The 144,179-nt window shown below is 40.3% G+C and overlaps 1 protein-coding gene across 1 annotated transcript; it reads right to left on the bottom strand.

Annotated features, from left to right (window-relative positions):
- Positions 1-55,585: 55,585 nt before the first annotated feature.
- On the bottom strand, positions 55,586-141,847 carry tusc3 (tumor suppressor candidate 3). The gene is made up of 10 exons (XM_061732324.1): positions 141,726-141,847; positions 105,613-105,782; positions 97,682-97,799; positions 92,870-93,010; positions 89,442-89,582; positions 87,647-87,736; positions 71,903-71,966; positions 69,898-69,972; positions 60,020-60,110; positions 55,586-55,809 (listed from the first exon to the last, which is right to left on the bottom strand). Exons 1-10 carry the CDS (start codon positions 141,828-141,830, stop codon positions 55,794-55,796), a joined length of 1,011 nt encoding a protein of 336 aa, XP_061588308.1. The 5' UTR covers positions 141,831-141,847; the 3' UTR covers positions 55,586-55,793.
- Positions 141,848-144,179: the final 2,332 nt, after the last annotated feature.

The raw sequence follows: 144,179 nt of genomic DNA, 5'->3' as shown, positions 1-144,179 counted from the left end.
GCTGGTGTAGGTGGGTGAGGATGGTGTAGGTGGGTGAGGATGGTGTAGGTGAGGATGGTGTAGGTGGGTGAGGCTGGTGCAGGTGGGTGAGGCTGGTGCAGGTGAGGCTGGTGCAGGTGAGGATGGTGTAGGTGGGTGAGGCTGGTGTAGGTGAGGATGGTGTAGGTGAGGATGGTGTAGGTGAGGATGGTGTAGGTGGGTGAGGCTGGTGCAGGTGGGTGAGGATGGTGTAGGTGAGGATGGTGTAGGTGGGTGAGGATGGTGTAGGTGAGGATGGTGCAGGTGGGTGAGGCTGGTGCAGGTGAGGATGGTGTAGGTGGGTGAGGATGGTGTAGGTGAGGATGGTGCAGGTGGGTGAGGCTGGTGCAGGTGAGGATGGTGTAGGTGGGTGAGGATGGTGTAGGTGGGTGAGGATGGTGTGGGTGGGTGAGGATGGTGTAGGTGAGGATGGTGCAGGTGGGTGAGGATGGTGTAGGTGGGTGAGGCTGGTGCAGGTGAGGATGGTGTAGGTGGGTGAGGATGGTGTAGGTGGGTGAGGATGGTGTAGGTGGGTGAGGATGGTGTAGGTGGGTGAGGATGGTGTGGGTGGGTGAGGCTGGTGTGGGTGGGTGAGGATGGTCTAGGTGGGTGAGGATGGTGTAGGTGAGGATGGTGTAGGTGAGGATGGTGTAGGTGAGGATGGTGTAGGTGAGGATGGTGTAGGTGAGGATGGTGTAGGTGAGGATGGTGTAGGTGGGTGAGGATGGTGTGGGTGGGTGAGGCTGGTGTGGGTGGGTGAGGATGGTCTAGGTGGGTGAGGATGGTGTAGGTCAGTCATTAATTTTGAATGAATCAGCGTTTGATAGGCGAAGGTAATTTTCTCCCCACAACCGGTCATAACTACAGACAGCGGCCGGTGATATCCATGACAACATGGGGTCCTTTCACCTGTTGGTTTGGTTTGGTGTTGTGCCATAACGTGCTGTGAAGTGTCACAATGTGTGTGCAGGGCGCATAGGTCAGCGGCATTGTGGTATATCCCCTTTGATTTAAAAAAATAATCCCACTCAGTAATCTTATCAGTAGTTTTTCCAAATATACCAGTAACAAGACTAAATATTTTTTCCTTTTTTTCCTCCTTTTTTTTATCCTTTTTTCCCCTAAATTTTTTTCCTAATTTTACCCTTTTTTGGTATCCTGATTACATAATGCCATTACATGATGACGGTGATGCCAAAGCAGCAAATTTGTTCCAAAAAGTTGGTGATTTCAGCAAATATGACATAAATAAACTTACGAACTTAAACTTTAAAGAATGCTTAGTCTGGAACAAAGTGTTTCAACTTGTATTCAAGTTTCAAAGTTTATTGTCATATGCATGGTACGAGACGTGCTTCCCTGTACAGTGAAATAATTTCTTTGAAGTTCACAATGAAAGCCAGTCTTTTATAACAATTTAAAAAGGTAACGTGAAAAATACAAGAGAAATATAAACTAAGCAGAATTTTACATATCCAGATAAAGATAATGGAGCTAACTACTAAACTAAGTATATTCATATTAGAGTGCAACATCTGCTGTGCTGTGACTTGATGTCAATATAAATAAAAACATATTTACTGTGCGACATATCACTGGCACAAAAAAGCCGAACAGTTCATCAGAGCACTCATTTAGGAACATAGAACATTTGGAAAAAGAGATGGAAGGACATTGGAATGACAGCAAAAGAAGGAATGAAGGAACTTCTTACAACTTGAAGAAGAAATTTATCTGAGGATTAGTAAAACTACTGCAGCTTGTCCATGACAAAATTGTTGAAATGCTCCACAAATGGTGCAGCCCCATGCTAATCATAATCGCTTCATTAATTGAGATTACTTTGAAAACTATTTGTTATATTAGTGATCATCGTTTCTAAAGCAGCAGGGGGCAAAACAGTGTCTTATGAGACAACAGCAGTTGACGAATCCCACAGCTCCTGTGGGAAGCTTAAACCTCATCAAGGGAAAGAAAATCAACACCTGATGTCTCATACAGATCCATGAACAGACTGTTAAATTAAATCAGTCACTCAAACATCAGGCAAGCTCCCATCTGGTAAAGCTACAAGTGACAGGTGCATGTGTAAAACAAGCTTGGAAAGAGACTATCAAATAAATTGCTGAAGACGGCTAGAGCTGCAAATTACAGCAAAGTCCACAAGCAATTTTGGTGATGGATACCGGTGTCCTTCAGAGTACGGAGGTTAGATGAAAAGACACCGTGACCACACTTAAGTGCTGTATGCTGCATCCCGATGGCTCAGTTTAACAGCAGGTTCCTTGCAGTACTGAGGACATAAAGGCCTCACGAAAGTGCATAAAAATTGATCTATGAAAAGCACCAAATGACCAAATGAGCACAGTGCAGAAGTTGGACCTGGTTACCCATGAGATGCAACTGCTCCAGCTGAATCTTTAAGCAACAATAAAAGACTCAGAACAGTGACAATCTTCCCTCAGCAGAAAAAATGCAGGTATAATTCTTGACATTCCCGTTTTCTTGTGTGTATGTTTTTGCACTATGTAATGATTGTGTTGAATTTTTCTGTTGGTCTTTAATTTAGAGGCAGCACCCTAAACAGGCCGTGATGAGGGTAAATATGACACATTTAGTACTTCTAATCCTTTATGAGCCTCGAGCAAAAACACAGGAAAAGAGACATCTAGAGGGTGTTGTGACATCTTTTTGATGATCCATCTATTCAGATCAAGTTTCTAGTTTCAGCTGCAGGTTCAATCACTGTGCGATTCAACTGTGCAAAGGAGTTTAAGAGATTTAGTGACTTTCTTACATTTTATTTAGTGTTATAATTCCTATTTTTAATGGTATACCTTCACTGTATATAATCATATAAACAAATAAGAGATGAAAAAAAACAAATCTAAATATCGGCTAAGGAGCTATTGGTCCATGAGCTTTATTGCTGTATAAAACTGTTATTTATATTTCTGTAGGCCGCTGGCTTGCACAAACCTCCCCAATCTTCTCTGACATAGATATTGATATGGCAGCTGGTCGGGAGAGGCAGGCAGGTGGGGAGTCTGCAGTCTCTCTGGTGAGACAAAAGCCTGAGATTTACACCGCTTCTGATGGTAAAATCATTGTGGAGGAGGAATTTCTAAACTTTTTGGTGGTGAAAATGAAAACAATGTGCCCACAATGAACTAGTGCTGTTGGCCATGAGCCACTTTTCCTCAGAGTGGGTTGTGAGCTCAAGGAAACTGTTTGAACTCTGTCCCAGCCAATCCTTGCACTCTATTCAGCACCGCGGGGAGGAAAAGGACATGAATAATGTCAAAAGTTGCATTTCGTTACTAAATGAGATTGGAGACAAAATCTTTCGCTTTGTCCTTTAATAGCATTGATGTATCGTGCCTGCTCGCTAAAATTGAGCGAGTAAGCATGGACATATCGGTTATGAAGGAAGGAATGGGTGCGCAAGTGAATGTTTCTATGGATCTTTACGCTAAGTCACAGGAACAACACCGGCAGCTGTGCGCGGTGGAGCAACGTGGACCTGGCAGCACGCGTTTATTGCAAACCCCAAATGCTATCGAGAAGGTGGATGATGCAGACTGGGCACACACTCTACTACCTCAAGCTGGTGGAGCCGGGCTGGAAAGTCGCCAGCCCCCGGTGGACAGCGTGGCTGAGGAGGGGAGCGCTAACACTGTGCCGCCCATGACAACATCAACGACTTGGAGCACCGTGGTTAAACGTGGATGACCCCGGCTACTGGCTGCTACAGCGACTGAGAGACCCAAGCACCGGGTAAATCAACCTATTCAGCAGGATAATAGAAGCGTTGTTGTTGCAACATGCTTTTGGAAAATCATTCAAATAGTGAGGACTAGTGAGGGGGGGGGCAGACCACATACCCATCTCCTTCACATTGAATGTAGAGTCTGCATGAGCGCACTATTACAGAGGACTGTACTTTCAGTGGGAGAAATGAGTGGGCAAAACTCGGAGTACAATCTGCAGAACTATTATAATTTTACAGAGAATAATCTTAGAAAAGTAAAAATCCTACATGATGCTTTAAATGGTGGTTTAATCAATTGTGCTGAACTGAACCATAGAGAAGCCCTGCACTGCATATATGATGAAATAGTAAGGGTTCAGTTATCAGTTTGGGTCTAAAAGTAAACATGGGACTGATATGTGTATCTATTCATTAAAGGAGGCTGTAAGAAAGTACAGAAAGCAGAACTCCACTCAGTTTTTGTGCTTTTTAGATACCTCTAGCTTTGGATCGTACTAACCATGGCAGGCTGTTCGAAAAATGGCAACAAAGAGCGGTTCCTCCCTACTTAATCAGGGCTCTGCATTTTTGGTATATTCTATGAAAGTCAGATGAGGAACTGTGAGTTCAGAACCATTTCCTGTGACTAACAGAGTGAGACAAGGTGGGATTCTGTGCCCAATACTCTTCAATTTGTATAAGGACAATCTATCTGAGAGACTAAGTAAATGTAATACAAGCTGCATGGTGGGAGAAAGCCTCCAGAACCACCTACTTGATGCAAAGGACCTGGTCATTATGTCACCTTACTCTGCAGGTTTGCAGCAGTTACTGAGAGTCTGCTCTGTCTATGGAAAAGAATATTGCATCAAGTGTTACTCTAAAAGTGTTGAGTGCTGTGATGGTGGTGAGAAACAGAGAGCACCTGAAGACTCTCTTCCCTGCTTTTTATCTGACTGGAGTGGAGCTAGAGTTTTTTGAGCGGGTCAAATATCTTGGTCACATCATCAGAAGTGACCTCAGAGATGATGATGACATCCAGAGGCAGTACTGCAAACTGTATGCGCAAGCCAATATCAGAGCATGTGAGCAGAGTGGAGCGGCGAGAATTTCCGCTGCCAGTCACGGAGCCGAGAGGAACAATTAAGCAGAGCCGACATACGTTTTAAAGTCCAAAAAATAGATATTTACTGACAAGAAAATATAAGAAAGTAATTTCACCTAACGGAATTAGCTGGTTTAATACACTTTTGTTTATTAACCTTTCCCGAAACAATTTTTCATTCACTGTTCTCCTCCTATTTTTATACTTTCAATGTCTAAAAGAACTAAAGAAGAACAACAATATTTTCAGAATATAAAATATTTATTTTAAACAACACTTTGATAAAAGATCTTAAGGTGCAAAACACTCAAATTAAACGAATATGGCATAAATGAACGTTGTGTTTGCCGGCTTAGTTAACAATAAGGCTAAAAACCGAACAAAACGTGCCTTTTAAAGTGCCTAAATCAAAGCCTGTATTAACTGAGCTGGATCGGGACATTTTTCTTAAAGTTCTTCTGAGTTCACTTTCAAAATGCTTCAGACTCATGCGGTGTGTTACCGGCCAGCCCGGTCCCCTTTAAGGCGGTGTCTGTGTTCGGGTGTGTGTGTGTGAGACGTGTGGGTGCAGCGGGGGAGAGGGAGGGAGATGCAGGTGTGCGCGTGTGGAAAACCGGTACACGTGTTCAGTTACTTCAGTGTGTCCTCCGTTAGTTTCAGTCGTCGGCCCTCACGCGTTTTGTTTGCTCTTATTACATGTTTGTAATAAATGTGCATTTTTCCTCCGTCCTTTTTTCCCTTCACTTTCCCCGGACTCCTAACGCCGGTTACCAGCAACGAGCCAGCCATGGTAAGAGTAAAATTAAGAAGTTGCAGGTTGCCTATAATGATGCATTTTGTATTTTACTAGAAGAGCCTCGATTGACAAGTGGCAGTTTGCTGTTCGTGCCAAATAATGCTCCTACATTGAATGCTGTATCAGAAACTTTGTGTTTGCATTCATGAAGCGTCTTGAGGACTCATAAAAATGAAATTATAAATGTTTTAACAATGCCTGAGCAGAGCAGTGTTTGGTTCACCTCTGAGCTCTGGGGGCACTGGAGGAACTGTTTATATGGACTATAGTATACTATTATTATTATTGTATTGTCTGTCTATTGTCTGTTTTGGTGTTCTCTTTTTAATATGGACCCCCCCCTTTACTGCCTATGCCTTTTAGTCATTAGGATTTCCTCTGTTAATAAATGTTATGGGCTCTTTACATCCATCCATCTATTTTCTGTACATGATTCTTCCTATATTCTCCTATTCTTCCTATATAAGTTCACTGACGATACAGTGCTAATCAGTCTTCTCCAGGATGGTGAGCTCAGCCATGGACCGGCTCTAACGGACTTTGTAAAGTGGTGTGATAACCACTTTCTTAAGTTAAATGTCCTGAAAACTAAAGAGATGCAAATTGACTTAAAGAGGAGATGTACTTCTCTCCCAAATCCTCCCATTACCATCAAGGGCTCACAGGTGGAAACAGTGGAGAGTTATAAATATCTGGGCACCATCATCGATATGGACCTGAAGTATGACCCCAATACATCTGCCATTTGCAAAAAGGGCCTGCAAAGACTTTATTTTCTGCGCAGATTGAACACCTTTAATGTGGAGAAAACACTAATGGTGTTATTTTATAAGTCTTTTATTGAATCAATTTTAACTTTCTGTATTGTATTGTGGTATGGCAACCTGACAGTGCAGAACAAAAAGAGGATGCAGGACATTGTCAGAGCAGCCAGTAAAATCATTGGCACTCAGCAGCTCTCTCTGACTGACATCTACGAAGGTCGAGTCCTGAATAAGGCACAAGACATCTTGGCCAGTCCTGATCACCCTCTGTCAGAAGAGTTTGTCCCTCTCCCTTCTGGGCGGCGCTATAGGCTTCCCAAGGCCAATAGCAATAGGTATAAATTCTCTTTTATACCAACCGCTGTTAAAATGATCAACTCGCATAAATTTTAATATTTTTAATATATTTTTAGCTTTCTGCCTGCACTGATGAAAGCACTTTTGCTTTTACTCATTTATTATGGTTACTATGTCACGTTTTAATGTTTTAATTGTTCTTTTGGTATGTCTGTGTTTGTATGATGATTGTTTTCCCAGACTGCTAAAAGAATTTCCCCTAGAGGGACAATAAAAATGACTGACTCTGACTCTATATAGAGTCACAGGAATCTGTTGAACTCACCTTTGAATTCTTTTTGGATTCTTAGAAAAAAAACCCATCAAGCTATAGTGGGTTCAGTCATTACAAACCCACAGAGACTGACAGATTCAGTAGGCCTCAGTAAAGGAGCTCTCCATCACCATTAGCAGCCCAAAAAGTCAGTTCATCAGTGAAAATCTGACAATTTCAACATAAATGAATAATCAACTGTACCACGATTTATGTGTGAGCAAACACAAAGCAAGCGCTAACACGGTGGTGATATAGCTGGCCATGATACTCTTGTAATACCACTGATGCTGCTGCAGGTCTCATGAACGAACAAACACGCACACACACACACACACACCAGAGAAGACATTAAAATCCTTTTTAAAGGGGCTGGCAACAATGACTGTAGTTAAGTTGCCATAGAGGTTATTGGATAATATAGGTCATATATCTCTGAATGTGACTGGGTGCACGTCGGAGTGTGTGGGAGGCCGTGTGTGCACCTACATTTGAACAGCGGATGCTTCAGAAACCGAGAACTGAAAAGTTGCAGACAGAAAGAAAACAAGATGTATAAAAGTTATCATGCTTCATTGAGCCATCCCCTCCTCCTTCATTCCCCATCTATTCCCTCATTTTATCTTTTGTGTTTGGCTGTTAGATTGCTCTTTCAATCTCCTCCCCCTCCATCTTCCACTTCAGAAAATAAATGAGACAAAACAAGCACATTTAGTGGTTATTGTCTTTCTCACACCCTAGGTCTAGCATTTCAGAGGTCTGGTGGCAAGAGTCGCACACATACAGGCTGAGATACTCTGTCACACTTCAGCACATACAGTCCCACTTATACGCATCCCTTCATGCACATTTACAGGCTCACACACGATCTGCAACTTGCATGTTGCAATAAACACATTGATAAAACCATTTCTGTAATAAGTAGCGTTCGTCAAAATGGCAGCCCTCAGCCCCACAGTCATTATCATGGCTTCAGCATTTATAGTGGCTCTTTAAATAAACGGTGCAGGCCCTCATGGCAGTGATAGCCATCAACCCCCCCTCCACACACACACACACACACACACACACACACACACACACACACACACACACACACACACACACACACACACACACACACACACACACACACACACACACACACACACACACACACACACACACACACGGAGGTGTAAATACTCATGTTGTGTCTTTCCACTACAGGTCCAACCATTAAACTGGAGACTTAATGGAATATCTGATGCTTTAACTGAGACTTTGTTTTTTTTGACTTTTCTCTCTCTTTTCATCTTAGACTCTCAAATATTTTTTTCTTTAAAATACCATGTAAAGGCAAAGCTAAGACCTGATATAAAGTGTGATTCCATTTTCTTTTCTTTTTATTCAAGTGAATCATTTTATGTAGGCATGACAGGTGGCAGACCCTTTTAGCTGCTAAATGGTATGAATATCTGTCTACTTAGGCACTGGACTGTCTTCATAATAACAATGGAAAAGAAATTGTGCTCATGTTATGTACATTTTTCCGCCTCCTTTACTTGCACTGAGATCCCCTTGGACCTCATATTTGTAGCTCCTGTCAAAAAGCTGCCAAATGCCAACTCAGAACCCGATACCAACTCCAGACCTCTTATCTGCTTCATTTATCTTGAATTACAGTAACATGAAAATGGACAACACCTGGTTATGTGACTGTTTTTCACACAACTGTCCAAATACTTATGACTATCTGAAAATGGACATACTTTGCTTAAAATGCCCATATTTCTTAAATTGTAAATGCCTTCTTTTTATGAAACCTCTTAAATTAAATTATTGTCTGCTCATTTCCTTCTTCATTACAGGGTCAACGCTTCTTCTGCTAGCGCTCTGCTCTGTTTCCTTCTTTTATTCATATCTACTTAGTTCTCAGCCAAAATCTACAGAAATGTTGGACTGAAATGATTGGTACTTAAGGATTTTTCAGAAGTGTTTTTCTTTTTCTTCAATCAATTCTAGAGGAGGACCAGACAACGTCGGGCGCAGCTGCATCTGTTTCTGGGAACACAAGATTCAAGATTCTTTATTGTCATACCAGCACACATTTACATATGCGAGGGCACGAAATGTAGTATTCAAAGTCCTTAGGTTTGGCCCAATATGGGAGAAAAATTATATTAAATAACTTTTAAAAAATTTAAACAAAAAACAAAAAACAAATCTATAAATATGAACTATAAAGACAACAACAAAGCGATCAACAAAGGGCCCAGTTTAGTACACTAAGAAACCATGTCTGCAAAAATACAATTTAAGTGAAAGAGCTTGTCCACTGGCCTATATTGTGCGATCTTGGTATTGTACCTGAGGTGGGGTGGGGTGAGGCGGTAAGAGGATATGGGGCGAGCGAGTACCATAGGAGATAACCAGTCTAACAACTAATGGAAAGAAGCTGTTTCCCAGCCTGGTTGTCCTACTCTGGATGCTCCTCAGCCGTCTGCCTGAGGGGAAGGGTTAACCCTAACCCTTGATGATGCAGGGAGCCGTCTTTCTGCAGCCGAGCAGCGGCTGTGCCACACCGTGATGCTGATACTGACGACCCTTTCCATCGGTAGAAGCTCCTCAGTAAAGAGCTCTCCCCACAGCTTCTTCAGGAAGTAATGTCGCTGATGTGAATTTTTTAGCAAGCAAGAAGTGTTGCTACCTGAAACTGGAGACAACTTCCACAGCTTCTCCTCCGATCTGCAGGAAGGTGGTGGCATCTGTTCTTCCTGAAGTCCACCACCATTTCCTTGGCCTTCTTCACATTGATGAAGAGGTTATCGTCTCTGCACCAAGCCACCAGATGTTCCACTTCATCTCTGTACTCTACCCTCTCGTTTAGCTGCATCTTTGAACATCTGACAGTTTGCGCATTGAAAGCAGTCTTGAAGCACGGAGGATGCATAATTGGGTCGCAGAATGATCGTCCTGATTGTGGGCCTGGACTGTTTCACCAGAGGGTGATAGGTTGGTGACAATAAAATGGAGATCTGGTCGGAGAAGCCAAGGTGGGGGTGAGGGAGGGCTCTGTATGCACCGCGTACGTTTGTGTACACACAGTCCAGCCGGTTGTTCCCCCCTGTCGGTCCGGTGACATGCTGGTGGAATCTAGAAACTGTGTCCATCAGTTTCACGTGGTTAAAGTCCCCAGCAACCATGTAAAATGCCTCCGGCTATTTGGTTTGCAGAGAGCTGATGGTGTTGTAAAGCTCCAGTAGCGCCTCGCTAGCATTTTTACGTTAGCATTAGCACGAACACAGCTGTAAACTCATGAGGCAGGTAGTGCGGCCGGCATTTAACGGTCAGATGTTCTATTTATTATGAATAGCTTTCTATAAGCCCACTGTTTACAAAATAATCAGCGTAAGATGTCTCCCTTTTCCACAGATAACTGCAACAAACAAAATAGCAGAAATGGAAATAAAAAGGAATCTGGCTTGAAGTAAATGCTGAGGTAAATGTTCTATTTGAAAATGAAATGACGATCACCCACAAAGATGAGTAGGCTGACTGTAGCCCTACCTAGAACTTTCTTGGTGCAAAGCCTGAGGATAAATTGCTTCCTTCAGATCTGGTTGGACGGCTGATAGCACCAAACCCACCAACCCCAGCACCAAAGATGAAACAGCAGCAGACTGTTGCTGCAGTAAATGATAGGAGCAAACCGATAAAGAAAACAGGTTGGCTCTACTTCTACAAGACCTTGACTCCCTGAAGGAAAAATCCATTTAAAAAAGCAAGGTATGAGACCAGATCATACTCTGAACTTCTTCAGAAAGAGCCGGTCACTGGGCCTCAAACCTTGATAGTGGGTTTTACCAACGACATGGTGTCTGATATTTCAGAGTAAATATTGATGATCGCTGATGAGCATCCAACAGTGAAAAACGTCAGTGCACACAAGGAGCCTTTGATGTTGTGAAGCAACAACTGAAAAAGAGGAACTATTTATCTGCTGAACAAGGTTCAGGGCCTCAATGCTGAGGTGTCTTTCAGGGGACCTGTATCGACAGTCCGGCGTGGAGATGAGAGATTAAGCAGACTGCTGATGATCAACAAATGGCTTAAAAATACTGTGCTGTGGGCCGCTAGGTGGCACAGTGGGTTAAGCAGCGGCTCATATACTGAGGCTACAGTCCTCCTGCAGCGGTTGCAGGTTCGAATCCCAGCCTGCGCACATTTGCTGCATGTCATCCCCAATCTCTCTCTCTCTACCCCCTTCATATCTGCAACTTGAATAAAGGGCCACTAGAGCCCAAAAAAATCTCTAAAAAAAAATACATGTGCTGCAGAATCAGTGAATCCCAACTCCTCCACAAACTGTTTTTCAAGGTGGCATCATGGTCTCCTCAGCATATCAGGGATGACGAGCCTGTTTGGCTGTTTAACAAACTACTATTGAATGAATTGAGTTGAATTGAATGGACCCAAGCTTACTTTGCTGTTAAAAAGAGAAACCCATCAAGATGATATGCAGCAAAGTGTCAATTTGCTTTTGCAATCTGATGCAACATAGCCAAGCCGCTTGTCATGTTTTTCATTCACCAGGTTGTGATTTTCTGTTATTAAGCACAGATTTGTCTATTTAAATCGACCTGTTGCCGTTTGTGTGTACTGTTACCCATTTTAACAGAAACAAACAAATAAGTACACAAATCATAACTGTTTGTATCTGACCCTGCTGTAACTTTGATATTAACAACGGCATGTGAAAATCTTTTGAGTCTATGAGAATTATTGTCAAGTTGCAGAAAGTGCTTAAAAAAGGTTAAATCCAGTGTGTTTATAGAACATATAGAAAAAAATAGATGCCCTGTTTTTACTATCTGCATGCAGGCTGCGGGCCATTTAAGAGAACAATACGAGCAGAAAACTAGGAATGAAACGTTCATTTGTTTGAAGTCATTGTTTCTTCTCTCCAAATGCAGGCCAAAGCTTGGCAGCAGTGAGCAGTTACAGATAGTGGTCCAGCTTCCTTAAAAATATATTGCTATGTTACTTGTACGTTTGGTGCATTTTAACAACTACCACACAGTACATTCATGTAAAGAGTGTAGTTTACAGTCTTTCATGTTGCAGAGATGTATTTCTTTCTCTGGCTTAAGTGCTTGAACATGTGAAAATATGCATGTAAGTGTAATATTTTCTATGTATTTTCATATAGAGTATAACTCAGCAATAGTTTTTTTGTTTTGTTTTTGCCACTGGTGCAACTCTGCAACTTTATGAAGGCATTATTGGTAGCTTCCAGTCAAAATGAGAACTTTGCAGAGGCTTGCCCTGGGGTCAAACCTGACGGATTCTTGAAATATTAACAAAGAAAGCCTGAGACAAGAGGCCATAGGCTGGGACAAGAGGTGAGGAAGACTAAATGACAGAGGAAAAAAAGGACAATAGATAGAAAAACAGAAGTGGATAGAGTGAAAAAATAAAAAACACTTAAAAAGGAGCAACTCCAGCCCATTATTACCATACGCCAGAGACGACCGAGGGAAGAGCTGAAGAAAGTTCGTAAAAGAAAAAATAAAATCTTGAAATTAAAAATGATTAAATATACCATTGTGGTGGATATACACACACAGGACAATTGTTAATTGGCAGATTTATAATTCACGGCGACCTCGCCCAGGTTACATGCCTTGTTGTTCCTTTTACAAGGGATATTTATTTCCTTTAATTATACGTGCTACTTTAAGAGTAGAGACACACCTCAGAGGTGGTGACGTTGGTTCCTGCGCGACAGTCTGGTGCTGTGGTTTTTGTTTTCTTACTTGGTGAATTGTATTAAATGGAGTGCTCTCCAAAGAGGAATTAATCTCCGTCGTTTCTCTGGCTACATCCACCGCACTCCTACATTGGTGACCCCGTTTTTCTCTCGGACGTTTCCAGGGATTACTACTGAACATGTCTGCTTCACTGAAGTTGCCCGACTTTTGGGAACAAAACGCGAGCGCATGGTTCGCACAGGCTGAGGCTCAATTCGCCATTAAGGAAATTACAGCGGATGACATAAAGTTTTATCATGTCGTGGCATCACTCACCAGCGCGACTGCAGGGAGAGTGGTGAGTCTGCTAGAACGTCCTCCGACGCGGCACAAATACACCACTCTGAAGGCACATTTACTGGACACTTTTGGAATCTCCGAATCCGAGCGTGCGCGCCAGCTCCTCTCTCTCCCCGCTCTCGGCGACAGCAAGCCTTCTGAGCGGATGGATCACATGCTGGCTCTGCTGGGAGACCACCAGCCCTGTTTCATTTTCCAGGAGATATTCCTGCAGCAGCTGCCTGACCAGGTTCGTTTGGCTCTGGCTAACTCTTCTATTACTGATTTTCGCCAGTTGGCCAGGGAGGCTGATAAGTTTTTCTCCGCTGGGAAAAAATGTTTTGCGGCCACGCCCCCTTCTACCTCGGGTGCCGCCAGTGATGCCAATATGCAGCAGCCTTTCTCCATCTCTGCAACTACAGCTGTGCCCCGACGTGCAAAGCAGTCAGGGGGATTATGTTTTTACCATGCCAAGTTTGGCAACAAAGCCAGAAAGTGCATAGCCCCCTGTGCTTTCACTGCATCGGGAAACGCCCCGGCCGCCACCTGTTTCTCTGTGACACGGGCGCCCACATTAGTGCACTGCCAGCATCTGCCACGGACATCAGCACAGGGCCACACGGTACCCCCCTGGTGGCCGCCAACGGCAGCACGATTCATACCTTTGGCACACGCACTGTGACGGTGTGTTTGGCAGGTCAGCGTTTCACCTGGGATTTTGTGTCAGCAAAGGTGTCCACCCCCCTCTTGGGTGCTGATTTCTTTTTGGCCAATAAACTTTTGGTAGATGTGAGCAACCGCCGCCTCGTCCACGCTGAGACTTTCAGCTCCCTGCCCTGCGAACACAGTGACGCCGCCCCTACAAGGCTGTCTAGTGCCCTCTCAACGGCTGATGTCTTCTCGCACCTCCTCGAGGAGTTCCCGGAGATCACCGCACCTACTTTCTCGTCCGCCTCCACGAAACACGGCGTGCTGCATTACATCTCCACTGATGGCCCGCCTGTGCACGCCAAGTCCCGCCGTCTGGATGCACACAAGCTCGCTATAGCTAAGGCGGAGTTTGACTCCATGGAGCAGCTTGGCATCATCCGCCGGTCCGACAGCCCCTGGGCCTCTCCTCTGCACTTGGTGGCTAAGTCCAATGGTGGTTGGCGCCCGTGTGGCGACTACCGGCGCCTTAACGCAGTCACCACGCCGGACCGCTACCCTATTCCTCACATCCACGACTTCTCAGCCCACCTGGCAGGTGCGTCCATTTTTTCCAAGGTGGACCTTGTCCGAGGTTATCACCAGGTCCCCGTCCAGCCTCAGGACATTCCTAAGACGGCCGTGATCACCCCATTCGGGCTTTTTGAGTTTCTGAGGATGCCGTTTGGCCTGAAAAATGCTGCTCAGACCTTTCAGCGTTTGATGGACACTGTGTTGCGTGACTTGTCGTTCGTTTTTGTCTACCTGGACGACATCCTCGTAGCCAGCAGGTCTAAGGCCGAACATTTGTCACACCTGCGTCTGCTCTTCAATCGCCTTCAGCAGCACGGCTTGATCATCAACCCAGCGAAATGCCAGTTTGGACTGCCATCACTGGATTTCCTGGGCCACCACATCACCGTCGCTGGGGCGATTCCGCTGCCGTCGAAGGTAGAAGCAGTCCTGAAGCTTCCGCGGCCTCCCACTGTCCAGGCTCTGCAAGAGTTCTGTGGCATGGTCAATTTTTACCACCGTTTCGTGCCTCGGGCTGCCAACCTCATGCGCCCCCTGTACAGCGCTCTCAAAGGGAAAAAATCGCCAAAACATGACATTTCTTGATCGACGGAAATGTTGGAGGCTTTCTCTGCCACAAAGGATGCCCTCGCTGGTGCAACCATGCTAGCTCACCCCGTGCCTGGCGCTCCCGTTTCCCTGACCACGGACGCCTCGGATTATGCTGTCGGTGCGGTTCTCCAGCAGTTTGTTCATGGTGTTTGGCAATCACTTGCTTTTTTCAGCCGCCAACTGCGTTCCAGCGAGCAGAATTACAGTACTTTTGATAGAGAGCTCCTCGCGCTTTATCTGGCCATCAGGCATTTCCGTTTCCTGCTAGAGGCTCGCCCGTTCACTGCCTTTGTGGACCACAAGCCTTTGATTTTTGCCATGGCCAAGGTGTCGGAACCATGGTCTGCCAGGCAGCAGCGCCACCTGGCTTTCATCTCTGAATTCACCACGGACATCCGACACGTGTCAGGCAAGGACAATGTTGTGGCCGACTGCCTCTCCCGGGTGCTCATTGGCGCTGTCCACCTGGGAATAGACTATACCCGCATGGCTGTGGACCAGGCTTCCGACCCCGACGTTCAGTCGTATAGGACAGCAGTCACTGGCCTCCGGCTGGCGGACGTCCCGTTCGGTGAGGATGCAACGCTGCTCTGTGACATCTCTCTGGCCCTCCCTCGTCCTGTGGTGCCGCATATTTGGAGACGGCGAGTTTTCGACGCCATACATGGCCTCTCGCACCCAGGCAGTAAGCCGTCTCAACGTCTTGTAGCTGCGAAGTTTGTCTGGCACGGCCTGAAAAAGGACATTCGTGACTGGGTCAGGACCTGTGTGGCATGCCAGCGCGCTAAGGTCCATCGCCATGTTAAGGCCCCAGTGGAGCATTTTGCGGTTCCTGAAAGACGGTTTGATCATGTCAATGTTGACTTGGTGGGACCCCTTCCACCCTCCAGGGGATTTACTCACCTGCTGACTATGGTGGACAGGACCACCCGTTGGCCTGAAGTTGTCCCGCTGTCTGCGACGACTTCAGCTGATGTGGCCAGGGCCTTTATTGGTTCCTGGGTCGCCCGGTTCGGGGTCCCCTCTGACCTCTCTTCAGATCGTGGCCCTCAGTTCACCTCCGACCTCTGGACTTCTGTTGCTCGTCAGTTGGGTGTCGCTCTCCACCGCACTACGGCATACCACCCGCAGGCCAACGGCATGTGTGAACGCTTTCACAGGGACATGAAGGCCGCCCTCAAGGCTTCTCTCACGGACGACGGCTGGGTGGATAGACTGCCATGGGTGATGCTGGGGATTAGAACTGCGCCTAAAGAGGACCTCCTCTCTTCCTCGGCGGAGTTGGTTTATGGCCAAACCCTCAGGGTCCCAGGTGATTTTGTTCCCCACACCACGGTCCCCTGGTCTGCATCTGACCAACGCCGTACCTTGCTGGACTCTGCTCAGGTGTTCCGGCCCGTTCCGACCTCACACCACTGCCTGCCTCGGGTGCACATTCCCCCCGACCTGCGTGCTGCTGAGTATGTTTTCGTCCGCCACGATGCCCATCGGGGGCCCCTGCAACTGCCTTACGATGGACCTTATCGGGTTGTGGAGACTGGTGATAAGACTTTTGTCATCGACGTCGGGGGCAGAATGGATCGCGTCTCAGTGGACCGTCTGAAACCGGCCCACCTGGATTTGGGCCGCCCAGTGGAAGTGGCTCAGGCACCACGGCGCGGCCGCCCCCCGGGTAGGCCTCCCATGGAGCTGGTCCCGCCCCCTTTGGCCTCCCCACACTGCCAACCGGCACCTGCTCGCCGTCAGCAGCCTGCTGCCACCCCCCCGCCTCGACCCCCTCCGCCTGCTCAGGAGCTTCGGAATAGTTTTGGGAGGGTCATACGGGTCCCTGGTCGTTTCACGGGGCCTGTTCTTGTGAATTCTGGGGGGACGTGTGTGGTGGATATACACACACAGGACAATTGTTAATTGGCAGATTTATAATTCACGGCGACCTCGCCCAGGTTACATGCCTTGTTGTTCCTTTTACAAGGGATATTTATTTCCTTTAATTATACGTGCTACTTTAAGAGTAGAGACACACCTCAGAGGTGCTGACGTTGGTTCCTGCGCGACAGTCTGGTGGTGTGGTTTTTGTTTTCTTACTTGGTGAATTGTATTAAATGGAGTGCTCTCCAAAGAGGAATTAATCTCCGTCGTTTCTCTGGCTACATCCACCGCACTCCTACACCATCATAAAAAAGGCAAGGCAATATATATATTAGTGTAAATTATTTATTTAGAAAAAAACTAAACCAAGATGGAAGAATACAGCATGAAAAAACAAACAGTGGCTGAGTGGGTCAAGTTGGTTGTCCACCAGCCTGTTTGGTCTGCAGAGCGGTCCTCAGCCCCGTCACGTGTCAACATCTGCTTGGGCTGAACCTCACACAGTCTCTTGATGTGCTCATCCAGGTATGTTTGTAAAAATCAAAGCACTGTTGAAAATAGAGTGAATACATACAAGTAGTGCTGCAGTGTGCGAGTGTGTTTCTATGAATGAGTGACACAATGTCAAAACCATGTGGAACGTGGATGAGCTTAAAAACGTGCTTTATTGAGTGCAGAAAATAAATATATACTCCCTTACTGCTTCCACAGGCATTAAAGGGCTCAATAACAGCCAGCCATTGCTAATCACTTGCAGGCTTCATATTTTATTTGATTTGATTTTATTGTTTGTCTTATTTTCTTATTACTTTCCCCTCGATATGGACAGCTTAAAATTAACAGAGGGTATACTTTTTTGTTCACACCTTCAGTATGTGTCACTGAAGCAAAAACTGGAAACTTTATGGTGTTATGAACAATTATTTAATAAAACATATTTTACTTTCATTTTGGTAAAAAGTGAAGAGAGTTAAATGGAGTCCCAAACTCGAAAGGTGGCAATTAAGAATGCATGTAGTTGTATGTTAAATACATATTATTGTAACTCAGTTCCTGTCATTTCAATTCCTTTAGATGTGAGGTGGTCTATCGTGAGGTACAATGTGACAGCAAAGGTATCCAGGATAGTGTACATTACCACCTAAAGATATTACAAATACCTTCCACTGTCACATCCACTCCAGCTCCATACCTGCCTCACTCACCTGCCAGCTCCGCCTCCTCATGTCACTATGGTTTCTCCGGCCTTCCACACCTGCTCCGCATCTGCAATCAGCCCTGGGCTTCTACTTAAAGGGGACCTATTAAGAAAAACATGTTTGTTCTTGCTTCAACATATATAAAGTGGTCTCCCCTCAGCCTGCCAACTCAGAGGAGGAAAGCAACCAAATTCTGCAGTGTCTGTACGGCCGCCCGGATGAGCCGTCCAGTGTGATGTGGCTTCTACGAGCCGTTCAGATTCTGCTCCCTTTCGTTACGTAAGGAAAATGCGATTTACACAGGTTGGCCTCAGATGCGTGAAACCACGGCCACAACTAATTGCGCTGGCCGGAGCTTCCGCCATTTTTTCGTAGCGGTGTATCGCGTCATTCAGGCAGCCAATCAGCACAGTGCCTCATTATCATAGCCTTCTGTCCCCAACCACGAGTTCTGCCTGAGCGTCTCTGGTTTCTGTTTGCCTGCTCCCATGGCTGCCTGGTGATTCCTCTGACTGACCTAGGGTGACCAGATGTCCCGCTTTGTGCGGGACTGCACCGCATTTTCATCACTTTTTCCGGGTCCCGCATATTGAGATGATGTCCCGCAACTTGATTGACATCTGTATTTTTTTATTTTTTTATTTTTTTTTACCTCTGTCTTTTGTCCAATGGATGCGAATAAAACAGAGAAGGCTGTCATTACGGGGCTGTTTATTTGATGATGATGCTGTCAATAAAACTGCGCACACGTGTGGTCAAGTGTGGTCAAGTGTGTACGTGACGTGTGTTGCTGCTGCAGCTGCGCGCCGCGTACACGCGCACACGCGCAACGGTGGCGGTGCTGAAAACAGTCTCGACTCGACTGGAGGAGAAACAGGCTAAAAATGATGGAAACGACAACAAAAAAGAGGAGATGCAGCTATAACAAAGACTGGGAAATGAAATATGACTGGGTGAAACAGGTGAAAGGCGATTCACAGCGGGTTTTCTGCGAACTCTGCCAGAGTTATTTTTCAGTTTCAACGGCGGGGAATATGATGTGAAGCGACACAGTGTATGTGAGACTCACAAAAAACATGTGACTCAGAAAGAGACAACCCGGTCTATGGATTTATTCCTGTTGTTGCTGTGATGGACATAAAATATTTACTTGAATTTTATTTGTTGTTCCCTCCTGGCTGATTTTGATTTATTAATACAATTTGATTTTATCAGATATGTTTCATTGTGCCTAATTTCAAGTGAAATGCAATTGGCTTAGGAGGATGGTTTTAAAGACCTGAAATGAAATTTATTTTGTTCCCTCCTGGTTGGTTTTGATTTCTATTAATCTGGTTTTACTTAATTTTTTATTTTATTTTGTGTTAATGGAATGCAGTAGTTGGGTTATAGCCACTACTGAGTGAAAAGTGTTTATGGATGGTTTATGAAGTGATCCATTAAAGTTCCTTAAACTAAATACTGTACCTGTCTTTTTTTTTGGCTGTATAAGCTAAGGGACGTAATAGAAATGTTCATTTTTTAAGTTACATCATGTCAAAATTTTAGACTACCTCTCAGTATTGGTAATGTGTCCGGGTGTCCCACATTGTCCCACACAAACATGCTCTTTGTCCCACATTTGGTTTGTTGAGATCTGGTCACCCTAGACTGACCTGTGTTCCGGCTTCCGGATCTACTCAGCGCTCACACCAGCTGTTTTTTTCGCTCTCCTGCGACTCTGGCCGTGCATTCCCACCAAAAGTGTCACGCGTCATAGGCGTCCGGCTGCCATTCATTTTCTATGAAAGCACGCTGCAAGAGGTGTCGGGAGCATCAATTTGAAGTTGAGAGAATCTCAACTTTATGCAAATAAGCAGCGGTGATGCCGAGGCAGCTTCCAATCACAGACCGGGATTCTCAAAGCAAGAAGCCTCAGTCAGTGCACATTGTACTTTCATGTACACATAAACTTACACTCATTCACATGCATACATGAGCATAGCTGTGCACACACAAACTTATTTTTATCAGAAATTAATATATCTTATCTAGAAAACTGACATTTTTGCTGATTTTACTGCTGTTTTTACCTCAACTGCTCATGTGAAACATGTAACTGATGGTTGAGGAGCTGAATGGTCTGAACAATTTTATTTGCTACATCGATCCAACACAAAATAATAAAAAAAAAAGTTGTTATTAATCACAGAACACAATTTCAACCTTATGACCAAATCCGCTACTACCCAGTGTGTCAGTGGTATTCACCGGGAGCAACGGCTCGCCGATAGTTGATTCACGGACCAACTTTGTTAAGCAGAGCAACAAACTCCCTATTGTCTTATTGAGGAAATAACGCAAAAATATAAAGGCTTCCCAAAGTGCAATCCATGGTGAAAGAGGAAACCGAAGATGTGCTTCTATATATGTAGGTAGGCTATATACAGGGGTGCACACAAGCCGGGACTCGAGGGCTAGTCTACTGCATGTTTTAGATGTTTCCCTGTCTTCAACACACCTGATTCTAATCACCCGTCGTCATCAACATGTCATCAAGCTTTACACAACTCTGTTGGTGACACAGACTTGTCTATCAGGGTTGTGTTGAGGCAGGGAAACATCTAAAACGTGCAGTAGACTGGCCCTCGAGTACCGGCTTGTGTGCACCCATGGCTATATACACTTTTTTCCCTCTAGTTCTGCAGCACAGCTTGAAAGCCCCTCCTACTGCAGGCATCCTGAGCGACCACAGGCAATCTTTGACGCTTTCCGTGTGAATCCACAGTGTGGAAAACACCCTGCATGTGATGCTGCATGTGAGTCTGCCACATTCTCTTGTCATCCACAATTACAGTTTTACATAAAAACGGGGTGTGCAGTAGAAAATTAACGTATTCATTTTTCAAGAACAGTAAGGTGTGTAAAATGAAATGAGACTTTCACAGCGTTTTCCTCATCTCTTAGCAGAGCCTGGAGCTCTTGGAAAAATTAGTCGGATACCAAAAATGTATGCAATCAGGCCAGTTTATCCTGACGCAGGCCTCGTCTCAATCTCAGACAGACACCTTAATCCTCCAATGGCAAAAACAGTTAAATCTGACTGGCAGGTGTAACATCCAATCTGCTTTTTAATGCTGATTAACTAAAGGTGTCATGACGACAGATTTGGAGAAAACTTTTAATCTCACTTCCAAATGAACAGAGTTACCCGGAGCACGCCAGAGAGAAGAGAATATACCGAACCTGATAACAGAAAATCCTATTCTGCATTCTGCACACGAGGCAGACCGCATGCATTAGTTTGAAAAAAACATTTTCAAATATATTCACTGCTGATGAGATTCCTTTTGAAGTGAATATTTAAAGAAAATGAAATATGCTCACAGTAAGCATATGCTGTGTTGTGATTGGACAGTTTTTGTCAAATAAATATAAAAAAAATAACAAAAATGTCTTTACCAGATTAGTAGTGCTGAAAAGGTATTTGTGCGCTGGCTTTACAGTTGGATATTAAACATTTTTTATAAGAGCGTATTGATTCAATATGTTCAGGTTAAAACTTTATGTGGGCAAGATCTGAGACGGATTGAGGACAGGGGGCAAAGAGGATAAATGCTTTTATTTACAAATGGATGGTTTGAGTAACGCAGAGATGAAAAACCAAACACAAAGCCAAAGAAGGTGATTATTTCCAGATGTTGGTCAGTCTCTGAGAGGAAGAGCGTGTTCGTAGCAGTTTTTTCAAGTAAGACTAGTTTTGCCTTAATGAAGATCCCTAAATGCTGGGAGGGAGTCGGCGGCAGACGGTGCAGAGTAGTCTTTCTTCTGAATGGAGTTTTCACTTAAGCACAAATCTTTCCGGTCCAGGTTTCTCTTGAAGGGGAAAAAACACAAACGTGAAACTGGAATTGACTTGATGGCCAAAGTTTACCACAGAGGTGAACAAACAAAATTGTGATGAGGGAAAAAACTGGAGTGTAACTACATGAAACCCCAGTTCAACAACAGGTGAAAGTGACGTGTAATGAGGTCACAACCAACCACTATACCTAGAGATATATTTTTGCAATAGTTGTTGACGAGATTGAATGATAAAGTACATAGATGATTGTATTCATCAGTTACAGCAGTAAAATTAAGATTTTACTTCAATTAACTCTGTGATGCCAAACGTATCACATTTGATACATCTGCTCCTCCCACACAATCAAAACTTTCCTTAAAAACGTCTTGTATGAAACTAAAGAAAATAAGCTATAAGCTAAACACATCAGTACTAACGAGCATTCTCTCTTCTCATATGTTTATGTTTTATGTTTATGTTTTTATTTAGGATCCCCATTAGCATTAGCCACAGCATTAGCTATTCTTCCTGGGGTCCGACATACACACAACACACAAATTAACACTTAATACATACAGACATACATTCTACATGACAAAACAAAACAATAATAGACACAACTCCCTTAATCACAATCTATACAGAGGATAACCACATCACCTTCATTCTCAGACATACATACATACATAGAAATGAAATCAAATAAAACACCTTTACAACCAATACCTGCCTGGAATGACCTTATCTAGAATTATTTGACCACTTTTCACCTTATTACGATAGGGTTTACACTACCTATAATTATATTTCAACCTTCACTTTGTTCCCTCTAAATGACAAATCATCATTCATAAAATTTTAAAAGATATTGTTTTAAAGGAGCTTGAGGCTCCTTTTAAGAAATGAGACTCTCTAGCGCCACCCTTCACCACGACGGCCGTTGGGGGTACTGCAGCCAACAGTGAAGCCGGCACGGGAGAACGGGGAGAACGCACATGCAGCGTCATGTGACGTCACATCCGCAGGACAGCGCGGGAAATTCGGGACCGAATTGCAGCACATTTTGCAGCACACAGCCTGTTCAAGGCAAAGGAGAGATACACTAGAGGGCTCATTCTTTTGGGTTTGGAACGCTTCATCTGACATTATTACTAGAAAACTTAAAATGTATACGGATTTTTTTCATAAATCCTGCCACAATCCGGCCTCAAGCTCCTTTAACTGAAACTTAAACCAATCTTTGCTACCTGCATGTGAAATATAAACTGGTATAGAGTTCCACCCAACCATGGCTCTGTAAAAAAAAGTTCTCTGAATCATACCTGTTCTCACCCTTGGCAGTATGAACCTGCTTTCTGATGTCATTCTAGTATTGTACCCATGGTGAGCAAAATGATAATGGAATCTGTCATACAGCTGTTTCGGAGAGCGTGTCACCAGTATCTTTCTCAGAAAACTTAACATAACATACGTAGACCTTTGTCTTACAGATAACCAGCCTAGTTTTTTGTGCATGCTGGACACATTAGATCTATACGGACATGATAAAGCACAACGTGCAGCTTTATTTTGTGCCACTTGTAATTTCTTTAAATTTTTAACTAAGGTATTAGACCAAACTACAAAACAATAATCTAGTTGCGACAAAACCAAAGCATTCAAAACCTGTCTCCTAACATCTAGAGATAAAAAATGTTGAGATTCTTCTCACTAGTGACACGCCTCTTCCCATTTTGCAAACTACAGAATCAATTTGTTTAGACCATAACAAATTATGATCTAAAATTACACCCAAAACCTTTGTCTCATTAACCTGTTCAACAGAAATATTATTTACATTCAATTTCAATATTAGTTCAGGTTTAAATTGATATTTAGAACAAAGCAATATTGCTTTTGTTTTGCCAACATTAAGAATTAATTTATTGTAACCTATCCATTCAGCTACTACCTTTAATTCCTCCTGCAATATGTCATTCAATTCACCTATTAAAGGAGCAGTAGCATAAATTGTAGAATCATTGGCATATGTAACAATATTAGATTTCTTCAAAACAAAGGGCAATTCGTTAATAAATATAGAAAATAATAATGGTCCTAAACAGCTCCCCTGTGGAACTCCACATGTAACATCTTTAATTTTAGATTCACTGCCATTAAAGTAAACTATTTGTTTCCTATTTAGTAGGTAACTTTCCATCCAATTCAGTGCAGTAACCGTAAAACCATAATGTTTCAACTTGTCTAATAACAAAGAATGATCAATTACATCAAAAGCTGAACTCAAATCAAGTAAAACTGCACCAATAAAATTTCTATTATCTAATTCACTCTGCCAATTATCAACCAACTGTGTCAGAGCAGTACAGGTAGAATGACCAGATTTATATGCATGCTGATTGCATGTATTTAAATTATTAGTTTCAAAATAGGTTTGAATTTGATTAAAAATAATTCTCTCCATAATCTTTGCCAACGTAGGTAACAAACTTATAGGACGACTATTAGATCCACAAAAAGGTCCTGCTGAATTCTTAGGCAAAGGAATAACTTTTGCAATTTTCCATGCCTGTGGACAGACCCCTTTACTGATGCTTAAATTAATAATATGGCATACAGGGACTGCAATTATATTGGATACCAGTTTTAGGAATTTAACATCCAAATAATCTATACCCGAAGGTCTTTCCTTACATTTATTAATTAGATATTCCACCTCTGATGCAGTTACGCTCTCAATATTAAATTGACACATTTTATTCTTTACAATTGATTCCCCTTATTATTTCTGTAAAGTATAATTATTCATAGATTTCATATCTCAACTTATTTACTTTATCATAAAAATATTGACTGAAGTAATTTGCAATACATTCTGATTTAGTTACAAATTTTCCTTCCACTTGTAGGAATGAAGGGTTAGATTTTACTGTCCTTCCCGAAAGATTATTTACAAGTCCCCATAACTTTTTCTTATCATGCTTTAGCTCAATAATTCTGTTTTCATAAAACTGATGTTTCTTCTTCCTGTTTACTATAGTCACATAATTTCTTATTTCTTATAAACTTGCCAGTCAGACTCATAAGATGACGATACTGCCACCTTTTTTGCTTCTTCCCTTTGTTCTTCATCTACCCAGGGTGATTTGCAATTCCTGACAGTAAATTTCTTTAATGGGGCATGTCTCTCAATCACCTGCAAAAATAATTTCATAAAAAATATTAAGTGCCGCATCAGGATTATCCTCAACGATATCAAATCATTTTTGTTCTTAATTCTAAACACTTTGGCCATTCACTTATCTTTGGACACATTTAGAAAAGTGCAGCACCAACAGTAAGATATTACCAAAAGACAGCTTTAACTAAAAGTGGACTATGGTGATTTCAGTCTTTTTGGGAAACATTAAAACTTATTTTGACCGTGTTTTGTTCCCAATTATTTTTGAAAACTCACACCTTTAGTTTGAAGGCACTTCAGCTCATTTGACAGAAACAATGTGTCACTTTTGGACTGCAGAAGCACAAAGGCTAATTAACCGAATTATGAAAGCGAGTGAGACAAACAAAGGCAAACTGTCAGGCAGCATGACTGAAATCTAAAAATACTCACTAATCTGCTTGCTTCCTCATTCTTCCTTATTAGTGATGGATGATTTAGGAGGCATGCTGAACAGTTTTATTGTACTTTCAAAAGCAATAGTACTGGCAATCCAATCCTTACCCTTTTTCTCTGAATAAAACCTCCTGAATATCTCTGAGATCACGTCTTTGTGGCTGAAACGCTTGGGGGCTCCTCATTGTCACTTTTCTGTTCTGATGTGCTGATCATTATGGCTGTGTTACAGCTCAAAGCATGAATTTCAGGAAGAACGTTTCTGTTTTGGCAATTTCTTTTTGATCCAATGTCAGTTACTTTCACAGGTCTATTATACAATACTGACACCCTCTAGGAACCCTCGAGCCAGAAATGCATCCATTAGTATTTTTCATGTGGTGTCAGACTTAACGTTTTGCACCCTCTTTTGACCCTCAGTTTAAAAACTTTTTCCAAAACCACAGCACAAAAGCTACTAATGCAATAAAATCAGTGGCATTGGTAATCTATGACATGTCCAATATCTGTATATATATACACACACACATCTATATATATATATATATATATATATATATATATATATATATATATATATACACACATACCTTTAACCTTTAGATTTCCTTCAACAGAAAACATTGGGGTCTTGCGTATCATTTTTCTACCCTTCAGTCCATTTCTCTGTTAGCTTATCAACTCTCCAGTCTTGGGAAAAAAACACCTCTCTCTGTGGTGACAGACGAAGCAGCGTTGCTAAAGTACTTCTGCTTAAGGAAGGAAAAGTTTATTCATGCTCTCTCCACCAGTCTAACGGATCTTGGTCCCAGAGAATTACCTCGTCCTCTCTGTAATAAGCACATCAGTGCCTGCTGAGCAGTGCTGTTGGGCTAACAGAGCTTGAGTGTCAGAATGTGACTGTAACCCTCTTTTTTTCTGTGGATGTGTGAGAGCTTGATATGAGTGCAGAAGACAGTCGGGAGGCAGAACTTGGCACAGACATGGAGGTAATGCATGATGCCTGTGAAACAGGCTCATCAACTTCTCGTATTACTGTCATAATTTGTCTGTTTACATTTTCCAGTTTGTGTTGACTGTGAAACAAGGTTTTTAAAGTGCATCTCGGAACTTAAGTAAGCAGCAAGTCTGTAAAACGTCTCAATGCCGTGGAATGGCTGCTTGCACCACCATAACATTTCTCTGGAAAGCATGTTGTCTGCACACTCCGTGGCTGCAGCTGCCTTCAAAAGTAGAGGGATCACCGTTGACATGGCATACATTTTGCTGACATTGTTTGTCCTGTTGCTTCTTCAAACAGTCAGCTTTTCAGTGATTAAGCAGGAGGCATTCTTTCCAAGTACAAGTGGCGGTGACTGCTCCCCCTTGTCCCTGAAGTCTGTCCAACCCATGTATGCTCTGCTGCATTCAGCTGCTTCTGTATGTTTCTGGGTGGCTTTTGTGCTGTAGTGGACAAAAAAAATTGTAAAATGCATCTGCATTCTTCTCCAGAAACTTAACAATTAAAGGGATGGCTTTAATGGTATCTTTGACAACAAAGTTGAAGTTCTGGATTAGATGGGGTAGAGAGACATCACTGGGACCAGTGTCAGTGACAAATGCTAGCCCCTTTTGATTAAGGACCCATCCATCCTGAACCAGTTTTGACAGCTGTGTGCTGGGAACAACGGGGTCCTTAAAGAAATTCTTCCATCTGGCAGATGAAAAGGAAACAATGAAATGTTATGTCCAAAAATAGCTCAACTTCCACCTTTGTGGTCTTAACCACAGTTTGCACACATTTATGTACAATTTGCACTAATGCCTGAGAACCCTTCCATTACATGTTTGTGGCATAAGATTTTATAACATGGGTCAAGTCTTCACAAATGCAATGAAATCTCTGTCCTCTTACAGTAAATAGGCTGGAGGTCCTTAAAATGTGAAATTTGTAGTAATATTCCTCTCCAATGCTAGAGCCAGTTCCAAACAGGTTCCTCAAAGAACTGGTTTGGTTCTCCACTAGCCGCAGAGCACCGGAGAGCCAGGACCCTCTGTCATTTGTTATTGTACCGATGAGCAAGCAGGAACACCGTAAAAGTAACCTGAAATCTAAATGACTTAAAGAAAAACCTGTAATAGAAACATCTTTAAATTGGAAAAACTGCCAAATTTCACAAAAAAAAAAAAAAAACGTTTTATTTTATCATGAAGTAGTTTTACAGACATGTTGCAGGCAGTCAAAAAGCAAAGAACTGGTGCTAGGTCTGGCATTAGCACCGAATGAGCACTGGAACCGCATCGGTGGAAAAGCTACTACAAGAAAGAAAGCAAAGAAAAAGTCTTTATCTTCACTACATGTAGTTGAATCTTCATGTGCCTCCTCAACCTTTCACTAAGCTGTTAACGCTCTAGGCCGAGTCTCACCAAGTAACCACACAGTCAGAAAAAGGTCAATTTAACGAAACTACAGCCCTTCCAATAATCTATTAATGTCCACCATGAGATGAAATTGATACATGCACAGTTAAGTGCTGATAAATGTTAAAGGGATTGTGACATGAAAAACACATTTTTCTTGATTTTTTGTGTTTTGTTGGGTGTCTTGACATCAATTACACCCAAAAAACAACGAACTTTTAACATTCAGTGTATTGTGTGCTTTCCGGGATTTTCCGCATAACTGTGCAAAAACGGCTCATCTGGTTTGCTGGCGGATCGTTACGTATAGATCCGCTAAATCACCGCCCCCTCCACCCAGCTCCCTGCCTCCTCTCCTCTCCAGCGCACCATAAAGGCTGATTTATGGTTCCGCGTTACACCGACGCAGAGCCTACGGCGTAGGGTTACGCGGCGACGCGCACAGTACGCTGAACCCTACGGCGTAGGCTCTGCGTCGATTTAACGCGGAACCATAAATCAGGGTTAACACGGAGCTGTTTAGAGCCTCTTCTGTTGTCATCACCGGAGGACAACTGCTAAAAAGACCCGCGGCCACTGACTGGACTTAAGATAAGGGGAGTAGGGGACACTGCTGCTTGCATGCCTTTATTTTTATGATTGTTTGCGGTGGACTGCTCGCCGTGCTGCTTTTCCGTGCATGCTTCGCCTGTCGCTCCCGGCTTAACTCTCCGACGCCGCTGTTAGAAGTCCGGTTCGGTCTGCGCACGGACTTCATCCCCGGGCTGTAGTCGCCCTGTCTGGGCTGTGTGTGTGGGTGTTTGTGGTGTGCGCGCGTGTGTGTGGAGCCCATGGTGTGGAGATGCCGGCAGAAGTGTGTAGCAGTTGGTTGGAGGAGGAGGTTTGGAGGAGGAGCGGGGCAATGATTGACAGGAAAGGGGCAAAAGGAAGCATTTTTCACGGCGCAAAAAACCACTGTAATAAAAAGCCAGGAATGGAGTACTAGAGTGAAGTTTTTCTTGTTAAAACCTTTTAGACACATTTGAGGGATGTTGGCCAAGACTTTTAATAGTGTTAAAAGCATGTTAAAAATGATGTCACAATACCTTTAATGGTGACTTTTAAAATAAGTAATATTTACTTATCCTTTTATATTTAGATATCACAAAAGATATGATATGATATCATTCATTTTGAAAATATGTCTTTAAAAGATCTAGAACTTGAAATAGCCTTCATCTGCTAACCAGTGTTTGTTTAAAGGAGCTGTATGTAAGAGCAATAATAAAACGAATCATAAAATGACCCCGATATGTCAACAGACATTTAAAAATCATGTTCATTTCAAATACTTATGTCACTGACAACAGCACTCAAGCCAGGATATTCCAGTTTAAAAAGAGGAGTTGCAGCCCTCAACTGATGTTTATGTTGTCATTTTTTGTTTTGGCCTGAAGCTCCACCCTCCACCTATCTCCCAATCACCAAGTCAGTATTGTTTCTGAAGCTCCACCCTCCACCTATCTCCCAATCACCAAGTCAGTATTGTTTCTGAAGCTCCACCCTCCACCTATCTCCCAATCACCAAGTCAGTATTGTTTCAGCATCCGGGTTGCCAGATCGGCTCTAATTATCGCAGCCATGGCAGCCTACGTTCCTGCTGCATTCTGCAGCCTACCTGGCAACCTCTGGTCGGGGGGAGGAGGGGGAGGGTACACGCCGCTCAACAATATTTTGAAAGTGATTGCAGTACCAGTTTTGGCCATTTCTTACAGACGGCTCCTTTAAATATAGAATATGCAATGAGAACGTACTCGGGACTTTTTATTCCTCTTTCATCGAGTCTTCTCACCTTCTCAGTCATCTGCAGGCATCTCTCCATCAGTCTGCAGCATAGAACCCATCTTCAATACTGAATGAAAGTGTGCTCTAAAAATCATTGTGTTAGCAGCCTCGGGACATCGTGTAGGATTCTCCAGGACACCTTCCATGTGCTGGTCCCAGAGTTCATGTGGCCCCCCTCAGGATGCCAGCTCTGCTGTCCTGGATGCAGGACACAGAGGAGGAAAGTGGCCTTCATACTCAGAGCCATTTATTTACTTCTTGTATATACTGTTCATATTGCAACTATACTTACTTTCAACTCTTTATCTTGTGCGGGTTATTATGTTTTACTGCCATGTGTGCTCTTCATTGCCTCCCAAGGACCAATAACGTTTTTTGAATTGAAGTAATGCCAGCCTACAACCTCCTGCCTGCAGAGCTTAGGTTTATACGTAAGCCTAAACTAATCTACACCAATATCATGACAAGGATTCATGCATTTATCTCCTACACCTGTGTCATCTTATATTAGGTCACAAGGGTCTGAGAGCCTCAGAGCCAATCCCAGCTAACTAGTGAAAGAAAGAACAGAAACAGTCTTGCTGGGCCCAGGAGTAAATCCAGGAGCCTTCTTGCTGGCAGGCAACAGTACTTATCACTTAGCTAACTAAGCACTAGCGTTTCATTCAATAAATATCCCGCACACCAATATCATGCCTACATTTTACACAGCTAACAATTCTATTGACAGCAGTTACCTGAATAATTACCTGCCTACAGCTCCACTTGTAATTCACCAAGCTTTTTTGGTGGCAGTTGTTTTTTTTTTAATGTCTCATGAGATTTGTGGTATTGACAGAATGTGACTATTTTTACAAATATGCCACATGTTCAATCACTACCATTTTCCAAATCTAAATAACTCCACGTGAAGTTTTGTTTAGGCTCTGCCACTCTCAACTGGCAAATTTGTAATTGCTTTGTGTTCCATACCGCAGCCTGGGAGCTGAGAAAAAAACAAGAAGAAATAGCACCTTCTGTCCAGTTCAGCGATGAACGGGCCGTCGCACTCATGGCTCTCACTCTACAGATACAATAGGGCCTTCGCACTGTAAGTGCTCGGGACCTAATAAAAAGTTATGAAATTAAGGCATTATCCATTACTATTTTTTCCCAACACAAGGGTCAACCCTTAAAACTAAACCATCTGGATTGAAATATCATATATTTGGTATTGATCCGCCCATCTCTAGTTTCTTCACCCTTTACTTTTCCTCACTTTCATCCCATCTAACATTCACCTCCACGCCCAATCCTCTATTACCATTCTGGTCACTGAGCTGATATTTGAACTAATGAGGACAGTATAAAGTCAGATGATGAGGCAGCATCCACCCTGTAATGAGTCTTCACGTATATTTACCCATGCAAGGAGGTGTGTGAAGAATCTGAGCGTAGCACATGTCCACACATGTGCTACGCACATATCTCTGTGGTCTAATGTTAGTATTATCATATAAATGTATTTTCAATATGATTTAAATTCCCTCTTTAGTTCTGGATGTCCTTTGCCTTTCCAACTAATACATGTGTGCGTGTGGATGGATAAACAGAGAGGAGTTACTGTAAGGTTGGACAGTTCCAAAACAGCATTGCTTTTCTGTCTTTGTTTTGTGTTCATGTTTCATTTTCATTTGGCTGTTTCTGATAAACTAGCTTTATTCCTTTTTTTCTCAGAATAACATTATACCAGTTCTTTTTTGACTCTGGGAATGTTTTGTAATCTTTTCTCCAAATGTTCACATTGTGTGCAATCATCTTTAACTTGGCTAAAGGTTAGCGAGTATAACGCATACTAATTCCCCAACACTTGACAGGAAATATGAGTTTTCTCGACTGCATATTGTTTTCTTCTAAAGTGATGGTAATTTATTTTGAGAGCAATACCATGAAGAGATTGTTTGTTAACAGTGAGAGTATAAAACAGAATACGCAAACAACTTTAAATTAGAAGAATGGTTGAATCCCGGCACGACAATTCTACTGCATGTTGATTACATTGCTAGTGAACTGTTGAGTTTTAGTTAAGACTTGTTTCTGACAATAGGGTCAACTTAAAGTTAAGACAATAAAGAGACCATGTATTATACACTTCTTTGATGTTTTAAACAGCTTTCTGTGTGCAGTTTTAAGAACAGGTTTTCTCTGGGTGCTCCAGCATCCCGGTGACTTACCCGGTGACTGTGTAACAATAACACACCCCTTTAGACATGGGGTCATTTTCTTTACTCTGACAGCAATAAAACATGTCAGCTTTATGTTTTCCCTTAAAGGGTAATTTTACTAGGTCAGACATTTCAATCCAACTTTCAGTGTGTTTCAGTGGGAACTGGATAGGAATCCATACTGTGGTAGCAACAATAGTTACACGGGTTGAAATGTGATCTTTTTTCAGAGCAATGCCTTCAGTCCCATTAATAAGTCATAAATACACTAAATATGCAGTCCAAATTTCCTACACCATGTTTTTTCCACCACCGTTACATCCAGCTCCCGTGTATGGATGCTTTTTTTTTTTATTAGTGTCTGAGCCAGATTGAGTGGTAACATTCATGCTGAATATTTGTAGTTTCTTCTCACAAAAACTAAAAGCAGACCCTAATGTTGAACAGACGCCCTCAAAAAGGTTTAGCACATACTGTACGTTTTCCAAGAGCTTCATTCCATCACTAGCCGCTTGACACAGTCAGTGGATGACTCCTGGCCTCTTTGCCTCCTGTCAATTTAATGGTAATGCTCCTTTCTCTTTAAGAGGTCCTTTCAAAAGGTCCGGTTCACTCCGGTCAAAATTGCTTCATTTGAGGCAGGTGATGTCGCTTTACTGAAGTAGTTCCGAACACCGAATAACCGGATTTGACTAGAATGTTTTAAAGAAGTGAAGAAAGAAAAAGAAAAATGGGACAGTTGGTACTTCAGACAGTTTTGAAGTGGTATCCTTTTTTGAAATAAAAGCTGCATATTTTTAAGACTGTCATGCCACACGCTGAAGGAAAGAGGGGAAATGTTTCAATTGCTATTGTACCCCTACATAAAGGAACATTGCAATTAAACAGAAAGTGATGAACACCCAAATTCTTCATGAACACATTTTTTTCTTTGTATTCTGCTCCAGGCTTGGTTGCTTTTTTTGGTGTTTCTCTACATGTGTTTCACTACGTCTTTGGCAAAGACCCTTTGCTTCAGTTTGTTAATGTGATTGCCAAGCAGCAGGGATATCATGCAGACACTTTCCGCCTCAGAAGCCGAAAGGCAGAAAAACAACGAATAATTTTAGTTGAAAATGAAGCCTGCCACCTTACCATGAATTATTGAACTATAATGCAACTCTGGACTAAGTTTTTATTTGAGGTCCTTGACTTAATACGGTAGCTGTTTTCTCTTAGCCTCTGTAGTATATTCTGTTGATGTACAACTGCTTCCGTGACTGAACCAGTCTGGTATAGACGAATCCGGCGAAACCCGGAAGTCGAGCGGCCGCCATTACTGCGGTGGCGGCTCCGCTCCTCCGCTCCAGCCCATAGACATATATACGTATGGATCTATTACTCCGCTCCCTGCCAGGCTCTCTTAATGTATTTGTATCATCGGAAAACTCCTGTCCCGTCACGTGCATTTGTTTTGATAGTGAATGAAGAAGGGAGGGACTTTAAAAACTACTTTTCTGTTTCACCAAGTGAACAGACGGAACGCAAAAAAAGATGTTAAACTGCTGGAAAGGAACTGGAATTTACCTGGATACCTTAAAAAAGGAAGCCAGGGAGCGGTATATGGAGAAAATAATGATTATTAATGGTTTGGGTTCATATGAAATCACTACTAAAGAGTGAAGCTCCGATGAGGATTTACTGCCGCAGTTCTGCAACACCCACGTCTTACTACCTTAGTGTTTGGCAGCTGCTTTGGTAAATGTTTGACTCGCCATGTGTTTCAATAAATTAGTATAATAGTACAACATACAGTACATCTTTTTTATTACTCTTACTTCTCTTTTCTTTTTTTTTTATGCTGAAGAGGCGTGAGCAATATTTTTCTTTTCCTCGTGAGATTATTTTTTTCTTCTGCAGCTACAAATAGAGTTAATATTTTTTCCTCAACAAACTAGTTTTATCTGAAGATTGGGGTTATGTATGTATTCTGTATCATCCGGAGCTGAGATAGTTCTGCCCTTCAATTAGAGACCTGTAATTGCGTTTTTTTTCGTCATTGGACGCCAGGCGATCAATAAAATATTCTTGGATACCTAAAATTAAACAAAACATAAACAGGTAATATTTAATTGTGCAGACATGCCTCCTAAGGAGAGGAGGTGGAGAGAGCTATATTACAGTGTTTAATCATACACTTCCTTATCTCCCTATTCCTCTATTCTTTCCTGCTTATCGCTCAAACAAATCATTATTTATAAATTAACATCAGCATTAATTTAAGATACCTTCATTATTTATGGAAGGCCACTGTCTAACATCATCAATCCAGCTATAATGATGCTGTAGCGTCAGGTTACAATAACAGCGCTGCGGTGGCAGATTGACACCTGCCACCGCAGCGATGGCGCCGCCGCAAGATGGCGGCGCACACAAACCGGTCGCCGGATTCGTCTATATCAGCATGTCTGCTGATTGTATGGGAGGTTTATAAAGAGTTTTATAAAGACTGAGAGGACTTTTTTCTAGAGTGAACAAGTACAAAGGCAGGTGCAACTTTAATTTTGCCCAGAAGCAACTCAAGCACAACATATCAATACTTGTTAAAGAAAAATCTCGGTATGATTTCAGATGGTTATTTTGGGTGTAATTAGTGCATTTGAGATTCTGTTTATATGTCTTTAATGCAAAATTCAGTTTTCCTCTAATCTATTCTTAACTTATTTCAAATTTTGATTTAATTCGACTGGTTTACACGTACACCAATGGCTTACTTTTTCTCAGAGACAAATAAGATGTATCTAATGAAATATTCATTGGAATAAAACCTGTGAAGGCATACATGTTGGTATGCAAGTTGTCTAATAAGTTCATGCTGTTGGGCCATCGTCCTGTGATTATGAACTTGTGTGATTATGATTGTATATGAAATGTGTGATGGGGAACAGTCAGGCTCTGACCAGTTGAAGGCCCGTTTGGGCCTCCGACTGAGACCAGACCTGGGACTATTATGACCTGAAGCACATGGCTTGAAGAACAAAGGAACTGGAAAACTTCAAAGCCCAATGGGGGTCTTTAGTCCTCTGAGGGGGCGGAGTCAGGAAAAGATGCGCCGGAGAGGAATGCGCGTACAGTATTTTACAGTAGAGCAGCCTGCAGGGGCTGTTTGACGTCAGGAAGCAGATAAATAGAGGCAGCTCCCCAAAGTCCAGGCTTCCCGTTCAATGACTCCGCCTTGAGTGGTCCTTCGTCCCGACTCTGGTCCGTTCCGATCCCGTCCCCGCGCGGGGGACGGCTGCCACCCTTTTCCCTTCAATCAGCGCAGCCGTGCATCAGCCCCGGAGCGCCCGCCAGCTGGCTCGTACCCGCGCCCTCATCAGCGGTAAACGGATTCCCCGCAGCATTCTGACTCAGGGACCGGGCCCCGTGAGAGTTCGCCAGCGCTGGTTAACGGGAGATCGCCCCAGTCCTGCAAACGCCGCCTGTGTTCTTTTTTTCCTCAGAGTCGGGCGAGCGAGACGGGAGCCGCCTCGATCAGCCTAAGACTACGTTTACACTGCAGTTCCCAAGTGACCCCAATCCGATTTTTTGCTCATATGTGACTCAGATCTGATTTGTTTATGACAGTGTGAACAGCACAAGTTACATGGAATCTGATCTTTTCAAATCAGATTCAGGTCGCTTCCATATGTGGTTCTCAATCGGATACAGGTCTGATGTTTTGCAATGCGACCTCAGTGTGAACAGCCAGTTCGGAATTAATGCGACTTTGACGTCACTTGAGAGCGACCGTTGTCATAATACTGCGCTGGCGGGGGCGGGAGTCACTCCGAAACGATCGGAAAAGGTCAAGACAAACATGGAGGATAGCGGCGACGGAGCTAATCAGTGAAGGGACGCCCGGTCGCGACGTGCGGGACTCGCCCGGGGACCTCCGCACCCATGCAGAAACCGCCACCCCCAACCGGCAGCTCTCACCCGCGGGGATGAGAGGCCGAACGGAAAGGGAGTGCCGTCTCCGTCGAGCCCCCCGCTTGCGCGGTGGGCGCGGCTGCCGGTGGACTCAGGTCTCCGCGCTGGCCGCGTACCACTCGCGCCTGCGAGGCCGGCGGAGGCGGACGCACGCTCCCACAGTGGCTTGGCGGCGGACGTTTGGCGGCGGACGCGTGGGGGGACGGAGCTCTGGCTCGTCCCCTCGCCTCGCCACGCCGGCGCGCCCGGCAATCACACACACGCAGAGCCCCGAGCCGCGGGAGAGAGACACGAGAGTCTTGTGGAGAGGCGCTGACAGATGTATTGGAAGGTAGCCCTCGACATCCTGAAATTCTGGATGAAATCTGTCTCTGTAAAGATTTTCATCACATCATGACCACTCCTGACTCCGAGTCCGCATCCACACACACCTCTCTACAGACGAGGCAGCCATCGCTCCACAAAAAGCCATTATTAAAAATGCGGCTTTCTTTCTCCTCTTTCTCCTCTTCATTAACACTTGCTCACAGTTTCGTCGGCTTTCACAACACAACAACTTCAAAATATACCCATGTACGCTCACTTCTGTTGCCTCCATGTTTACCGCCGTATGACGGCGTGCTGCGTGTGACGTCTTTGTTATTGTTCCTCTGCGCATGCGGGTCAGTTCAGGACTGCAATGCGTTCACACTCGAGTCTGATATAGAACACATTTTAAAAGATAACGTGAACAGCCACACAAAAAAATCGGATATGGGAAAAAATCGGAATTGAGCATTAAGGCCTGCAGTGTGAACGTAGTCTAAGAGTGTTAATCAACGCCCCTCGGAACCGAGACTTGCCTGAGAGCTTTAATGCCCCCCAGGACGCTGCCGACCCCCAAAAGTCCATCTAAAGTAAGAGGTGTTAGTGTCTGGGCAGAGTTAGGTTAAACATTAATTTACTGTCATAGTGTTACTTACATAGTGTTTTACTGCGTCGACTGTCTGCGCTGTTGCGTGTGTCACGTGATTCCTCACTGCCTAAGCGGCTCGGGACACGGTTTCCCTGTTAAAGCTCAGAGCAGGGCGGGTGAGTTCAGCCCCGACCCGACTCCTGAGTGGAAAACCGTAGAACGATAAAGGGACCGGCAGTAAGCAGTCACACCTGTTTTATTTCTACAGCCACTGGCGTGATCATCTGCAGCTGTGCATTTTATGTGACAAACCGGCGGTCGTCAGAGTGTAATTTTACTGTGATCCACTCCTTACCTTTCCTCCTCTCTAACCCACACGGGGGGTGGAGGTGGGGGAAGACACACAACGCGTTAGACTCACGTGGCGAGTTCGCCATTTTTACTCGTGGTCTAAGTAACGTTGTCCGCCACCTTCCATTCGGGCACATAACGTGACGTGGTCCGCCCTCTTGGCTGAGTGCCCACGTGACGTGACGTGGCTCTGACACACACACACACGCCCACATATACTGACACATACACACACACACACACATGCGGATGATCGGAAGATTTGCATTATATGATTTATTGTCCCTGTTTATGTAGTTGAGCCATCAGAATTTAGAGTGTTGCCATACCATCCTCTTGACACATAATTCTGATTGAAAGAAGTCGTCCTTGTTTATTTTACACGTTTGCCGCTAATGTTGGTTGTTGGTTGCCGGGGCCGTGCTCGAATTTTTCTTCCTTCATTATTATTCTGTAGAATAATTTCTATCTAATCTTGAGACTGATTCTGCTGTTAAGTTATCATTTTCCTGATTACATCAGGTGGTGCCCCGCTTTGATTAAGTCATTTTGATATTCAATTTGATAAATAATCTATTTTATTAAGTATTAAGGAGTGTCATCCGGGGCATCACGGTGGCTTAGTGGTTAGCACTGTTGCCTCATAGCGCAGTTCGACTCCCAGGCCCAGCAGGGTCTTTCTGTGTGGAGTTTGTATGTTCTCCCCGTGCTTGCGTGGGTTTCCTCCGGTTACTCCGGCTCCTCCCACAGTCCAAAAACATGCATGCTAGGTTAAATGATGCTTCTAAATTGCCCATAGGTCTGAGTGTGAGTATGTCTGGTTGTTTGTCTGTATATGTGGCCCTGTGATGGACTGGTGACCTGTCCAGGATGTAACCCCTGCCTCTCACCTGAAATGAGCTGGGATAGGCTCCATCAGACCCCTGTGACCCCGCAAGGGATAAAGCGGGTATAGATAATGGATGGATGGACTGTCATCCGACAGTCATTAATAACTCTTGATAACTGAAATAGCATCTCCACTGTGTGGCACGACAATGCATATATTATCTTTCATAACTGGCCATTGCATTATTTATATGTTAGCATGCAATTTTCTTGTACATTTGGGGAAGTACCCTTCTCAGGGTTAGAAGTAAAAGCTTCCCGATTAAGATCAGTAAGAACAGGATGACGCAGGTGATCTTGTTGACATTTCCATGCCAGATATAACGTCATGGCTCCTATAAATACCAAGATTCTGCACCATCTGCAGTGACAGCATTGAGTATTTGCATTCGACATAATCAACATGAGAGACTTAAACACACATATATACAATCATTTCAAGAATTAAATAGATTTCACCTGGTTTAATCCACATCTGGCAGGATTTTTTTTTTCTTTTTCTGTTAGGGCTTAAAACTTAAGAAATGTAGAAAGCAACAATGAACAAGAGACAGAGGAAGTGAAAAATGACATGAAATAATTAAGACTCCCTTTGAAGCTATCCTTTGAAGGGCTCTTTTTCTCAATTCTCAGTTACTGCATTGCTAAAAAAAGAAGTTCTATTTAAAGTGCTATTGGTGTTGATGATCTTGAACCCCTCTGGTTGTTGACTAAAATGTAATCTTTTGACAGTTTGTTTGTGAAGGAAAGTTAGCTCAGTGCTCCCTCGCAGTATGACCAACGACTCCTCTGATTCCCTCCTTTGAAGTCACGGAGCGAGGCATTTGTTTGGGTACGGGTTGGAAGAGGCATAGCTCCTGTCAGCCCACTGGGAGATGAGGGTGGGATCTGTCTGTTTGGCGCTTTAATCCATTAAGTAATTATCCTCAATTACAGCATAATGCCAAACAGATGGTGATCTGATGAATTGTGATTATTGTCTTGTTCCACTTCCTTCAGGGGTGAGAAATGAGGAGTTAAGAGACGGTGAACTTGCTGTATAACAAGCAAACTTCACAGGAACCTGGATTGGCATGAATCAATTCGGAAAGCTAACTTTACAGCACTAGCTGGGATTCACTGTAATTACAGTGTGTGATGATTTAACTTTATTCAGGGTGGTGCAGTACTTTAGGGGGGGCCCCAGGGCGATCACAGGATGTCATGATGCTCAGTGTTGGGCAGTAACACATTTCTTGTATAATGTTACTACTTTGTCCGGTAATGATGGATGTAACTAAAAACAGTAATAATGTTACCATTACTATGAAAATGAATAGTAATAATAAAGATATCTTACAGTCGTACTTCTGAGTTCTGTATAAAGTTGAGAAATTAGTTATGGTGTACCGCAAAGTGCATTGGTCCTAAGAGCAGCTGGTAGCAAGTTAGCTTGAAAGTATTGAAAAATTGAATCCAAATTTCAAGGGCCAAGCCATCCACCTTCTGAATTGAGTTTGATGCGGAGCAAACAAAATGGTAGTTTCTCGACTGGCCACTAGAGGCTGGTTGCAAAAGTAAGTCGAACACATTTACAGCATGGTTAAAAAACCTGTTTACATCAGATGTTTCAGTGGCAAAATCAAAAATTACCGCTGCATTTAGACAAACCTGAGCTACTAAAAAAAATAAATCCTGATAATCTTGCTTAGCTACATAGCGTAATGATTACTGACGAAGTGACAATGGCTGCCCTGACTAGATACCTCATATTTAAAATAAATGTATTTCTTAATATAAATTCACCTGACTTGGTACATAGGTATTGCATTTATAGTTGATATAGTTAGTAATTAATTATAGTTAATTTAGTAATATATTTTCTTATTTAGGGATCTAAGTTGCCTGCTAGCTTTTGGAGCTAACGCTTTGAGGCTGCCGTCTTGTCTCCACTAGTTCAGTCATTTCAAGCTTTACGTGAGTGCATTAAGTACAAATCCAGCATCACCAGCAAATTTAAAATCATAACTACATCACTGAAGGTTGTGAATTCAGCTAAAGTCAGACTAAAAGAAAATGCAAATTACATTTTACACAGGCAGTTTGTATAACAACTTTGTTTTTCCTCCATCTTTCACACTTACATCTATTAAAAAATAAAGTGACACACTCAACCTCCTACTTACCCTATGAAATGCACTTATTTGGTAGATATAGGAACTGGTTTCCATGGAAACATGTCTTATAGGATGGAGAGAGTGACAACAGCTCTTCGGAGCTCTGCTAGAGGAAACCGTCAGACTTCTTGAGTGCTGTCTCTTGATAGCGCCTTGGGATGTTGTTTAGTGCAAATGTGGAGTTCAGAGCTGCTTTCAGACCGGAACAGTTGGGTCACGAGTGCAGTCAGTCAGTCATGCACACTCTGGATACTGTGCAAACTTCTCATTCTCCAAACATATGAGAGAGAAACAGTAAATGCATACTGATAGTAGACTATTCAAGTTTTATTCAGAATATGTCCTGCATATGTCAATGTTGCAGAACTCTTATAAAACAATAAACTTTAGCCAGTGGCCTCTTGGCTGCAGTTTCTTCAAAAAGCTACACATGACCAAAGAAAGAGGCATTTTACAGGCAGGAGATAAACATACGGAGCATGGTTCCTTATGCTCCTTCTCTGCTGCAAATTCCTGCTAAGAACCCCCCCCTCCTCCCAAAAAACAATAAAAAACCTAACTCTGATTTATTTATCTGTGGAGCAGATGGTGATCAAGGTGGTTGTACGGTCAGCACGTACATCTTGTATTGAGCTTAATGTTAAAGACAGCTTGCATCAATCTGGTACTTAACATTTAACATACAGTAAATGACTAGTGAGACGGATGATAAGGAAGCTATCAGGTGTGTGATTGTGAGAGACATGATTATTTTGCATTGAGATAGATGATTATTTTGCATTGAGAGACATGATTATTTTGGTTGAAACTGGTTTACCCCCATATTATTTAATTTGAGACATTTGAGACATTGTTGTGTTTTATTTTATTTAGATTAGGATGTGTTTACATGATTCTGAAAACTGTAATTTTATTGTGGAACATGATTCATTCACTTAAGCTGTGAAACAGTTTATCATTCCTGGTAATGCACTGAAATGACTGAGTGACACTCATTTTAGACAGGCAGTCGTTTGGGCAGCTAAATTGGCACATGTGTGTGGCACAGGGGTCCTAATTCTCAGAATGAGACCAGAGTTTAAACAGAGTGCATCTGATGTCTAAATGAGCCTGTGTTCGTGTTTTCAGGTGAGCAATGAAGAGATGATGTGTAGAAATGTTATGTAGAAGATGTTAAATGAAGGTATAAACTGTGCAGAGTAACTGTGCTGCGAATGTGTGTGTGGAATGCATGTTTGTGGACACAGTAATTCTAACCTGTTGATATACTTACTGCAATGTCAAGTGGAAGTAGAAAACCTCATCTGTAGCCAGGGATGAATGCAGGGTGAATGCTATGTGTGTGAAACGGTTTGATTATAGTTATATTTAAACAGAGTAATGTAATGCAGACTGATACATTTCGTTTTTGTGGTTAAAAAGTATTGTTTTTGGTAACTTTTGAAAGGTATGGTGAAGATTATTTTATTTTGTTTACAATGTGAAAACGTTTTATGGTTACAGTAATGTGACATCTGATTTGGTGAAATGAGGGATAATTTCATAACTAGTGATATATTTGACAAAAGAGAGTTGTGATGATATAGGGTTTAAAAGTGAGAATATTGATTGACTTTTGCTATTGTGAAATATGAATCTGATGCACCTTTATTGTTTGTGATGATTGATAATTTTGATAACTGATAATTCTGAGATGTTTATTGATAAATTGTGATTTTGGTTATTGATTATTGCTAATTCTCAGAATGAGACCAGAGTTTAAACAGAGTGCATCTGATGTCTAAATGAGCCTGTGTTCGTGTTTTCAGATTAAACCACCTTAAAAATCCCTACGCCTTGGAAAATTATTCCTTTTATTCCAAGTGTGTAACAAATTTGGCGAGCCAGCCAGGAGTGGAGTAGTGCCTTAATGTGGATGAGACTGCTGGACGCTGGAGTGAAAATGGCACTGGAAGAATTGCAAGACCAGTTGGGTGAGAAGTTACTGGACCTGACTGTGGAGCAACTGAAGAGAGTGTGCATAGAAGTGAAGGTGTCAGCGGAAAAAGAAACAAAGAGGAACGTACTGCTCCGTCTTATAAACAAATCTATTGAAAGTGTAATTGAGGAAGAAGAGTCAGAGGTAGCGGAAGAGTATCTAAAGAGGCTGTTAAAATTAACAGAAGAGGAGAAAGGACATGAACCAGAAAGTGAAACGGACAGAGAAGCTGCAGAACTTGCCAGTCTCCAAAAAAAATATGCAAGCCTTCAGTTGAGTTTTCAGTCATCTACACAACAACTCAGTGAAGAAATAAAACGTCTGAGTGCAAAAGTAGAGAAAAAGAAAACAAGTCAGCCTGAAACTCAGCAACATGTGGTGCAGCAGCCACCTTTAAACAGACTGCCTGAAGTGACAATAAGGAGAGAATTCAGGATTCATGGACAGATTGGGGAGAGGGGTCAAAAAGAAAAGCTCTCATTCACAAACCTGATGCACCAAATTGAGATGGGCCTGAGCAAGGGACACTGTGAAGCTGAAATTACTGAAGCTGTAGTAAAAGCCATCAGCCCAGGCCTCAGCATTAGGGACATGTTGGAAATTAAAAGTGACCTCACTCTCCCCCAACTAAAAACTATCCTCAAAGGTCATTTTAAGGAAGAGAGTTCCACTGACCTGTACCACCGGCTGGTGAGTATCACGCAGGACAGCCGTGAGTCCCCACAAAACTTTCTCTTTAGAGCAATGGAGTTAAAGGAGAGATTACTGCTTGCTGCTAAGGAACCAGGGACGGATGAACGATACAGCCCAGATCTCATACACCGCAGATTCCTGAGGTCGGTCAGCACAGGGCTCATCAGTGACAATATCAAATTTCAACTAAAGACTTTTCTTGATGATATGACAGTCACAGATGAAATCCTTGTTGAAAAGATGAATGAAGCAGCCAGTGCTGATTTAGAACGACAGAACAAGATGAAGAAGAATACAAGCAGTAAAGTAACAAAAGTACACGAGATGCAAACTGAAGTGGGAATTCATCAGCAGAGTCATGATGACGAAGACGCTCGTTCAGAGGTCAAAGGTCACTCCACTGCCGCACAACACACCAAAGGGCGTAAAGCAGCAGCAGTAACGACAAGTCAGAAGGACGCTGAACTGTATGAAGTAGTAAAACAGCTGAAACAAGAAGTGGAAGAAATGAGGAAAAGCATGCAGCGGTCACAAGCAGCTCCCACTCTCCGTACACCTAGATGGAAGAGAGGATGTAAAGTCTGTCAAGACAATGGGGTGGGTGATCGCTGTGAACACTGTTTCAAGTGTGGCCAATCCGGTCATGTCTCGAGGGGCTGCAGAGGACCATGGAAGCCAGCAGGAAACCCTGAAGAGGCAACCATCTCAGGCCACACTGTCACGCCACAAAATGCACCCTCCCTAAGTCAATGTGAACAGAGTGAAGATGTGCATAAGCTGCTGTGTGAACGGATCAGACAGCTAGAGGAGATGGAGTCATCTGAGCCAGAGCCATGGGGGTCAGTAGAAGAGGAAGGCGCCGCCTACGTGAGTCACATTTCCACGCAGCGCCATTCAAAGTTGCTGAGTCTCATTGGGAAGAAATGTTTAGTTGACTGCTCCTTTAATGGAGTGAAAACACAAGCTATTTGGGACACCGGGTCGCAGGTGAGCATGATGAGTGAAAAATGGAGAAGAAACCACCTGCCACACTCAACCGTGCGCAGCATCGAAGAACTCCTAGGCTCAGGCACAGTGCTGGGAAAGGCAGTGAACCAGACAGCCATACCCTTCGCAGGCTGGGTGGAAGTGAAGTTCCAGCTTAAATCAGGTGACACCTTGAACCCAGAACTCCATGTACCTGTACTCATTGCCCGTGACCCAAAAGTTCCAGCAGAGCCAATAATTGGCTACAATGTGATTGAAGAGCTAGTAAAGTGTGGAATGGAGAAACAGCCTGACGTCACCACCAAAGCGTTATGTGAAGCTTTCTCTATTGACTGTAGCAGAATAGAAGTGCTGACCCAGCTACTCAAAACCAGTGACATGGACACCAAAGAAGGAGTGGTCAGACTTGGACGACGTCATGCACTGATACCAGCAGGCCAGACAAAGGAGGTCAAGTGCTGTGTACGAACAGGCCACCTGTCCACCAAACAGGAAGTAGTGTTCGAGCCTGATGAGAATCCAAACTGGCCGGATGGTCTGAATATCAGCGAATCCATTATTAGCCTGCAGAGAGGAACATGGTCCAAAGTCCCCATTCCGGTGACAAACGACACCTGTCATGACATCATGCTCAACCCACGCACAGTATTGGGCCAGGTACAGAGGATCAAAGCCATCTATCCTGCAGAAGCGAGACCAGTCGATGTGAAACAAAATACAGGGGAAGTGATGATGGAAAAGACTACGCTGACACAGATGGACGAGAAGAGAGGTGAAATGGCTGTGGTGCAACAGGATGGATGCGGCTGGGACCCCCCAGTGCCCGTGGACCACTTGTCACCAGAGAAGCAACAGATGGTGAAACAACTGCTGAGGGAGGAGTGCCGTGCGTTTGCTCAAAATGATGATGATGTGGGGAGCATCCCCTCCCTCCAGCTTAAGATCCGGCTAAACGACACCACCCCGGTCAAGCGCACATACACCTCAGTGCCCAAGCCATTACACAAAGAAGTCAAGGAGTATCTGGAAGATTTATTGAACAAAGGATGGATAAAGAAATCCAGGTCTCCATACTCCTCGCCCATAGTCTGTGTACGTAAGAAGGATGGCAGCCTCCGTCTATGCTGTGATTATCGGGAGCTAAACCGGAAGTCTATCCCTGACCGACACCCCATCCCCCGTGTTCAAGACATGCTGAACAGCCTAACAGGAAGTGCATGGTTCTCTGTACTCGATCAGGGGAAGGCATACCACCAGGGCTACCTAGAAGAGAGCAGTCAGACACTCACTGCTTTTATTACACCCTGGGGCCTATATGAATGGGTGCGGATCCCCTTTGGGCTGTCCTCAGCCCCAGCAGAATTTCAACGCAGCATGGAAGAATGCCTAGTGGGACTCAGGGACGAGTCATGCCAACCCTATTTGGACGACAATCTGGTGCACAGCCGCACATTCCAGGGCCACCTGCAAGATCTGCGAGCAGTCCTACAGCGCTACCAACAACATGGGGTCAAGCTGACACCGCGGAAGTGCGACGTGTTCAAAGATCGTGTGAAGTTTCTGGGCAAGATTGTATCAAAAGAAGGCTACACGATGGACCCGACTGAGTTGGCACCAGTGCAAGCCCTGAAGGACAGGACACCGGCAACAGTGGGTGACCTAAGAAAGCTAATGGGATTTTTATCCTACTACAGACAGTACATTCCCAACTTCTCCCGCATTGCCAAGCCACTGTATAGCCTGCTAGCGGTGGAGAGGACATCAGAAGGGAAGCCGAAGGGAAAAGGAAGGAACAAGACAGGAGGACGGAAGAAATCAGATCAGGCACCATCCAGTAAGTCCATCACATGGACGGCAGAGCATCAAGAGGTACTGTGTAAACTGATTGACTTCCTCTTACATCCACCCATCCTGGGCTACCCACAGTTTGAAAAACCATTCATAATGCACTGTGATGCCTCACAAGAAGGATTGGGTGCCGTACTGTACCAGAGACAGCAAGACAAGCTTGTTGTCATCGCATATGGCTCAAGAACCCTGACAGAGCCTGAGAGAAATTACCATCTCCATTCAGGAAAGCTTGAATTCTTAGCCATGAAATGGGCGATATGTGAACGTTTTAGAGAATATCTCTATTATGCACCATCTTTTGTCGTCTACACAGATAACAACCCGTTGACGTATGTCCTAACAACAGCCAAGCTGAATGCAACGACACATCGCTGGGTGGCAGAGCTGGCGGACTTCAATTTCTGCATTCGCTATCGTCCAGGAAAGCTCAACGGAGATGCAGACGGCCTGTCACGAATGCCACTAGACATGGATAAGTACATGCAAGAATGCTCACAGGAAATGCAGCCAGAAGTAATAACCAGTGTCACGCATGCAGTATCCATCCAGGTGCAAGAGCAACAACCATGGCTGTGCCCACTGACTATCGCCACAGCATGTGCAGAGGAAGAGGATCGAGTGTCATCTGCAGTCACAGAGATCTCCCCCAGAGAGATGAAACAGGCACAAGAGGAAGACCCAGTCATTAAAAGAGTAAGAGAATGTGTCATGACTAAACAGTGGCCCACTGTAAAGCGTCAAGAACACCAAGATGATGTGGCAGCACTACTGAGGGAGAAGAGCAGACTGTTCTTGGATGAAGACGGCGTCCTGTTCAGAAAGACAGCCACCCGATCTCAGCTAGTGCTTCCCAGTAAGTTCTACCCACTAATATACAGAGAGCTGCATGAAGAAATGGGGCACCTCGGTGTGGAACGGACCATGCACCTGGCCCGCAACCGCTTCTACTGGCCGCACATGCAAAGAGACATCGAACATTACATCACCAAGGTCTGCAGCTGCATCAAGAGTAAGCGACCCAATCGGCCAACCAGAGCACCAATGAAGAGTATAGTCACTACGTATCCTTTTGAACTGGTGTCAATTGACTATCTCCACCTGGAGACATCTAAGGGAGGATACGAGTACATTTTAGTGGTCATGGACAACTATACTCGCTTTGCTCAGGCATATGCATGCAAGAACAAATCAGCGAAGACTGCTGCTGAGAAGATCTTCGGTGACTTCGTGCTCAAGTTTGGATTTTTTCATAAATTACACCATGATCAGGGCCGTGAGTTCCAAAACAAGCTGTTTGCCGACATGGAGGCATACTGTGATATCAAGGGCTCGAGGACCACCCCTTACCACCCGCAGGGGAATGGCCAGACGGAGAGATTTAATAAAACGTTGCTCTCCATGCTGCGAAACCTGACAGAAGAAAGAAAAGCTGACTGGAAGAGCTCACTGGCGAAGGTCGTTCATGCCTATAACTGTACGCGCAGTGAAGCTACTGGTTATGCGCCATATTATCTTCTGTTCGGCCGAAACCCCAGGCTCCCTGTGGACATTATGTTTGGTCTCAAGCCAAGTGACCAGAGCGCATCACACAGCGAATATGCTGCCAAGTGGAGAAAACGCATGGGAGAAGCATACCGCTTGGCCTCAGAGACAGCACAAGGAGAGAGAGACCGAGCAAAAGAGCGTTATGACCAGAAGAGCTTTGGAGCAGAGTTATATCCAGGATGCAGAGTCCTCGTACGCAACATGTCTGAGAGAGGGGGTCCCGGGAAGCTGAGATCCTTCTGGGAGGACCAGGTCCATGTCGTGACTGAGAGAAAACACCAAGACAGTCCGGTCTATGAGGTGAAACCAGAGAGAGGCTCAGGTCGCACAAGAGTCCTCCACAGAAACATGCTCCTGCCTTGTGACTTTCTCCCAGTCGAACAGAGCCAACCAGAGAAACCTAAAACAACAAAGAGCAAGTCCAGAACCAAGCACAGAGACAAACGTCAAGTCAAAGCCCAGCTACAAGATCAGCAAAACAGCTCTGAGGATGAAGAGGATAACTGGAGAGTCATCAGCGCTCCATCAGCAAGGAAATATGGCCAGGTCAGCGGGGACTTGAGAGCTGAAGCAGAGGAATTCGTGCCACAGCCGGTGACAGCTGATCCAGAGCCTGATCTGGAAGAGGAAGAACAGCGCCAGGGCGCAGAGGAGGATGACGGGTTGGAGCCAGAGGCCGACCGTGATGAACCAGAGGGAGTGGAGCCGGATGGGGAGAATACAGAAGCAGCAGATCCAGAGGCTGGAGAGTCGGATGAAGCAGATGACAGCGATCCAGAGCCATCGAGTGCTGAAACCAGAAAGTATCCTTTCAGACACAGACACCCCACTAAGACACTCACCTATGACTCACTGGGACAGCCCAGCATCACTCCTAGACATAAGTAAAGTTGAGATTACACTCCAGTTTAATAAGTAGTTTGCATATTTTTCTTGACTTTAAGTAAGAGCACAAGTTGAAATGAATAGTTAGTATGTGAATTTGTTTTGTTTTGAATGCCAGACACTTACATTCAGTGACATTTTGATATATGTGTTGAGTATATGATAATACAACATAAAGTGTTGGTCACTACTGAGTTTTTAGTACAGGAAAAAGGTCATAACCTTTCAGTCTGGGTTACGCATTTCCCGCTTCTGAGCGGAGAACAAAAGCAGATATACATAGTGCACGATGGTATCAGCTTGAACACAGCCTACATGGAACTGGGAGATACATGTGATGTGAACTACTGACTTTGAGCAGGACTGTATCCCTGATGACTGACTCCTGAGATCTACAACTATTACTCATCTGTTGGAGACACAAGTGTTCTGAAACATTCGAAATGTCAAGATGACATTTGTTTTGTAGGGGAGAGTGTGAGAGACATGATTATTTTGCATTGAGATAGATGATTATTTTGCATTGAGAGACATGATTATTTTGGTTGAAACTGGTTTACCCCCATATTATTTAATTTGAGACATTTGAGACATTGTTGTGTTTTATTTTATTTAGATTAGGATGTGTTTACATGATTCTGAAAACTGTAATTTTATTGTGGAACATGATTCATTCACTTAAGCTGTGAAACAGTTTATCATTCCTGGTAATGCACTGAAATGACTGAGTGACACTCATTTTAGACAGGCAGTCGTTTGGGCAGCTAAATTGGCACATGTGTGTGGCACAGGGGTCCTAATTCTCAGAATGAGACCAGAGTTTAAACAGAGTGCATCTGATGTCTAAATGAGCCTGTGTTCGTGTTTTCAGGTGAGCAATGAAGAGATGATGTGTAGAAATGTTATGTAGAAGATGTTAAATGAAGGTATAAACTGTGCAGAGTAACTGTGCTGCGAATGTGTGTGTGGAATGCATGTTTGTGGACACAGTAATTCTAACCTGTTGATATACTTACTGCAATGTCAAGTGGAAGTAGAAAACCTCATCTGTAGCCAGGGATGAATGCAGGGTGAATGCTATGTGTGTGAAACGGTTTGATTATAGTTATATTTAAACAGAGTAATGTAATGCAGACTGATACATTTCGTTTTTGTGGTTAAAAAGTATTGTTTTTGGTAACTTTTGAAAGGTATGGTGAAGATTATTTTATTTTGTTTACAATGTGAAAACGTTTTATGGTTACAGTAATGTGACATCTGATTTGGTGAAATGAGGGATAATTTCATAACTAGTGATATATTTGACAAAAGAGAGTTGTGATGATATAGGGTTTAAAAGTGAGAATATTGATTGACTTTTGCTATTGTGAAATATGAATCTGATGCACCTTTATTGTTTGTGATGATTGATAATTTTGATAACTGATAATTCTGAGATGTTTATTGATAAATTGTGATTTTGGTTATTGATTATTGCTAATTCTCAGAATGAGACCAGAGTTTAAACAGAGTGCATCTGATGTCTAAATGAGCCTGTGTTCGTGTTTTCAGATTAAACCACCTTAAAAATCCCTACGCCTTGGAAAATTATTCCTTTTATTCCAAGTGTGTAACATGATCTTCATTTTGGACATTTTGAATCCATTAAGAAAAGAAACACATGTGCTTATTACCTGATGGGAATAAAGAATGAGTGGCAAGGACTTAAAAACACATTTACTCACAGTCACTCCTTTACTAGATCAACAAAGTGTACCCAATAAAGTTGATTCTGAACATTTCTGAAGATCTTGTTATTTTTTTTTACAGAACAATTATTGAAATCTTCTGAAAATGACTTCCTCTGCAAATAGTTACGATAATATGAAAAGTGCTGGGTGGCTCTTCTGAATCTACCATTTCCCAAGCTGTCATGTCGCAACCTCAACCAGCGGCATCAGTAAATATATAATTTTATTCATCCTTTTTTTTATTCCTCATGACAGAGAGCGAGACTCTCTCACCCCCTGCACTCCTCTCCCTCAGGCAGTGCTGCTGTGATTGCCATTAATCTTTGTGATTATGTTTCTGGGCAAATCCAGGATTATCTACATGCAGGGCTTGGTGGAAAAGGTTGGGAATGGAAACCAAGGCAGCATTCTGCTGAAATATTGTGACTCCTTCAATAAGTATACTTAAGTGCCTTTTCTCATCAGAGGGGTGATTACTGGAGGAAGCTGTAGAGGGTCTTCACAGACTCTCAAAGATTCTGCAAAGAAATAAATAAAATCCAATACACATGGAGGATGGATAGCATGCGTGCACATGCATTATGATGCTTGCTTGGTACAAAGACCTTCAGAAGTTGGAAAAAGTCAAAACATGTTCATTTGGCTCACAAAAGGTAAAAATCTGCCAGTAAATGCTATATATCAAGATTAAAAAAGGAATAAAGTATATGAGGGAAATAAGTGTTTAGAGGAAACATATCTGTTTTCTTGATTTAAAACAAAAAGAGAGAAAAAAAATACATAAAAAAACACCCCTATACTTAGACACATACATGCACTTTGACACAGAGAGACATACACAGACATACAAACTCAAATAGATTCCCTGGTGCACAAACACAGAGGCTGATGCAACAAAACAGCAACAGCTGGAGCAATGCGGGGAAGATGATCACTGTTGCCAGGGTCTGGTTGCCTGGAGAGCGCGTTTGTGGACGATTAGAGGCAAAATGGGCTCACAATGAGTTGGCAGTACAACAGGGAAGGAGCAGAGGAGTTTCTTCAGTGTTGATCATGGCACAGCAGCATGCCATCAGGTCAGAGCAGATGAAAAGATCAGACAGCAGAGTCTGGTCAGACCTGATGGCGGCTTGCAGCATCATTACAGTGTAGCAAAACGTGTAAAATGTGTAATTTATAATGTGAAAGAAGTTCATTGAATTGAAACATTTCATAAAGCTGATGTCAGTTTGGTTTCTCGAAGTAAATTAACGCTTTTCAATGTCATGAAGAACTTGTTCCCAAACGGGTCATTCTCCCCTTCTGCCCCTTGGTTCTCCCCTCACTTTCCAGAATCCAGACTTGCTGTTCGTAAGCCGATGTACCATGCCCACTGCTGAGCCAAATCACAATACCTCGCTGAAATAATCACTGCGGGGACTGGGAAAACCAGAAACCTGTTCTGTTCTCAGCTCAACAACACACTACGTCCCCCAGATTCCCTTCCCCGTCACTCCACTGACCCCTGTAACTCCCTGATGTCCTTTTTCATCTCAGAGATAACTACTATCCACCAGCAACTGACCCCCATCACGTCCAGCTGTCCATCTCCACCAGTTCCCCACGCCCCCTTCACTTCACCTCTCTCATGCTGCCAACTCCCCTCTGCCGCCCATTTATCAGAAGCCTTCCAGAAATCCAAACCATCCGCCTGCCAACTTGACCCCCTGCCATCTCTGCTGCCTTTGATAACCACCATTATCCATTCCTTCCTGACCACTGGTTCTGTCCCACCATCTTTCAAATCTGCTGCAGCGACACCAATACTGAAAAAACCTGGTTCAGACCCCAGCAACTATAATTACCTTCGTCCACATCTCCAACTGGCCATTTGTCTCAAAAATACTGGGGTTCTGTCCTGGGCCCTATCCTATTTATTATTAACCTCCTCCCACTGGGAGTGATAGTCTGTAAACACAAGATCCATTTCCACTGTTACGCCGACGACACCCAGCTCTACGTTTCTTCCAAACCCACTTCCACCCTCCCCCCTCTGTGCCTCCTTACAGGAAATCAAAGCCTGGTTCTCCTCAAATTTCCACAAAGTGATAAAACTGAGTGAGTCCTCATTGGTTCAAAGTCCACCCTCTCCAAGCATCCCAACTTCACCCTCAACATAGACAACAAAGGGCCTGATTTACTAAGATCCTAAATAAAGAGTACTAAATTGCGTGTCCACTGAAAAAGTTTGCGCGTGCTGTTGTTGTGTGTTTTGCGGGTGATCAACTAAGATTGCGTGCGCAATTGATAACAGGTGCAAACAGCAGTATTTAAATGAGGTGTTGCGCGTCTTACGGTTTGCGGCGCAAACTTTGCGCCATGGAGAGTCTGGATGGAAAGCAGGATATAGTCGCAAGCGCAAAAAGAAATTTGACGAGTTGGAGTTAGAGATATTAGTGGAAGAGGCAAATTGTTGTGCCGTATTCAGCACCCCTGCCGTGAAAAGCACCCCCTCGTATATTCAATGATAAGTAGACCAAGAAAAAAAACAACACACTGACACTTCAATATATTTATATATACACACTCACACAAACACATACTTAGGAGTTTATATTATATATATTTACAAATATTATGGAAGACAACACAGTAAGCAGGCTATTAATTAATGACATCAATAACCATTTACCCGATTTTTGTTATCTGTGACTGTGATTGTGGGAAAGTATGACTATTGTGGAATCCATGAGCGCATTTAAACATGAATCATTAACACAAAACTGGACGCTAAACAGAACGTGACACGGAATGAGAATATCATTTTTGTCAGACGAGGGGGTGCTTTTCACGGCAGGGGTGCTGAATACGGCACAACACCGGGGTATGACTGCAGAACAAGTATAGGCGCACAATGAGAAACACTTTTTTCTCCATGAAAACACGTGATTTATTTATTATCACAAATAAAAAAATGAATGTGCCTCCTGTGGCAACCTTTTGCTGAATAATACTCGATTTAACATTCAAATAAAATATTTCTCCTTTTGCATGTGGATATTAGCACCTTCCTTTCGAACGTATTAAATACAGACGCAATCACAATCCACGCAAAAACTTTCAGGCTTGGTAAATCTCATTGCGCGTGGTAAATGGAGATATTTGCATTTTCCCCTCCCAGTATTTAGCGATTTCTGGCGGGTACGCCCCATATTGATTATTCATCAGGGCAAAAGTACTAAATGAACAGCGTGTGCTATTTTGCTCATTTGAGAGGCGCAGTCCTCTTTGCACGCTGTTAGTAGATCAGCTGGCACATTGGTTTGCGGGTGCTGTCAAGTTTGCACACGTTTTTACGCACGCAAACCTTTAGTAAATCAGGCCCTAAATTTCCCCTTTCCCTCAGGATGGGTGTCGTACTCGAGAGCAACCTATCATTCCACACTCACATCAGCATCATCACTCGGTCCGCCTACTTCCAACTCCGAAACATAACCGCCTCTGCTCTTCCCTCACTCCTAACATCAATCTCAATTCCCTCTCTGGTCACGTCCCGCCTGGACTAGAGCAATTCCCTTCTCTTTGGTCTCCCCCACAAACTCCTCCACAGACTCCAGCTGGTCCAGAACGCTGTGCCCCGGACCTTCACCGGAAGTCATCAGTCATATCACTATTGTTCTACACCTCCAGGTATCACACTCAAAGAATCAGGAATATTGACTCTGTTTCATTTTTTTAAGCCAGATCTCAAAACCTACTTATTCAGACAGGCATTTGAATTATGTCCGTCTTTTCTGTTCTGCTGTAAACTGTTTTCTGTTGTTTTAATCGGTTTCTATGTTTGGATTGTTGTAAAGTCATGGAAGGGGGGCCTGCAAAAAAAAAAGTATTATAATTCTATCTGCACACGCCAAAGTAATGAGGTCCTTAAGAGGGATATCACTTTTTTTAAATGTTCTGTGGTCTAAAACTTTTTTACATTGAAAAATATTCAAAACCAATCAACCTTTATTAAAACAATTGCAGCCAATTCAAGCAGCTAAGCGGGAAGATGTTCGAGGCTGCTGGCTAATTACTTTAAAAGTATTTTTTTCATTAGCTTTTACAAATTTAACAAGTCAAATTTCAGCATTGTTTTCTCTCCATTTGCGAATACTTGTACCAGATGAACGTGACATTTGCGTTGCGGTTCTCTGCACAAAAAGGCCAATAACTGGAGAAAGTAGATGGAAATTTGGATTTTAGAGTTGATGATCACTTTTTTTCCTCTTTAATTGTAGAATTATTTTGCTTGAAGGAAGTCTGGGCATCCGTGCTGAGGCTGCTGCCCCCGCGACCCGGGAACGGACAAGCGGAAGAAGATGAGTGAGTGAGTGAGTATTTTGTTTGACACAAACCTGGTATGTCCCAATATTTGTGAAGTGATTGCACATGCTTAAACATAATGACCCAATCAGCTGTCCAGATGTGATGTGACTGAAACTGGACATGACATGCATCATCCTCTAAACATAATAATCAGGCACAAAGAAAGGGCAGACCATGCTGGAATTATGCAATACCTGATTATTTTAACCCTATTTTTAATTTCTTAATCAACAGATAATTGTGTAACACACAACATTGGCAACTATTCATGCTTTCGTGTCTTCTCATTTGGACTACTGCAACAGTTTTCTTGCCTAAACAAGAAGGAACTGTCTCGTCTTCAGCAAGTCCAAAATTCTGCAGCGAGGCTGCTAACCTGCTCTAGTAGAAGGGCTCACATCACCCCAATTTAAAAAAACTCTTCACTGGCTCCCCGTCCCTTTTTGTTTTAACTTTAAAATCTTGGTGCTGACATTTAGAGCTCTGCGTGGTCAGGCCCGCTCCTACGTCAAGGACCTACTATGCCCTTACACTCCATCTCGGAGGCTGAGATCATGTGACCAGAGCTGGCTGATGGTCCCTCGTACCCGCTTTAAGACGCAATATCGCTCCATCCAGGCCGACGGTCTCCCACCGTCTCTACGTTCCCTGGACTCCAAATTTAAAGTTTTTTACCTGTAATGTCGTTTCTATCGTATTTTTACTTTAATTGTTGTATTTTATTCATGTTATTATTGATGTTTTATTTTTTTGTGAAGCACCTTGTGACATTCAGTTGTCTGTGAAAGGTGCTATATACAGTAAATACATTTTACTTACTTACCAACTAAAAACAAACAATAATGGGAATATTTTTAATGCATTGTCTAAACCGGTCTACCTGCAGCATCACTTTTGTCTCAGCCAAGGTCGCACGTAGGTTGCACACTGGGCTGCAACGCTCAGCCCACTCAGCATACGAGTGGGCTGTCCCTGAGGGAAATGATTAGAAAAGCATGTTTTTTTCATGTCTCCCGCTTTCGAAAAAGAAAAGTTATTATTGTCACAGACTTGGGTCATCATCAACTCAAGTTCACCGTCAATGCAGGAAGGAGTGACTGTCCGAATGCCAGAATTGTTGGGACATGTGTTATTTTTAGCTCAAAACTTAGATACCATCAGCAACATCTAAACTTAGAAGTTGTAGAGAACGTAGGCGATTTCTTGTATTCCTTTGTAAATCATAACACTTTTGGGTGTTAGACTGGTTGCTATTTCAGCCAAAGGGTTAGGTTTGATACGAGTTGAAAGCCTTCTTTGATGGGACTAAGATTTTAAGATGATGCTGAAATTTACCAGCTCCTTTTTTTAACTCAAATTCAATGATTAAGAAGTAAAACTGCCAAAGCTTATCTTTGGTGTTTCATCCCACAAAGAATCACCAGCCACTGGCAGAAATGATAAAGAAACAACAACACTAGAGAGACATGCCAAATACCTTTATTATCCAGTGTACAAAGAAATTTACTCTATTTCATTCAACTTGATGATCTGATAAGAAAAAGAAAGCCCACCATGGGGAGTCAACAATGACTCTTCTCCCTGTTTTTCAAGTATGTTCTTCATTCCTCTTCTCCACACTGTTACCGCTTGTTTGTCACCCTCTGACCTCCTCTTCAGTTGTTTTCTTTCTTATTTAATAAGGAAGCTGTGAGAAAAAAGTGGGTTGTAGGCAGAAGAGAGAGGAGGGAAAGAGAGCGAACCAAGGGGAGGAATAAAATTAAAAATGAATAAATAAAGCACTTCTTTGTTGGCTTTTGATACTTTTATGCTGGAGATGAAAGGGAAAAAAAATACATGTCTTTATATCCTACTGGAAAATTCTTAAATTAACTCTTTAAACAGTTGTTTAGTGCAAGTAATAAGACAAAGTTGCTCAAATACCAACTCGAGATGCATTAGTGATTACCAAGGGAACTGAGTAGAGGCCGATTTGCCCCTAAACATTTCAAGGGTATTCTGCATTTAAAATTCAAAACATGCACTTTCATCACAAAGTCACAGTCAAACATAAATAAGCGCTATTAAAGATGGCACAACCTGGAAATCAACATAAGCAGAAGTAAAGGGCACCATCTCGTCTCTGATTTATAAAAGGAATGGATGCGAGGCAGTGTGTGTTTCTGTGCGTCCAAGACAAACAAAGCATTCTTGCAGATGCCACAGTTTGGACAAAAAATTGTTTTCCGATATGCTTTCATGACTATAGGAACCCAAAAATACTTTCATATTAGGTTTATCAGAACTAGAAAATACTTTTTAATTAAAAAAAAAAAGGAACAAACAGTGACACTGGAGGCTTTTCTCTAATGAAAAAATATTGTCTTTTTGGTTTTTCTTTCCAGCCATCCACAGGAGTCTGAATTACCCATAAGCTCTGCTCCATTGATTGCTCTAAGTTACATTGTGATAAATGGTGACAGATGGTTTATTTGATCACCTCACAAAAGGTTTTCAAAGTAGCTCAAAAGTTTCCAAAGTTGACTTCTCAGGTCACTGTGTAACAAAATACTCGACACTTGCTTTGACAGCAGCCTATTCTTTTTGTCTTCAAAAGACTTCAGTCATCCTATGAGCGCCGATGGGACGTACAACGTGTAAACATGTTCTTTAACTCTACTGTTGATTTGAAAAGAGGGCAGCTCACCTCTTTTCAGAGCAGTAATGCTACAAGTAAACATAGGTATTTGCTTTGCTCCTCAGGCTCAGTTTTGGCATTTCAAAGTTATTTGGTCCTTTCTGTGTGCATGTGTGCGTGCGTTACTCCAGCCTTTAAAAGATACAGACTCCAGAGTTTCCCTGGCCTAACACAGCTGGTTTTCGTCTATGGCGTCGCTAACTGTAGCACAGCTTTCCTTAGTCAGAAATCCTTCGCTAAAACCAGCAGCTCCTTTGGTATCAAGTTCTGCTTTGTGTCTGTTTCAGGTCATCTCAGGCTGTTCTCAGGTCGTCAGGGTCACACCTACTTTCTGTACCCAGACTTGTAATTAAACACAGCGAGGCAGCGTTCACCTTTTATACCCCTCACTTGTTGAACAAACTCCCAGAATGCATCGTGGCTGCTCAAACTCTCAGGTGCTTTAAATCTGGGTTTATTTTCTGCTACATTACAATAATCTCCCACAATGCAGTGCAACTTTTATTTCCTGCATTTCATCCGTTTTATACTTTGACTTATTTCTGTTTTCTTTTAAAACATTTTTTAAAGTTACCTTTTAGTACACTTCTTAATGTTTTTATCTTAAGCACTTTGAATGGTCTTGTACATGAAATGCATTATACAAATAAACTTGTCTCGCTTCATACTCGAGTATGAAAATGTGGTCTTGAGTTTTGCTACATTCCAAACATGAAGACAACATAAACAGACAGCCACCTTGGTAGTTGTTAAACGTTGCTAACATTTATATCTCATCACTGATCCATTTCAGGTCTCCTCTGGTTCTCCTCACACCTCACATTTCTGTCTGATGACTAATATTTATCCTTATGCTAGTCCTTTCCTGGTCTCCCACTTTTCTCAAGCTCATAATAACAACCCTGTGGTCTGTGACATGCCTTTCATTTTTTATTTTTTTTACGTTTTCTGAGAAAAATCTCTTGTAGAGAATTACATTTCCAATTGTGAAACTCTTCCTACCTTAGCTGTGCTCTCTTATGCTACATCATCGCTGACCTGTACCTGTTGGAAGTGCCTGACACAGTGAATGAGACGTGCGCTGTGCTTGTCGGTGGGTGTAGAGCATGAGTTGGAAAAGAATTGCGAAGTGCAGAGCAACAAGACAATTTTCAGAACCTCGCACAGTTGTCGGGAGGCGTGGAGCATCCAGTTAATTTGTATTGTTGCCATCAGCCAATATGTGTCTGTTCTGTGCTAATGAGCAAGAACTAGCACCAGCTCTGCTAGCGAGAAAAAGAAAATGAGAAGCAACAATGAAAAGGCAGATCCGGGCACATGAGGTATTTGGGCTTGGGGAACAGTTTAGAGAATTCAGGCTTATCAAGACTCTCTGCTTCCAGTGTGATCAGACGTCTCCTGTGCCTTGGGTTTATTGGTTGTACCTGTTTACATCACAGCAAGCAGAGCACAATCTGTGTCTGGTGAAGCTACAGACCCCAGTGTGCATCACATGCCTTTGAAATAAATAGTTGCTCAGAGCAAAACTGGATTTGGCCCTTATGGTGACCAAGCAGCTTTACAGTTTTTTTTTTCTTCCCTCGCTAAGCAAAAAATAAAAATGAAAAAGGGCTGGTGTTAAAGCCCAATTTATTGGTCTTATAAATAAAACTAATTGACTCATTCTAGTAGGAACCAATAAAATAACTCACCAGTCCAGTTTCATTATCTATTCAATGACTATCACTTGAAGTTCCAGCGAGAATCTTGAATCTCTACCAGCTACAGTGGTGAGTTTCAGTGTTTGAGACTTTTGGATGTTGCGCTCCAACATCCCAAGTACGAGTGAATTAGAGCCTGACTGTTCAAACTCCTTGGGTATTTTCTGCCAAGAAATGTATTTTTTTTCCGCAAGTGTGACCTTTACTTTACGTGAGACCATATTGTTGCTGGTCTGGCTCAGTAAGCTACAGGGAATTAGCATCCAGACACTCACCACTTTACAACCTTTATTAAACATCCACGGATTCATGACTTCTAATGAGGGGGAAAGAATAAAAATAGGGGGAATATATGCAGAAAGCACAGAGTCAGGTGACAAAGTCAGACTGCAAACATTTTTGGAAACAGCGTTCAACCGTACAACTAGCCAAGAGAACACGAGAAACTGTTGGAGCCGGTTTATGCTTTTCATTTCTGCAGCAACAATGCAGTGATTTTTTGCTAACCTTAATGAGATGGAATAAAAGAATTAGTGATGCACAATATCTATTGATAAATAGATACAATAAAGTAATGGTAATGTAACTGCTTGCTGCAGGTAGTGCCTTTTAAAACATGTTGTGCAGCACTCTAACTGACAGGACCCCGGCACGGCATCATGTCTGCCCGACTGGAAACGAGCACTAACAGCACAACGCAGGAGCTAACACTCCAGTTTGGTTATTTCTCTTGGTGAGAGCGGACGACAGCGCCACTGTTTGTGAAATCTATTCACAAAGGATGCTAAGATGAGGCAGAAGATGGAAGGTTTTAAGGCAATGGGTCTTATACAGTATCTCACCTGAAAGGCTGTCATTGTGGCAAAGCTTTATTAAAATATTATGAAACAGCTGCTTGCAGCGCTGAGACTAAAAAAACAACACGGGATGTCAATGCTCACATTCATTTCAAACTCTGGTTGTTTCAGGTTGTTTTTTTTTTTTTTACATACATCAATGCAACTATTACATATTTGGGAAAAAAAGCAACTTCCAGGAGTCTGACTATTGATGCCCATCTCATCCTCAAGCACTAAAAGTTCTATAGATTTCAACATTTCTTTGTTATTCATAGAAAAACCTTAAATGTGATTTTTGTCCAGTCACAATACTGTTAAAGCCTTTTCCTAAAGGATGCACTTGATGTGTTAGATTTACTGATTCACTGGTGAATCGCAAGTACGTCCAAAACTTGTTTATTGTTTAAAAGACACACAAACACAAAACAAACATCTGAAGAGCCAGGACTGCTGTTTACTTTAAACCTTTGGCCAGAGTTATTAAAATATGTGTTTTTCTATGCCTGCATGTCAACTTTTTTTATTCTACTGGATGTACACACTACATCTTACATGATGATATTAAATGTAAAAATTTGAAAGATATTAAATACAGAAATCTGAACTTATTGGTTATATGTCTCCGCTATGCAGAAGCAGTTAGTTATCCATTATTAATGTCATGCATGCAGCTATAGTTACCTGTAGGGGTATCCATGGTACTTAGACCTGAAGATGGAGAGCAGGAAACTAAAGAAAAACACCACCAGCCCGAGGCCGACCAGGCAGATGACTGCAGGGACACAAACACACCTTACTGGTAAGAAGGGACAGTGCCACACTTACATGTTATTACTATAGGTTTCAAAACTATATGTACCGTAATCACCCAGAACTGCTATGACTCATGTTCATTATAAAATGTCCTTGAAGCTTCCTGCATCCTAAAGAGTTTTAGCTGCATCATTTCTATATAAATAGAGCGTCTGCTCTCGAGTGGCGAGCCTGGAAGTGGCTCTCAGTTCATGCAGCTTAAGTCTTACAGTACATGAAATAACTTCTTATGAGCTGTTAAACATCAGTCATTCCACAGAAAAATGTATTACGAGAATATATCTTATATGTATGGCACATGATTTTGCACACCTTTTTACATTGTAATCTCATAATGTCCCCTGACACGGTGTCGGATGAGTGTGCACCAACTCTGTACCTAGTCGACATTGTATGTTGGTGTTCATTTTCTGTGCTCAGGTATTCTGCTATAATGTTGGCTCCTGTTGTCTCAACCACCTCATCTGGACATAGTTGGGATCTTGTTAATATTTTAATCATCCATTGAAGTGGCCTGCTTATTCCTGCTGTCGGAGAAACCAACTCATTAAAATCTGTGACATTGTGTGTGTGTTCCGGTGGCCAGTTTAGAAGACGTCTTGGGTCTCAGCCAACGCACAGGTGGACAAAGCAGAGGGTGAGACGAAGTGCCAACAATGCCTTGCCCTAGTTGAGTATGTTGCTGAAACACTTTGAACACTATATGGAATTTAAAACATAATCATCCTAATGGGTTCATTAGTGCAGTGAGAGATGCACAGCAGGTTATTGCACCAAATAAATAAGCACTATAGGGATTTTTTTTTTAATCACAGAAAAAAAAACTATTTTGCTGTGGTAAAATAACAGGTTTAAGCATACGGTCAAAGTGTTAGATTTCAGGCCAAAGAAATTGTTTTCAATAATTCCATGCCCATTACAGTCCATCAAACTGAATGTGCTTGCAGGGTTTAGACATGAGGCCCCACCCACCTGAAGCCCCTCTATACATGCCGAAGCCTCACACGTGCACACACAAGCATATTGCAAACGTATACAGCCCAACAAGTAGGCAAGGCAAGTTTATTTGTATAGCACAATTCAACACAAGGTAATTCAAAGTGCTTTACATCAACATTAGAAGCAGCAAGACACAATTAAACAGTAAACAAATAAAATGTTAAGAAAAGAGGTAAAATAATAAAAAGCACAAGTTGTTAAAAAGTAAGGGCAGTAGAGGCAGGTAAGTATTTAATTTAAGAGTACGCTTCAGTAAACAGTAATGTTTTTAACCCTGATTTAAAGGAGCTGACAGTTGGAGCAGACCTCAGGTCTACAGGAAGTTTGTTCCACCGGTGAGGAGCAGAATAACTGAACGCTGCCTCACCTTGCTTGGTTCTGGTTCTTGGGAAACACAACAAACCAGATCCAGATGAACCTCAGGGGTCTGGGAGCTTCATAGGAACTAACAGATCCAGCATGTGTTTTGGTCCAAAACCATGCAGGGCTTTGTAGACCAGCAGTAAGATTTTAAACTCTATCCTTTGACTCACTGGAAGCCAGTGTAGTGATTTCATGACCGGTGTAATATGGTCCAGTTTCCTGGTGTTTGTAAGGACTCTGGCGGCAGCGTTCTGGATAAGCTGCAGCTGCCTGATAGATTTCTTGTTAAGGCCTGTAAAGATGCCATTGCAATAATCCAACCTACTGAAAATGAATGCATGAATAAGTTTTTCAATGTCTTGTTTAGACAGAAACCCCTTAATTCTAGCAATGTTTTTTAGGTGGTAGTAGGCAGATTTAGTGATAAACTTTAGATGGCTGTTGAAATTCTGGTCTGAGTCAGTAATTACACCAAGATTTATGGCTTGATTTGTAGCTGTCAATGACATGGAGCCAAGGTGAGTGCTGATCTTTTCCCTTTCATTTCCATCCATCCATCCATTATCTATACCCGCTTTATCCCTTGCGGGGTCACGGGGGTCTGCTGGAGCCTATCCCAGCTCATTTCAGGTGAGAGGCAGGGGTTACACCCTGGACAGGTCACCAGTCCATCACAGGGTCACATATAAACACACAACCCATGCTCACAACCACACGCACGCTCACACCTACGGGCAATTTAGAATCACCAATTAACCTAGCGTGCATGTTTTTGGACTGTGGGAGGAAGCCGGAGTACCCGGAGAGAACCCACGCAAGCACGGGGAGAACATGCAAACTCCACACAGAAAGACCCCTGCCGGGCCTGGGAGTCGAACCGGGGACCTTCTTGCTGTGAGGCAACGGTGCTAACCACTAAGCCACCGTGCTCCCTTTCATTTTTAGGGCCAAAAATTATCATCTCTGTCTTTTCTGCATTTAGCTGGAGAAAATTCTGGCACATCCACTCATTGATTTGATGAATACAGTAACTCAATGAGATCAGGGGACTGTAGTCACATGGTGACACTGAAATATAAAGCTGTGTGTCATCGGCATAAGTACAGTATGGAAATGTTGTGATGTTCCATAATCTGAGCTAGGGGTAGCATATAGATGTTGAATAGAAGCGGTCCGAGAATGGACCCTTGAGGAACCCCACATGTGATCTTGGTTCTCTCAGACTCATGGTTTCCAGTTGACACAAAAAAGGCCCTATCGTGCAAGTAAGATTTAAACCATTGAAGCACAGTGCCGGTAAGTCCCACCCACTTTTCCAATCTGTGGAGTAGCACGTTATGATCAACTGTGTCAAATGCAGCACTGTGATCCAGTAATACCAGAACAGATGATTTGCCTGCATCATTATTCAGCAAAGGAAGGCATGCACCACCCCCCCCTCTTTCTCTTAATGGGTACTGGGGTTGAAGAGACATTCCTGTGCAATGGTAACGCAGGCCACTCGGTGTCGTCCAAAGTCAGCGGGTGGTGGGTTCTGCCTGATAACCGTCCTCTCAAATCTGTGGGAGGCGACTTGTAATGCTTTGGCTTTGCACCAAGAGAGTTCCAGGGAGGACTTGTTGATTTATTGCCATTTATACCCGGCTCCTGTTGCGTCTTGGTGGTGTTAGTTAGCTTTCTGTTAGCCTGCTCCCTTTCACTGTTTTGGGAAATCGGCAGAGTAGATTAATTCCCATATGATGACCATGTTCTACCACACGGTGGTGGCCAGTGCACTCTTTTTAGCTGCTGTGTGTTGGGGAGGCAGCCTTGCAAACAAAAACACCAAGCGACTGGACAAACTGGTCAAAAAAGCGGGCTCAGTGTTGGGCAGGGGTCTGGACCCGCTAAGATCTGTGGTGGAGAGGGAACACTGAACAAACTGAGTGCTATAATGACCAATAGCAGACACCCTCTCCACAGCCTCCTGGAGCAACAGAGGAGCAGGAGCAGGAGCAGCGGTCGGCTCCTCTCACTGCGCTGCAGAACGGAGCGATTCAAGAGATCCTTCGTCCCCACAGCAATAAGACTGTTTAACTCCTCCTGAACTCAGTCACACACACACTCACACATCTACCTCTGCCACAACTGGACTATATTCTATCACTTTATATGCTATTTTTAAACCTTATATTTCATGTTTATTTTAATATTAATGTGCTTTTATTGTCTGAGTGGAAGTGTGGTTGTTTTTTATGTTTTGATGAACTGCTGGACAGTTGAATTTCCCTTCGGGGATGAATAAAGTTCTATCTATCTATCTATCTATCTATATTGTCCATTTATCTCCCCATTACCTTCGAGCCTGTGAATTTTTGTTTCCAGTACTGTTCTGGAGAAGTTCTGGTAATCATCCATGGAAAAGGGAGGCATCTTGCTGCTAATTAGCTTCTGCTAGCTGCTGCTAGCAGAGTTCCTCAATCCCAGTCATGATAGGGCAGGCTTGTGTGTCTGTGCTCACAGAGTAGTAAAACGGTTTAAAATAATAGTGCTAGTCTTCGGTAACTATCATAAATGAAGCTCCCGGTGTTAAGGTATCCAGGTCCTGCTTTCCAGAAATGGTTTTGCAGAAAAGAAAGTATTGCAGTGGAGAGAAGAAAAGAAAAGCGAAGCGTCTGCTTCAATGTTAACACACATGTTGGCAGGTGAAGTGGGTGACATTGATTATCTCTTTACAATGCTGGGGTTGGCTTGGGTCATCCTGAGCATCTGTTCAGTTGTGCTATTTGTTTAGAATGTGGTATAAAATTCCATGATGCACTAGGGCACTCTATGGACTATAGAAAGAGCAGATCAAGGACAGTTATCTGAGAAAAAGGTGACCACCAATACTCATGGTGTATCCAGATCAAAAGTAAAACAGAAAAGCATTACCAGTGTAATTCCATATAAATCCAATGGCAGAAGTGCAGACAGATGTATATGCATCACACAGGGCGATGCAAATTAATGCAAATACACATCTACATGGACTGAGAACATTTTAACTTGAGAACAATTCCATGAAGCGTTGTCATGATTAGGCCAGATATGACAAATGTAACAAAGTTAAAGATGTAGGTATATGAAAAGGAAAAATTATTTTACACATACGTTTTGCCAGTTGTTTAGAGTACATGTTAGTGCCTGTTTCTCTGCAACTATGATGCTGAAAACTGTGTTTGAAGCTTTTATCATCTAATTTCCTTAGGGGCCACTCTAGAATGAGATATACATACACAGGATTTTTAATCAGCATGGAAAGTACATCCATCTTTGTACGTATGTGGGTGTGAGTGTATGCACATACCCTCGTGCAGTGGCTAATCCTCGAGAGCCGCTACGTCAAATTAAACTGTCACCACTGACTGATATTGTTAATCAAGGATTAGGATGAGTACCTCTCGTGGAGACTAAACAGTGCGATATACCTCTGTGTGTGTAAAATGAGATCGGAAGGGGGTGGGGCCAATGTCAGAACAAAACGTGTAAGATACATTCTTGTCAATTTTTCTGCAAGTGGCAGGCTTCTGTGTGTGGTAATGCGGTAATGCATACATTAATAACACTCCAATTGCTGCCACCGCTCAGTGCCAGCTGCTCCATGAACGCTTTCCTTTCATTATTTCATAGTCTCAGCATATAAATATATTTACAATTCATCATAAACACCTCTGGGTTCTGTACTGTGGCAGAGCTGTTTATGTATGTGTCATACAATAACTGAGATGCCAATCAAGTCATAATCCATGGAGCACAGGTATTCTTATATACAGAGTGCATGTGTATAAGTGACATCAGCCACAAAGGCAGTTTAATCATTCCCTATTTAGAACCTATGTCTTTTGAAAGACTGGAAACTGGGTTAAACCGAGGTTACAGCTACAACTTCTTTCATGGAATTTCCTGTCAAGTTGTGATAGTACAATAAGCTGTAAGACTATACTGAGTTGTGATGATTGACCTAATTGGGAGCAAGAATATCAGAGCGTGTCTCTACAGACAGCCCATTTGCCCCTGTGTTTCATGGGTTGGCACATCTAAATATGTACCTGTGTGAGTGCCAGCGCGTCCGTGTATCTTCATTAGATAAAACAGATACACATACGATATTTCCCGTGGCTCATCAATTATGACAGAGTTCTCAGCATGCATCCATGGATAATGACACTCACAAACGCTCATGCACCAGCCTTGCCAATACACTAATTGATTTATGACCTTGGTGAAATGACACGTTGTTTAAGATGAATAATTTCCCTTACTGACAAAGGTGGTAATCCCTCTTTTGACTGTGTGGCTGGGCTTAATTCAAACCATGATACATTGGCCCGGTAAAATAGGAGAAGCAAGCCACAAACACATTAGGTGAAGCTTATTTCATTGAGCCCAAATATGAATAGACTGTGAGGCTACATGGTTCTTTACAACACATACCGTAGATGACCAAATAGTCGCCCGCGTGCAAATACGCGCCTGTGCTCTTATTGGCGGGCCCATTTCGCATAATAAACGCCGGTTCAATTAAACGCCCGGGCGACTACCGGTAATAACCTGGTAATAACACTGTATTTGCATTGTATTGTGTACAGTATCATTCATACTGCTCTGATCAGCTCCGTGTGTCGCCGTTACACAGACAAACTGTCTTTGTATATCAGAGCATGTGAGCGGAGTGCATCCTGCCCACCCGATCAAAGGTTATGGGGATTCTTTATTATTTATAATTTCATTTTTTTATATATTAAAATCCCAAAATATCTGTACCGTTTCTGATTGGGTGTGTGCACTGCGAATCATTTTTAGACACAAAAAGAACGTGTACCGCAAAAGTTGTGTCTCGGCGGAGGGACCGACGTCCCAGCAAAGTGAGAAGAGAAAAAAGAGGTTTTCTGAAGAGCAGACAGCGCACACACTAAAGGCTGATTTATGGTTCCGCGTTACACCAACGCAGAGCCTACGGCGTAGGGTACGCGGCGACCCGCACCGTACGTGGAAATGCGCTCTTTTTTTTTTGCTATTAAAACATGATTTGTAATGTGAATTTGCAAAACTTAAACTACAAATAATAGTTTTTGACGTAACATCAGAGATTGTACATGCTCTCTGTGAAAGGATGAGTCCAATCGGGTCGCAGCTGCTTCAACTGTGATTCCTTCACGAGGAGCGACCAGGATTTCAAACATGCTTGATTTTATTGCGACCTCACGATTCGTGATCGGGAGCTCGTCGTGAGGTGTTGTGTTGTGTACAGTGTGTACAATTTTAGTTCCAGTGGTACTATGGTGATCTCATATGTTCTTTGTAAGTAATGGTCTGGTGCTGCTCATTGCAAAAATAAATTGTAGCCTGGTGCAAATACCCGCCTGGTTCTTATAAACGCCTGGGGTCCAAGTGGATTTAGCATATTAAACGCCCGGGCTACTAAATGGTCATCTACGGTACTTTGATTAACCATTGGTGGGGGACATATGAAGTGACCTGTCCTGTGATGCCCCCACAAATCTTAAAAAAATAAATAAATCAGAGACTATGATCTTGCATGAACTTGTGAACCCCATGCATTTCGAGTGTCAGTAAAAACTTCTTTAAAGACAAATATAGATTTTTAATGTATCATTAACATAAATTTTATTGAACAGGGGCTAGGAGACAAATATTTTCATTTTGGGATGATGTTTTATGGATGGCTGAATATCTGTGAGTATTTATTCAACTGTTTTCTTCCACTGAGACATGGTCCCTCTCTGTGGAATCTCCTCCATTCTCTCCGTGCACTACTTTCAAACATCACACAATTATTATACATACTTCATGTACTGATTTAGTAACTCAATTTACACATGTTAATTCCCTTGCTGAGTGAGTGCTGCGAGTTCTGATGCAACTGCCCATGACAGCAGCAGATAATGTTGCCTAGATGCACTCAGCGGAATGGAAACTATGTGCAAGAGATTTACCACCCACATCCAATGATTACAGCAACATTCAAGCCTAATCCTCACTCTATTATTAACTGATGACTATGCTCTGTGATCCTTTATAATGAACTTATTTAATTTGCATGTTAAAATGTGTCCGTCCGTCCCGAGAGAACGTTTGCATATCGTGTAGCAGGTTTCAGTAAGCAGGAGCATGTTTGTGTTACAGTAAAATGTAATGTGCATAATGTTTCCTTTGTTTCATCAAAACTTGTACTAATTATAAAAAGTGGGTTAAATTTATGCAATATGCATTTGACAGATTACAAATACACGTGTCTGGATAGAAGAAATGGGGAAAAAAAAGGAAATGAGGAGAGGGAAGGGCAAGCGTACTCTTTTTGTAGCTTCAATAAACTAATCTGCGGGAAGCAAGGATACATGTTAAACCAGATGTTGAGGTAGCCTACCACTATTGGTCAAATAGAATAGAATATGCTTTATTAGCCAAGTATGAACATGCCAGACAGGGAATTTGACTCCGGTTGTTTTGCTCACTGTGCCCAGATTTAAATAGTTGCAAACAGTAAATAGACAAATGGCTCTTATTAACATACCCACTTATTGTAGATTCAATAAGTTGCTGGCATGTCCAAGAAGCCTCATCAATGGTGTTGTGAACTGGTTGTGCAGCAGGTGCTCAAGTGCATTAAGGACTGTGTAATGGCCATGTTGTGCAGGATACAGCAAGCCTATATTATTTTGCACACTTTATTGGGTCTAAAGAGCAGGGCGACACCTCTTGGGTCCAAGCCCAACCACCTCGCCTTTATGACACCATTGCTGAGTTCTTTAATGGTCCAAGTCACTGTGTTGGTGTCTGGTCGATATATAACGTTGATGTAAATCAGCCAACTGAAATCCCCTTTGATTAAAATCAACGTGTTCAATTTCTAATTTATTCTCATGTTTAAACATGTATGGATTAAAGGTATCTGCATATTGTGAAAATAACAGTCCATGTGGCACTATCATTGTAAAGTTTGAGTGTGACAAAGAATATTTAAATGAACTCCTTTACACATGCTGCATGCATGGTTGGAAATGAGGGTATATTTCTTTGGACCAAGGAAATGTTAGGAACGACTAACATTTTCATAAATGCTGACAGAGGCATAAATCTGGCTCTGCTCACATTTTTTATGCACAGATTTGTTCTGCACATTTTTCATGGAAGTGGCAGTTTGCATGTATTCAGCATGAATCTCTTTCCTTTAGAATGAGTGTCCAATGAGAAATAAAATGAAAGGTGATGTTATGGCACTGGGGAGCACCTCATCTCAATACCTAATTTATTATATTGTCACCCTCTCAAGTTTTTCAGAAAAAAGAAAAAGCTAAACCAAATATTTGGTTGAATTGTTTTTTAGACCATTATTTTAAAACAATGATGCTATTTAAAACAAAACTAAACAAAAACAGTCACACTTTGTTAGCTATAGTTCATGACAATCCTGCACTTCATTGATTTATAAGGCATCAAAACAAGCAGACTTTTGTCTTTGTTGTGATCATTTATATTACCATACGCAGAACTACAACTACAGTAAGCACATACAATTGCAACAAGAGTTACTTTTCTTCTGTGTTTTCAGTTAACATTGATAAACCCCGCGCATTTGATTGCTTAGCCTGAAATTAAGTAATGACAGACAGACAGACATGAAGCCCATTAAAAACCATCCTAAGTAACGGTGATGAACACTTTCGACAGGAGTCCATGGTCCATTCTGAGTTGCATTCATTGTCAGAGTGTTTATTTTATGCTCAGTTAAATTGTATCCACACTTGAATAAGTCTCATCCTGCTATTTCAACTGCACAAAGATGGCAGTTGGTAGTTCATACTTTGGACATACAGTATGAACTAAGTATATAAGTCCAAACTTGGCATACTTGGAATTGATAAACACTTAGTGACGAAACAAACACGTTTTAAAGTTTCCCAGGTGTAAAAAGTGTGCTTGTGCATTCGTCATAGCTGCATGTTGTATTTCACATCTTCAGATATTTTAAGGGCTGCATGTCCTCTGAAATCAAAGCTATTCACATGATGATGAATAATGTTTGATTAAGTCAGTAATTCAACACATCTAAAAAGAGCTAATAAATAACTTTTTTCAGCTTTCAACCATAGACAAGGAGAGGGTCACTTCAGAAGTTCTTTTGATTCCACAAATAATTTGATGAAAGAACAATTGCAGAAACAACAAGACACGGTTGGAAATGGCTATAGTTTTAGGTGTAGAAATTGAGTTTTTCCTCAAATTAATGTGTATACATAGAATATAAAAATAATACAAGGTATTAAGACAAAAAACAAAGAAAGTGCTTAAAAATATATGAGTTCTTAGGTAGTACGTTATACTGTACAATTTCTACTTACTTCTCCTTTTGCCAACATCCCCCTTGGAGGTGGAAGCTTCGTTGAGCAGAACCATCCCCATGGTGATTGCAGCATCTTGGACAAGGTTGTTATGGAAACAAGATGATTACAAGGAAGGATAAAGTTGGAAACGCAGTGATTTGGACTGTTGGACATACTGTACATATGCACTTATAGATTAGCACACAAATGTACATGTGCATAGCAGGACTCCAACAGCTGAGAAATACCTGAAGATGATGGCCTAGACCGAGGCACAGGAACCACAACACATTACCAATTCATCTCATAAAACCTTCCTATCAGACTTAATATTTATGGTTTGATGTAATATTGTGTCAGACTGTTACCTCAACTGTATATTACTGAGGTCTAAAGGTTGTGGAGCATTTGAATTAATTATGTAGCATACTGGAAGTGATAATTAAAAATAAAAAGGAAAAAACATTTCATCTTTTCAAATAATCATGAAATTCTTTTTTGTCTTACTTGTTACGTACGTGGCTAATTTCAACAGTTGTATTAAAGTGGTATACTGTGATAGTGCTTTACCCTTGAGAAAGTAAGAAAACATAAGAGATTCTAAATCCAATTATTAAATACATGCACACACAGTATCTTGATGTGAGCTCTGCAGATACAAAGCCTCACTCGCACATCTGAAAGAACACACTTTTTTCTAAACATGACGCACTCACTAAAGTTGTCACATCCTTGATTTTAAAATAACAAAAGACACTTGCAGATAGACCTGCAAATCAAGTGAGAATATGAGATACGAGTATCACCAGGAATATTTCCTCATTGTGTCAGTGACAAAAAGTAGACCTTGGGTCATCATGCTACAACTGAGACAACTTTTGTTGTATTAGACGCTATACAAATAAAATTGAATTGAACTGTGAGATGACAATAATACAGAACCCGTTTACAAGCATTTTCTCACAATAACAGTGCACTCACAGAGAGAAGGAAGTCTTTGCACATCGCACAGACAAATGTAGCAGATTGTACAAGATTGCGTGAAGGGAGAAAAAAAAGGTTTTCTTAGTGAATGGACCTTTTGGAAAATAGACTTCATCTCTGCTCTTGTGTATTCTTAACTTTAGCTGAAGTCCCATGTGGTTGATGCTCTTAACACGATAAGGTGTTATTCTGATCTTCTTTCCTCCAATTGCCACGGTTACATGAGGTTTTTTAATTTGGAATTAATTATTCAGAATTAAATTATTCAAAATTAAAACTATTTTCCTTCGAGTTTACATGGAAATAGTAATTCCGAATTGAGGTTTACATGGAAAACACGTTTGATGGGCTTGATCCAATTCCACGGCAAGCCCAGTGCGGAATATAAGCGTCATCGCGACAGACGGGCAAGGGAACGAGGAGCGCAGAAAGACCGGAATTAATTTAAAGCGGAATGAGTGTAAACATGATAGCGGAATTATTCTATTCGGATTTAAAATCAGAATAAACCAGCCACTTACTCCGGAATTAAATTTAATTCGGAATGGCCATTTTCAATTACAGGAGGTGTTTACATGGTAATTTTTACTCATTTAAAATTTGATTTAATTTTAATTCTGAATTAAAGAGGAATTAAACTTCCCATGTAAACGCACCCAATATGGTATTTTGTGCATTTATCCTAAGAACTTTTGAATTTGGTCATATTGCCAGTGTTTAGAAGTTCCACAACTTCAGTCATCCACAATTTTGTTCTTGATCAACTGTTTACACAAACGGATACAGTAAAATCTATCCTGACAATCATGTCAGGCAAGCAAACAAAGAAAAACAAAAAGAAGTTGACTTATAATAATGTAAGAACTCAGGGAAGGAAAAGTCAGCAGGACAATCTTATGTCCTCATATTGACTATTTGCTAAGTCTGAATTGTGTCACACGCACACACGCGCACACGCGCACGCACGCACACACACAGTGTGTTTAAAAAAAAATATATATAAAAACATGAAATACCAACAAATTAGGAAAAAGGATACTCAGGAGGAGGATGATGTGAGACTCCGCCACAAACTGAGCCTGACTGCTGCCATGAATATAACTCTAGGGGGAGAGAAGAAAAGAAAGAGATTAGTTTGACACTGTTCTTTTGGTCTCACTTATAAACTTAAATTAGATCTGAAAACTGAAGGATTAAAAAAACCCCAAAAACAACAGATGCAATTTAAGGCACCGTTTTTTAAATTCAGGTTAAGCAATGTCATGTCTCTTAAAAATTAGGTCAGCTTAATAAATATACTGAATGACAAACACAGATATTTTCCTTCTCCTTTTCATTGTAATGATTTCTTCTGTTTTTGACTGGAATAACAGTGTAAAAGTGGGGGTCAGACCATGAACAATCATGCACAGGGCACAATTGTGATGACAGAAACACCAAAAACAACTTCTGCTTAGTTGTATTGGAGTTACGTACATAAAAGAAAGCTTCTCCCCCTGTTTGTGGGCCCTCATTATCGTGAGGGTGGATTTGTTGGTGCTAGACATCACTGTCCTGTTGCATGACTTGATTATAAAGATGCTTTAGCTGTTGGATAACTCCACATCTGACTCAACAATATTTGGGTGCACAGAAAGGTCTGAAGAGAATGAAGAGAATGATCGAGTCAACAATTCCAGGTCCTGCGGCACAGTGGTGATTTGGGATTGTTTTTCAGTGTGGAATTGCAAAATACAAAAAAATATAAATAATTTAATAGAAACTGTTTGTTTCTTTTGCCAAGCAGAAAATGTGACCAGTCAGACAGACCTTAAAATGCCACAAAATTTATGTTAGTCAACATTCAGATACATTTGTGCTGAATTAGTTATTTAAGAACATCTGTCTTCTTATTCAAGCTGTCTGACTGCTTCTGTCACCTGTCTCTTAATGCCCAATTCAATCCTAATTCCCAACATCCAAATTACCAGTTCAGTCCTACAGTGAGCAGTGCAAATCAAGATGCAGTTGGCGAATACTGTATCTTGACATATCGAAATATGAATAGGTCTCTCACCAACTGATATCCCGCCCCAGAATAAAGAGAAGTCCGGACAGAATCCCTTTCCTACGTTGATAAACACTGGTATCACCTGCTAGTCTTACTGAGCCACTCCCATGGTGCAGGTTCCAGGGGTGGCATTTCTCCTCACACCAGAACTTCCCAACAGGCATTGCCCGATACGAAATTTTCTCATCCACTGCTTTTTTGCAGAAATGATCACTGAAGTCCCTTCCTTTTTTTTTGTTCTTGACCCCCAAATGATTTGAATCTATCTATTAATTGTTTGTGATTTGTTTCTGTAGATGCCTGTTTTGCTGAGTGTTTTAACTGTTATATATGAGCAGCCAACAGCTCCTTAATTTCGTTGTCAGTCTAGCTTTGCTGTCTTCACTTTTTCCAGATTTGCCACATTTCTGAATGAGTATTAACATTACTGAAGTTACTGTGCTACCCAGTCACAGCATGCTAAATGCTCTGCAGTGATACCGCTGCTGTGATTTATCCCATTTGTGTCTTGTCGGCCCGTTTCTGTTATAGACCTGTTCACCCCTTTCTTTGAAAGTCTGTCCATGCCCTTGCCTTTCCCAGGCCTGTTCCAGCCTGTTTTCCTTGCCTGTTTAGATAACTATTTCTGTTTGGATTTTCTTTTGGATTGTTCTCCCTATAAACCACCCTTAGCAGTTTCTAGTAAGTTTACATTAAAATATATAAGAATGTAGGACCACAAACATATTCAGATTTCTACTTATTTCAAGAATCCCCTTCTTTCATTTTTAAAATCTCTTTTGTAACAGACAGTGTTTTTATTCCTTTGATTCTTAACTGTGACCAATAGCAGAGTGAAGGATCTTGAGAAAACAGATTGGCTCATGAGGAAGAGTAACCTTATTGTTATTACCGTGACACAAAGTTACAGACATTTCTTTTCTCTTGCAAGTAAATCCATGAGTATCGCACACTGTATCAGTCACATCTACATACGCCTCCCTCTGCAGCTCATGGATGGACTAAAGAAAGAAAGAGTGCTTCTCTACATGCAAAGAGCTCAATGCTCACTGTTTTTTCCTTGTTAACCAAAAACAGGCATTCAGTCTGGTGCTAAACTTCTGTGAGACAGACCACAACAAACTGCACACAACACAACCTGTGCCCTTAAAGTACAATGAGGGGAAAAGACATGACCACAAGGATTGACATATCACTAATATGTACATTAATAACGCACAAGGTCTGGATTTCCACATGACAGGCACACAGAATAAAGATAGAAAGATGAATAAAAGATGAAGTAAGGGATGGAGAGTGGAGGGAAGTGAAGAATTTTTGCACTTAAAAGGGGACATGTGGCACCCAATGGTGATGCTTCGGATTTTAACAGATGTTGGGACTCTGCATTGGGAAGTTACTTTAAGCATTAACAATTAGAATTTGGTACGTAAAATCTAAATAGTTATCAAGAGAACATCCATATACACTGAACAGTCAAGGCTTTCTCAGCAACACAGTGGAAAAAGTGTCTCAGTTCCAGCTCCCTTATTTGGAGATTATTCCTTGCATTACTACTCGAAACTATTTAAATTGAACAGCACATGACAAAATGCTGGTTTACTAAAAATATTGAATATGTACATTTCCTGTTGCAACACAGACCTTAAACAAATATTGAACACAAGACTCTAATTTAGAGTATCAAACATTTTACATGAAGTATGGAAGAGTGACTTGAATGCTCACCAATGAGTCTAATTTATATGTTTTCTTTTTTTAAAGATATGGCTCCGTGCATGTTACCTACTCAGCATTAAAAAAAGAAATTGCAAAAAGAGGCTGTAAGCAAATGCAGTGCTTTAGGGATGAAACATTCCTCAATCCATGACTGGGCAATTCCAATTAATCTGATGGATTAGAACGCAGGAGTTTCATTCATTAATGTGCAAAGCTGAAACTGTGCATGTCTTACTGCATCTACGCATAAGTACACTGACAAACTATACCGGTACGCACGGTTGTGCTGTTTAGGAAGAGTTTTTCCACAAGAGGCAAAAGTGACTGTGTTCATTAGGAAGTCTTACACAGATGTGTCTGGAAATTTAAAAGGCTACTTCTGGTCGAGCTAACGCAGGTTAATTCAAAAGCCTATCCAACAGACACTTTGATCAAATACTCAATTACCACCATGAAAAAACATACACCTACCAATTAGGCTTCTTTTTCAGCTTAAGACATTAATTTCAATTACTGTATGATGGCCTTATGGAAAGAAACATATCAATATAACATATGCATTCAAATAAATTCAAAATACCTCATTAATCCCCAAAGGGAAATTGATTTGAAAGTGCATAAGACCACGTTTAATGCTTCTGCCATTATATTCCTTCTACACACTGTGGGAAACAAGCATAAGACCACTTCAGTCACACATTTAACTTTGGAATCAAAACAAAGCTGTCAGTGATGTACAGCCTATCAACAAAAGCTAAAGTATAATGTGGGGTCAAACACAAATCTAGTCCATATCTTTGGCCTCCACAATACATTCTTGAGTAGCTTTCATTCACATGCATCTTGAATCAAACCTGCAGTACAATAAGTATGCAAAACAAAGAGCAAGGATAAATTAAATCTCAAGCTCCCTGCTATTCTTTTGCATCCACCTGACTCCACAACTCTTTTGATGAACCACAACACTACATATCCTAGGAACAGATCTTTGGATAAAAGGTAAATCTCTAAGATGGTAGCTTAAAAACTAAACTAAACAAAAACAAATGACAAAATGACAACAGAAATCGATATACTGATATATTACAGGGCAAAGAAAGGTAGCAGCAAGGTCATGGCAAATAACTGGTTTGATCCTGTGGCTACAGAGCAGAATAAATATTAGTATAACCATAGATGAATACATGACTGAATGTGTGTCATAATACAACACTAACGAAGCAGCTTGCAGAGTGAAGACACGGGGAAAAGACGTATATATCACTGATATCACTGAATTATGTTCTTAATTTTGGGACTGTGCTAATATTAAGCTTACCTTAATCTACCCAACACTGTACAAATAACATACATTTTATAAACGGCTTATATCATGCATTTATTATGACAAATAATTTTCATGTTTGAAGATATTTTAACATAATTGGCATGCACCCCACAGATAAATCACAACACTGTGGATCTTATCGTTAGACAAGCATGTAGAAGGATAATATACTTTTGAATATACAGGGTTTTCATTATTGTCCTTTTACAATCAAAATGTCAGATATACATGTATTCAGAGACTTTCAAAGATGTAACCAGCACATTGTGTGGTCCTGTGTTTATGCATCCATTTGAATACATTGACATTAAAACACACTTTTATATGAATTGCATAATACAGCCCATTTGTCAGATTTTGACACAAATTGGGTATCTGCTCCGGCGCGTTTGTATTGTATGCATTTACAGAGGAAGGTCAGAGCTATCTCGCAAAGCTTGAGGACCCCCTTTGACAAGCGGCAAGTTACAAGTCAATGATTTCCACAGTGTCACAGTTAAACTAATATAATTTAAGAAAAATAAAATAAAATAAACATGGACATGAGCAGCTGTGCCACGACATCTCATGTTTCACAGACTTCACACCTGGTATTATAGGTTGAAAGGCGCATCGACACTGACAAGTCAAAATATGGAAGTGACATGCATCATTTTTTTATCCTGTCTCGTGGCCTGACCATTTTCTTTCAAAATCAACACCACCGTGCTGTAAGCTGTTAATAAATATGGCCCATGTAACCTTTACAAATAGCTGGAGCAGTCCCTTTCTCTCCTTTATCATATATTCTGTGTACAGTGTGCCTGAATTTGTATTTTGGTTTGTAAAGGTCAGGAGACACTTAGACAGTAAGCACAAATAAATGGAAAAATCAACAAAGCAGAGAAAACGGTGGTGAAAAAGAATAAATGGTGGGTAGAAGAGGGATGGAGTTGAAATATATACTTCGTTTGAAAAAAATTAATTAAGACAAAAAGTACTTCTTGTTGCAAAATCTAGCTGTAATGAAAGAGATAACGTTATATAGAAGAGAATCTTGGATTTTTCTGTGGCTCACTGTCGGCATAAAACTAAAATAATATTGATATTCCAAAAATGAATATTTGAAATATGAAAAATATGATACAGCTGGACTTGGAGCTGCATAAAAATACAATGTCTTTGATTGAAAGGAAAAGTAGGAGAATTATAAACTTGCACAGAAAAATTCTCATATTATCATCCAGATGTGAATGTATACGAGTGGCGACTTATCCAGAACAACTGAGGGACGGAAGGCAAGTTCACTGCACCATTAATTTGAGCAAATATAATCTACTTTTAGGATTCAGGTGATGCTTTATATTCTCAATAAATGCAACAACTAAATAGAGTACATTATTACGTTACACCTGTTCAAAAATATAAAAAAACAAACAAAACATGTCAGTCAACAGAATTAGGTGACTTCTTACTTCTTCGACAGAATTAATTTTATTACTTATTTTGATTTGCTATGAATATTGCTCTAAAGAAAATGCGTAGGGATTGAGGGGAAACCTCCTATTACCTCCATCTTCAAGTGCAGCTGACACAGAAACAGGAAGTCTGCCTTGGAGAAAGCTCCTGTTTTGAGTGTGTCCCACCATCAACTTCAAATAGAGCAGGTCAGTGGCAAGATATTACAGTAAGTCCTTTGATCTACTTATATCAACACAGAGTGATGTTAGCTATGGCCCAGACTGGCTGATTCATTAACAGTTAGAAAGAAAAATGGAATCAAATGTGATTTTGATAAAACCCAAAGAAGTACAATTTGTGTGCCCAAAAAATAGCTTAAATTGGCACTTTAACATTGAACAAGGAGCTAAATATACTACTAAGAAAAGGAAAAAAAGTTATATTGCTGTGCCTTATTCAGCACTTAGTGAAAAAAGCCCAACTAGTGACCAGAAAAAAAAAAAATAATAAAAAATAAAAAAAATCAGGAACTCATTGCTGACCGTGGACTGTAATGATGAGGACAGAGACTGCAGAATGCCAGAAAGCTCTGAATTTGATCAAATTATAGACCAATTTCCAACCTTCCATTTATATCAAAAATACCAAAAAATGTAGTTGCAGGCCGGCTGTGTGACTCAAAGCACAGTCACTGATGACCTTCTTATGGCCTCTGATAATGGATTACTGCCCATACTAGTTCTACCGGACCTCAGTGCTGCTTTTGACAATGTAGATCAGCATTTTACTGCAAAGGTTAGAGCATGTTGTTGGGATTGAAGTGGCAGCTCTAGGTTGGTTTAAATCATATCTATCTGACAGATTCCAGTAGGGATGGGAATCGAGAACCGGTTCTTGTTGAGAACCGGTTCCCAGTGTTTCAATTCCTTGGAATAGTTTGCCTTTTTCGCAAACGATTCCCTTATCGATTCCAGTGGGCGCGAATGACGTCACCAAGCACATTGCGCAACGTGCGCATTCGCGCCCAGCAGGAAAACACGGGGGCAAAGCGGCATAAACGCTCGAAAAGTTTGGTTACATTTTACCAAAAAGGATGACAACAGGGCGACAATACTTGCAATGTGGACATTTCAACAAAGGGGGGAAACTGTTAGGACTCGGCCGGCTGATGCGCTGGGAGCGCGGAGTCAGCCGGCGTGTGGTAAGGCTGATTTATGGTCCCGCGTTACACCAACGCAGAGCCTACGGCGTAGGGTACGCGGCGACACGCACCGTACGGTGCGCTCCCCGCGTACCCTACGCCGTAGGCTCTGTGTCGCTTTAACGCGGAACCATAATTCACGTGCCGGGCGCTCCGGCGGACAGCGGAGCTCCTGACACAGCTGCAGCTCGTCAGCTCTTCTATGGAGAAGTTAAAGAGCTTCTACCGCTAGCTTCTCCTTTCATCAAGGTAGGGAAGAGTATCAGGCCAGAATAGATGAATGTCACCAGCAGTGACTACGTTTGTTGTGTTGAACATGTTACTGGACATTCTTGTGTAATTGCCACAAAATAATTTGTTGTATTTAGTTAATTTCTACAGAAGAATATTTATTTTATTATTATTATTTTATATTAAACACATATTTCATATTACAAATAATTTTGTGAGCACAAGGCTGGGGGTGTCTTAAGACCTCACTTGTATTTTTTTGTTCAAAGATATAAAACAAGTTGATACTAAAATAGTTTGTTCTTCTTTTTTCCAAATGAGAATCGATAAGAGAATCGATAAAGAATCGAATCGTTAAGCAGAATCGAAAATGGAATCGGAATCGAAAAAATCTCATCAATTCCCATCCCTAGATTCCAGTTTGTTCATGTACATGAGGTTTCTTCAGAAACGTTGAGGGTCTGCTACGGGGTCCAGCAGGATTCACTGCTAGGGCCACTCTTGTTCAGTGTATACATGCAACCCATGGGAAGTATAATCCAGAACCATTGAATTAAATGTAATTACTATGGTGATGATAAACACCTGTATTTGTCTATGAAGCCAGACACAAGACTTCAGGGATGTCTTAGGGATATCAAGAACTGGATGTCCACTACTCTTTTACTCTGTAATTCTGATAAAACAGTGGTTATTATTTTAGGTACAAAGCATATAAGGAAGGGATTAAATGGTGTTGCGATGGCCTCCAGTGCTACTGTTTGAAACCTTGGTTTTATTTTCTATCAGGATTTGTCGTTTAAACAAGTTTGTAAGACAGGGTTTTTCCATCTCACTAATATTGCAAAGATTAGGAACATCCTCTTGCAGAGTGATGCGGTAAAACTAATTCACGCATTTGTATCTTGTAGACTAGATTACTGTAATGTGTTATTAGCAGGATGTCCAAGTAATTTGCTGAATATGCTACAGCTTATTCGAAAGCAGCGCGAGTGCTGACAGGAATCAGCAAGAGAGACCACGTCTCTCCAGTGTTAGCCTCACTCCATTGGCTCCCTGTAAAGTTTAAAATCCAATTAAAAATGTTATTATTTGTGTATAAAGTCCAAAACAGCCTGGCTGTGATATTTGCAAGACCTGATAGTACCTTATGTTCCTAATGTAGATTTGGAGGACGGTTCTTCTGCTATCAGGAACCGTTACTATGGAACCAACTTCCAGTTTGGGTTAAGGAGGCTGACACCACCTCCACCTTTAAAACCAAACTTAAAACATTTCTGTTTAGTAAAGCCTATAGTTAGTGTAAACTTTGGTGTGTTAGGGCCAGTAGTCATAGCTGCAGCTACAGGACAAGACTAAAGCAGCTGGTCTTAAATGTACAGTAGCTTTGTAGATATGCTGCTATAGACCTATGCTGCAGAGGGACACCAACATGATCCACTGAGCTGTGCCCATCACCCCTTTTGCTCCCCTTTCTTTAGCTCAATCCAGTTATTAATTAGAGATATCTCTTAAGCATAATTGTGCTCCATTATATTTGTAGTTTGTCGTGCTGGTCTGCCCCTCTTTTTCTCTTCTGTACATGCTTAGAGGGCAGAGGTTCCAGAGCTGCATGCCGACCTGCAGTCCCCCCTCTGACCATCCCAGTGCTTACATGTCTACAACGGTTTATATATTCATCTCTGTAGTGCACTAACTAACCATGTATCATTCATATGTACATAGAACTCTTAGTTCTCCTGCTCACGGATAGTTAATACTAATATATCTAGTCTTTTGTACCTTTTGTACCTTTGACAATATATATGTGCCCCTCCTCTCTGTTTCACATTCAGAGTGTAAACCTGAATCTAAACCCGTCTGTTCTTTTCTATTCCTGCTCTGCCCATTTGGCCTTTGGCAGGAGGGTCCCCCCTTATGATCCTGGTCCTGATCTAGGTTTCTTCCATCCTAAAGGGGAGTTTTTACCTGCCATTATTTATGTTTATGTAATAATTGCTCGGGGGTCATGTTCTGGGTCTCTGGAAAGCACCTGGAGACAACTTCTGTTGTAATAGACTCTATATAAATAAAATTGAAATATCTTATCAAGTCATACTAAAGCAAACCAAATATGCAGCAAACCGAACACCTCATATGAATGAAGAATCACCTAGTTATTTGACTTTTTACATTGGTTGGGGATGAGAGCTTAAACAGTGCTAACATAGCACATCTAGTCATCTTGTTTTTCAAAAGGCAAAAAAGCAGATCTGTCAGGTGTCTGCCACACCAGTTAGGAGCCATTGTAAACATACCAACCTGGATACACAAGAATATGTATCATTTACTGAATTTCTCACGTTTTTTTTCCAATAAACCATAGAATAGTTCCACTTAAAGAAACTGCTTGCAATTATGTTCCCTAGATTGCATAGCTAAATGTAGACACAGTCATGAGATTAAAAAAGTAGATAAAGATTAATATTTAAATAGCGTTTCAGTTACCGTACAACCACCCCTTTGAGGGTTACACATTACTGATTTAGACCAGGATGAAATCAAGTTTGACAACACTGCCTTAGAAAGGCATGAATGTTTTGACAGAGACATACAGCAGTACTCAAGCAGTTCACAAGGAATATACTGAATAAAAAAGGAGCAAACAAAAAAAGATTAAATGTAAATATACAATTTAAACTGAACAACAGTGATGGAGACCTGTCTAATGGATTCAAAGAGATTCTCTACATAATTGGCCTACTACAATTGTCATATACATATTTTCTATGGAAAACATGCTCAAGGCTAAAATATACCGCAAAGCCTCTTCAGCCATATATCTGTATTCATTTCTAGGATGTGTGATTTTGTGCTCACCTTTGACTTTGAATAAGCATGGCTGTAAGAAGGAACATGTAACTAAGAAAAATGCTGAGTGTCTACTGTATAAGCAAATACTGACCTCAATCAAAATCTTGTTTCATTCATAATTTATTTCATGAGCATTAAACACTTTTGGCCATAAGATCTAGCCCAACACACAGTCATTGAAATGCATACTTTTTTATTTAAAAAACAAAATGGGAACAGACAGTTCTTACTGTCCATTTCCTTTGGTATTTGTGTAGACAACTTGTACTATGGTGACCTCAGTTTTTCATGTCTGCATTATGGGTGAGTTTGTGCATGTTGTGATAAATGCATGTATGGTTTTAGAAATGATCCACATTTTTTGGCGGTCAAAATGTATATATTGATTTATTAAATAATAGCTGTGTCTGTCTCTCATTTTGTGACTGCCGAAAATAAAAATGAGGAAGCAAGGCTTTCTTGACTGCACATTTGAGTTTCATATGCTACTTTATGCCATTTGTCACTTGACAAATCCTTTCAATATAGTCAGCTTGTCTTTGGTCGCACATCATTTTAAATGTATTAGAGTGTCTTGGGAGACTATGGGATTAGGAAATGAGGTGCAACAAAAAGATGGGAAGAACAGGAAGGATAAGGATCTTTTCAATATCATCACCGAGCTAAAACCATTTAACATCAGAGGATAGAGAGAGCCTGAGTGAAAGGCTCTGACCCAGCCACCTCATAACTATTTGGGCTGAGTGGCTCCAAAATAGTATCTGATCCAGGATATTTAGGAAAACAGGAGAAGGAAATAATGCCACATATGTCGCTGTACATTATCTTAACTACTATATAATTACTGCTATTAAAATGATCAACATGGGGCTTAGAAGAGTGGTTTGTAGAGTTTTTACTAGAAATGTATTGTTTATTAAGGTTTCATAACAGGTTTACATATTAAGCTTTACATGATAGAGAAGTATTCCTCTGTTCTGATGCTTGAGCCTCAAGCATCAAAATAGTTAAGAGTTAGAAGTTTTGCACCTTATAATCAATGTGTTTGTATTACTCAGTGCAGCTTCTCCATCTCCCTTCTCAGAGTGTGACAGGAGTGTGAAACTTTCAGAGATCAGCTCAGGACTATGTAGTTGACAAACTAGTAGACTATAAAGATGCCCACTTATCCCTTTAACCCACAAAATATTTATACAAGGATAAAATTGAAGTGTCGTGTAAATTAGTGATAATATTTGCGACACCCCTCCCTTCATGTACATGTTCGTGTTGTCTCTGCCAAAACGCTGCCCTTGGTGGCTCCCATACTGCCCATACTCACATCTGACCCTATGGCTAAAATGTATTAAACTTGAAAGGTAATAGCACTTTTACGTATTGCCCTTCTGCCTGATGAGTTCTTTTATATACCCTTTCTCTGCGCTGGAGAGTTGCATCCGTCAGTTAGGCAATTGCCCTGTCTGTATCCCCAATGCTGTAGCCACAGAAATTGAACACAGAGCACAGCGTCTGGCTTCAATCAATTTGTCGTGTGGCAGAGAAACTTTCAACACTCAAAGATCTCCTTCTCCTGCTGATCAGTTTAAATCATGGCAGACTCTTCTTACTGGTCCCACAGACGGATCACGCTGTGATCAGCACTGAGCAACCTTGATTGCTCAGAGGCAAACAATCAAACAAAGGACCGGAGTACCCCAGAGTTGTTATAATGCTCACTTAAGCATCCTGGGACTAAATAAATAAGAAAAAATAAGCTCCCTCATTGTTTCCTCTGTTTTTTGATCCTCTCCATCTATACTAGCAATAAAGATAACTTGCAACATCCACTGAAACCAATCAAGATTTTGAGTGGACCCACCAACAACCTTAATAGTGGCGTCACATTTTGGCCTCTTCAAAGATGGCTGCAGCCTTGTGGCAAAAATGTGAAATATAACAGTCTTCCAGCTGAACTCATTGAGTTTCAGGTTTATCTGTATAACCATATCACACCCAACATTAAAAGCAGGTGAAAAATAGGGGGGTTTTAAGCACAGAGCGGGTGGAAGAAATGAAAATTGAACATTTTCATGGAGGTCCGTCTTGGTGCTTTCGCTTCATGAAACGGCACCAGCGCAGCAGCAGCGCCCGGCAGATTACATGGAAAAGATGGAGAGCTTCCACTCATTCTGCAGCCGACACATCACCGACAAACACACCCAGCCCAGACACATCACCAACATGGACGGGGTGCCGCTTTTCAATATCATCGGGGACCCGCGCGGGGGAGATCCACACAACGGGGTATGAAAAGTCGTCATTTATTGTTGTACTTGCCTGCCACGCTGATGGACAGAAACTGCCGCCTATGGTGATTTTTAAAAGAAAAACTAAAAGACGTTTCCTAAAGACGTTTCCAGCTGGAGTCATTATAAAGGCGAATTAAAGGGCTGGATGGATGAAGGGATGATCGAGTGGCTGAGGCAGGTCTATGTGCGGTGACCCGTGTTTTTTTTTCACACATCATGCGTGGGCTAACGTGTCTGCTGGGACTGTTGTTCGGGCTTTTGCAAAAGCCAGCATTTCCGAGGGGCCGCACGGCACGGAAAGTGACTCTGACAGCGAGGAAATTTGGACTGGCGCAGCTGAATTAGCAGAGCTCTTTAATGCAGAAACAGAGGATGAGGACTTTGAAGGGTTTGATTAATGTAAAAACTGAAATAAAATCAAATCAAACTAAGTTTTGCCCCCGCTCTATTTTTAAATAAGCACACTTGTGTGCGTGTTCTGCAGTGGGTGTGTGTGTTTTGCGGCGCGCGTGTGTGTTTTGCAGCGCGCGTGTGTGTGCAGCTCCGTGTCTGTAGACTGCGCCATTTGGGTCGGTGCGCCGTATGTGTGTTTTAAATCCAAAAATGACACACAAAAATGAGGTTGCGCCTTTTCACACGGTGCGCCGAATGGTCGTGAAAATATGGTAGCCATTACAGTGGAAACGGTTTCTCTCAACACATGGTTTAGATATTCTTGTTGGATGTGAAATAAGGGACAGCAAAGACTATTTGGTTCCCAAATTCAACATCGTGTAGCAAGGAGCCATGCAGTAACTATGCACGCACGCACGCACGCACGCACGCACGCACGCACGCACGCATGCACGCGAAATTACCTAAACAAGCATTTTTAGGCTATCGTCAAAATCTGTGAAAGGTTTTGCCGATGTTTTATATTCAGGGTACATTTATTTTTTTAAATGAAATTCTGAAGCACCAACTTTTGTTTGATTGACATCGCCCACAAAAAAAGGTATCTTGCAAATGAGCTCCAAGTGTAGCCTGTTGGCTATAATGGACTATTTCCACATTCAATCTGTGGACTGTTGTCTCCCAGGCAGACTCCAACTTTCATATGAATTAATGTGTATTGGCCTTTTGACCTCCTCATACATTTCTATTCTGAGTTGTTGCTCACGTGTTGAAAAATAGGGGGCATGTGTCCATTTCTGAATTAGTAAATCTGTTACTGACCTCATGGTCTACTAAGACAGCGGTGAACCTGCGCGTACCAGGATTAGTAACACCCAGCTTGACATACAGGTGCGGATATATTAAACCGCTTTTTTGAGACATCCTGGATTTCTTGACTCTACCTTCGTACAACAGCCCTCGTGGTACAGGGAGTTACACCACAAAACATGAAGCAGGTACAAACTCTATAAGAAGGCTGCAATCTAAAGTGGGGTGTGAATACAGAGTTTAGTAAAATAAGGGTCTACTTTACAAAGAAATATTACAATAAATTTTATATTTGTTATAATCCTCATTTGTCAAAACCTTTTGGATTGGTTTTAGACTTTGTCTTTGTCTCCGATAGTTTTACTATGGGTCTGGGTTGTTGTTAAATGATTCTGCCTTATTTTAAAATTCTAGACGTGCTGCACTTACCTGGCATTAATGTGTTTCAGCATGCTCAGCAATAAATCTTCAATGACCTCATCACCTCAACACTTAAATAATATGCCCATGGCTATTGTTTCTTAAAAGTTGTGAATTAATTTCTGTCTACATCTAAAATACTGTTTAAACACCTCCCTAAGTCAAGGTTTTAATCCAATCAGTGTGTTCAGTTCATGCAAATGCAAGAAGAGAGAAACAGGAGGACAGACAGACAAGGATGTTTAAAATGAGCTGACCACACACTTCTTTTTTTTGTTACTGTATAATGTCAGGACAAATACAGATTTAAAAAGGGTGAGTGAGAATAGAGGGCACATGTAAGAGAAAAGAAATGAGCACAGTCTGTCACGGTTTGGTTATTTTGTTCCTGTTTTGACTTCCCTGGTTCCCATCTACCCTGATTGTCTGCACGTGTGTCTTGTCAACCCTTCTGTGTATATCTGGTCTTGTCTTTCCCTTGCTCCCGGCTGGTCCGTACTGTTTCATCCCTCCATGTTTCCGGTCTGGTTTTGTGGAATTTGGATTTCTTGCAATCCTGCTCAGCAGCGCTTTGTTTAAGTTAATAAAACAAGTTTTTTGGAACTCCTGCCTCCTGGTCTCCTGCATCTAGGTCCTATCATCCGCATTTGTGACACAGTCATGAAGAGTGTCACCACTGGCAAAATACAAAGAAGTGCAAAGCACAAGAGGAAGTCATTTTGTATACAAATGAGAGCTTATAATTAGATAGATAGTGAAGTACTCATGGATGTATGAATATTAACCAGACTAATAGGACAATATTAAACTATAAGGCACCTCTCATCCAGAAAATTCTAGTTAGAATTGAAGAATAAGAGGGGAAAAAACAGGGTTTGGAGTAAATTGTGTGTGTGTGTGTGTGTGTGTGTGTGTGTGTGTGTGTAGGGGTTGGGGGGTACTCTGAGCAACCACCGGCAGCTTTGATTAGTTAGAGTTATGGAGAGTTTAACTGAGTTTCGGAGAACAATTTCTGAGATATTTCCGCCACGCTTGTTTTTGGTTGTGTGTTTACAATTTCTTCTGCTTTCCTTATCTCTCACGGTGGAGTTATGCTTGGATACGTTTACACAAACACATGCACGCGCTCACAGGTGAGACACTCCCACAGGCAAAGTGCAAGTGAAAATATGCGTCAACCACCTGAAACAGAGTAAAAATGTCTTTAAAAAAAAAAAAAAACATTTTTTGAACTGCCATTGAGAGAAACATTGACACCAATATTCCTTTAAGACGTGTTGAACATTTAAACGCACAGCCTGATACGAACGTGTACCTTTACCCACGACAACCTCGGAGCTGCTGTCAGTCTAAGACCTCATCAGTCATAGTGGAAGGGATTTTATTTGTGCAAATGTGCATTGAAGGCTCTCACCAAAAACACTGCTCTACATACCTAACCATATATTTTTAAGAACGATTTCCCATTTCTCACCCCACTTTCTCATGTTTTGTTCAAACTACAAGTTTTTTTTCCCCCAGTAATCAACACATTTTTATTTTAATTTCACACATGAGTGAATAACTTAAATGATAACCAGCAAAGTTATGCGTGCGTGTTTGCTTACATATTCTTGATAAGTAGCTTTGTCTAAGAAAATGGAAAGAAAGAAAAAAAGCCCACTCCTAACTGCTTGTGTGCTCCAAGAAAACTCGTGTCTGCCAGCTGACATCAGCACAGCGACTGCTCACTGCAGTCCAGTATCACACACACACACACGCACTCCCCACAGTGACCTGTTAGCAACTGGTAAATGGTACAGAGCAAATTTTCCTTGAGGGGAAACACATGTCCGATAAGTGATCTAATACAGCTTCACTACACTGTAAAAAGAAATATCAGTTTTATTAAAACAAAGTGGAACATAGGAGAGAAAGAAATTAATTAAGGGAAAAGGGAGGATATGAAGAGACAGAGGCATTGAAGAAAGAACAGGAGCACCTATAAAAAAAAATAAACAGATGGGCTATACATTAATAACCAAAGATAGGGGAAAAGAAGCAATTCCTACCACTTGTCCATTCTGAGGGTTTTTGTGGGCGTAAGGAGGTCCTCTGATGTGATTCCACATCTGACCGGATGTCATTGCAAAAACCACACACTGTTAAAGACAAGGACAGGGACAAACAAAGACAAAAATACCACAAGTGTGAAAAAGATCTCTTCGATTCAAGGGCTGCTTCGCTCTCACGTACCCAGTCAAGGTTATATTTTGAGATGGCATACATTTTCCTAATTGTTCAAAATGTTCTACACAGAGCTACAGATGTGGACAACTCACAGAAACTCCAATATTCCTTATTAAAATAACTTAAATTAAAAGTAACTGTTCCATGTGTACCTGTACATTTAAGAATACGTTATAGAAAACTACTAAATGTACGAAAAGATTTGTATACATTTATTCATTTATTCTATAAAAAGGTATTCCAAAATAGCGTGGACAGGTTTGCTGGTACCCTGGATCGCATCCATCCATCCATTTATCCTGGTTGGGCTTGTCACAGGTGTAGCACCTCAGCAGTGACAGACAGGTGTTCCCAGGACAATCAAGAGATATAATCTTTGCAGCTTGTTGTGGGTCTGTTTTCAGTGGATTCCTCCGAGCTGGTCACATCCTCAGGGAGGGATCCTAAACAGGTTTCCTAACTGAACTTCTCACTGTATCTTCAAGAGTGCAACCACCAAGGAAACTCATTTCAGCAACTTATAACGATAATCTTTTCTGTAGGTCACTATCCACAATCCATAACAATTGGTGAGGGTAAGAGATGCCTTACTTTTTGGCTAGGACTGATACATAATCCACATTACTGCAAACGCTGCACTGATCCATCTGCCAATTTCCTGCTCCATTCTACCCCGACTCAAGCACAAGACCCCAGGATACCTGAGCCCCCCCACTTAAAACGCTGCTTCATGTTCAACCTTGGACAAGGAATTCCGCTATTTTCTGACTGATAATCATAGCATTAGATTAAGAGTTGCTGATTTTTATCCCTTCCACCTCACGCTTGGCTGCAAACTGCTGCAATGATAGCTGGCAATTGCGGCTTCATGATGCAAGCATTGTCAGCAAAAAGCAGAGATGAATCCCGTGGCCATCAAAGTAGACTAATTCCACTCCTTGGCTCTTCAAAGAAGCTATATCCATAAGTTATGGACAGAACTATTGATAGACAGCAAACCTAACAAAATCCAACCCCCGCCCTAAAAAATCCGATTTACTGCCAATAATGCAGAGGAAGGTCACACTTCATTTTTATAAAAACTGAATGGCCCATACCAGCAACGTAATGCCTCATATTTCTGGAATACCTTGATGGAAAGAATCAAATGCCTTGCTCAAAAATAAAGTGGATGTGGACTGGCTGTAGGGCTGAAACAAACCCTACTCATTCCTCCTGAATCTACGTTGCATCCACCGACTGCAGTCTCTTCTATACCTGATGAGGACTGATGGGAACCCCCATCCTCGTCTCCCAGTCCACAGGGACTGTGCCAATTGTCCATGCCATGACAATAGACATATCAACCAAGACAGCGCTACATGTCAACCAAGATAGCCCTTACATTTCCCAAACCATATTCATTTGTTCTTTAAAACATTAAGTTCAATCAAAAATAAAAAGCAAAGTGTGATTTGTGTTATACATGGAATAAATACTTGATGGATGCCACTAACCTTGATCAGGTTAGTGATCAATTTTTGTGGCTGCTTTGTTCATGGAAGGGTACCAGCAAATTTGCCCGTAAAAGTGCTCTTGTAATGGGTGTCTCTCCATGCATGTGTTTGTGTATTATACCAAGGCAGCCATGGCCCAGCCCGTCTTGTTATATATGAATTCCAAGTTGTTTCTCCTCAAATAAAGCAGTCCTCCAACCAGGGACACTAAAAGTGCCAAAGCAATAGTTCCTGAATAATTAGGAGGTCGGAAAACACGGATCTGAGGGGGGATGAAAAGAAAGACACATAAATACAAGTGAATACATTACCTAACTTGTTTGACATACTGCAACAGTAACACTATATGGCAGACTAGATGAGAAATGTGTTACATACACATATATATATACATATATATATATATATATATATATACATACATATATATATATATATATATACACACATATACATATACATATATATATATATATATATATATATATATATATATATATATATATATATATATATATATATATTAGGGCTGTCAGTTTAGCGCGTTAATTAGATTAATTAATTACACGGCTAATTAACGCGTTATGAAAATTAACGTAATTAATTATGAGTAGCAAAATGCGCAAGCATTTTAAATTTGGCCCATTGAGTGACCCGTAGGCCACTTGGCAGTGGCTGGTCACTTCCCACCTGCTGCTAGTCAAACAAACAAAGCAGGGTAACAGACGTGGATGCGACTCAGGGGGGCGAGGTGAGCAAATCTTTGCTAGGGCCTTTGAACGGCAAGTTGATGTATAAAAAGACAGAAGATGGGACTATCAACAAGAACGCTAAACATGTCCGGACAAGTTCCACTGAAAACGTTACAGCTACTAGTACTTGAATCGCTGTATTGAGTCAGCTTTAGTTTTAGTTTTGAATTGAGAGTCTGCTTAAGTGCCTATTTGAGACTCAGCCTTATTTTATGAATTTTATTTAACTGTATTTGCATTGCATTTTTGAATAATGCACCTGGCCTAATTGGTTTTCTGATGTGCTTGAGCTTTTTCTTTTGAATTTCATTTATGAAACACACTTCACCAATAAAAATGTGGATTTCAAATCTTGCTCCAAGCCTGTGTATTTAATTGATTAGTCATGCACCGCAAATTTGTAATGTCCTAGAATTCGAATTCTTTATTTGGGGACCTTTAGCAGATATGAGATTAAAATGTGATTAATTAGAGATTTTGTTTCCATTTATTCATTTAAGGGTGCGTCAGCCTGTTTTAGTTGACAAATGTAATCCTACAGAAAAATGGATAAGCAATGCACAATAAGTGGAGAGATGTTTTGCCAACACCGATATTTCTTCATTGCTGATCCTTATAACCAGTTTATTCATTATGCCTAAGATCAAATACCCTAGACTTTACAAAAAAAATAAACAGGATGATGTGATTAACCATTTACATTTTTTGGAATACTGCAAAAGGATGTAGTCAGTTTGGCTGCATACTATACGCAGGTTTCTTGCTGTTAAAAATAGATAAATAACTAATGAAAGAAATAAACAATCAAACAAACTTCTAATAGAATCCCATTAAATCTTAAATGGCTGTAGTTCAGGTTTTTATGTGAATATAATTATCTCAGTTTGTGCCTGAATATGTTTGAGAGAGCATAAAATCAATGAAAGGTTGAAATGTTTCAAAAAGACATTTGTCATCTGCAGAGTTAAAGGCATCAATAAAGGCTGGTTACTATAACCAGCGTTTAAAATAAAAATAAAAAGAGCATTTAGCCCAAACTGAGCCCCATACTCCGCTGAGCCTACATGCTAGCTTATGAGATAAATCTCTGTGCTGCTTTTTTTAAAATTAATAAAACAGCTATAAATCAGTCAGATCACTAATTATTTTCTTTTTTTATAGAATCATCGTCAGACATTGCCTGAGAATATTTACCACGCAGGCACATCTACAGACAACCCTGGGATGCTTAAAAATTATCCCTGGTTCTGTTTGATTCATTTAATTGTAAAATGTATTAAATCTGTGTTTATTAATGTTAAGCAAAACTACAAACTTGGAAAGTTCACGTTGATATACATATATTTGCGGCCTCCGTCAGTCGTTTATCGACTATGGATGCTTGCCAGTGAACAACTCATCTTTCTCTCATCTACACAGTCTATCTTAAACCTTTAAAGCTTGACATGAAATAACACAAAAAAATTATATATATATATATATTTTTTTTTTAAATTGCAGTCTTAATTAATTGAAACAAAAAAAACATTTCCAAATCCCCCCCCCCCCCAAAAAAAAAAAAAAAAAAATATATATATATAATGAACTGATGTCCCTGAAAACTACATGTAGCACTTCATGAGATACCAAATGTTTTTTTCCCGAAAGGCAAGATTTCAATCACATACCCTTCAACAGGATGACAACTCAATGGTTATACTATCTGCAAGTACAGAGCTGCCAGGTTCATTAGCAAAAACAAAATTGGAGATGGTCAAAGAGTTTAGGGAAAGCGATCAGGTACAATCAGCAACAGACACACAATGCTCCATGAGACAGTCAGTGAGACCTTGAAACATGGCAAAAATCCAGCCTTAATGGATTACTATTTGGGAACTACACTACTATAGTGGTTCTGTAGTACAATGAAATACCTTTTAAAAGAGCTTGATGTAAAATGGGTGGTGTTTTTTCTTTAAGGCTTTATAAATGCAAGATAACGCTCAACAATTATTGGGTCTCTTTAGCTCCAAGTAGACTGATCTTCATCCTTGTGTGAAAATAAAGTATAACAACCACAGGGTTTATATTACTCGTAGCAGTAAATTCAATAGTGAATCGGTTTGGCCATGAGAACTAATGGGAAGAAGAGATGTTTTAGTGGGTAATGTGAGAATCCTTTAGCATGCAAGATTTTCCTGATCAAACAAGAAGTCGACAAATAACTCAGGTGCACTGTGCTGTACTTATGTCCAACCTTCTGTGTTTTATTAATTATTGAGCAAACACAGCCTATCATTTATATGTAAATTATTCACAAGATTGTGTACAATGCTCCTATATATTTGTTTTAGATCTGATTTGTCATGACTATTCAAAACAAAGTTAAGCTAGGTACATACACATATATATTGCATTTCATTTAGCAGTTTATGAAATGTATTGATGTGTGGCCTTAATGTTTTAAGTTATATTTTCCCCTTATATCCTTGTAAAACTGTATTAATGTCCAGATACCTTGAACATTTGAGCCTTATAGTCATACCCAACCAGTTTTATTTCCCAGAATGGGTAAAAGTTGGGGCCAAAAGGCTGCGCTAACGATCATGAAAACTAAAGCCGACCCATCAGAATAAATTATCTCAGTTTACAACAAGCCTTGTAATCATAACTGTAGTAAAAATTACTCCAGTGAATTTCCAGTGACTCAAACTATGCCCACAAGAACTATTCTGGGTGTTTTGTTTAGTTTTTTTTTACATTTTAAGCATTTTTCTTGCACAGATGCAGCAATGTGAGTCATCTGAGTGTGTAGTACCTGAACATCCGTGCGATCAGCAATCCACTTGGCCAGCTGCTCTGAGGCAAAACCAATCCTCTGCAGGTCAAATGTATCAGCTCTCTTTGGTTTTCCCTTTGCAGGAAAATGCATGAAGGTTGGAGCACTATTCATATTCAACTAGAAAGAGAAAACCAGTTTGAATTAAAAATAATCATTTTTAAAACACACAAAGTAACATTCTTCTTATAGATCATATATTTATAACAAATTAATAGTATGGGAAGGTACTTAGAGTATTTATTAAAAGTAGTGTAATTTTTATTCATTTTTACCGAGGTAACACTAAAGTAAGGTAGCAGTTTTACCAACGATATCCTTACTGCCAGTGAGCTTCAGAGCAAAGCTGTAAATGCTCACTTGGCTTCCATATCAGTGGCAGTTTGCAGGTACAGCAACACAGTACTGCTGTCAGCTAAAACAATGTATACTTCAGCATTTAGTTAAGGCTGAAAGTAAAATGAGGCTCCCCAAATTCGGTCCACAGCAAAATGTCATATGCAAAAGATGTCATAGCAGGAACAGGGGTCGTTTTAAGCTCAATGTCACCTCAAATTAATAAAAACTCCATTTTAAAATGCACCACAGTAATAGTTGTCAATGTTTGTAAAAACAACATTCAAAGTTACTCATTTATGGAGATAGCATTGTGAGAAAATATAGAGGTCCAGCAGACCATTTATTACCATTGATTATTTAGTACACAATAGAAAGGTTACGTTCATAAAAGAACCCGTGATAGGTGAAATCCGTGAAGTAGTAACCTTTATTAGTAATTGGGATTGAACAGGAGAATTGGTGCAGAACGTTTTGTCGACATTATGGGTTTTGGAGAAAATTTGCAAACTTAAATTTGGCAAGCTGTTTTACGTACATGTACATGTACTGTACATATTAAACCGTAACGTTATTGACAAACAGGAAGTGAAGAAGCGGGGAGACTGTTTAGCCAATCAGAATGCAGAACACAATGCACAATGCAAATCCGTGAATCCATGGACCTGAATATTCAGATATCCAGATATTTATTTGTTAGGTGGACATTTCCTTTCAAATAGAGCCAGTTCCAGTTCTTTTACTTGTATAACATGAACATCACTTGCAGAAATGCTTCATGTTAATCTAATTTTTAAGAAAATGATGGCATTACAGAGACGTCAACTGTGTGAACAGCTTTTAACACATTGGCAAATAAACAGTTGTCCCATCGCAATTATTCCCCTTTTTCAACAAAACCCAATGGATGATATTAATACCAACACAATATTATACACATTTATTATAAATCTTCTTCCCATAGACTAACCATATTTGTCTCAAGTCTTAGTACAATAAGTACAATAAACAGGCAAATAATAGTATAACTAACGCCTTCTTTAAAGAACGTTTTAACAGATCTACTACCTCAAAGACAAAGTTTAAATATGAAATGACAGACAAAACAATGAAGCGTATTCAAATTTAAAAGGAGGTAGTTGAATATTTTTTATATGTTCGCACCCAGAAAAAAGCAGTGAAACTGAAACATTTACCATTTTCACAAATTGAATAATACATAGAGATTGAAAATGTTCCAGATTTAAGATGCTCAAACTAGGATTAAATTAAGTATTGTGTCTTTTGAACTGGACCTGGTCTAAGGCCTTGTTGCTCTAGGTCTTTTAGCCTTGTGGTGACACAGAAACATAGCTTCAGAGTCGTGACCTTTAGTCTTGTGGGGGAGATCAAAAATCACAATTGCACTCCAGAATATTGATAGTTTTCATCAGATCTCTGGTAGGCAGATAGTTGATAGTATTCAACATCTCACCACGAGAAAGGGATGTCTATCAGGGAGGTCCATTGGCTTAATTTCTACAAATATTGTTTTAATTATTCTAAACCAAAAATCATGAGAAACGTTTGTTGCTTAAGATGTGTGCATGATGCAGAACCGGTTTATGTCCCTGGGCTCGGGCTGGACAGATTTAACTCAGACTTAACTGCTGTATTGTGCTGGCACCATGTGTTTAGCCAAGAACTCTGTTATGGATTTTATGCATGCCGTTTTAAATCCCGTTGCATGGAGGGACATCTTCAAACTTTTCCGGCCATGAACCCCGTCTTTGGCTTTTTGGCTTGTCTGGCACACTACCACTTAACATGTCATATATAGCTCTATGGTTTTTTTTTTAAGCGCCAGAAGTTAGTAATTTTACTAATTTAATCTTTTTAAAAAAACACGTAATTGTTGTAATTCAACGCTGTGGATGCCCTGTTCCTCTTTTAGACTTAGGTTTTAGCTGATCCAGCTTCTGACTGTTCCGTCGAGCCAGATTAAACAGATTAAAGAGCAGCATGAAAAGTTGATGAAGTCAAGTGCTCAGCTCACTGTTGCGTGACAACTTTTTAAATCGCTATTATGGAACAGCTCATCTCACAGCAGAGTAACCTGAAAAGTTCTGCAGGTGGCAGAACTGTGTGCAGTGTCTGAAGTCTGACGGGGAAAGAAAGGTGTAAGCAAGGAAAGGTGCGAACAGGAATGGGTATATGTCCGTCCCCTGAGGGACCCTGTGCTGCTCACTACTATCCGAGACGGTGTTCCTCAGCCTCACATATTGTGGCTAACCTGAGATGTAGTCAATAATCCAGGTCACCAGTGGAACATCCACCTGCATGTTCAGTAGGTTCTTCCTCAGAGGGGCAGGTTTGACAGTGCTGAAAGCACTGGAGAAGTCAACAGGAATTGTGTTTTGCACACTGCAGGGACAGTTATTAGGCTCCGACTCAAAGTATAAAATGTGTTAGAAAAACCACACACAAGGGGGCACAGTTGCACAGCTGGTAGTGCAGCCGCCTCACAGCTAGAAGGTCCCGGGTTCAATTCTCGCCAGGGACACTTTGGGTTGGCAAAAGGGTCTTTCTGTGTGGAGTTTGCATGTTCTCCCCGTGTTCCCTTGGGTAGTTAATGTGAGCTACCCTCACAAAAACATGCAGCGGTCCTGGGCTTCAGGGCCGCCGCAAGGGGTGTGCGAACCGTGCGACCGTCACGTTCCATTACAAACCTAAATGTGTACTAGTCTGTGCATATCAATAAATATATGTGCAATGATGCCCGTGTCTGTTGTTCAATACAACTGCGTCTGACCAAGCGCAGACACAAGGTGCTCTGATCCAGACGGGTGGAGTTGGAACAAACTGTCACACAATGTCGAGAGAACGAGACAGAATCAGGAAATTTCCATCAGGGGATGAAAAAATAAAAAAAACTAAAGAAAATGGAAGAGTTTAATGCCTCTCTGAAAGGCTTGTTTGATAAATTTGTTACAAAAATCACCGATCCGACCGGGTCTCAAGCAGCTGTGGGGCCCCGCGTCGAGGCAAGCCCAGATGATGATGGGGCAGGGGAAGGGATCCAGTATTTTGCTAATTGGAGAGTTAAAATTGCGCATATAGACACCCGATCCGACCCGAAAAACCCAAACCTCCCCACCCCCTCTGGCCAGATGGGGTGGGGAGGATCTGGCCGGAATAACAGGGTTGGCAGAGGGTGAGCAATGGCCCAGGACTGACTTTGGTAGGAACACTGGCTGACAAAAATGGAGGGGGGGGGGGAAAATCAGGGATAAAAATAAAAGTAAAAAAAAAAAGAAAAAACATACACAGCTTTCTTGTGCTTCCCAGCAGCACTCTTGGGCTGAGTGCATCAGCAGCCTTTGAGTCGCAGGAGGTACTATACTTGGGTGGGAGGGCTGGAGGAGCACAGCATTGTTAAAGATATAATGTTGCTTAAAAAAAACAGCTTAGGCTGGCTGACCTCACACAGTCTGCCTCCATCTGTTGGTCGGCCTTTATATCCCTGTCCAGTGATTGCTCTCATTTTGCTCCAAACCTCTCTTAGGTTGTTCTCCATTCTGTTCTACAGAACAGAATGGAAATCAGCCCTACGCTGCTGATTTCAATGTAGGGCATTTCTGTTATGCATTCCTTCACTGGTCACACGCAATAATGAATCGTTCACTCTCATGCTCCACTCGAGACCGAGAGCATGTGCACCTCTCACGTTTAGTCATGCATGTGGACCTGACTTTTGTTTGTTGTAGTTCTTGTGCACCACTTTCCCATTCAACAAAAAGCAAACAATGATACAGTACATTGTACTGACCACCAACTACATCCTTACTGCTTCAACAGGAATAAAGAAGTTAAGTTGCAGATGTGCTTACAATCAAATCCCCTCGCCAAACTGATCATCAGCAGGAGTGACCCTCTCTATAAAAGCAGCCTTCTGTCTGGAATATTTAGGTATAGTTTATACAATGCCCAAAAGGGAAAACAGCAATGATGTTTGACAAGCAGTTGTTGCTGCTTAACAATTTGGGAAAGGTTATAAAGCCATTTGCAAACAATTTGGAGCCCATCATTCTGAAAGCTTTGTTCACAAATGGAAAGCATTTAAGAGTATTGCCAATGTTCTTGCCAATCATCCTAGAAGTGGATGTCTCAGCAAGTTCACCACAAGGACCAAGCCAAGCAAAGCTCAAAGAGATCGAGAAAAAAAAAAACAACAGACCCTAAGACACTACAAACCGCAGTTAAGACGTCAAATGTGAAAATTCAAGAATGTACAAAAAGGGCTGTACAAGTTTAGCTTGTTTAAATACATCAATCAAAAATAGAGGAAGCGTGATAAGTAATAAACAAAATAAAGACACTTTTGAAACAGAAACCATTATATTAGGCATTAGGTTTGGGTGACAGAAAATTATGTTACTAAAAAAAAAAAAATAATAATAATAATAATAATAATACCTGTTGGAAGACATCGGCTCCCTCATCATAGTCCACCACTGTGAAGAAGAGCTTGTTGGAAAATGCTGAGGAGTAACGCCAGGAGTTTGCCAGGACCTGGTACTCCTCATTTGCCTGCCTGTAAAAACAAAAAAACAAACGAGAGAAAATGCCATAGTGCAAAAGTTAGGGGGGATAATGGAAATTAATTCAATTTACTGTATAATAAGACTTTTCTTATCTCAAACTGAATTTGTCTTAGATTAAGGTGTTTAAGTGGCTTAATGTGTTTAAGTGTCTCATTCTCTTTTAAAATAATATCCCTTAATATATATTCATGTTTTGCCAGGCTTTATTTTGGTTATAAGATAACTCCTAAATGTACCCACTTTCCCACATTAAATCGAATTGTGCACCTTACAGGGGGAATATAAAAAAAAAGCCAGGTCAATTCATTCAGTTTGGAACCAATACAAATGCATCCACAGGATGGCCTATTTTGTTGCAGTGGAACACAAATAAATAGCAGCTTGTTTACATAGTTCCCATTTGTTTTCCCTCTACTACTGATTATGTTTGTAAAAATCCATATTTTGACTGTTATTAAGTGGCTTTCAGTTTCTTCATTTGTGCTATGATCTATAGAAATAATTTAGATAATGATAGCCTATGGGTATTTACACAGAAGGAAAGGAGAAACAAATCCAGTTATTAAGACAGACAGAGGGGGTATATGAAAACAGAGGGAACCAGGATAATTTTGGCCAAGCCTCAACATTGTTCTGTGGCGTTTGAAACATTCAAAACTATGAACAATATGCTCCAATCTCTTAAAACAGGATATCCACACTTCCTTTTTTCTTAATCCCAATTTTTACACTTGTATTTAAACCTCAATATTCCACAAAATGTTTCTACAAGGTTCCTGCTTGAACTGGGGTTTTTATGAGACTTGATCGAAATCGGACGTTGCATCCTGATCAGGGATCGGATATCTATATTTTTCTCAATATTTTGATCAGCGCATCAAACAGACTATGGAAAAAAAAGCTAAACAACTGGTGTATCAACAAGCAACGGGTCCACGTAATTTTGCGCGACAACGCTGCTAATATGAAGAAAGCTATGGGTGAGGTGAGGGTGCGGAGTGTGGGCTGTGCCACGTAAAGTTCAAATAAGTCGTTTGTTTTTGGTGATCTGTGCACAGCAGTGTTACAGTGAAGGCAAATAAATAAAAGTGAAGTTACAACAGTGATTGAAACCCAAACGAAGCTGCTGTCTGTGTTGTCTTCCTAAGCTGAGCGTTCATAAAAATGCCACAGGCTGTGTCGCGCATTCTTGCTGAAATATTCACTATTTTTACTAGTTAACAGTTGCACTATTATTACTTGGTTGTTCAAGCTACCTCGAAGAGAACTATAATGTGAATAAAATAAAATAAAATAAAAATAGGACAACCTGGGTCTGTTTATTTAGCATTTTTTTAATGGGTTACGAAGTATCAGATCGGGACTCTGTATCAGGAGATACTCAAAATCAAATGACTCGGAATCGGATCGGGGCCAAAAAACCTGATTGGTACTGTACATTCCTAGTTGCTTCCTTGCACCTTTGGGTTGTTGTTGTTTGTGCCTGTGGGCCAAATAGTAGCACAGAGCAGTACCTTATCTTGCCAAATAACTCTCACAAGTAGAGATAATCAGTTACTGCAGGTATTAAAGAAATTGAGAGGGGCTGATTCTGTTCTAGAGCCTCTGGTGCTGATTGTGAGAAGGAGAATACTTCACAAAATTAAAATCATCGACAACCCTGACCATTCTCGTCACAGCGCATAGAACATCACCAAGACTCTTAGGAACAGAAATGTGCTATAGGAAACAAGGTTTCACTTTGTCAGTAAGCATTATTAACTGGCCATTCATGATAAAAAGGCAAAAAGAAACTGTAAAAAAATAAAACTGAATTCTCCAACACATTAAAACTGTTAAGGTTCTGGAAACCAAAGCCATGCAGAAAATCATTTGAGTATTTTTTTAAATATTAATAACCTTTGTACCAAGCAGAATTAAAATTAAAAAAATTGCTATAATTTCTTGCTATATTAAATGTTGCGTTATTAAACTTGGAGCTTCAAGGAGATGTGGCAGTATTTTCAGCTGTGTTAGCAGTGTCCTTGAGAGGCCATTTAAGGCGGGTCAGCATCCAACATTCATTTAATGTGCTTTGCCTTGCTCTCTTTTCCTAACAATGATCCACTAATGTTAATTACAGAGTATGTGTGTAATAGAGAGAGAAAGGAAAGGGTTCATATTAATGGATGGATGTGACATTTAAATTTAAATTGATATGAGTGGCCAATCTCTTTTTTGAGAGAACAATTTCTGGAGCAGAAACATAGGGTACAGGTCAGTTCACTTTAAAAACAAAAATGAAAGCAATGCACAAACTTCTTAAGTAGTGCTATATTTAATTATTTTCAAAGCAAAAAGGCAAACTGAATTGCAAAAAAACAGAAAAAGAAAGAAACTGAGCTGTTCAATGAGTACATCTAATTACATAATTACAATGTGAACGTGTGCTGTCTGGGTGATAAAGGATGTCAACGTGAGGTATAGATATTGTTAGGATTTTTCCGATTCGATACTGATACTGTTTAAAACATCAATATTTTTCTCTTTAATTTGGAAAAATTGCATGACACTGCACATTGCAAAAGTCATTTTATTACGTTATGCTTGTCAGAAGTGAACAGAAGGGATCAACAAACCAATGAGAGAGAAATAATCTCTCTAGTGATAACCATTATTAAACAAGTGAATGGGATTCAATATATGTGATCAGGATGCCATTGAGACTTCTGTTATCGCACTTCTTTTTCACATCTTTTTTGGTCCTCAACAGCCAAACTTTTAGTTTATTTATATATATATATATATATATATATATATATATATATATATATATATATAAAAAGAAAAAAAAATACTACAAAACATACTACAAGTATGTAATACTGCATACAAGCCATATTGCCTTGTACAAAGAAAGGGCAAATAAATAGTATCCCTAACCACTGAATTTAATAACCATTCATCCCCATCACACATGCAAAATAATTTGACATGGAATATAACATATTCAAAAAGAATCCACAAACAAAAAAATTCTCATTTGAAGCGTGATAAAACTATGTTCCACAATGATTCAGAATTACTCAACAGAAGTGACTTAACCAACATTGCTTTCAAAACCATGGACAGCTCCACAGCCATGCTTTTAACTCCACAGTTCTGCCCGGAGCTGTCTATTGTGCTTATATCAAAAAGCACTCTCCATTAAGGCATTACAATTTTTTTGATTCAGCTTAGGCCAGCATGGATCCTGGTTTCAACCTGGGGCCTTTCTGTGTGGCATCTGCACGTTCTCCCTGTACGTGAGTGGACTTTTCGCTGGGAGGTTCTGGCTCCCTCCCAAAGTGGAAGCACAAGCAAGCATGTTAGTTCAACTCGTGACTCCAACCACAGCATTCGGGTGGCGGTCTATAGTCACATCTCTCTGTATGCTACACCTATGATGATGCGAAAATCTATCCAGTGTGAAAAGGATAATGCTGAAAAAGATATGTGGTTGGTTAAGATGCTGAAGTGTATTTATAAGCATCTTGAGCAATGTTTGACATTGTTGTATCATACTTAATACAACATTGTGCAATTCTGATTTCATACATTAAAACTTATTTTAAGCTTGATATTGGGTTTTGTATGGAAATCTCTCTAATGCTTTAAGTTATTTGTGTAAGTGAGCAGGTTAGCAGGTTTTACTAGCTTTGCTCAGTGAAATGTATTCATTTTCCCGTATGACTGGCTAGTCTCTTTGATCAAAATTGACAATGTGACCCATATGTCGATAAAAAGAAAAGGCTATTTTTTTGGATTCCCATGGTGTGCAAGTCTGTGCATACTCAATGTGGAAAAGCGGTACGTAAAATATCGGCATACTCCTATGGCATTTGTACTTGCGTGTTATTTGTCTGTCTGTCTGTAAATAAGCTTGTGAGAGAATACAACATTTTAGGCAATCATAATGATCTTTATTGTATAACTCTTAAAAAATATCAATCCTTCACTGACAATAACAATAAAAAGAAATACTCACAATGAAAAGCTATAAAGATACAACAATATATCATTATGTGATGATGTATGAATGTTCACAGAGAGAGAAAGAGGCTATAATCTAAGGGCAGAACTAAATCGAACCGTGGAGTGACTCTGTGGAACAGTTTGGAGCAGGAAATGAAACAAAGTATTAACATAAATCTGTTTAAAAAGATAATAGAAAAAATGATTTATAAACAAGTATATGGAAGAGGAAATGGGTTAACGAGGAGTGTGAGAAACTAATAAAATAGGGAAAAAGGTATATTATACTTGCTTAAGATATGTTTAGATATTTATGTGGATATATATATATATATATATATATATATATATATATATATATATATATATATATATATATATGTTTAGTTTATATAGTGTATATTTATATAGATTTATATAATAATATTTGTATTTTCTATATATTGATATAATATTTATGTAATATTTATATTTTCTATATACTTATATGGATAATTATGTAGTTATAGGCATCTTTACGTAGTATTTATATAGACTATATTTATATGGATATTGTGTAGATATATTAATAATGTAAATTCATAGTTATAAAGGGGTAGGAACTAGGAAAAAGTGTATACTTCTTCCTACTCCTTTTTTCGAACATATGTGAATATGAAGATGTTACAGTTTATTTTTTTTATATACATGTTCGAAATAAAAATTAATTCATTCATTCATTCATTAAAAAACAGCAGGCAAAAGAAAAGAAAGTTAAAATTCCAAGATAGCTGGTCTAATTCTCAGTAGCAGATTGTTTCAAGGTTGTGGAGCTCTTACAACCACAACTCTAATGCCCTCTGTCTACAGCCTTGCCCTGGGGAGAGTGAGCAACAGCTGCTCCGTAGATCTAAGCGCACAAGCAGAGGTGTGAGGCTGGAAAAGGTCATTAATGTGGGATGGTGCCAGATAGTGATTGAAAAGTGAGAAACAAGACTTAAAAATAATTTCTCAAAAAGGTCCTAGTTAACAAGAACAGAGGAACTACAATACAGAAAATACAGTCATGTGTAAAAATGAACAACAACCCCCTTAAATTATTATGACATTTATGAACAGAACAGAACAAAAGTTAATCTTGTCCTTAATCGGCAAAATCCCCGCTTTGGTCTCATCTGTCCAAAGGAAGTATTGTGGTTTGTTCAGACGCAACTTGGTAAACATAAAGCCATACTGTCAATCTTCTTTTTTTTTTAACTTAAGAGGCTTTCTTCTGATAATATTTTTAAACATCCCATGCCTGTGTAGTCTTTATCTAATATTACCAACATCCTAACAGAGCTGTGAAGTCCAAGCTGTCGCTCTTTGATTTTCTCCAGTTTTTTCAGTGTGGCATGGTTTACTCTTTTTCCACTTGTTAAAGCGTTCCCACTGTACAATGGTGGACTCTTAATTGTTTGGAAAATGCCGTATAACTCCTTTTCAGATTGCAGGGATTAAAGCAAAAAACATATTTTTGACTGAAACATTTTTTTCAGGCCAGTTCATATTCCCCCTCCATCTATGCGCTGCAGCACACTTAAGAATGGCCGCTTTTCTGCCGTGCGGTCGCTTCCCAAAGGTTTCAAGTAAAAAAGTTAAATGCTGTATTAGCTCTTCTGTTTTCTAATACAACAGGTGTAAGAAGACTTTAACCAACACTATTTAAATACTCGAGACCAATAGCATTTTATAGGAGGAAGGTGATTTTGAGCAGTTTTATTATTGTCAGTTTTCTTTTAATTTATAGTCCCGATCAATTCATGCAGTCCTCTCATTAAAGCCTTTGGCCCATTCTCCTAGATCTGAGTCAACCTGGTAAGTTCGCACTTCTTCATCCAGTTGACCCAGCTGCTCTGATGTCACTGCATTTGGCAAGGCTTTGGCCAAGGTGATGAATGAATGAATCCTGGACTGTTTCATGGACCATCAATGATGGTGTTAGTGCAGACAAAGAGATGATGATGTTATTGTTGAGAGGAAGGTTTTTCTAAATCACATCGCGTCAACACCCCACGTGGGCCTTCGCGATGCTTTGTTTTAATTAAACAGTCGGATTCCCCTGGTCCGCACCAGTTCTAAGTCAGCTGCTAGGCGCCAGCCGAGGCGACCCGCCGGGGGGCCCGCGCGAACGGGTCCCCAACGGGCGCCGCAGTTGGGGAGATCCGCGAGAAAGGCCCGGCGCGCGTCCAGAGTCGCCGCCGCCGACCGCCGTACCCGATCCCCCCCGTCTGTCCGCCTTCCACGCGGCGTCGGACACCGACCCGCAAAAACCCCCGCCCGAAGACGCGCGAACGCTGTTGGACGAAGGCCCCGCGAGGCGGGCCGGACGCCGCGCCTCTGGCGGCGGGGAGAGGAGGGCGACGGGACGACTGCTCCCCCAGCTGCGGCTCGAGCCCAGCCCCGCTTCGCACCCCAGCCCTTAGGGCCAATCCTTATCCCGAAGTTACGGATCTGATTTGCTGACTTCCCTTACCCCCCTTGATCCAACACGCCCTCCTCTGTTTCCAAGTACCAATGCTCTGGCTAGCTTAATTGGTTTACAACAGCGTCAGTTTAATGCCTAACATGATTTCATTGGATAGTCTAAACTGTATCACAACAAAATGCACATGCAAAAGTTTTTTTGTTCCATCTTTTTTTAACCCCTCATTTTCCAACTGACGGAAATCCGTCTAGAGACAGAGAACTTTAATCCCTGAGATTGACATGGACCAGTGATTGTTTTTTCCACGACCACTGCTTGTCCCTCAGCCTTATGTGGCGTAAACTCACACCATAATTGCGGCAGACCAGAAAACTGTCAAAATGACTGCTTTAACAGAAGTGTTCACACCTTATACTGACCAGTTAATCAAGTGAATTTAATTAGAACTACCTGACTACTATTTGTTTATTTTAAAAGGGATCCCCATTAGTCTTCGCCATGGGAAGACTATTCTTCCTGGGGTCCACACATAGACATACAAAAGATAATATAAAAGATGATAATATAATAATAATATAATTACATAACAATAAAGATGACAATAATCCAACTCAAAAAGGGTGAAAAACTTCACTATAATTCCTGAAATAATAAATTGAACCAAAATACTACATCTCCTATTACTCAATATGTAAGGATGTACTTGGATGTTGACAAATTGCATTTTCTCTTAGTTTTTGTCAATTTTATTTTATTTCCACACAATAATTTGAGTTTTTAATGAAAATCCTTGATACAACATTTTTGTACATTCTGGAGATGTTTTAATGAATTGCAGGGCAGCCCAGAAGATAATGGGTAGAGAGAGGTGTACTGTATAAATAAGAGCTTTATAATTATTGAAAACAGGAATGACCTTAACTGTGTACTGCTGCTTATTTGAATTGTAGCTCTTAATTGCTATTTGGTAATTTTACTAAAATAATATTAAATGATAAGGTCAATGGAAAGAATCGTTAGTGCTAAGCCATGTCACCAGTCCACTTACTGTGTGTGTGTGTGTGTGTGTGTGTGTGTGTGTGTGTGTGTGTGTGTGCACATGTGTATGAGTGTGAGTGAATGTGTATGTACGCGTGGGGGGTGGGGGTAGGGGTCGTATGGGATGTTTTAAATTGTGTTTTTTGATTGTTATTTTATTCTGTGTGTAAAGCACCATGTGTTGCATTCATACTGTATGATTTGGTGCTATATAAATAAATAAAGTTTTAAGTTTAAGAAAGAACAAAATAATAGTTGTGACAGTAGCGACTGTGCCAGACAGTGGTTACTCCATCGACCTGGACTCTGTGTACATGCACACATACCTGCAGACAGAACACTGCCGTTGAGGCTGCAGAGCAGTGAACATGACGATGATAGAGTAGTTCCTTGGAGGGGCCTTCACAAAACGACGGAACTTGTCCCCATTCATCCGGACAACCGAACGCCGAGAGGACCACTCCATCATCTGGTCAACCTTCTCTGACAGCAGGTTCTGAACATGAAGATAAAACAGAAACAAGGGAAATGCATTCAAAAGGCTTTAACATTTTAAGCACTGGGCTAATAAAGATGACTCCAGCTACTGGAAACACATTTTCCTGATTAATTAGGTAAACATTTGTGACATACTTTTGTTTAAATACCACAAATATAAATATGTACTAAAGAAGCACTCTTTTCATCGATATCGTGACACCTCTGTATATAGCAGCCAATGTCACGCAACAGTGATGGAGTGAGTGAGTGAGCATCCTACACTTCTCCAGTGCCCTTTTTCACAGGACCTCCTTAGAAATTGGTTTTACAGCAACTTATTCACAATACACAGTATCCCACAAACAACTCATGGGATAACAAACAAATTGAACGGCTTGTGTTATGTCACAGGTTTTTTTTCTCTGACTTCAGACAGCCAAATATTCATTAAAGGAATAGATAAATGTTTTCATTTTCTTGTGATCTGTCCCATTTTCGTTGCATGCTGTTTGAAACATTTCAGAGAATCCTTGCTGAACACACACTGCTTAGAATGACCAGGACTGTGCCAAGCCTTGATGGATGCAAGCTCCAGAATCTCGATTTGAATTGATTTAATGCTCACCTGTCTTTATAAATGGGTACCAAATACACAAGTCTGAAATACACCAAACAAACAAACAAAAAGAAATAGACTTGAGTCTTTTGAGATTTGTATATGCAGAGGAAAAACCTTTATGTTGTACCTGTGTCTGGATTTTGGCAATCTACTGCTCATTAAATCCAGCCAGCAGTGCTCAACATCAATGTCAAAACACAAGGTGGAAAATTAACAATGTGTGTCAACTTCCATTAGTGACTTTTCCAAAGAAATTGTTTTACAAAGAAACATAAACACAAAAAGAAAAACTGTTACAGAAAAACCCAGTAGTTATTTGGGACACAGGCATTTTGCATCTGTTAATCTACTGATCATTCCGATGTCAGTTCTCAAAAGAACCCAGATTAGGTTTGGCTATAGCATCATCTTGTCCAGACTTCAGCTCTGGGCTGATGACTGATGAAATAGCTGGAGCGCTACAGAAACACTTATTTTTCAACCTCTGTGGATCAAACCATGCAAGAAAAAAAAAGAAAAAGAAAAGAAAATCTCAGCAAGCAGTATGCTTTAATTTACGTCAGGGTTTACACAGTGTTTTTAGTTTTTGAACTAGACAGTGCTACATCTAAGTTTGTCATGCATTTTTTAAAACATGGTTCTGCCTACAATGCAATTTAAAACATTTACGAACGGAGACACCTTGTGCTGACTAACAGATTTTAGCAATGTAGAGTTGGCATTACAAGGTATGTTCTAACAAAGAAAGCCTCATTCAGGTAGAACGGCATTGTCTTCAAAGTCAAAAGACACAAAAATATTTAATTACCTTTCTTCAACTCACCTTAAAGACGGCTGTTTTAACCCAGTGAGTTTGGAACTACATAAACAGCAACTTTCAGACTCCTTCTGTTCAAAGCTCTTTCTGTGCAGAAGTTTGCAAGTATTGGATCAAGAAGTCAGTAGTTAAATAATTTAGTAGTGCTTCTTACTCCAACTGCTAATCAAGCACTCTTTTGCTCCCTCTCCCCCTCACACACATCATCAATCACACATCAGGCATTAAAGTTGGCCGCAGAACTTTACACTAAATCTCTACAGTAAACTGCCTGGGAACAAGATCAACAGAGTTGAACAAAAATCTAAAAGGCGGAGAAGGATGAGGAAGGAAGTGAAGCACAGCAACAAAGATAGAAGGTACCGTAGTATAACGTATTGCTTGGGTGGGTTACACAACATACATCCCTAATGAGCCATGTATAACGAGGGAGGAGATTCACTAGGAGGCACAGCACCGAGGAGTGCAACACACAAACACAAAAACAAACATCCATGTGCATGGCCAGAGGAGGCACAAAGTGCTTTCTGGACATCTTTGCTTTCCTGCCTTTAAGTCATGTACCTAGCTTCGGCCGGCATGTCTTTGATCCCAGAGGGAGAGCCGTCAGTCTTGGATGCCATTCACTCTGGCAGTAATGATGCATTGTCTTGCTTTGGTTTTTTCTCTCTCTCTCGCGCACGCACGCACGCACGCACGCACGCACGCACGCACGCACGCACGCACGCACGCACGCACGCACGCACGCACGCACGCACGCACGCACGCACGCACGCACGCACACAGATACACACAAAACTTAAAAGGACTATGTGAAAGAAAAAATATAAAGTTCCTTAGAAACAATGGAGCACAGAGCAGATGGAACAGAAACGTCACAACATAGTGCATGTTTTCAAGTACAAATTGGCGTTCCAAATGCTTCAAATGGTGAGATGAAAGTTTTGTGAATGGTGTGTGTTTCTGAGCAGTCTTCCTGCAGTCCACACTGTTGCCTATGTTGTCAGGATATTATCAAAAGATACTGCTTTAAAATGTGTACAGGAATTTCTTGCAAACTGGATATAAATCGGGACTTCTTTTCTTGGTTCTTAAAGACAATTTACCCCTCATCCAAAAGCCTTTTTCAGGACAAGCGGACTAGAGGAGAGCTTCAGGTTTATAAAATGTGTGAAAAAGTCTAGTTAAAAGTACCCACCCATGCATCCTGTGGGTTGTTAGGATCGTTATTTATTTTTATTTTTTTTGTTGAGCATTTGAAACTTTGTCACAAGAATCAAGTTGAGCAGTTGGCTCTGCTGAATTGTCTCATGCATTTGTCAGTCAGAACCAGACATGGAGAAGCTGCATTCAGCTTGTATGCTTCACATGTCTGGAACAAACTCCTGAAAGCCTCAGATCAGCTGACACAAAGTGAGGCAAAAAAGTATTCAGTCAGACACGAGTTGTGCAAGTTCTCCCACTTAAAAAGCAACCCATTCTCACCTCAAAATGTGAAATAGCAACGATTGTCCACAGTACAAAACGTATTAGTTTCACAATAAGGCCTCTCAAATTGTGACATGTTCACGTTTCTTTTTTCCTATTATTTTCTATTGGCCAGTCGAAAAGTCATGTGATAAAATAAAAATAAATAAATAAAAACCTGGCTTTCTGGGATTTTTACTCACCGTTCTTGTGATCATTTTTACCCCACGGGGTGAGATCTTGCGTAGAGCCCCAGATCGAGGGAGATTATCAGTGTCTTGTATGTCTTCCATTTTCTAATAATTGCTCCCACAGTTGATTTCTTCAGACCAAGCTGCTACCTATTGCAGATGCAGTCTTCCCAGCCTGGTGCAGGTCTATAATGTTGTTTCTCATGTCCTTTGACAGCTCTTTGGTCTTGGCCATAGTGGAGTTTGGAGTGTGACTGTTTGAGGTTGTGGACATGTGTCTTTTATACTGATAACCAGTTAAAACAGGTACCATTAATACAGGTAATGAGTGGAGGACAGAGGAGCCTCTTAAAGAAGAAGTTACAGCTCTGTGAAAGCCAGAAATCTTGCTTGTTTGTAGGTGACTAAATATTTATTTTACCGAGGAATTTACCAATTAATTCAGTAAAAATCCTACAATGTGATTTCCTGGATTCTTTCCCCCCATTCTGTCTCTCATAGTTGAGATATACCTGTGGGGGAACTTGGACAATTGGTGGCTGACTAAATACTCGTTTGCCCCCCTGTGTTTCCCCCAGTGTGTGTGTGTGTGTGTATATATATATATATATATATATATATATATATATAGCCCATTAATGGTATGAAGTGGGCGTGTAGAGTGCGGGATATGAGACAACATTGCGTGCAGATGTGCGTGCACACGGTTTTACAAATCAGGATTTTTTTGTGCGCACGCCATTTTCGCCTTTTGGGCGCACGTGCACTTTTAGTATAAATTAGGGGTGTGCAAACAAGGGTACCTCACGATTCGATTCGATTTCGATTATTGGAGCTTCGATTCTTCGATTATAACGATTGTCGATTCGATTCAATTATTGGTGCCACGATTCATCGATTATTGTGATTTTTAAGGCTTTTTTTCCATACAAGATTGATTTTGTCTTCATCTGTGGCTACATTTGTAAATAAATAGCCAATCAATTAACTCAGTTCCTCTAACAACACTCATTAAGTAAATAACGTTTTTTGAACATTTGACATGTATTTTTCAAAGACACAAAATAATTTATTTTATGACTATGTAAACACTTGCTCTTTGACTTACTTAACTTTGACCAGGGAAAGCTGCACTTGCATGAGAGCGCCCTCTATTGGCGGAAAACACTGAAAACGGTCAAGCCCTGGATTTAATGAGTTCATTAATTCAAGTAAACAAGATATGTACTTCCATCAAATTTATTTAGTGTAAACATATCTGCCATATTTCAAGTGAACAATAAGAAATTCAGCAGCTTATTCAGTTTGGAATCTGGATAGGATAAAAAAAAAATATATATATTTTTTTTTTTATTTAATAATTTTTTTTTTTTTAATTAATCGATTCCAAATCGTCACGTGACGCATCGCGATGCATCGACACATCGATGAATTGCACCCACCTCTAGTATGAATCCTACGCAATCTTTTATAAATGAGGCCCCAGATGTGTGTCTTTAACCACGAATATGTGAGTTTTGTTAAATGTTGATTTTATTACGTAAAGCACTTTGTGTTACTATTGTATGAAAAGTGCTATATAAATAAAGTTTGATTTGAAAAAAGCATTTGTTTTCCACGCACTGTTTCTACATTTTGAACTCAAGAAATGAGGAGCTTTACGATGTAATGTTGCTGTTCTTCTGACACTTGTTTTTTTGCCTGATTTTAAGATCTGGTAAAAAAAAGATGATTTCTATAATCATGTCCTTTTTCTAATCATGTTCTACTGGGTGACTTTGATGCACAGTTCTCAGATACACTGATTGTTTAGTCAAGGACAAACCACATTCTATTCTTGATTACATGAAAGTGCAGCTTTATGGCAAAATGAAACAATTCAGAAGTAATTTGAGTATCCACATAATTTCCCTTTGGCACTGACATTTGGATGCAAACTAAGTCACACTGCAGGCCATGGAACATCGAATAGAGCAATCCAGGCCGAAATCCTTCAAACACAAATTGCTGGCTGCAATAAAATGGAAAAGTAAATCACTAATTTTTCCAGGTTTAATTTACAAAATAGGTATGTTTGGCTAAACCTATTTTGTGCAGATCTATCATTTTAAATGAAACAGCTTTCAAGGCTGATGTGCACCCTACGCATGCATAGTGAAATAAGCATAAGCAAATAAGAGCAGAACATGTTTAGAGAAAAAAAATCTATAGAGATGTTTCAATTTCAGGGGCACAGTCACACAGCAGGTAGTGCAGCTACCTCACAGCTAGAAGGACCTGGGTTCAATTCTTGAATGCTGTGGGTGTTGAGGGCATGTTTACTTCCTCATGTCCTCAGCACCCTGGGTGGAGTTGGCAAAAGGTCCTGTCTCTGTGAAGTTAGCATGTTCTCCTCGTATTCCCTTGGGTAGCTAATGTGAGCCATCCTCAAAAACATGCAGCACTGCCTCCTCTGGCCAGCCAGGGCGCCTGAGGGGGCAGGGAGGATCTGGCTGGAATAACGGGATCCTTCTGCGTGCTACATCTGGCCAGGGAAGACCTGCTCTGTTGGGTGAAAAGTGCAGTCATGTCACAAAAATGATAACTATGTATTTGGCTGCTGAGTTATCTTATTAGTTTGCGTGCTAAAAAGTCTCGTCGTACCAGTTTCTGTCATGCGTGGTGGTAGTGAGCAACATGGCAGCCTCAGCACAACATGAAACGAAGAAGTTGCAAAGTTTGTGGGCGTACTTGAACTTGTTGCCAGTCGTGTAGATAGGACTAGCCCAAGGCTAATTGTTGTAAGTGTTCCTTGCAAAAAACTTGCAAATGTGAATAGCAAATGTAATGAGTGACATTACACACCTCTACCTCCTTCATGGGTTGCATTATTATTTAGCATGCAAAGACCCAGTTTAGTTTAATTAGAAAATGTCTTGTTTTTGTTAATTGGAAATATAACTTACTGTATGTTTGCAAGTGCTGATTTTTTTTTTCAGAGATAAAACTTTATATTTTATTATATTTTTTAAAACTTTTTTTCAACTTATTTTACAGAGTTTTGCACTTTATTCATTCATTTTTGGTTTAATAAGAGAAAAAGTTTGCACTTAAAGCCCAATGGGGCAAATGTTCAATAAAAAAACAGCATATTTGAAATCATTTCTTTGCCTTTTGTCAATTCACAAAATAATCGTAATGGTAATCAAAAATCGGATTTTGAGAGAAAAAAAAAAAATCGAGATTTTATTTTTGGGCGAAATCGAACAGCCCTATGTATAGCATATATAAAACCACATTAATGTCACAGACAATGCCAGGTATTTCCAGCCTAGCTGACCATTGATTTGTAATTACAATGGATCAAGCATATGGATGCTTTTGCTGTAGTGCTCAAGGTTTCTCTACCTGGTTAACCTGTGTTCCTCTTGAAGCTGAAGGGCAAGGCTTATTCTCTCTTATTATACACCAGCTGCCCCACTCTCAGTAGCCCTTTGCACAAAGCACTGACAATGTGAGACTTCTGCAACAATATTCTGCCTTGTCTTGTGTGTAAACAAACTCAAGGGAGAACGGTAGGGCTTTTTTGTTCCGCCCCTGTACCCCCTCATCCCTTGGGACAACACAACAGAACAACAAAGTAGAGATGAGTTCAGTATCCAAAGGTAAGTCCGGATGGCAGAATACTCCTCAAGTGATTCTACAAAAGCAAGCATGCTGTGTGTAATCGCACACTGATGCGATGCTTAGCCACCTCCATTTAGTCTGTTAATATTTAAAGGAGAACAGGCATGGCTTAATGTGGAATGCTTTTTCTGCCAAAATGACATAAACTCTGTGCAAAGCGGACTACTTACTGTATACGATGGACAGTCCCTATGTCTCCCTCCTTCTCTGCCACCATATCTCTCTTACTAGACTGCACACTCAGAAGAAGGCAACATTTTGTCCTGAGGCCCTTCAGCTGCATTCTGCACACTGCAGCACTGAAAAGGGATTTTATGGTACATTATAACTATTGGATGCCATTAATATTACTTGCGGCTAGTGTTCTGGGTCTCTGGAAAGTGCCTAGAGACAACTTGTGTTGTAATAGACGCTATATAAATACAATTGAATTGAACTGAAGTTAAAGCCGATTGAGTTTTTTTTTTTTTTAATATATATAGAATAATGTGTAGGTCGTTTTCATAAACGCATGTGACAAAATTGTTGTTAGCCCTAGAAAAGATTGAAAATACCTCGATCATAGTGTCATGTTAAACTAAGGTGTGTCCCGTTATTAGCCATGCAGATCTTTTCATCAGTAAGTCTATGGTACTTTGTAAAGAAATATTCACCCTGGTTTTTGGGATAAAGGCGTGCACCACCCTAGGAGTGGGCAATAAGGTAAAAAAAAAAATATTTTTTTTTTTATTAAATCACGATTTCGATAAAAAGTTGCTGAGGGTGATAATAGTTAGAGACATTACTAAATTGGGTTTAGAGCCGACTTATTATTAAAAACTAGGATAACAGTGTACTGGCATCCATCTGGCACAGGATGTCCTGAATCTTTACAGGGTACAATGAAATCTCACTATGAAGGCATGTGTGAGCAAAATGCTGTCCCCTGTCAAATATGGTATAAATCACATCCGATGGGTCCTCGAAAAAGACAAGGACCCCAAACACATGGCTTAAAGCACCTAATAATGGAAAAGAACAACACACAGGAATATCGGAAAAAATCTGAAAGTGCCTTCAATGAGGCCAGACCGACATCCTATTGAACATCTAAGGAAAAAGCTTGAACAGTATGGAGATTAAATCCCTCAAACCTGATACAGCTGAAGCAGTTTTCTCATGACAAGTGGACCACAATGACAGAAACCACAATGAGAGTTACAGAAATGGCTTGATTGCAGTGATTCCCTCAAAAGGATGTGCAACAAAATAGTACGCTGGGAGATCCAACATTTTTGTCCAGGCCAATTTCTTTTTTTATGGTTCTCTTGAACCATAATCAAAAAGGAATATCTGATTTTCATTGGTCAAAGTGGAATTGTACACAGTCTACTGTACTACAGTATTGTACTGTATCTATACTGTCCTGTAACATTGGTGTATGATGCCACTGATTGAAATTTTATGTGATATACACCTTGTAGGTAATACATGTGTACAGCCAACTGGGGATTTGTTCTGCAAGCTATTCACAGAAACGTTAACAATATTTCTTCTATGAGTAATCCCTTGCTTTGGGAGGTCTTAACCGATGCCTACTGCCAGTAAATGGGCCTCAGCTTTAGCCATCAGCCTCCTGTATAGTTTCCTCCAAGTCCCTCATTGAAAGGGGGATTAGTGGAAATTGGCTTCATATACAAAAGAACAAAGATGCGCCTCTCACTCACTCGTGCTCTCTCTGACACAAAAGAAAAGACATACCAAAAACACGTACACAAATCCCAACCAATATAAAGTTACTGCAAGCTAAGATGATGGTATCTATAGTGTATAACTTAAGGATTTCTGCATCATGCTAAAATACTTCAAACACCCACAATGAAGCACACAGGAAGCAAAGAGGTGGAGAACAAACCAGAATGGAAAGAAAAAGAACTTGAAGTTGAGCAGAAAAAGGGGAAGAAGGTAAAATAAAAAATAATCTTAAAATGTGTGTCCCAATTTCCAGAGCATTGAATGTTTTCTGAAATGAAAAAAAAAAAATCATTAAAAAAAAAAACAAAGAGAACTATGAATCATTAACATCTACACTATACAACATGGTAAAAAAAAAAAAGTATGAAGTCTGCAAAAGTCTCTGGGTGTAAAGACAAAGGCAGGAAACTGTTGAATATGTATGAAATTTAATTCTTAAGCAGCTTCCATCAATTAATCGTTCAGATGCCAAACTCGCATAGGCACATGCATGTCCACTTGCACAAACAGTCTTGATTTTTTTAAGCATGAACTTTGGCAAAACAAAGGATAGATGGGCCCTTTCAAGAAGGTTGATTTCATTATTCAGTCTTGGATTTAGCCTTGAATTCTTACTGATCCCATGTATTTAAGGAAGTACATCTACCACGAAAGTACCACTACAGAAGTTCAAAGAAAGAAGAAAAATCAATGCCAAAACAATAAAGATCCAAATATCAAACTATTAAATTGTTGAACTTTGTTAATTCATTATACTCATACATTTTTTCAAGCTTACTCTGTAGTTTTTCTTTCCTGTCATTACAAAAACAATTTCCCCAGTAAAACCACAGTACTGAAGTTGTTTTTATAGAGGATCAGCAGAGTTTGATTTTGTTATAAAGGCATCCCAATAAAAACTGAGGATGGACACAAAACAAAGAATGAGTTTAACTGTAAAACCAATACGGGGTCAGCAGAAGCTTTCAGGGGAACATATGGCCAATATACTACTCCTTGTAATTAAGTTAAAGGAAAGAGGGAGAGGATGAAAATAAATTTAAAAAAGAATTAATGAAAAACGAAGCAACAAAAATTAATAGAGAAGTCAAAAGTTAGAGGGGATAATACAAAAGTAATAAAAAAAGAGAAAAATAAAAGCCCAAATAGGTGGAAAACTTGGTATATAAATAAAAAGTAGTGCTGTGAGGCGATTAAAAAATTAATGTAATTAATTACAGGATTTATAATTAATTAATCGCATTTTAATCTCATATCTGCTAAAGGTCCCCAAATAAAGAATTCGAATTCTAGGACATTGCAAAATTGCAATGCATGACTAATCAATTGAATACACTAAGAAGATTTGAAATCCACATTTTTATTGGTGAAGTGTGTTTCATAATTGAAATTCAAAAGAAAAAGCTCGAGCACATGAGCAAACCAATTAGGCCAGGTGCATTATTCAAAAATGCAATGCAAATACAGTTAAATAAAATTCATAAAATAAGGCTGAGTCTCAAATAGGCACTTAAGTAGACTCTCAATTCAAAATTAAAACTAAAGTTGACTCAATTCAGCCATTCAAGTACTAGTACCTGTAACGTTTACAGTGGAACTTGTCCGGACATGTTTAGCGTTTAATTGACTACGTTTACATGCAGTCAAAATTCAGGTTATTGCTAAAATTCCGGTTACTGAAACATTCAGAATATTCCGTTTACATGCGTGAGCAAACAGGGTTATCCCTATATACATGGTAATTAATCATTCCCGATCAAACCAGCGACGCGCGGAGAACGTGATGACGCAATTACTGTCATTTCCGCTTCTTCTTCCTGTATCCAAATTCGAAACAAATGCTGCTTTGCGCAACTTTTCGCTCACCTTCTTGTAAATCTCGCTATCCCCGTACTTGACAAATGCCAAAATGTTCATATCCTTCATTACATTTATAAAATGATTAGTCTCCTCCTCACTCCAAAAGTGTGGCGTGGTCTTGCGTTTCGCTGTGTTTAGAACTACGTCCTGGACCAGAGCATGCGCAGAAAACCTGTCCGTTTGATCGGGATATTCCATTTGGCGTTTACATGGCCGAATATTCGAGTTTTAAAAGGAGTAACCCAGGGGTCATATTCGGGTTTTTAAAAACGCGAATATGAGCAAATTCGGATTATTCAAAGGGGTTATTGGTGTTTACATGGCCGTGCAAATTCGGGTTATTGCCAATATTTGGGTTTTAAAAGGGTTATTGACTGCATGTAAGCGCAGTCAATGATAATTCAGGCTGGAGCAGCTCCGGTGATAGGAAAATTCTTTTTTACCAAATGTACAAATCACCGCGTTCTTGTTGATAGTCCCGTCTTTCTTTTTATACATAAACTTGCCGTTCAAAAGGCCTTAATAAAGATTTGCTCGTCTCGCTCCCGTGAGTTGCTTCCACGTCTGTCACCCTACTTTGTTTGTTTGACTAGCAGCAGGTGGGAAGTGACCAGCCACTGCCAAGTGGCCTACGGGTGCCTCAATGGGCTAAATTTAAAATACTCGCGCATTTTGCCACTCATAATTAATTTGCCTTAATTTTCATAACGCGTTAATTAGCAGTATAATTAATTAATCTAATTAACGCGCTAAACTGACAGCCCTAATAAAAAGTAAGTGATATAAAAGAAACTGGTTCAGCAAAGTGAACATCTGATGATGACAAATAACATATAACCTACAAGTTCACACAAATGTTAAGTTTAGTGCTAATTTAATTATGTAACCTCATTGTGCACTGGTATTCAGCACTTCTTGCTGGAAAACAGGAATAACTTTTCCACTTTTTACCCTTAACTATTAACCCAAAAAATAATGTATGAAAGGAAGAATAAAAACACAACACAGTTTATTGTAACTGTAAAGTTGATAAACATTATTGGGATTGGTACCACTATCAGCAGAACCTTAAAGATACTTGTCTTTATTCACCTATCCAGTCTGTTAAAGGAATATCCTGGGATTAGATCATTCCTACGTCTGTTACTTAGAAACAAAGCAGAACATAATGTATATTTGCAGTATAATGCTGTTAACATTCATTCAGAGAAAAAGTAACAATGTGAGAATAAATGTCTATTATAAGCCTCTGACAAGACTCAAAAATATAATTTTACTTAAGTGATAGGCTTGATAGACTCCATAGACAAACCAAGGTAACTTTATGTCTTGAAATGTAGACAAAGTGTATTAAATGACAAGTTGTTTTTACGACACATTGCTTTCAAGACACCATCATCTGACTCATATACTACTTTTTTCAAGTTGAATATATGTTTTCTTTCATACAACCAAGAGCATGTAAGGCTTTGTCAATTACCCATTTAATTGGTGACCCTTATTCTGATTGACCGAACAGTACGACCAGCCCCTCAAATGCAAATGAGCCAATGGCTGTTGACTACCAGCTGCAGAGGAACTGGAGTTCAGACTTCTGTAGCTGTCAGCTCCATTGAAAAACATTGCAAGATCACTATCTCCTATCTATTTTATGGTGTTTATGCTTGTAAAATGTTTTTAACAATGTGTCTGAGATACTTGTAATACCTATTCCAGGTATTCCGAGCAGATGGGCAAAGGAGTTATTTTATTCATTTTCCTAAACCAAAACAAAGCGAGGCTAAATGTATGGATCCTGGATGTCATGACAGCCGTGAGGCTTTGCATGCTTGCACAGTAATCTGCATTGCCTCAAGACCAATTTAACCAACCAAACATATCTATTTTTATATTTTCTATATATCCCTTTGTAGAATATTTTGGTATCAATTGAATGTTGCTTGACAAAAGGTGTTTATTTTGTGTGCAAAATGTGTCTGAAACATCTTCACAACTAAAACTAGGCCCTTAGGATGCACATAAACCTTCTTGACTAAACCTAGAAAAAGATATCTGGGGGAAAGCAAAAAAAACAGGAGACATAGAAGCATAAATATTCCTCGTTCAATACATTTACACAATTAATGTAAAATATAGTTGAAAGCATAGTTCTTGTCTTTTTGAAATTGTTTGGTGATTTTGAATTGAATTGAGCAGTAACATGTAAGTCAAGACAAAAAAAGTCTAAATACTTGATTGAAATGTGGATATTCACTGGCCTTGCAATTCAATTAGGACTCACCTGTTAATGATTAAATCTACAAGAATAAATGAAAAAAAAAAAAAAACTGCACGTTTATCCCTCGTTGGTGATCATTATGTTGACCACCAAGTCTCCCAACATGGTCTCAATAACAATTACATTTAAGGCAAACGATGTGTGTAATGTAATTGCACAACTTTATTGTTCCAACAACGTTATAAACACACCAAATGGAGACAACATTAATCTTGTTTAGGCTGCAAATTCTTTATGTTCTGTCACTGCACTAATGCAGACTCTTCCACACATAAATCATGATCCATCATAGAACTGAGAATTTTCCACAAACATAATACCTGAGAGCAATAAACATTTCCTTTCCCCCCTAAAGAAACCAAACAACTCATTAAACAGCAAGCTCGATAAATACCCCATTTCCTGTCTCTCTCTGCACTTTCAATAAAGTGCCCTATGTTCCCACAAAGTCAAAAATGGTCTTTGTCTCTCATCAATTTTCTCTTTTATTTGGGCTTTTATTCAAGAGTCCAACAAACCCACTCTTCAGTAGAGATTCACAATCAAATTCTGCTGGGTTTAGGACATTGCTAAGCAGACCTTCATAAAACATGAAAATTCAAATTAGACAGATGACCTGGAGCAGAATGTAGCAAATAATGAGTAGCCCATGGATAAGTAACAACAGCTGATGTGTGGTGTGCCAGGCTAATGTAAAGATGGGCGAAAGCAGCAAATTATGTGCATAAAAAAAGATTTTTAAAGCTGTGGAGGTGCGCATACTAAAGGTTATGAAGTTTCAAGCTTGTCGGACAACCAGGTCACTTGTCTCTTTTTTCTGCCTCACAGGACCCAGGTGTACCATGTGACCTGTACTGTACTATACCCCAAAAAGCTGCAAGTTACTTTTCTCTATGACATCGAACTTTATAAACCAGTCCAAGATAAAGACTATGGCAACACTTGAGCAGAGCCTTTTTCTTTTTTTGATGAAAACAGCCAAAGTCAAGGTCAAGAGCACAATACAAATTCAAACATATTGGATTCACATAATTGTAATTAGCCTGGTATGCTACCTCATTAGCCTCTGGAGGCTAACACTGGTCTTAGTGCTTAATAACTGAGAGCATAATGTGCTCCTAATTAGCCTCATAAGCTATTCACATTTGCCATTTGCATGTGCTGAGGTAAGCAGTCTTAGTCAGTCTCAAGAGGCGCATTACACATGCAGAAAAAGCAGCTTTTAAGAACACTTATGAAAACAATGTTCAAAAATAGCATAAGCGTCCCGACTTCACCCTCATTAGCCACATGGAACATCTTAAAAGAAACAAAAATTGACTTTCAAACCACTTTATTAGGTATACCAAGGTATACCAGGTACACACAGTAAAGTTGCTGTTGAGTTTGTTACTGCATATGAATGGTTTTTTTTACATTCATGACGACATTAGATTTACTTAATAATGAAGTTGAAAAGTAAATACAGAGATTCTAATCCATGAAATCAATAGCAACTTAACAAAACAATCATTTTGTCAAATATGGTTAAAATTTGTAATATCTATGTGCATTATAAATTGTTAACTAGTTTAGTAGTCGCTTTTATTCCTCACAAATAAAAATTAATATTTATTTTACATACAAACAAACTTTTATTAACCAAGCGCTAATCTTTAGCATCACAAGATGCTACATCATTCTCAAGGCCGAGGTTCTCTCTCATTCACAGAGAGATAAAATATACAGTGGGGCAAAAAAGTATTTAGTCAGCCACCAATTGTGCAAGTTCTTCCACTTGGCGTGTAATTTTCATCATAAGTACACTTCAACTATGAGAGACAGAATAGGGGGAAAGAATCCACCAAATCACATTGCACGATTTTTACTGAATTATTTGGTAAATTCCTCGGTAAAATACGTATTTGGTCACCTACAAACAAGCAAGATTTATGGCTTTCACAGACCTGTAACTTCTTCTTTAAGAGGCTCCTCTTTCCTCCACTCATTACCTGTATTAATGGCACCTGTTTTAACTGGTTATCAGTATAAAAGGCAACTGTCCACAACCTCTAACAGTCACACTCCAAACACCACTATGGCCAAGACCAAAGAGTTGTCAAAAGACGTGAAAAACTAAATTGTAGACCTGCACCAGGCTGGGAAGACTGAATCTGCAATAGGTCAGCAGCTTGGTCGGAAGAAATCAACTGTCGGAGCAATTATTAGAAAATGGAAGACCTACAAGACCACTGATAATCTCCCTCCATCTGGGGCTCCACGCAAGATCTCACCCTGTGGGGTAAAAATTATCACAAGAACGGTGAGTAAAAATCCCAGAACCACACGGGGGACCTAGTGAATGACCTGCAGAGAGCTGGGACTAAAGTAACAAAGGTACCATCAGTAACACACTACACCGCCAGGGACTCAGATCCTGCAGTGCCAGACGTTCCCCCTGCTTAAGCCAGTACATGTCCAGGCCGGTCTGAAGTTTGCTAGAGAGCATTTGGATGATGCAGAAGAGGATTGGGAGAATGTTATATGGTCAGATGAAACCAAAATAGAACTTTTTGGTAGAAACACAACTTGTCGTGTTTGGAGGAGAAAGAAAGCTGAGTTGCATCCAAAGAACACCAAACCTACTGTGTAGCATGTGGGTAGAAACATCATGCTTTGGGGATGTTTTTCTGCAAAGGGACCAGGGGCCTCATTTATAAAGCTTGCGTGCGCACAAAACAGGGTTTGAAAGATGCGCACGCCACCTTCTACGCAAAGGTTGGGATTTAAAAAAAAAAAAAACAAATGGAAAAATGTGCGTGTCTTTACGCCAACCCTGACCGTAGCGCACAAACATTTTGAAGACTGGCGACGCAGGCGGTGAGGTGGTGAAATGAAGTCATACTTTCATGTTCATGTCATACTTTTAATATCATCACATATCAGACTTATAGATCCATGTACACCCAAGCCGGTGTTCTGCCGAGTTGTCCTACCTCCGCGAATCGTCCTACCCGTAGGATGAAATGACATACTTCTCTGCTGAGGTGTCCTACCTCGGCAGAAAATACTACCGTACGATCCCCGTTTCTTTTATCTCGGTTTCTTTTTTTTTCAAAGGCTTTTTCATGCAAATAGATGATTTAACAGCAGGAAGTCAGAATGAGCTTCCACATAGATCTATGTGTTCCAATGCTTCGGCGGAAGAAAAAAACCCGTCAAATCACGCTTCCACATAGATATTGGCAGGTAGGATGATTTGACAGATGAAAATACCCTGTCAGATCACGCTTCCACATAGATAAATGTTGATGTCTATGTGGAAGCGTGGTCTATGTGGAAGCGTGATCTGACGGGGTATTTTAATCTGTCAAATCATCCTACCTGAGATGTCTCATTCATCCCGACGCAGAGCAGAAACAGGTTGCAGCAGCCGCTGCGCATGCTCAGCAAGCTCATTTATATGCAAATACAGTCATCAGGTAGTTTGCATTGACCATTTATGGTATAATGTGGGCGTGTAGAGGGCGGGATATGAGGCGAATTCACGTGTGCAACCGTCCAGCTGGACTGTGATTTATAAAGCGAACATTGCGTGCAGATGCGCGTGCACATGTTTTATAAATCCAGATTTTTTTGTGCGTATGCCATTTTCGGCTTTTGAGCGCACTTACACTTTTAGTATGAATCCTACGCACTCTTTTATAAATGAGGCCCCAGGACAACTGATCCGTGTAAGGGAAAGAATGAATGGGGCCATGTATCATGAGATTGTGAGTGAAAACCTCCCTCCATCAGCAGGGCATTGGAGATGAAACGGGGCTGGGTCTTTCAGCATGACAATGATCCCTAACCCATCGCCCGGGCAAAGAAGGAGTGGCTTCGTAAGAAACATTTCAAGGTCCTGGAGTGGCCTAGCCAGTCTCCAGATCTCAACTCCATAGAAAACCTTTGGAGGGAGTTGAAAGTCTGTGTTGCCCAGCAACAGCCCCAAAACATCACTGCTCTAGAGGAGATCATGGAGGAATGGGCCAAAATACCAGCAATAGTGCGTGAAAACCTTGTGAAGACTTACAGAAAATGTTTGACATCTGTCATTGCCAAGAAAGGTTATATAACAAAGTACTGAGATTAACTTTTAATATAATCTTGATATACTGTATACTGCAGTTTGTGCAAACTATAAGAGCAAACATCAGCCATGAATGTTCAAATTATCATTAATTTTTTGTGTGAGGTAGGCACTTACTTAAAATCTAGTGAAATTTTGTGCATCTAGCCAAAAACACTCACAACTCACTGCCCTGCTAGATGCTGATTCATACAGTATGTGTGGCCATGCTTACCTTGCCGGTAAGACATGGCAGGTGATGTTATGAATGTAACATGGGCTGTTTTAGAAGCACTGCTCGTCAAAAAGCCATTTCACTAATTTTCATTAATTTATCTGATTGGTTTAATTTATTTATTGCACTGGTAAGAACGACGTTCTCCATCCATCTCATGACTTTCAGTAAAAAAAAAAAAATTATAACAGATGAATCAGGTAGAAAGGTGTGGTTAAAAATCTATGCTGAAAAGTAAGTTTTGATTAGGGAATACAAATAAGAACTGCAATATGAAACACTTTCACTACAGATTTAGCATTGCCTTTGTTTTTTAATTTGCTATTTCTGTGCTTAAAATAATGCTACTATAAGATAAATATTACTGTCCTCACCATCTTTAATGCATGCGCTGAAGCTTTGGTTTCCCCTCCATTGCTCTATATTCAGAATATAGAGAAAGTACAATTCAATTTTTTCAATTCAATTTTATTTATATAGCATCTATTACAACAGAAGTTGTGTCTAGGCGCTTTCCAGAGACCCAGAACATGACCCCTGCGCAATTATTACATAAACATAAACAGTTGCAGTGGTGAGTACCATACACATCTACTGTGCTGGTAGAGCATGCTAATCTCCTCTAGTTCCGATGCTAATTTCCGCTAGCTGTTTTATTGTAAAAATCGCCTTTATATGGGTCAAAATGATTATCTGTGGTTGGTTTATTCAATTATTAATGTCACTAAAAGGTGCTACATGTATGTATAGTTTGATATTTTGGTTGTAAAAAAAATATTTTTTTCTGTTCACTTTTGGGAGCAGCACCCAGTTTTTGTAAAGTCATGGTGTCATCTTGGTTCTTGAGCAATGTAGAGGATAGCTTAACATCTACAAGTGCAATTTATTGCAACTTTTCTGTTATTTATTGTTAGATCTAAGAAAGCAATGTGTATTTGTAATGCACTTTAAAGGCATTTTGTGATATTTTAAAAAGGTATATCTACTATGCACTTAGAATGTGATAATAAAATAATCGTACTGTTCAATTTTTCAAACTGTTTTTTTTATTTTATATATGGTAATGGTATATGGCAGGGGTAGAGAACCCTGGTCCTAGAGAGCCGTAGTCCTGCATGTTTTGGATATCTCGCTGCATCAACACACCTGATTCTAATTAATGATTGTCATCAGCTTCTCATTCAGGTCTGCACAAGTGTGTTATTGACACAGTCCTTTGTATCAGGGTGTAAAGAAGCAGGGAACCATCTAAAACATGCAGGACTGCGGCTCTCTAGGACCAGGGTTCCCTACCCCTGGTATATGGTAATTGCAAATTCTTTGAAATTTTATTGTTGTACAACATTTTTTAAGCTACTTCATTCTAAATCTTATTCCTTAAGTCAGGTTTTTCTGTTCGGATCCGAGTTGTGAGGTGCAGGAGAGCCCACATTACATACTAAACGAACATTTGATGGAGATTGAGAAAAGACATAGGATTATACCCGGATATTTATTTTATTTTATTTTATTTTTATTTTTGAGGTAAAGAGAACTCATTCTTTTTGTTACTGTGTTACATTTGAAATATTTGATAGCAATTATTTTTCCATACAATAATCTTCTGTTTAAACAAAAGTGTTGCCTGTGTCCTATGTCGATTGCACCTTAGACCCCGTCCACACGTAGCCGGGTATTTTTAAAAACGAATATTTCCCTCCTCCGTTTATAAAAAAATTTGCATCCACACGTAACCGAAGATCTGCGTTTTCGACCACTTCATAAGCATTCTAACCTGTAGATCATCTGCACCTCCGCGGCTCCGGGGCTCTGCGGGCTCTGCGGGCTCTGCGGGTCCGCGGCTCCGCGTCTCTGCGGGCTCTGCGTCTCTGCGGGCTCTGCGGGCTCTGCGGAGCCGCGGTCCCTACACCTAGGGTGCGCGTCGCCGAGACCATTTATTTAATAAATAGCTTGGAGAACAGATGCTGGATCATCTGTAGTAAACAAAAGGCGCACGTCAGAGCAGATTTGTTGTTGTTTTGGCGCATAATGTGAGGTTCGAAAACGCAAATCTCCGGTTATGTGTGTCCACACGCATCTACATAAACGGAGTTTTCAAAAATCTTCACTTTGCCCGGAGTTTTTTTTAAACCTTCGTTTATTTGCGTTTTCGTGTGGATGACAGGTCAAAACGGAGGAAAATATCTCCGGTTTAGCAGATATCCGCAGATATCCGGCTACGTGTGGACGGGGTCTTAGGCTCTTTCGTACTTAGAGTCTGATCTTGCCTACTATCCCTTTTTCACTGATACATAAGGTAAAGGTAACTACATTGCCATAACCAAATAATCCACAAAAGGGTAAAGAAAGCACCGTAAGTGCTACACAACTACAAAAAACAATAACTACAAAACACCTCTTACAACCAAAATAGTTAAAGCTGTATTACAAGAAACTGTAGAGATGTGTCAGTCTCAGGGAAATGGTGAACTAGACACTAAACAGATCATGCACCAAGCTCAGATGGTGAAACTAATTGGCTGGTCGATAATATGAACAGCTGGAAAGGGAGTGACCAGCATTTGCTAGGGTGAATCAGGGGCTGCATCAATCAACAAAAATCAAGTTTCTAATAAGATAACTTATGTCAGTCAAAGAATAAATACCCTTTTCTTACTCTCCTGTCTTTTTCACTTGAAACAAAAACAAAAAAGAAAGAAAATTACTGAAGCTTGTGCTACATTCCTGAAGTTGGTTTCTTTTACCATTTGTAAAATAAATAACTAATAAAATGAAAGAGACAAGTCCTGGCACTTGATGGCATTTAGCATTTATCCTGACAACAGCTTTATGCTAATATGCTCCAGTTTATCACTTAATATTAAGGTATTACTCTGTGTGCAGGCAAGTGTGTATTTGTGTGTGAGAGTGTGTTTATAATAAGCTTTTTGTGGCCATAAATAACCTGAAAGTTGGATGCGCAAGCTTTGACAGAACTGCATTTCCTAATAAATCTCAAAGCAACCAGGCGGAGGGAGGGAAGCTTTTCTATCTTTTTTTCTCCTTTCTCCATTCTTATTGTCCCATGAACCCTTCTACCTTAATAATCACTGACCCTAACCCCTAACCACACCCACTTTTTTCTCTAGCCATGTGTATAATATTTCTCCAAAGACTCCCAGGTGTGACTGAGAAATAATAAGCAGCAGAAGTGCCAGAGGGACATATGGTGATTTCTTGACATTCCCTGGACAAATAAATGCTTAGAAAAGGCTAGGTTAACATAATTCAATAATTCATAAAGGGTTCAATTATTTCTAGGCAATACTTTACCTTCTTCAAAGGACTGTGGCCACAATAAAACCATCCACAGGTATAGTAAGACGAAACAGAACTGGAAGGTAAAAAAGGGCTTCGGTCTGTCTTTTTCTTGCCTCTGACGTCTTTGTGAAGAGGACGTAAATTCAGTTTTCAAGTGGAACACCTTAAATATTAAGAATTTAATAAGAGAGAATATTTACAGATCTTTGATAAGCTAAATGTAAATACACAGATAAATACATTCACAGTATGAGAAAATGGCAGAAGATCTAACAACCTACTTAACTGTGTGCACAGGAGTGAGTGTATGTGTCCTCATGTAAACTTGTGAATGATTTTTCTGAGTGTGAGTAGGACGTCTTAAATATGATGAGAGGACACCTTATCGGCAACAAGCTAGACAAGTACGCACTTGCAAAGGCTTCAAAAAAAATACTGCTGCAGCCTCTTTCAACACTAAAACCATCTCCTTATACCATTCCGCCCGTGACACGCTCAATTGAATTCAATTCAATTTTATTTATATAGCGTCTAATACAACAAAAGTTGTCTCCAGACGCTTTCCAGAGACCCAGAACATAAACCCCCGAGCAGTTATTACATAAACAATGGCAGGTAAAAACTCCCATAATGGGAGAAAAGCCTTAAGCCAAACAGTGGCAAGGAAAAACTCCCCTTTAGGAGGGAAGAAACCTTGAGCAGGACCTGGCTCATAAGGGGGGACCCTCCTGCCGAGGGCCAGACTGGGGGGTCGGGGACGTCAGCAGCACAGCAGGCATGTGGAAGCAGCAACGGGATGACCAGGGGTGGGGACCGCAGGCCAGCACACAGCTCCCAAAGTTCCGGCCCAATCAGCAAGCCCCAGGTTAGGTGCAGGGTCAGAGAAAGGTTGAAAAGGGGCAGGGCCAGGTCAGCGGCCGCTCAGCGGTTCTAGTGTTAAATAACACAACCAACCACATTTACAGTAATTATTTCAAGTGTAACTGTTTTTATTTGTGTAAAGGTATTCTTTGCTGTAAGTGTTATGTTCATTGTAGCAGATTTCTTTTTTTCCTGGGTAACAATAACCAACATTGCTATCAATACATTTTCCAAAAGCCATTTTGCATCATTTTTCTGTAGCTAACTGGTACTCGGTGCTGACCCAATTAGGTACTGTTAACAAAAATTACAGGTACTCAGTACCCATTCTTAGCCATTAGCTCATAAAATAACCCTGTATCCAAAAGGTCTTGATAACAGCATTCATTTTTCTAAACTTTTCCAAAATAGATATACAACTAAGATTTTAGACCAATAAATGAAGAATGGTCAGTCAGTCACTGACTAGGTGAACACAGAGACAAACAACCACAGGTCCAACCAATGGTCAGATCCAGAGAAACCCCATAAACCCAGAATCTGTACAAAGATGGCACCAACCACTACACCACATCACCTACTGTATTTTCTGCACTAAAAGGCTCATTTAAAATCCTTAATTTCTCTCAAAAATCGGCAGCAAGCCCTATAATCCGGTGCGCCTTATGTATGGATTTTGTTTGTAGTTTTATTTGGTACACTGCACCGAAAAAAATGTGTGACTTTGGTAGTTACCTTACTATAATTAGACATCAAGTCAACGTTAGGTGCTTACCGTAACGCAAATTTTCAAATCTGTATCATAATCCAATTATAATCAAATGTTGGACTACAACGTTGTTCGAACCTCAGACTTACTTCAGGGAACAGTACATAGTACGAGGCTTACCTCCTCCACTTTTTATGGGTGGGTAGAAGAAGAATGTTTTAAAATGTGAGTATTTTTCTGTATTAGAGTTACAACTGAACGATAATTTGAGTTATCGTGAATGAAGTTCGATTTACCAGATTGTTCTGTTTCGCTTTATACATGTGCCTTATAACCCGGTGCGTCTTATGTATAAAAATACACCTGTTCATTGATATTTTGCCTTATAATACGGTGCGCCTAATGGTCCACAAAATACGGTACTTTGTCCAGATCCAAAATACTGGTTTATAAAAAAAGAAAAACATTAAACCAAGGAATAAAGAATAGAATAAACCCTATAAATATTACTCTCCTCTTAGACCTGTTGGCAGAATTCAGTTTGACCCCTCTGAAAAAAAGTCTATATGAAAAAGCTGTAATTCCCTAATCTGTTTCCCAGTTTAAAGTGACCAACCTCAAATTAAAGGCTGATTATCTGCACTTAACCCTATTTCATTAAAAACTGTATATGTTGTATACGTTACTACAAAAGTAATCATTAAAGAAACAAGTGAATGTCAATGTTACATGTAACATATCCTTGGGAAATGGCATGAACATCTGTAATGCTGAGGGGTAATCTCAGAGTAAATGACTGACTGAATAGTTGTTAAATTACTCATTCAGCAGATGAATGATTTATGATTAAATAACTGACTACCTGAGAGAGAGAGAGCGAGAGAGAGAGAGAAAGAGAGAAAAAGAGAGAAAGAGAGAAAGAGAGAGAAAGCAAGAAAGAAAGAAAGCAAATTTCCTTGGGTGTCTATGACTTTGATTAATGGCACTAAGAATGTTTGCATCAAAAAGGAAATACCCTGCATCCCTCACATTTTACAGGACTGGCCAAGAAATTAACAACAGAAATGCCAAGAATATTAGAATAGAGTTGGGAAGCATGAACAGGAAAAGCCCGGAGAACATGGAACAAAGAAATCATTTCATGATGGCACATAATTATCAAAATGTCACAGGGGTGGAAAGAGAATATTGGTTCATGAAAGGAATAAGTGACACAAGAAGGGAAAAGGGTTTGGTAAGGGGATGGAGAACCGGAGATAGAAATCCTTTTGCCAAAATGAGTTATGGATGTGATGGAAAGGGGAGGAGAAAAGGAGGAATAACAGAGAATGAAAATGACATAGGAACACAGGCCATCAGTCACTAGGAAAACAGGGCTGACACTGGTGCATCAATAATTCAGATAGCTACAGTTAATGAGCGAGATCCAAACAAATCCCTCCTGAATTTACTGGGAGAGCGGTGAAACATTTCGCCTCATGTTTTTTTTTTTTTAGCTACAATTTGGGTTTTATTGGCACGAGGGAAATGTGTGGTTGGCCACAAAATGTATCTCCCTTTGCTGATGCAACGGACACACGGAGCATCACCTAAGATTAAGCTGTTGCACGCATGTACGCATAAGATGACAAAAAAAAAAGGGGAACTAGAGTGGGAAAACTAATTTATTGAAAGGCATCTTGATGAATGCAGAAATGTACAAAGACTGTGATAGAATGGGGGAAAGGAAAAAAAGAGGTAATGAAGCAATAAAAGGAAAATGTCTTATATGTGTCAGTCAATAACGACAGTAAAACCGCTGGCATAGAAAAAAAAGAATGCAGACAATGAGTGCTGTTGCTGATTTAACCCAGTATGGTGGCTCGGCCTACATGATTCAAACAGACACCAACCGATGTACATAAGCACATAATTACTAACCTTGTTCATCTTAACCTCACACATCGACATCCACTCTGAAGCAGAAACACTAAATCCATATACAGGCTGAAAATGGTACTGATTAACACAAAGTGGTTGTTAAATAAAAAAAAACAAAACATTTCACCAGTTATAACTACAACACAAGTTATTATTCTATAAATATGTTAATATGTAATCACTTCCAGTTCCATCAAACTAAAATGTGACTTAAGATTTGAGTCATTAATGCTTTTGCCAGAACAACTTACTCCAGTACATTTGTGATTAAATAATAAACAGTGAGTGAAACAAGTCTTCCTCAAGGACTTGGCTTTCTTAAACACCAGGGACCCCTGCTCACCAATCACCATGGATTTGTTGCGATCAGTAGACATGGTTTGCAGAGTTGCTTGGCTGCAATTTTAGTGAACAACCAATGTGTTTTAGAAAAAAAGAAGAAACTCAAAAACACACAGTAACAATATGAAACATGTTTTAAATACTGAGTCAAGTAGTGCTCCAAAAGTTCAGAAAGTTCAAAATAAACTTGTTCAAAAAGACACGTTTCAGGGTTAGTCTTAAAAGCAGAGTGTAACTCATTATTTTGGAGCTGGTTCTGCAGGAAAGGACCCTGAAAAGGGAAGCCTTGTTTGTGCACTGATGAAAGAAAACTGCTCTGGACATGTTTATCTGAATTAAAGGAAAATAATCCTAGTCAAAAATCCAGCAGTAATGGAAGCCAAGCAACTAATTTACAACAGATGAGATGTTTGCTGTCAACAGTTATAACCTTGGTTTTGCCTGAGGTAGAAAATTACAGATTAGACAGGCCTATATGATTACGTTCACACTGTGATCTTAGTGTGTGCGCGATTCTTTTTAAGGTTTAGCACAAGAGTTCTATAGCCAATATTTCACGATGTTATTTTAATGTCAATGTAAACTTTCAATAGCTTCTCCAGAGACCTGATTCTCACACTGTTAACTCATAGCTATATACTATGTGAACACGATTCTGTGTGTGTGAATATCACAACTCAGGTGGCCTTTTGCCTATTTGCATGCAGAGTGTTGTCATCATCACCAGTAATACAGCTAAATCAATCTACTCCTCACTGATCTTTTCATATATAGCTGGGGCAAGTCTTTACTGTCCTCTGGAGACTATTACGACCAACAGCTGTGATTGTTCCAATCTAAACCATTTGTATCCTGCCTCAATCAAATCTCTGGCTTTAATATGATCACACAAATATGACATTCTCTGTGGCTGTTAACAGGATGACACATGGAAAAAAGGCATCTGAAGCACATGCACGCAGAGAACTGTCAGGCTCACATAAGTCTGACGTAACACACTTGTGGTTATAAAATGAAAAGTTAAAACAGATCTTTAACATTTGGTTGAAATAATTTGACAATATGGCTATTGTGTTAATTCAGTTTAAGTTTTTAACAAAACCCCATAAGCTGCATGTTATCAGCATGACAGTGAGAATGAATGTTTTATTCATTTGATAATATTAAAGAAACATTGAGAGGGGACAGATTGTTCCCAGCTGGGAACCCTGTGAAACATCATAACCACTCAGGCATTTGTAGAAAACACATTGTTTTCATGTGTAAAACAGAATCTGCATAAAAAATATGACTTGAAACCAACTGGTATACCAACGTTAAACAAATATTAGATGTTGCAGTTTTAAAAAGTGATACAAAAAATAATATGATCAAGTTAAGTATGCAATTGGTTACCATCATTGGACTAGAAATGCTGGAACGTAGACGAAGGGAAAAAAAAACTATTGTTTAAAAGGTTTTGGGGGGTTCTTTTGCCTGTTTTTTCCTAACTCAAAGATCATGTTGGACGAAAATACAATTTATATTGAAACAAATGTCATGTCCAACAACTGGTGTATTTTGTGTATCAAAATGTGTAAATAAGAGAAAAGGTTAATGATCTATAATAATGCATAAAGGAGGATACATTCCTTATTAGCTGGATTTTATTTGATAAGATGTTTAATTCCATTAATACGCTGCACTACATTTTTAGATTTCCTATGAAAGAGAGGACTCTGTCCTGTGGAATGGAGAAAATGTAAAATCCAACACACATTTGAAAACGTGAAATTTAAGCAATTCAATTAGTTATAATGGGGGTAATTTATTCAGTAGGTCAGAAATTGTGTGTTTTATCAGTTCCTGAAGATACTGTAAAAATGTATCAGAAGGAAGACAAATTTTAAAATGTAAGATCACTGACATGTGCTTTATTCCCAGGTGAACTGGTAAGCCATAAAACCAAAAGTCAAAACTGCTTACCTGGTGTTTACTTTCCTACAGCCAAATTTAAACTTTGCAAGTGGCTTTGCTTATGCCCTGAAGGGTCTACCCAGTAGTTTATTGGACCTCTGTGTGCAGCGGTAGCAAGGTTTTATTATTACGATCCACTTATTAGACTGCTCCCTTGGTGGTGCAATTTCTATCTCTCTCTCTCATATGTATATGTGTGTGTGTGTAAATATATATATATATATATATATATATATATATATATATATATATATATATATATATATATATATATATATATATATATATATATATATATATATATATATATATATGTGTGTGTGTGTGTGTGTGTGTGTGTATATATATATATATATATATATATATATATATATATAAATAAAATACTATTCTCAGTGCTTCAGAATTACAGTCCTGGACTTTTTCCTCTTCTTACCTCCCCTGACTCTGCATACCTAGGTACAGGAAATGCTTACATGAGTTCTTTCTTTGTGCTGTGGTCAGCCCCAAGACAGAAACACAACACCAGCTAAAATATCTAGCACAACTGAGGTGATGACCAAGGACGTATTAAAGGGGTATAAATATGTGTCCTCTGCCTGAGGGGCATATGGCAGCCTTTTAAAATCAAAGCTTCTGCTGCCCTAGTTTATTTTTTATTTCCCTTCCTTTCTTTCTTGGAGTTGAAGGTTCTCCTGTATTTCTCAATTTATCTCTTCTGACTCAAAGAATCATTCAGCAGTATTTAAGGTCTGTTGAAAGAAAAGACCCCGTGACCCTGCAAAGGATAAAGCGGGTATAGATAATGGATGGATGGATGGATGAAAGAAAAGAACTGAACTGCTCTCTCTGATCCTCGTCTCTTTCTTTTTGACCAAACTATTTATGGCACTTTACACTTACGTCTTCTTTTAGAAATACCATTTACATTTCAGTCAAGTCATTTACATTTCAGCCAAGTAAAAGGGGAAACAATGAGATGGAGGATATAACCTTATTGAACTAATCAACTACTAAGCTAACGATAAGTTGATGCTTCTCAAGAGTAACAAATGAAAAGGTAACCACTCATTCAACCCAGGTGGCCACTCATGTCTGATCCAGCAACCCACAGGCTCCGCCACAGCCTCCGCTGGGTATTAACATGCCAAAGCTGTGTGGGTCATGCTACCAGTCCTTTCATTTAGAGTGGGTTTACCTTGAAATTATGTATTTAATGTAAAATTCTTTAAAATAACATATAATGACAACACTTAAAAGTTTTTGGAAGCAATTATATCTACTGTGTTTTCACACAAACCACAGAGAGCCTGTTGCTGCCATTTCCATTACAGTAAGCATAGTGCGACATGCAAAATACTTTCAGGTACTGTACCATTAAAAGAAAAACAACAACGGGCGGTCGTTTTTTGAGTTTAACTACCATGGTGAACATGGATTAATGAAATATAAGCCGGGGGGGCAAAAAAAAAAACACTCCTATTGAAACAACTTGCTAAAAATGATAACACAAGTAGGGAATAATGCTGCGTTCCATTTACCTCGGAAGTCGGAACTCGGAACTGGGAATGACGTCACAGCCGAGTTATCAGCGTTCCAGTTACAAAGTAGGTAAACAAGTTTGTAGTTTGCATATACCACATGAAAAATGTAAATTACACTATAACAGCATATATGCCGAACAATACTTGTATACGACTGATTTAGTGTGACCAAAACTAAAATGAAGTGCTACGAATTTTTACAGAGCTCTCTTCTACTGTTTACAACCGGGGCAGCCATCTTGGAATGTGAACTCGGGGGTGGTGAAGACTCTCCCACTTTCCCAGTGGGAAATCCCACTTCGAGGGGCGTTCCAGTTGAAAATTCCGACTGGGAACTGGGAAATCCCCACTTCCGAGGACAAATGGAACCCGGCATAAAAAGGACGTCATGGACTTCCTTACTCATCACTTGGAATGTAAGGATATGGGATTTTAAAGGACGGTGACAGTACCAAGGTATTTCACGGTGACAATATTTTTTTTTTTTTTTTGAGATTTTTTGGTACTAAGGGCCATGCAATGAACAACAAAACAGACAAGTATCAGTATCAGAAAAATGTACAGGCTTAATGTAAAGTAATACAACTTATATTTAGTTAATATATTCATACTCAGTCACTAAGGTCTCTCTCTCTCCATATACGTATCACACACATACAGTATATATATATATATATATATATATATATATATATATATGCTATAGCAGAGGCCTTGTGAAGATGTATAGTATGTTTCGCATACTCCCTCCATTATGCATCCATCTATTAGAGTCCATCTTTCGCTCGTCTTCTTTACTCGTCACTGCCATGCGCCACACAAACAACTACTCTACAAGTGAACAAAGCGTTGCTAAGCGACGTAGTGATGTCTTGTACTTCTGCATATTCTGTAGACAACAGGACCAGCCGTTCCATGGAGAATGAAAGCGACGTACAACAACAATAACCACGCTCTTTAAATGAAGGATCATAGACCGGCTACAGTGGGATTTATGATATTCAATATGGAGTTGAGCCGCATAATATTAAAATAATTCATTACCTTCACCGTGAGCTTGGAAATCTCACGGTGTCACCACCGTGGCTCTACACCACCATGGTATACCAACATAGGGTATACTGTTTCACCCCTACTCATCACCCAAAACAAATTTTGTTAAGAATACTGGCTCTTTCTTTCACTACTCGATGAGATGTAAAACTCATGGATTTGATTTCTATTAACACCAGGTTATCAAGTTCATAGCAATCAGACACTTCTTATGTGTGTTACTGAGAGAAGCTTCAATAGCAGAATGACCTCCAGAAAAGGATTTAGTCAATCTTAAAGCTTTTCCCTGCATTCTTCATACATTTGGCACTGCTTCCTATTAGGGATGGGTACTATATACTGATAATTGTTACCACACACCCAAGATCAGCACATTCCCCATGCTACTGTAAGTGGGAGACGCAGGGGATGATGGGACGATGCAGGGCCAGAAAATGTATATATATGTCACAGATACGTTACCAAATAAACTGAAAGATTTACTGCCCTTCCCTTCAGTGGAATCTAGTCAGTTTAGCTACAGTAGGCACGCCCAGATGTGCACATTTAGTTGTCCTCTGTGTTATACTTAATTTTGAAGCACAGATAAGCTTACTGGATACTCTTACTTTTCCATTTCTGTATATGGGACACTGTGCCTTGAACACAGAAATGGAAACTCACTGTAAAATTAGTTAATCAACATGTTGATTTTCTTCAATAAAAAGTGTTTAAGGTAATTTTGAGTGGGCCAAAGAGGACTAAAGACACATGCCAGAATTTCCAATTACATTCTGATCACACATATATCCTGGTAATTTATGTTCATAATTATCTCTTTGTTTTTTTTTTTCGATTTCTTTTAGCCTCTGAAAAGCAATAAGTATTTTTTATGACATACCTTTAACTTTTGTTCCAAATCATAGAGATGAGTATAAATGAGAGTACTGATGAGGGCCGCTATCAATAAGAAGTTCCCCACTTCATATGTTGGCTGAGCAACATTATAGAACACTTTGTATGAGAATGTCATGCTTAACAGGTTAAGGATTTACCGAATCTTATTAAATCATAACTAGTGCCCACAATCTAGCACTGATTTTCTATTTTGGAGAGCAAACACTAGCCAGCATCAGACGAAAGAGCAATGAGGGTGAGTAGAAACTTGTGAGATGAATACAAAGTGCTGCTTCACCATTTTGTCCATTTCGAGCAAAATAAGATCTTCCTCTGCCTCGTCTTCCTGCTCTGCAATGGCCCTGGGCAGGCAACTGTGAGAGCACATTTTTCACATTATAACCCTTCAATATCTTTACTGTGGCTCACTGAAAATATGGCTGTCTGTAAAATCTTGTGTGTTCCTTTCTCCTGACCACTATTTGTTTATACTGGAACACACACACACACACACAAACACAAAAAAGAGAGGGAAAAAAATCAAAATCAGATGTTTGATAGGGAGGTGCCTGAAAGTCAGATGAATAAATAGCTAGGAATCGCTAATCTGTTTGTCAATAATGTAGAACAGCGTTTCCCAATCTTGGTCCTTGAGACCCACTGCTCTGCATGTTTCGAAAATTTCTCTGCTTCAGCACACCCAATTCAGATGGTTGGATCACCACATCAATTTGTCATCAAGGTCTGCTCAAGTCTGCTAATGACCCATTAATTTGAATCAGATGAGGTGGAGCACAGAAACATCCAAAACATGCAGGGCAGTGGGTCCTGAGGACCAGGATTGGCGAACACTGGTGTTAAAGCATCACTGAGTTGATAAGTGCCAAACAAGAGTTGTAATAGTTAATAAGGAGTTCTTATTCGTATTTGAGTAAATGCAAAACAGGTTATTGCTAAGAAATATGCCCTGGTGTCAGCAGACTGACCAAAAAGTGGGAAAGCATAATTCTACTGACAATATATCATTGGATCGATATGTTGTTAACTTCAAATATTTCCATTTGATTATATCGTACATTGCACACTGCAGTATTCTCATTCATCAAAGTATCAAGGTTATTCTGTAGTGTCGCACAACTAAAATTGCATCCAGGACCAAAGAGCTGCAACTATGCATCGACATAATCGATAACGTAATTACATCAACTTGGATGGAGTGCGTTGATGCGTTGCATGTACACAATTGTTTGAGTCTTAAAAGTTGAGACTGGGTTTTAATCCATAATAAGCTTGTGCTCAAACCTTAATGTACGGACGAACATCATCCAGCAAACTTCGCCTGTAGCTACTCTTGTTCATCTCTGGTCCCCCAACACACACCATAGTCATATAACCAGGTATCTCCCTCTGCTGGTCACATTAGGTATCACAGTTGATTCATTGCCTATCAACACACACACCCTGACAACAGACAGTACAAGTACCATACAGTACATTAATTGAATGAAATTTCTACCTCTTAAAACTGTGTTCAAGCATCATATTTGAGACTTTTTCAGGGAGAAACCCAACAAAATGGTGCTCTGTACGCTTAGTAAAATCTAAACAGCGTATCACAGCAGCATAACCGCCATGCGTGAGCATCTCTAAAGAAAACTTCCTGTGGTTCTCAAACCTTAAAGTCACAACACTACAACAATATAAGCATTTACCTAATCATTACTGTAAGTGACAGTTAAAGCATTGGCTGCATTAAATGTAGGTTAATTCATAGTTTTCACGTGCAAGTCATGGCTTAATCATTTTCTGGTGTAAAAAATTAAACTGATGCCAACGGCTTACCTGCTTCAAAGTGTTCCAGCCTATTTGGGTCTTTGAGCATTTAAAACTAAACCATATTGATTACTATTAATGTCTTGTTTTTGCTGTCTAACAGTTGCCAAATATGCATCCCTCTTTGTCCCATCATCCGGTAAAAGATCATTTAAGATTAAAAAAGTAACATATTCAACGTGGATTGTGCCGTGATTAAGGCTTTGATGGAAAACGATTCAGACTTACATTTGTCAGAATTTATGGTAGAATTATTGACTTTTACACAAAGTTATGTCTTAAACAGTGTTTGCACTTTTTTGGCTTTGAATAAGTTATTTTAGATTTATGGAGATTGTTAAATGTATTATTTGTTGACATTAAACAGAAAGATGTATCAAAAAGTGGGGGAAAAAAAATATAAAGATTAATCTAAATAATAATCAATAGATTAAATCGACATGAAAATATTCGTCAGTGACAACTAATGTGACAATGACAGAGGTTTGGTACTGGAGGGAGATGATGAGAGAACAGAGGAAATACAGTCGTGAAATTTCCTCCATCTTAAATATTCCCTTGTCAGCTGTATTATGAGAGCATGGAAGTGTTTTGGAATGACAACAAGTCAGCCACGAAGTGGAGGGCTACAGACCTTCACACTTCATGTGGCCTTCAGATTAGCTCAAGACCAGTGCACCGAAATCTTCATGGAATGGGTTTCCATGGCCGAGTAGTTACATGCAAGCCTCAACCTGATAGAACACCTTGAATAAGTTCAATTAGAGCCGAGACTGAGAGCCAGCCTTTCCGTCTAACATCAGGGTGTGATTTCACAAATGCGCTCCATGGAAGATGCGCTCCTGGTCAAAAATTCCCCAAAACACAATGCTTAACCTTGTGGACACCCTTCGCAGAAGAGTTAAAGCTGTTATATCTGCAAAGGGTGGACTGATGTCATATTGACCCTATGGATTAGGAATGGGATGTCACTTAAGTTCATATGCGAGTCAAGGCAGGTGAGCCAATACCTTTTACACACACACACACACACACACACACACACACACACACACACACACACACACACACACACACACACACACACACACACACACACACACACACACACACACACACACACACACACACACACACACAATGTATTTTCTGCACTATAAGGCACACCTAAAAGCCTTTAATTTTCTCAAAACCTGGCAGTGCGCCTTAGAATGCGGTGCACCGTATAGGATCATTACGGTAATTTCTGTTATTGTAGTCAGGGGGATTTTGGATACTGTAGTCGGTGTCACCCAAGTAACAGCTCTAAAAACGGCACTAAAAAACTGTCATTTATTACAGTCCCACATCACTTGTGTAAAGACCCCTTTTAAAGAGACACGTTTACGACGCAGAGTTCAAACTCAAGGCTCTCAGTCACGCGGATTGCGTGGGAGCGGTGGATGGCAGAAGGGGAACACGTTCACCAAGACGGGACGGCAGCGCCGCGCATACGCCACCATCTGGATGCCTGGGCTGATATATCAGCCTCAACTGTGGTCCGAGCTTTTACAAAGGCAAGAATCGTCAAACGTTCAAGATGACAGCAGCGACACTGACTCGCATAATGGCGACTATGACGTGACGGAGCCGGGACCATTTTTTTTGCATTTGCTGTAGCATTTTGTAGCATTTTGTAGCATACCCTGTAGCGCAGCTCCATCAGGTAGATGCGTAACTCAACCCCAGCCACTATACTACAGTATCTTACCGTATATTCAGTGCACCGTATAATGCGGTGCGCCTTATATATAAAGAGAGTGCGGATAGGGTACATATATAAATATATATAAGACATCGTGTTCTGGCATTAGATTATTTGGACTGATGAAATCAAGATCAACTTTTGTCAAAACATATGTATAGAAAAGGAAAGGAACAGCCCACAAAAGAATACCACATAATAACGTCAAACGTGGTGGAGGAATGTATGCCTACCTGGTGTAAATTCATGTAATTACTCTGCTACAAAAGTAGCAAGAGGAATTCTGAGCATGTCAAAGGCTATATTCTCCACTTTTCAATAGCCAAGATAGTTACGTGATTTCAACAAAACAGAGCATGCTCTTCAGTTACTGAAGACAAAAATGAAGGCATAGAGGCCCACAAACAAGCAGCAACTGAAGGTGGCTGCAGTGAAGGCCTGAAAAAGCATCTCCTCAGTGGAAACTAGTACATTTAGAGATATCCATGGGCTCCAGACATCTATTGACTGTTATGTATTATCATCCAAGTATTCAAAATTATGATTACACGTACAATTATGTAAATTCCTAGAGATACTTTTGAGCCCCTGAACAGTGGTACATTGTTTTAAGTGGTTGTCATTTCTCAATGGTATTTTTTTAATGAAATGTTTTACTAACATTCAAAGCATGAGTGGGTGGCACTTGAAATCATTATAAATTACCATTGTTGCAGTCCATGGGGCCGTTTTCTGTACGGATGTAGCAATGATCAAACAGACCTCACAATGCAGAGACAGATATCTCAGAATAAATAAGTCATAACTTCCTTGTTTCTTCCCTTTCTCATGGAACTGACCTGCCACGGCTTCATGAACAAACAGATAATCTCTTTATTAAATATAATATTTTAAAATTCCATGATATAGTACAGCAGAAAACAGTTTTATTTGCCTTATTTGCCTGCTTCCAAACTGCATTCAGGATTTGTTCCAAACTGCAAGAAACCCCGCTATCACCTGAGGGGAAAACTCATGTTTGAGATGACGACAGCAAGAACAAATATTAAAAAAGAGATGCACATTAATTAAGGCAAGAGAAATATGGAATAGTTGTGACAACGACCTAAACATTTGCAGTTCTATCTACAAGTTCAAGAAAATGTTTAAGGAAAATATTGTAAATAAATATAAAATACTATAACTATAAAGTATATTATCAAAAACATTCTAGAATGTGAAACGTCCATTTTATATTTTGTCTTATTTATTTTTTGTCTTCTTTATGCATTGTTTGTTTCCACGGATTAATGCTAATGTTTCAGATTTAAGCTGATCACAAAAGAAAAAGGGGTCGGCACTAAGTTTAGTTTAGTTTTATTTAGCACATAACATAAAAAAAATAACATTACACAAATAAGTTCAGTTAAAAGAAACAGGGAGGAGCGAGCAAGCCAGTAGGCTTATGAGGAGCCCCCACCTAATAACATTTAACAAAATACTTATGAGGATACAAAATCCTAAAAATAAAAATAAATCATAAAAATTGCACATAGAACATGAATGAAAATAAAATAATAAAAAAAAGAAGATAAAAAAAATACTGTACACATGATCATGAAAATATGAGTATTATGCTGAACAAATGGCAACACAGAATATGAAGTGCAAAAGAACATTAAGAGCTTTCTTGACTACATTGTTGAATTAAATGCTCTCTTGAGCGACTTTTGAAAATGGATAGGGACCTACAATTGTTTGCAATATGGTACCAACTATTCCAGACTTTGACACCTCTATACCTAAACAAAAATTGGCTTCTTGATTCCAGACATTTAGGTGGATGTAGGGCGAGGGCCTGCCGAGTTGAGTAGGAATGAAATTGAGAGTTAGTGGCAAAGTATGACCTAAAGTGCTCAGGAACATTTCCTTCTGAGGAAAATATTTTGTAAAGAAAAATGCATATTTGGTAACTGTTGATGTCATAAATAGTAAGGATCTGTAGATTTTTAAATAAAGGAGCAGCAGTAGCATCCCAGACAGATCGAGATGCAAGTCTTACAAAACGGTTCTGGAGAATTAAGATTTTATGGAGAGTAGTTGTAAATGTACTCCCCCAAACAATATTGCAAAATGAAAGGTGAGGATAGATTAAACTGTAATAAAGACAGATAATAAGCTACAGCTTCAGCCGACACCTTTACGGCAAAAAGCAATGTTTATTTTACTTTTTTCATTTTGTTTTGTAAATAACTTGTACAAGAGTAAAAATAAAATTGAATTGAAGATCGAAATAAAGACAATTCATTCATTCATTCATTCATTCATTCATTCATTCATTCATCCATTCATCCATTCGTCAACATAACCCCATGACACGTTCACATTAAACTGCAGCAGCTGCACAACAGTGATCTAAATACAAGAACCATATACACTTATATTTTGTGGCTCGAGTGAAATCACACACATATAATGTTTGTTAAGCTACGAACAAAATGATTCATTTTCTGCGCACATGACTTCCGAACTAAAGCTTAAAACTGCAAAAATGTAGCGACAAAAGCATCTGGAGACGTAAAGCTGCAGCATTGCTGAGTATTACATCAATATTCAGGTATCCTTACAGAATGAGACAAACTACCTGACCGTGTTCATGAGCTTGCTATGCCTGTTCATGTGCGTTTGGTGTTTTTGGAAAGCAAGTTGAGACCGTCAGGTCAGAAAAATAAGTATGAGATGTCGCTTTCATTTATTTTGTTCAAATGGGAATACAAAAGTGCTAGCTTAACCATCAGGGGCAGATGCATCTTCGGGCATCTCTTTAAAAAAAACAACACTACGATACCCGGTGGAAAAAACATGTTTGATCCGTGATGCATTACCTCTTTCTTCTTTTGTCCTCCTCCGAGCGGCGGACATAGCAGCAACAGCGTGAAAACAGAGAGGATTTGCAGGTTAACAACGGCTTTACCACAAACAGACGCCATGACGGAAGGATGCTCTCTCGCTTTGACAGCGAGACACGTCTCTGCTTCCTGATTGGACGCTGAATCCACCAATCCGCTTCAAGAACCTGAACGCGGAAGTTTGTGGGTTTTGTAGTTTTTAAGCTCGACAGATTTACACCACCAACACACATCCAGGCTGCGTCCAGAAACTTCTGGTTAGAATTAAGAAACTGGTTACTACTTAGAATAGAGGACATACTAGTCTTTGATATCGCTCATATTTTTTTCTATAGCCTATAGATAACTTGAAATCGAATGTATCTGACATAAAAAATATAGTTATTCTCATGGGTAACTATTCTCACTAGGGTTGCCACCCGTCCCGTAAAATACGGAATTGTCCTTTATTTGAGAAAAAAATGTTGCGTCCCTTATTGAACTAATACAGGACACGATTTGTAACGTATTTTCATTAACTTTTACACCATATTCTAGTTGAAATATTGAAATAAATTAACCTTTACACCATATTCTAGTTGAATTATTGAAATAAATTAACTTTTACACCATATTCTAGTTGAATTATTGAAATAAGTTAAATTTTACACCATATTCTAGTTGAATTATTGAAATAAGTTACATTTTACACCATATTCTAGTTGAATTATTGAAATAAATTAACTTTTACAACATATTCTAGTTGAATTATTGAAATAAATTAACCTTTACACCATATTCTAGTTGAATTATTGAAATAAATTAAATTTTACACCATATTCTAGTTGAATTATTGAAATAAGTTAAATTTTACACCATATTCTAGTTGAATTATTGAAATAAGTTAAATTTTACACCATATTCTAGTTGAATTATTGAAATAAATTAACTTTTACACCATATTCTAGTTGAATTATTGAAATAAATTAACCTTTACACCATATTCTAGTTGAATTATTGAAATAAATTAACTTTTACACCATATTCTAGTTGAATTATTGAAATAAATTAACCTTTACACCATATTCTAGTTGAATTATTGAAATAAATTAACCTTTACACCATATTCTAGTTGAATTATTGAAATAAGTTAACTTTTACACCATATTCTAGTTGAATTATTGAAATAAATTAACCTTTACACCATATTCTAGTTGAATTATTGAAATAAATTAACTTTTACACCATATTCTAGTTGAATTATTGAAATAAATTAACTTTTACACCATATTCTTCACCTGTAGGCTATATTACATCTGGGCTGATGTGGACATACGTAGCATAGGAGGCTATTTCAGTTGCTAGTATGGTTGTCTGTCTGTACAGTCATGCAAGTTCAAAGCTATTAAAGCACTTTAAACTTTAAATCAAAGCATTTAGTTTTTTCATATAAAATAAACAAATTTTTGTTCAGTTTAGAAGTTTTTGGGGCTTTTTTTTTGGCTCCTGCACTGCTGAAATCAGGACGTCCCTTATTTCTATTTCTGAAAGGTGGCAACCCTAATTCTCACTTATTGCATATGTGTGTGGTTCTCCAGCTGCACAGTGGCAAATAGGAAGGCACTCCAGAGGGTCGTCACAACGGCCCAAAAAATAATAGGCTGCACTCTCCCCTCCCTGGAGGAGCTGTACAACACCCGGGGTCTCAGGAAAGCCAGGAGAATCATCAAGGACCCATCTCACCCCGGACACTCACTCTTTGAACTGTTGCCATCAGGCAGACGTTTCAGGACACTGAAATCACGCACAAACAGACTCAAGAACAGTTTCTATGCCAGAGCCATAACTACACTCAATACTGCGAAATACTCAAACTGACTTTTTCCATGTGCAATACTGACCGAACCGTGCAATACCTGCCATAGAATCGTGCAATACCTGTATGTTGTCTTCCTGTTTGTGTCCTTTTAGACAGTATTTATTTTTATAGTTGTTGTTTTAATATATCTATTTTTTTTTAAAAACCATGCACCGTAACGATAGCATCCAATTTCGTTGTACCTGTACAAATGACCATAAAGACATTCTAATTCTTCGTCTAATTCTAAATGTCATATTCATTGTAGTAAGTGGAGGAATAGCAAATCCTCCTTTGATTGGTTTTTAAATTATTTTAAATTATTATTCTTATCCCTAAGAAAAATAGACTCCAACAAAATGGCTAAAAAGATTTGTGACGATATATTTTGTTTTTTCTGCTTTTTTGATGCATGCCTTAGTCCTTGCTCCTCTTTTTGGCACTTTTGTTGTTTGACAGATTGTTTGCCTGATTTTAAATACTGTGATACTTTTATAGTTTGCATTTTATAAAAACCCCTGTTTGTCGTTTATTTCAATATATAGTTAATTGTTTTTCTATATAGCTCTATATTTGACAGCATCTCATCTTAT

The sequence above is a fragment of the Cololabis saira genome, chromosome 1, assembly GCF_033807715.1.
Source record: "Cololabis saira isolate AMF1-May2022 chromosome 1, fColSai1.1, whole genome shotgun sequence".
NCBI classification, from domain to species: Eukaryota; Metazoa; Chordata; class Actinopteri; order Beloniformes; family Belonidae; genus Cololabis; species Cololabis saira.
This window is presented reverse-complemented; position numbering and strand designations above follow the sequence as displayed.

Coding starts and splice junctions, on each gene's coding strand:
- tusc3 (XM_061732324.1), bottom strand. CDS start 141,830: ATGGCGTCTGTTTGTGGTAAAGCCGTTGTTAACCTGCAAATCCTCTCT. Junction 93,011..97,681: donor GAGCCGATGTCTTCCAACAG/GTATTATTATTA, acceptor TTCTCTTTCTAG/TTGAATATGAATAGTGCTCC. Junction 87,737..89,441: donor GCTGGGCCATGGCTGCCTTG/GTATAATACACA, acceptor TGTCTTTAACAG/TGTGTGGTTTTTGCAATGAC.